Raw genomic sequence first — 132314 nt, 5'->3', positions numbered from 1 at the left:
TTTTGTGTCAAATCCTACACAATAACGATATAGATATGAATCAAACCTACTTAACGCTCCCAAGTCTTTAGATTAATGTTCGTTGGAAATTGTGGGATGTAAGCCCTTCTGAAATAAGGCCTATGTAGCGATCGAACCAATTAATCCGTTATGGAAAGTCAAGGATTTTACTTAATGATATTTCTTTATGTCTCCGAGACGATTTTTTAAAAATTGATTTTTTATGAGTCAAATTGCTAGTATTTTCCGTATACTATTTAGCCAGGAATGGCCGGACATCGCACAAAGAACAAAAGAATGTCCAGATATATCAGGTTTTTACAATGTAAAATATCTCAGTTATTAAAAAAAAATGGATTACAATGTATGATTGAAATGTACTTTGTATTGAAACCCAACAACTACTATCAAAACCATGATTTTCCTACTCTAAACAGTACCCTCTCCCTACAACAAAGACACAAGAAGACTAGCATTGGCTGATGAAGTTATTCTCTTGAAATACAGATTATTTTCTGACTCTTTTATTTGTCCACAAATTTACCGAAATGTTTACCTTACCTACTTGCGCTAATATATACTTAATAGAGAATTCAAAACCTCTATACAATATTCCACATCTGAAGAATCATTATATGTTATTGGTTTATTATTCTAGAATACACATATTTATTTAGTAGCATATTGCTGTTTCTCTGCTCCAAGAATATATTCGTAAAACTTACCCTTTTAAAATATATATAAATATAAATATATTATGATAATATTTTCTTCTCTAAACAAAAATACCCTCCAAGAAAATTTTACTAAAAATTTGGTAAAAGCTTACTCGAATTGTGTAAGTTTTGTCTTTTAAACTAATTCATCACGTGGATGAGGTATCTAACTGATAAATTTGACAAAGTTGAAGTAGAATTCAAAATAAACCTTGACCAAATTTATCATGTGATAATGAAATGTTATTTATATTCTAATTCGTAAACTGAAACGTATATAAAATATTATATATCAAATTACCACAAACTCCAGATGCGGATCCAGGATTTTGAAAAAAGTTAGAGGGGGTCGCCGGGCCCCAAACTAGACAAAGTTTGGAGAGGAACAGGTAAATAGTCTGGATTAACCATAAATGTAGCTAATCAGCCTCTGCTCTTATATGGGAGACACCACTTGCAGAGACAAGTGCACATTTTATTATGCATATTTGTATAATAATGTGGAAATAAGATTGAGAATGGAAACGGGGTATGTGTCAAAGAGACAACAACCCGAACAAAGAGCAGAAAACAGCCCAAGGCCACCAAATCGGTCTTCAACACAGCGAGAAAATACCGCACCCGGAGGTGGGCTTCAGCTGGTTCCTTAACAAAAATGTGTACTAGTTCAGCGAAAATGGATGTCACACTAAACTCCGAAACATATAAATGAACCAAAATAAAAAAGACATACAAGACTAACAAAGGCCAGAGGCTCCTGACTTGGAACAGGCGCAAAAATGCGGCGGGGTTAAACATGTTTTGTGAGATCTCAACCCTCCCAAAATTAGCAGCTGGTACTGGTTGTCGTTTACTGGTGGTAAGGAAATTTGAAAATGAATAATATTAATTATTATATCATTTATTTGGTAAAATGCGACTGTACACTTTGACTGCAATAGCTCGAATGACTTTAAACCGCCTAAATCCACTTGTGCATGAAACCCAATAACCCAATCATGCCAACCTTACTATAAATAACCAAACACGTGTTAACTATAAACAAATACTATTTTGCATGTTGGAACTTTTGTACAACTTTGATAAATACATTTATCAATAGTCGTTACAAGTCACATTTTAAATTATAAAAAAAACATTATAATCTTTCAAAATTAGAATTATTTCAGTGACAAAAGGTATCTACCAAAAATACTCACAAAATATGGGAACAAGACTAGCTTATGCAGTTCCATCCTGACAAATGCAACATATCCCGAGTGACCACAAAGAAAACACATATTAATTTTTATTATAATATGCACGGCCACATTCTTGATTCAGTTGAAAACGCAAAATTCCTCGGAGTAACAATATCAACATATTTAAATTGGAACACACACACATTCAGAACATGACATCAAAAGCAACCAAGACCCTTGCATTCATCCGAAATCTCAAAATAAACTCAGTGGCCATTAAAGACCGAGCATACTAAGCCCTTATCAGTCAAAACTAGAATACTGCTGCACCGTCTGGGACCCTTACACAACAGAGAACATTAACTCCATAGAAAAAGTCCAAAGACGTGCAGCAAGTATGTTTTAAATACTCATATAGTGAAAGTGTTACACAAACATGCTGAACACACTTCACTGGCCATCATTACAAGACAGAAGACTTAAAAGCCGATTAAACATGTTCCATAGAATCACCATGAACAATAAAATTGCCATACCATATAATGACATCATAATTAAAAGCAAATCAAACACCAGGTCTAATCACGAACTAACATACAGACAAATTCGATGCAGCAAAGACAATTACTAATTTTCTGTCTTCTGCCAAACATTAAAAGATTGTTACAAATAACCTGAAACAATAGCCTGAAGCACCACTATCCTTGACACCTACCCATACCTTCATGTAGTACATGCCATAATATATATCTTGTTTTTATCTTATACAAAAAATAAAAATAAAAATTATACTTACAAATAGAAAAATAGAAAAATGAATGTAATTATTAACAATACTGTTAAACTAGTCATGCGCCAGAAAGTATAATCATCAACCAATTGATGTTTTTTTCTGTTAAGAAAGAAGAAATATATGTAACTTTTAGTTCATACAAATTGAATATTAAAATAAGCTTAAGGTAATGGTTATGTGACACGATTGCCAATGAGACAACAATCCAACTAAGACCAAAGGATACAAATGTCAAGAAATACAGGTCACAACACCGGCAGCCTTTAATATTCTTTGGAAACCCATAACAGGTTCCGGGTGACAAAATGTGAACAATTCAAAAGAGAAAACTAACGAATAGTTTTCAGCTAATAATATTAATCAAAAATCAATTATGGGAGACAGCAACTAACCACAACTACTTGACTACAGGTTCCTTGCTTTTTTGGCACATGAATATATGTGTATTGCACACAGTTGTAAAAATGGAACATCATCACTTGTCTTCGATAGGTTTAATGCAGATTTTGCAATTATTTGAAAGCAAGAAGTTTGTTTTAAGTGCACCCGCACTGTCTATTAATTGTTGATATGTGAAGTACTTTTTCAATATTAGTTTAAAAGTATCAAAGCGCACATCTTCAGCTGGGGGTCTTAAGTGAGGGACCGGTAAAAGGCGGGGAAAGCCTCGAGAGTGAAAATAAACGAGTTATTTCACGTGAGAGGTTAACGGAATTTTCCACAATGTGAAATTCATTTAAATCCCCATCATCTATTTAATAATGATTGTTATTTAAGTCTGGGAAAACTTAGCTTTTGTTAGTTGTAGTTGTCTTTGAACTAGCTTGGTTCCAATTCCCTCAGGCGAAGTTAACCTTAGATGGACTTGGCCATTATTTGTAGGTACCTCTTGATCATATAGCTCTTCATGTGATTCTGTATTTGTACATCCTTGGCTTCCAAATATTTGACATTAAGCGTTCCTCGTGAAGGTTCATATCAAGAAAAGCGTTTCGGACGCAAACAATTTATTTTATTTTCATTTTTATTTCTGTGTCGATACAGCTGCTTGTGTATTATTAGTACCCGAGGGTATCACCAGCTAGTAGTCAGTGCTTAGGCACTGACATGATTTATAACACACCATTCTTAAATTGTCCGGTCTACTAACTTTTAAAAATACATTGAATCTAATGTTCCCACTCTCTCTAGGATGAATTTGATTACTATTTTTAGGTCCCTTTTAGGTCACGTGATTCTGTATTTTTACATTCTTTGCTTTCAAATATTTGGCTTCGAGCGTTCCTGATGAAGGTATATGCTTTGTACGCATACCATTTATTAAGTGTTGTTTTTTTTTATCTTCAATACAAGTAACTGCAAGTACTCTTAGGTCAATACTTTGTGTCAATCTGATGAGTCAAGCTCTTTCCAACTGACTTTTAAATTTTTTTTTTTCATGTTTTGCTTTTACCACTGTCCCAGAGGAGGAGTTAGTGGTCACGAAAAAGATGAAACCCACCACATTTTGTATGTGTCTGTCTAAAGTCAGGAGCCTATAATTCAGAGGTTATCGTTGATTGCTGTATGCTAAATATTACTTACAGTTTTTGGTTTTTGAATTATTCAGGGCTCTAGTTTTCTCGCTCGAATTCTTTTCAATTTTTTTATGCTGGGGCCTTTATATATATATCTAAGTATACAGTGCCACATGTTTTTGCTCATTGTTGAAGGTTTGACCGACTGGTGTGTCTCTATTGCCAGTATCCTCAGACTGCCCAGATGTTTCCAGTATATGTCTTCAAATGGATCAAATAATACAGCTGCCATAGTCTGCACGACGGTCCGAGCTGTCTCTTAAAACGGTTCTTAGTGTTTCCACAGACAGTCCGAGCTGTCTCTTCTAAACGGTCCTAAGTGTTTCCACTGACAGTCCGAGCTGTCTCTTTAAACGGTTCTGAGTGTTTCCACGGACAGTCCGAGCTGTCTCTTCTAAACGGTCCTAAGTGTTTCCACTGACAGTCCGAGCTGTCTCTTTAAACGGTTCTGAGTGTTTCCACGGACAGTCCGAGCTGTCTCTTTAAACGTAAGTGTTTCTATAGACAGTCCGAGCTGTCTCTTTAAACGGTCCTAAGTGTTTCCACAGACAGTCCGAGCTGTCTCTTTAAACGGTCCTAAGTGTTTCCACAGACAGTCCGAGCTGTCTCTTTAAACGGTCCTAAGTGTTTCCACAGACAGTCCGAGCTGTCTCTTTAAACGGTCCTAAGTGTTTCCACAGACAGTCCGAGCTGTCTCTTTAAACGGTTCTTAGTGTTTCCACAGACAGTCCGAGCTGTCTCTTCTAAACGGTCCTAAGTGTTTCCACTGACAGTCCGAGCTGTCTCTTTAAACGGTTCTGAGTGTTTCCACGGACAGTCCGAGCTGTCTCTTTAAACGGTCCTAAGTGTTTCCATAGACAGTCCGAGCTGTCTCTTTAAACGATCCTAAGTGTTTCCACAGACAGTCCGAGCTGTCTCTTTAAACGTAAGTGTTTCTATAGACAGTCCGAGCTGTCTCTTTAAACGGTCCTAAGTGTTTACACGGACAGTCCGAGCTGTCTCTTTAAACGGTCCTAAGTGTTTCCATAGACAGTCCGAGCTGTCTCTTTAAACGATCCTAAGTGTTTCCACAGACAGTCCGAGCTGTCTCTTTAAACGGTCCTAAGTGTTTCCACAGACAGTCCGAGCTGTCTCTTCTAAACGGTCCTAAGTGTTTCCACAGACAGTCCGAGCTGTCCCTTTAAAACGGTTCTGAGTGTTTCCACGGACAGTCAGAGCTGTCTCTTTAAACGTAAGTAAATATTCCATTTTATACATAACTGTATTGGTACAAAACGAAAAAAATTGAAACTTCAACATATACGAATAAAAGAGATGATTTCAAGTTTGACATAACAGACCTTTCTATTTCGGATTGCAATGTTCCTCTTTTCGAATCACAGTGGGTGTGAATCTGATCAATGTTCATATCTATCGTGACTCGCTTTATACTCGTCTATCGTGACTCGCTTTATACTCGTCTATCGTGACTCGCTTTATACTCGTCTATCGTGACTCGCTTTATACTCGTCTATCGTGACTCGCTTTATACTCGTCTGTCATGACTCGCTTTATACTCGTCTATCGTGACTCGCTTTATACTCGTCGAAGCATATGTTATAAGCACAGTGGAATCACAGATCCATATTTTAAGTAGATTAAGGCGTTTTGATTTCACTACTTGGTGTTTGCTAGAATATGATAATTCTAAAACGGTGACTACCATTTGTAAGGAGCGTAAACAAGGGGCGAAAGATATGAAAGAATATTCAAACTTATAAATCGAAAACAAACTGACAATGCCATGGCAAAAAACGAAAACCGACGAAAAGACAAACAACATTTCACAAAACACAACATAGAAAACTAAGACAGAGCAACACGAACCTCACCAAAAACTGGGGATGATTTCAGGTGTAACCTTGCATTTACACAACAATGACTATTATAGGGTGAAATATACTACAGAGTAAGGATTTCACAAAATGTACTGTCGTAATCAACATCTTTTATAATGATTCTCGTTAAAAATAATATCAAACGATATTTCTCATCTTCTTTTTACTTGCTGTTTCTAAACTCGTCTGTAATAAGTCTGTTACCGTACCGGATATCAGATACTATCGAGTCTAAGCATTTTTTACTGGAATAGTTTAGACAAAGTGTTACCGTAATGTCGTAAACAGAACAATACAACATTGCAAACTAATACATTTAGGAAAGTTCATACATATTTCAACAGCAAGGATTGATTGTTGCTGGCATTAGCGTTCAGTGTCAAATATTACACGCAAATTCAGGACGTGCAATTAATACAATAGATATGTTCTGCAAGGTAGTTCATATGTCCCGTTCCCATATTTGTTATTGAACATGTTGCTTTTCAGTAAATATACCTCGACTGGAGTTGCCTTTAACATCCATTTCGTTCCCATATGTGCTATTGAACATGATGCTTTTTAGTTTTAAACTCCGTTAAAGGCAAGGAACAAATAAATATCATTGCTGTGAATGTAGTTTCTATATATACAAAAGTATATGTTTATTTTTTTATATTGGCCTCGCCGACTAGTCGACTCATCTCCGCTAGCCAAGGGTTACGATCCACTCCCCTCCTCTCCACCTTTGGCAGATTGAGATAGAATTTCGAAGACACAAGGTAATGATTTTCATTGGTTGCAGTCGAAACTGGCTGCATCCAATCAAAAAGAACCTATAACATGATCATGTGTAAATGTAGAAAATGTAAGTAAACAATTACCACGTGCTGATTGTGCAACAAGTCTTTACATCCCTAAACATACGACGATATTTTGTGACAACTTAAATGTTTTTATTCAACTATTAGAAGTTTCTGTGTATGTTTCATGCACAAATGTTGGAATGGCAGGGTATATTTTCGTTTCCTGCTTCACCAAGTTTGTAGACTCTAGGCGCTACCGTGGTTTCACCTCCACACTGAAGAGGGTTCAAGTGCAACCATTGGTCAAAAATAATTTATTCGGAATGGGCGTGACTTTAATCAACGGTAAAAACCGATAGACGGCGCAACATTGTTATCACAAATGTTGGCTCAATCTGCCAAGGGTGAAGACGAGGGGAGTGGATCGTAACCCTTGGCTAGCGAAGATGTAGTCGGCTATGCCCTATAGTAATCATTATATCTGTTTCTCTGTCTGCGTCTGTCACAATATTTCAAAATATCTTTTTATGCTAGGATGTCAAATGTGTAATAAGCTATTCCAAATGATTCTCGGTGTCAAATATTGTGCTATAAACTTTTGTTTATTATGAGGTCAAGATTCTTGAGACATCTATTTAAGCTAGAAATTCAAAGAAAATGCATAGACTCGGAAATAATGACTTATTTATTAGTTGTAATTGACTTTGAACTTTCAAAAAGGGCAAGTACTTTAAGATCGGTACGTTGTGTCCTTAGTCTTTTTTTCACTTGCTATTTTTTCTTGGTTTTGATCTGATGAGTCAGTTCTTTTTCAACTGATTTTTACAGTTTTTTCTTATGGTGTGCTGTTACGCCACTGTCAACGGTCAGGGGGAGCGCTCGCATGCTTAGCACCGCCACATTCTGTTTGTGTCTATCCCGAGTTAGGAGCCTGTAATAAAGTGGTTGTCGTTGGTTGCTGTCTTTCATATTTGTTTTCGTTTATAGTTTTGTACACAAATCAGGCCGTTGGTATTTTCTCGTTTAAATTGTTTAACATTTGTCAAGTAGAGGCCTTTTTATAGCTGATTATATGGTATTGGTTTTGTTCATTGTTGAAGGCCGCATGGTAACATATAGTGTCATACATGTACGTCATGTTTCAATGATATGTAGCTCTGTTTTGATATTCCCCGTCTCAAAATATATTGGTTGCCCACCATTTATGAAATGGCCGCCAAAAACATATTGTTTTGATTTTTAACACAACCTATATGATTTGTTTTTGTGCCTCAAACAAAAATGTGCAAGTTGGGCCCTTGCTGACATGTCAGTTTTCTTAGTTATTTTGATTTTTTTTTGAAATTTGAAATTTCGAAATACACAGCTTTGTGTAAATAACCTAATTGAAATCATTTATTTTATCCTAAGAGTTAATTAAATCTTACCAAATATATCAGCTCAAAGGAGAGGCCAAAGATACCAAAGGCCTATTCAAACTCATATGTCGAAAACGAACTGATTATGTAATGGTAAAAAAACGAAAAACGGTCAAAAGACAAACAACAGTTTACAAACAATGAAAACTTAAACTTAGCAACAGGAACCTCACCAAAACCTCTGCTCCTCATGTGGACCCCGTCGTGTTGCTCATGTAAGTACAACCTCGGTGATAAGTCTAATTCATTTTGTAGATCATATATGTGAGGAGGACTAAATTGTTGTAAAGACAATAGTAACATATCCGTCGCCATCTGTGAAACAGATATGCCATAACAGTTAACCAATTCATGATGGCGTCACTGTAAAATTTTCGGAGGGGTCAACATGTGAGACCAACTTGATGAATGTCTTGTACAACTAGTATATAACTCCTTGTGCTGTCACGAACACCCATATGGTAACAATGGAAGTCAATATTTCGAGAGAGTAATTGTTTAGAAGTTACTAATCCAAATTATGATCGCATCCATACAATTATGTAATGTTTTATATATAGAAATTTAAAAAATTTGATCTGTCAGGTGAACATATAATTTGTTATATCAGACAATCCAGTACAACCTGTAAATAATTCTTTACGCAATGACCAATTAGTTTAACGACGCTTGGTATAATGCGACGCTTCCTGCCTTGTATCCTAAACAGATAATATTCTTTTCTTTACTGTAATACAATGCTTTTGGATGATGAATATCATCTTGGTCAGTAAGTAAGACTTTACTGTCCTTCCCGTCATGGTGTATTAAGGTCAGGTAATTAGAATATTGACCAACAACAAATACGTTCTGATTATTGTCCACTGAGATACCACTCGGAAAGGAAGTAGACCGATCCTTGAAGACCCAGATTTCTTGTCCTGCCATACTACAGCAGTGTACAGCATTGTTGCTCCGATTTGTATAGTATATCCTGTCGCTTGTTGTTGTTATATTTAATACACTCAAAACATCAATATGGATTGTATTTAATGTCTCTCCATCCAAGTCCATCACCACTATGCCTTTTTGGTATACAACAACATACAGTTTCTGGTCCTGGTAAGATATTCCCCTGCAGATATTACTACATAGTACCTTCTTCCTTTCATTATCATTCTTAGTGTTTATAATCTCCAGATATTTAGAACCTGGATATGTAACAGCAATACGGTCGGTATTAACTGCTGTTAGATAGTATGGTTTATCATAGACAGGAATGTTACGAATATGTTTTCCACTGTTATTGTATTCCATCAATTTACCACTTCCATCACCGTCTGCAATTATAATTCTGTCGTCAGGAAATATGACGCAACCAGTTATTGGTTCTTTTGATCCTTTGATATCAAACTTCTGTTTCAGCTGAAGACTGATATAACGTACATTTTGCATTGATTCATTAATCTGTATCTGGGCTTGGTCGATCTTTGCATCTTTTAATTGTAGACTAGCCTTAGTTTCAATAACTTTAATTTCTCCAAACTGTCTTACCTCTTTCATCAATGAACTGATCACGTGATGTAAATCTAGTTCCATTCTGTTATGCGTACAATCTCTTATCTCTTCTTTAAGGGATCGAAAATTGTCAATGATTGTTTTGTTCAATTGGTATGTTCCTAGAAACACTTGCAGGTCAGATGCAAAACATTTCATTTGAAGTGTCTGTTCTCTTAGTTTTTTTAACTCTTTTTCTTTTTGTTTCAATTGATGAAGAATTTCAATGTTTTTTGTTTTACAACTCAAATGTGTAGATTTTAAATTGAGGAGAAGTTTTCTCTCGAGTTCATCCAGGTAGTTTTTCAGATTCATTCGCGTGTCTGCAATTGTTTTTTTAATTGTTCTTTCATCTTTTTCTACATCTTTCAAGGCTATTTCTTGATCGTTTATACAATGCTTCACGTTGTCCAACGTTCTTGAGATAGTTCCTTCTAAGTCTGAGAGTGCAATTGATTGTTTGGCGTTTTTAGAGGCTTCTTCGATGGAGATAACATCAGAAGATGAACACATTTTATGTTCAGATGGAACACAGACGATGCATACCGCAATATAGTGCTGCCTGCAGTAAAGATCTAGCTTTTTACCATGAATCTCACAGTTCAGATTTACTGTAATGTCCTGTACTTGAGAATAGTCCTCAATAGAAATCATCTTGTGATTTATAGAAATGTTCATGGATTTATGAGATTGTTCACATTCTCCACAGAAGACTTCTTTACATATGGTACACCATTTCTTTGCGTTATTCGTGATATTTTTAAATCTACACGGGCCACAAGATATGGTCAGTTCAGATGCCATTTTAATTCCTGTTCAAAGATATGACACATCTATGTTATGAAAATTAGTAAATACATTCGTTGACTTTACAAAACAATCTCAACCCCCCCCCCCCTTATGCCTCTAGCCAATTTGGAATAAACAAACACACAGCAATACGCACAGTAAAACTCAGTTTAAAAAACGTTTATTGTGCATCAAAACTTATCATAAGAATTTACCAATTAAACATTGTAATTATTAGTAGATCTTTTAATATATTTGTATCAGTATAAATATTGATTTTGTTATCAGTAAATCAAAACCAATCTAAATATAATTGGTATACACATATATGTACATTCACGGTTCTACAATCCGTCGATACATATATTTTGGCATTGCACAAGGTCATGTTTTTCTCTAACTGTTAATGACGTCTTACACTAAATCCATTGGATATTTGATGTGTACTGATTGATATTTTAGTCTTTGACACATGATTTTTATTAGTTGTCATTGCCTTTGAAGTAGCTTTCAGTATAGATCTACGAGTACTCTCAGATCTATACTGCTTGTCTGTTGTGTTGTTAGGTTTTTTATGTGCTTTGTGTCGATCTGATGAGTTAATCCTTTTCCAACTGATTCCTATAGTTTGTTCTTGTGTTGTAGTTTAACACCACTGTCCCAGATTAGGGGTGGGTTTGACGCCAGCAAACATATCGTTAACCCCACCACATTATGTATGAGCCTGTCCCAAGTCAGGAGCCTGTAATTCAGTGGTTGTCGTGTGTTGCTGTATATCATATTTGTTTTTTCGTTTATTGTTTTGTACATAATTCAGGCCATTAGTTTTCTCGTTTGTATAATATTGTTTTAATATATTTGTTTTTTCGGGGCCTTTTTTTTATGGTGTACAATGCGGTATGAGTTTTACTCATTGTTGAAGGCCACACGGTGGCCGAAAGTTGTTAACTTCTGTCATTTGGTATCTGGGTGAGTGTTGTCTCATTGGCAATCATACCACATCTTCTTACTTTTATATATTCATGCTTCGAATAGAGGCTAAAAGGATATTACTCTTCAAAGACGATTGTTTTACCTTTTTGTGTTTGGACAAATTCTATAGAAGATAGGGGGCTAGAAACTAGACACTAGATGCAGAGTGAAAGTGTTTTGAAATAGAGATTCAATCAAATTTAATTGTCAATACCTGCCACTTGTGACCAAATATGAAATACAAGAGTGCACACGCGGAGATGTCTCGCCAGATTGAAATGATTTGGCTGTCAAGTCAAGTTTTATAGAAAATAAAAAATCTGCATTTCCTTTAAGATCAAAGAAAAAGAGGGTTAACATGGGGCTCCCGTTCCATAGTTAATGTCTCCCTCCCAACTCGGAAATAATGAGAACAAAGTATATACCTTGTCAAACAAGGAAGTTGGTTATACCTAATAAGGATTTGATGTTTGATTATTGAATCTTGTGTGTGCATTATCATTGATGTGTTAACAGATAAATTATTACATTTAAAACATCATCTACTTATCTATCTATAAAGACAAATAGCAACAGGAAAACGGTTGATAGTATCTTTCTCAACTTTAGTTACTATCGTAAGTAACAAAAAAAGCGTCCGTCGTCAGGAACTGCCACATTACCCACGTGACGTGTTTGTTTACTTATAACGTGTTAGAAGCGGGAGATTTTGAAACTTAAAAATAATAACATTTATCACTTTTTTTCAGTTATTTGCGCAGAAACTATATACCTATCGTTGTTTGAATTAATTGGAAATTTTCCCCCACATTAAAACAGGACAAAAATAGTATGTCACATGCAAAGATACGTTTCCGTTATGTTATCAGAGAATCGGCCTGCCTCAAGACCCACTTTTATGAAACTTAATATCCTTTCATAAGTCATAAATAATTATCAGTGTGTCAACATCAGGGGGGAAAAACAGAAAAAAAACTGCAGAAGAAACAACTGAATTTTTCAACACCTGGTTTGAAAAAATCAAAACCGGCCTTAAAAATATTTTTTGAAAAATTGTTCTTTTTTTATGAAACATAAAAAGCTGTAGGTGACTAATTCCACGTGTGTAGTGGCTGAAATGAAGGAAATATATCTATTTGACATTAGAATATAGCAAAGTACTCTCGACCAATGAAATTGTAGGATTGGATGCCTCTTAATTGTGAAGAATGAATGTAAATCATGTTCTTAGTAAGGGATTATCCTATTATTTGGGTCTATTTACAGTTCAAAACAAAGAGTTTTTATAAATGAGTTACAACTGCCCCGAGGCACATTTATCAGATTGAAAGGATTTATCACACAGTGGTTGAAACTGAATAAAAGTTGAATTGTGAAACCAAAAAAAATCTCAAAATAAGTTGAAGTTTACTGGTGCAGTAAAATTTGTACCGTGAATATTAATGTTATTATGAAAATATTAATAACTTCAAATTACTATAAAATTAAACAATATCAAAGCAATGCAAAAAAAAAAGAAAAAAAATCTTTCAGATAAAAAATAACCTGAATCTTTAGCTTTCCAAAACTTCGATTACTTGATCAGCGGTTGGGGAGAATAGTTATTTCCAATACATGTATTCCGATAAAAAAAAAAACCAGGAATTTAATTTTGAACATATTAAAAACTTTTTGGGGCATTATTTTTGAACATTTCCCTGACATAATGAAACAGTATTTGATGTAAAAAGCCGGACACAAATATTTGCTGTGAAATGAAATTTAGTTTTAACTCAAATGTATTAATTGGTTTAGACTGTAAATAAAAAAGGATAATTCTTCACTAAAATATTACATGATTTACATTCATACTCACAATCAGGAGACATACAATTCCTACCTTTTCTTTCTACTGTTGTGTCACCTAATATCTATAACGCATTTTTTTTTTAAATATTTCCCAAATGATAAGAAAGTCCTTACATCACTAAAACTAATCTGTAAATGACATGCCGAAAAAGGAAGTCATGCATCAATTATAAACATTGCACTGACAATGAAACTAATTATTGAATAGATCATTTGAGCCTTGAGCACTTTACAATATTCTAAGTTTCTAAGAGAATGACAATCCCTTACTTCATGATAAGTACTCGCTAACGCTCGTACTTAATCATTTAGAATATAGCAAAGTACTCTCGACCAATGAAATTGTAGGATTGGATGCCTCTTAATTGTGAAGAATGAATGTAAATCATGTTCTTAGTAAGGGATTATCCTATTATTTGGGTCTATTTACAGTTCAAAACAAAGAGTTTCTATAAATGAGTTACAACTGCCCTGAAGCACATTTATCAGATTGAAAGAATTTATCACAGAGTGATTGAAACTGACTAAAAGTTGAATTGTGAAACAAACAAAAATCTCAAAATAAGTTGAAGTTCACTGGTGCAGTAAAATTGGTACCGTGAATGTTGTTATGAAAATATTAATAACTTCAAATTACTATAAAATTAAACAATACCAAAGCAATGCAAAAAAAAAAAGGAAAAAAATCTTTCAGATAAAAAATAACCTAAATCTTTAGCTTTCCAAAACTTTGATTACTTGATCAGCGGTTGGGGAGAATAGTTATTTCCAATACATGTATTCCGATAAAAAAAACAGGAATTTAGTTTTGAACATATTAAAAATTTTTAAGGGCATTATTTTTGAACATTTCCCTGACATAATGAAACAGTATTTGATGTAAAAAGCGGGACCAAATTATTGGCTGTGAAAAAAAATTTAGTTGTAACTCAAATGTATTAGTTGATTTAAACTGTAAATAAAAAAAGGATAATTCCTCACTAAAATATTACATGATTTACATTCATACTCACAATTAGGAAACATACAATTCCTACCTTTTCTTTCTACTGTTGTGTCACCAAATATCTATAACGCTTTTTTTTTTAAATATTTCCCAAATGATAAGAAAGTCCTCACATCACTAAAACTAATCCATAAATGACATGCCGAAAAAGGAAGTCATGCATCAATTATAAACATTGCACTGACAATGAAACTAATTGATAGATCATTTGAGCCTTGAGCACTTTACAATATTCTAAGTTTGTAAGAGAATGATAATCCCTTACTTCATGATAAGTACTCGCTAACGCTCGTACTTATTCATGAAGAAAGGGATTATCATTCTCTTACATATACGAAGAAAGGGATTATCATTCTCTTACATATACGTGTTAAGAAGTAAGTGGAAACTGTATTATCCGGTATTCTTGCACAGTTTTCAATCTATACAGAGGTGTTTGCAGCAACGATAGACGGTTTTAAATTACCAAAATGATATCGAAAATTCAACAGAAGATTGGAGTACGGTGAGCGAAAAGTCAACAGAAGAATGGAGTACCCAACAGAAAAGTGGAGTACGGTGAGCGAAAATTCAACAGAAAAGTGGAGTACGCGGTGAGCGAAAATTCAACAGAAAAGTGAAGTACGATGAGCGAAAATTCAACTGAAGAAGAGTGGAGTACGGTGCACTAATCAGTGTTTCTATGCAATGATATTATACAGTTATAGCCTTTGTATGAAGTCGATACGAGGTTATACCGACCTAAGAGAAGCATATGAACTGAGGACGAAGTCCGATGTCGATATGCTTCTCTAACTAGATATAACATCGTATTGACCTCAACCAAAGACTACAATTGTTATATTATTAATCAACAACTATTGCATGAAGAATGTAAAATTGGGGATTTCTAGAATGTATTTTTAGTAACAGGCTGTATGCCTTGTGCAATATGCTGTTTTTGACCTACGAAAAGCTAAACACAACAGCTGGTACATATGATCAAGTTTTAACGAATCACAAATCCTTAAAAATATTCGATTAATAATATTAAGTGGTATACAAATGTGTCATCATACCCTGAGGCGGACCGGTTTCTGTTAAATTAAAAGTATCCTTGCTTGTGGCATAGTTATTAAGTATCATGGTCGTGTTAAAAGTGATGAAAAAAGATACAATGAGAGGGGATGTATTAACTCATCAATGATACCAGGCTTGTAATTTGTTACGAGCATTTCATCTACATTAAACCCATCATTAAAAACCAAAAATTCCGAAAAGTTGTGCCACATACGGTTTGGGGTAGAAAAACCTTTATCAATGATCATAATATCGAAGGGATAATTATTTTATTCAATTTCCTTGCACTACACAAGACTGCTAACAATGGACCAAACATCCTTCAACATTTATTTTTACTTTGAGTCATGCAGAAGGGTGAACCGTTCGGATCCCTCCGATATCTACTTTAAACTAGAGGAAGTTTGTTATTAGTAGTGGAAAAAGGGATTTCGTCTTTTATGAGTTACACAATTTTTTGCCAATGTATCGTATTTTGAACAGTATTATAAATTTAGTTAGTTGTTAATATCTCAAATATACAGCACTTATACGGTATTCAGGTACTGTTTCAAATGTAATAAAATGCTTCGCTGAGCGCAGCCTGATACGACCGCAGTGGTCGAACCCTGAACAGTTGGGGCAAATTTGGATTGTGTGTGATAGCGATAATTTGTGTAAATTGTGCATCTTTATTTGAAACTATTTAAAAGGATTAGTTTTCTTAAATCTGATATCTTTGGACTTTCACAGACAAACTGATCGGTCATAAAATGTCATTATATTGTTATACTTATTATCGTTTTATCTAAACCATTTTATTTGTAATATTTGTCCGTCAAAGTAATTTTATTAACATGTAACGATTTTTCTTTATAAAGCTTTTTGGGTTATAAGTAACAATTAAGTGTCAGTATATTTTTACAAAGTAGGAAATTTGTTTCAAGATAATTCTATTTGTAAATAATACATAAAGTCACAGCTTTTTAAAGTTCTTAAGTTTTCTTATGTAAAGAATAAATAATCCTTTGGTCATTTCAATTAGCGCTATTAAGCCTTAAACTCAAACGACAGATTTTTGTGATATTCTTTTGTTAATCTTTCAAGTGCTAATTGTATTATTTCATTGTCATTCGGTAATCTCGTTTCTATTATTGTAACCATGTAAATTCTTGATTTAAATATGTTTTCTGAAGTTCTTACTTCAATGAGAGTCGGGCATTCGTACTGACATCATCCGCTCATTTGTAAAAGTACATGTATTCCATCCTGAATCAATAAATTGTTAACTACTGCATAGGACTTGTGTCTAATTCTACAAGTGGAGTTCAAGCGAGTATTCTCAGGCAAGTGACTAAGTCTTAGTCATTGTCTAATGTTGGCATCGCCAACGTCTGCAACCGGTCGTGGGTTGCAGCTCGTTATCATCATCAATCAGTAGCCAGTCTCCCGTTTACATTTAATCAAATTTTGCCATAATATAGGTTACTGACACAAAATAAATGAGGTCAAAGTTTTTACAAATCTAATGCGCAATACTGTGCAATTGAAGATTTTTTCTTGAAATTTTTCAAAAATGTTGAAATTTAAAAATGTTGAAAAAAATATGACCGATTTAAAAATATTGGAACGCCCCCCCCCCCTTTTCAAACTTTTTGAATCCCCCTTGGAGCATTAACCATCAAACTCAATCCCAGTCTTTCCTTTGTAGTATGGAACCTTGTAGTACAATACACTTAAACATAAGTTATTGTCTGGAAACTTTAAAAATGTTTGTTTTGGCTCTTTTTTTGCACTTAATTTCTGCATGTTTGGGGCAATCACCCCCAAACTCAATCCCAGCCTTCCCTTTGTGATATGGAACCTTGATGTACAATGTCAGAGAGATCCATACACTTACACACAGGCTATTGTCTGGAAGCTACAAAAATGCTTGTAATAGGCTCCTTTTGGCCCTTAATTCCTAATCTGTTGGCACCATAACCCCCAAAATGAATCCCAACCTTGTACTTGTGGTATTTAGACTAAGTGATCACTCCCTCTTAATTGAAAAGGGGAGATATTTTAAAATCCCAAGAGAGGAACGACTTTGTCATAAATGTAAAATACTAGAGGATGAGAAACATTTTTTACTCTATTGTGATTATAATAAAACACTAAGAAATGCCTTTTTTGAACACATATGTACTGAAAATAATAACTTTAATAATTTAAATGAAGAAGAAAAAATTCATTATTTACTAAATCCATCAACGCCTTTACAAACAAATAAGTTAGGATCCATCTTGAAAAAGTCATTAGAACTGAGGGCAGGGGACTCTTAACAACTTGTTTGTTTTTATAAATTTTGATGCTGTTTTTATTGTGTTTGTTTGATATGTATGTATATATGTTTATTGTGTTAATACATGTTGGTCACAAACTGTAAAGTTTATAAGACAATAAAATATTTGATTTGATTTGGTATTAAATATTGTGGTACAATTTCAGAGCAGTTATTGTTCGGAAATCAAATGTGTTTTCAGTTGACGACGATGCAAACGATGACGACATCATAGCACTATATGAACCCATACTTAATTTTGCAGTCTTAAATAAATTGCTATTCAAAAGATAATGGAAAATTAAGCGCATATTTTAAATTTTAATTTGCTTTCAAAATTTCCAATGGACTTTGCAACCATAAAAGCCCATTTAAATACATCATAAAAGTATAAAAATAGAAAATGACATCATAGTATGGCTAAAATTAGAAAACCTTGATCAGCAAAATTTAATAGTAATGTCAAAAAATAAAATTCCTTTGTCAATTCAATTCAAAAAATAACCTCAAGAGATTACAACATTTCTTTATAACAAAACCATTGTAAGGGAGGTAACTCTAATGCAAAAAATAACCAAACACATATAAATAATCATAAAGTATTAAATAGAAAATTTAAATACATCATTAAAGTATTAAATAGAAAATGACATCATAGTCATGGCTAAAAATAGAAAACCTTGATCAGCAAAATTTGATAGTAATATCTAAAATTAAATTCCTTCAGCAAACCAAACCCATTTAAGTACATCATAAAAGTATTAAATAGAAAATGACATCATAGTCATGGATAAAAAAAAGAAAACCTTGATCAACTAAATTTAATAGTAATATCTAAAAATAAATTCCTTCATCAGCATTTAATATAAGTTCTAAAAATAAAATGACAGCTAATCACCTCAAAGGAATACAACATTTCTTTATAACAAAACCATCGAGAACTTAGAATTGGTTATAGGATTTGAATTTATACTCAATTTTTTTGCTTTTGTGCAAAACACTATGCTGTTGCGAATTGCCCCCTCCCAAAAATTAAAAAAATTACCCCCCTTTTTTTTATTTTGTGCAATACACTATGCTGTTGCATATTGACCCCCTCCAAAATAAAAAATAGAAAAAAAAATGTTACCCACCCCTTATTTTTTTTGCAAAATAAATAAAATATGAAGAAATTTTCTTTTAAATTTTGAAATCTGAAATGAGAAAAAATAATCCCCCTCCCACAATTTCTTTTTTACCCCCCCCCCCTTTTTTCACCTCCCCAACCCTTTTTCCAAACAACTCCCCCAAAACATAAACAAAAAAAATTTACCCCCCCCCCCCCCCCCGTTTAAAAAAAAAAATTTAAATCCCCCCTTTTTTTGCAAAAAAAAATAAATGTGAAGAAATTTTCTTTTTATTTTCTGAAATCTGAAATGAGAAAAAATTGTCCCCTCCCATAATTTTTTTTTTACCACCCCCCCACCCCCCCAACCCAAAACAAAAAACAAAACAAAAATTTACCCCCCCCCCCCTTTTTTTTTTAAATATTTCAATCCCCCCTTTTTTTTTGCAAAATCAAAAATATATGAAGAAATTTTCTTTTTAATTTCTAAAATCTGAAATGAGAAAAAAATTGTCCACCTCCCACCATTTCTTTTTATCCCCCCCCCCCCCCTTTTCCAAACAAAAAATTCTTTCCCTCCAGATATGGTCATAATCTCAATTCAAATTTCCATTGGAGTTTGCAACCATAATTACCCATTTAAATATATCATAAAAGTCTTAAAATAGAAAATGACATACATAACCATGGCTAAAATCAGTATTCCTTAATCACCATAAATTTAATAGTAACTTCTTAAAGTAAATTGACAGCTAATCACCTCAAGACAATACAAAGTAAAATCACAAAAATACTGAACTCCGAGGAAAATTCAAAAAGGAAAGTCCCCAATCAAATGGCAAAATCATAAAAAACAAACACATCAAACGAATGGATAACAACTGTCATATTCCTGACTTGGTACAGGCATTTTCTTATGTAGAAAATGGTGGATTGAACCTGGTTTTATAGCTAGCTAAACCTCTCACTTGTATGACAGTCGCATCAAATTCCATTATATTGACAATGATGCGTGAACAAAACAAACAGACACAATAGGTAAAAATGTCAAAAATAGGGGTACAGCAGTCAACATTGTGTTATCATCTTAATCACTATAAAAACAAACATGCAAATGTAACGAAGAAGCACAAAAAGGCATACATCAAATTTAAAATCCTCATTTTGCTTATATTATACGATTTTATTTATCTATGTAAAATCCACCCATAAAGGATGGAAGGTTTTAAGTACTGGCGTAACATTCCTTTATACATAATCTAAAACATTGTTTGTGTTTGGATTACCTCCCTTACACTGCTTTTAAATTGTCTTAATTGTACATTAACTAGGAAACCCTTGTTTCCCCCCTTTTTTGCCCCTTATTTCCTAAACGGTTAAAGCCATAACCCCCCAAAGCCAATCCTAACCATCCCTTTGTGGTTTAGAAACTTGTGTATAATTTCAGAGAGATCCATACACTTTAACACAAGTTATTGTCTGGAAATTAAATAGATGCTTATTTGGGCCTCTTTTTGGCCCCCAATTCCTAAACTGTTAGGACCATAACCCCCAAAATCAATCCCAACCTTCCTTTTGTATTTATAAACCTTGTGTTTAAATTTCATAGATTTCTATTTACTTACACTAAAGTTATTGTCCGGAAACCAAGTGTCTTCGGACGACGACGACGACGACGTGATACCAATATACGACCGTATAAAAACACAACTGCCGGTAAATAGAAATTCAGAGAACTACAATGTCATTTAAAAGTATTATAATGTAGTCGTATGTAATATTATTTATATTATGACATGATTTTTTAGTATTGCATGAAATGCCACGTTAGGGGACGCAACTTTCAATAAAACGAAATCGGCATTAGTGGCAAGGTTCCAGTGTAAAAATTAGCTCGCGTGAATTTTGAAGCTCACCCATGGACATAACAGTTAAATCTAAATATGAATAATACTGCCAAACTTGCACACGCTAAAATTGTCTCGCTTCTTTCACAGAAACTTCATATTATCAGTGAACGATGAATATGAATATGAGGTCAATGTCAGATGAACACTACCAGATGGACATGAACACCTAATAATCATTCCATACACCAAATATAGTGGACATATTGATTATAGTATCTGAGAAACCGGGACCCAACCACAAAAAATTAACATGAACCAATAAACAATGAAAAGAGTTCAAGCTCAGTTGAATCTTGTCAGATGGACATATCATTCTATAAAACAAATATAGTCGACACTAAACCACGGATGTAATATTAAGTCAATATAGTTCTTTCATGCATTAACATAATTGTTTATAGTATCTGAGATATGGACTGGGTCACGATAACTTAACTTAACACTGATCACTGATCCATTAAATAAGGTCGAGGTCAGGTGAATCCTGTCTGACGGACATGTAGACCATGAAGGACCCTGTATACCAAATAAGTTATCAGCATCTTGCATCGCAGGCAAGACAAAAATTAGTTTATCACTGTTTCATGCCTGTTCCGGGTTAGATACACCAATAATACAACACTCCTTGGTATATTCATATATAAAAACTAAATGAAAAATTCCAAGAGAAAACATAAGACATTTACCAAATTCTTTCATGGATACAAAGGTTAGGAAGTTTGGCTGTACCTGTAGAGTTCTTATTAAAAACGGGATATCACATCAAATGTTTACAGCGATGCTGTTTATAAAACAAAAAACTATATATATATATATAATACTGTTTCGATTCCTAACATCACTGAAGAGACATTAATTGTCGAAATCCGGATATGGTGTACAAATTTTTGCACCTCATGTTTGCGGTATACCATCTTTTCCGCTAGTTTATTGTTTTCTGTTTGGAAATAAATTAATAATAATATCTATTTTGTTACACCTTGTGATCCGTTTATTTGGCAATCGCCAATGGCAGTCAGCAGGGTTTAAGAACATCAGTTGTTCGACCTGCTAGTCAAATGCGTTTTGTTAAAATATACTTTTTCACTCATTTGGTCTTTTGGAAAATGTTGTTTGTGCTGTATTTAGACCCCTCTACCAAGAAATTTGTTTTGCATGCACACGTATAAAAATTGCGGTTTTTATCCAACGCAATCATAGGTTTGGACGTTGTTTTCAATTTAGATTTGTTTATATTTTTTCGTTTGGGCTTGTATTATGTTTGCCTTCGGGTTTATATGATCCGTTCATCCTATTTCGACTCTTTCTAAATTCAAGAGTCTATCCTAAATTGAAGTAAATTATATGGCCTTCAAATACCGTTTCGATTCCTAACATCACTGAAGAGACATTAATTGTCGAAATCCGGATATGGTGTACAAATTTTTGCACCTCATGTTTGCGGTATACCATCTTTTCCGCAAATTTATTGTTTTCTGTTTGGTAATAAATCAATAATAAGATCCATTTTGTTACATCTGGTGATCCGTTTATTTGCCAATCGCCAATGGCAGTCAGCAGGGTTTAAGAACATCAGTTGTTCGACCTGCTAGTCAAATGTGTTTTGTTAAAATATACTTTTTCACTTTTTTGGTCTTTTGGAAAAAGTTGTTTGTGCTGTATTTAGACCCCTCTACCAAGAAATTTGTTTTGCATGCACACGTATAAAAATTACGGTTTTTATCCAACGCAATCATAGGTTTGAACGTTGTTTTCAATTTAGATTTGTTTATATATATCGCTATATATATGTACAGTTAAGAGAACTCATTATCCTACAGCCTGTCGATACTATTTACTTATATTTTGGCATTGCACAAGGTCGTGCGTTTCTCAAACTGTTTATGACGTCTTTGTACTAAATCTGTTGGATGTGTAAGTACTATATATACCATGATTCTTACGAGTAAACATATTTAAACAAACGAATCCAAAGGATGAGCTTGTTTGAATATATTAATGAGTATGAGACGTCACGGGTATATATAATTTGTAATATAAATAAAATGATTGAAAGCTTGAACTTAAATCAGACATTGATCACGTTACCGATTTATTCCATACTTACTTACTATCAATCCATCATTCTGCCTCTGAAGAAGGTCCGTGAAGGACCGAAACTGGTCAGTTTATGAATCATCACCAGGCGCTGTTGGTTATGTGTTTTGGCATATCCTATATTTTATATGCTACACATATTTTTCCGCTGAACCACATAATCAATTTGGCTTCAAATAACAAAAGTTCTATTTGGAGCTACTGTGTTTAGAGACCCCTTATGTTCGGTATATCATTACTATATTACTCATACTCTCAGTTTACTTTGTTTCGAGGGTTGTATAGTTTCCCTGCCTCATCCTGTCTTGTGTTTTTCTGCTTTGCATCGATCTGATGAGTTATGCCATTTTTCAACTGATTTTTATAGTTTGTTCTTATGTTGTACTGTTACACCACTGTCCTAGATTAGGGGATGGTTTCGCACCAGCAAACATGTTTAACCCCGCCACATTCTTTATGTCCCTGTAGCAAGTCAGGAGTCTGTAGTTCAGTGGTTGTCGTTGGTTCATGTGTGTCTTCTTTTTTCTTCGTAAATTGTTTTGTTATAAATTAGGCCGTTAGTTTTCTCAATTGAATTGTTTCACATTTTAAAAGAAATTGCTGTTCGATCACAAACAACTTTCAATCTAAAGACGGTGGCCTAGTGGTCTAAGTAGTTCATCTACTTTATCACTAGCCTTTTAACACTTAGATTATGAGTTTGAACCCAGCACATGACGTGGCAGGTGCGTTCGATTCCAATCTAGGTTTGACACTTATCCTGCAGAAGGTCATGGTTCTCACCAGGCCCTCAGGCTTCCTCCACCAAACCAGATGCGACGATATAGTCAATGTGCTGAAAGTGGCGTTTAACACCACAATCAATCAATCAATAAATCCATCAAAGCATCAATACTAAGGGAATAACTGTTCTTCATCTGTCCAGAAAAGGACCAAAGTAAACATGATTAAATAAATTTCATTTGCAATCAGTAGAATAGAATAATTACTTACCATATAATAGAAGAACAAAGGATATGGGGAATCCATCCATGACACAGTCAGTACATACACAGCAAAAAACACACAAAAAGCAAAGGAAAAGCGTCTTAATTGCTGTTCTTAATCTAAAAGTCACAGTAAGGCCTTCAACACAGAGCAAAAAAAAACCTCACCTTACTGCAAGTTTAAGACGGTCCCTGACTCAAAGCTGAATTCTTTGTAAACTGAAATAATTCGGGTAGTACCATACCTGTCAACTGACCCGTATCCTGTGGTCACATCCGAGAATCTCACCCCATATCCGGGATTTCTTAAATACCCGCAATAACCCGGGAATTCGGAAAATGACCCGTTTTCATCCGGATTCTTGAGCCATAAGGTAGCAATACACAGTTAGGAGAAAAACTTAAAATTGACACTCACAATTTTTAACCACCCTCTTTCCCTTGCTTTCTAACAAATAAGGCTTTATGTTTGTGTTATGCATGTGCATATATATGGAATCAGCATCTTCCATAGATTTGATTTCCAATAGTTATAATGATGAAATGTAATCTCTTTTTGATGTAACCATGGCAACAATCTGCATTTATTTGATACAAAATATTGCAAAAAGGGGGGTGAAAATGTCCCAAAAGTATCAAAAATTTGGTTCAAAGGAGAATTTCAATCCATTAAAGTGATACCTTTTCTGAAACCATAGACATTTATCTATCAAGAGGCATAGGCAGATCCAGGGGGGGGGGGGGGGGGGGGGCGACCCCCCCCCTTTCATGGGAAAAATTTGGTTGATTATATAGGGAATCACTGAAGCATGACTGGAGCGGGCCCCCCCTTAGGTCAGTCAGCGGGCCCCCCCTTATGAATAGTTCTGGATCCGCCACTGAGAGGTCCAAAAAAAATCATATGCATTTCTGCTCATTTATCCATAAAATTGAATTGAAAAGTTTGAGGGTCAAATCTTTGTTGAAAAACACTACAATAATTTCTGGACCTATGGGGGGTACGGATGTGAAAATACGGACTGTCAAACAGAAAAATGGCCTATAAAACATGCAAAAAACAATCTTGATAATAATATAAACCCACTTGGAAGGCTATATTATTCTTCAACTATTTAAAAATCAATTTTATTGTACAAAAACTTTCATATTTAAAAAATTCACCATGGCCAAAATGTGAAACTAAACTTCTAACTGTTTATTTCTACCTTTAGACTGATTTCATAAGTGATTTTCCTTTGTTTAAAGTGTTGAATTCTGGACTTTCCAATTACCCATTGAAAGTCATGTGTAAAAATTAGAAAAAATTTTGAAGGGGGAATAAAAAGTTAGTATGTCCCAATTACTCTTTTTTTCGAGATATTCATTTGTTATTTGATCTCAAATTTATTCTGTAATGTTCAAATACATAATACAATAGGCCTGACATATGTATTGTTGCACATGCACAAAAGCCACCATCCAAGACATAGGTCACGGACTTACAAGCATGTCTACTTATTTTACAGAATCAGGTCACAATACGAAACATAGAGATTGACCATGGTTCTGAAGCTATTCATCAATTAAATGCATCAGACTGTTTGCAAATAAGAAAAGAATATTTACATCCACAGTGGATAATATTTGCTCCAAGGTTATAGGCTTTGTAAGATGTAACACCATCAAATTGGGGCCAATCATTTACAAATCATTAATCAAAAGGTAGTTCAACAGAAATTAATCATGAGACTGGAATAAAGATTATTTAACATTTCAAATCATATAATACATTTTTACCATGATCATTCTATGGACCTGATGTTGAAACATTTAATTCCTCATATAGTTTGTATCGTTTATCTTTTATAATGACTGTATAGATAGATAATTGTAAAAAGAATAAGGATTCATATAAAATCCAACTTATTTTCACTACGCTAAAAAAAACATGACTGTGTTCAATAAAATAAACTTTATTCCATTTATAAACAGTAGCTGTACTTTTTAATATGAATATATAATAATAATTAAATTAAATAAATGCATTTTAACAAAAAAAATTATAAAATAATAAGAAATAAGTTTAAATGTGAGCATTCTGATGCAATTAAAGATTTCAAATGATAACTTAAATAAATCATAAACAACACTACAGCCAAACAAACGAAAAATACTTAAACCAATAAAACATTTGTATAAACTGACTTATTTCTATTAAACAGTATGTTATGAGTTTTCTAAAAAAAACTTGTAGGAAGTTATTCTACGAAATGACTGGGTCTAAGTGGGAATATGTATATAAGGTATATCGTGGCTTACACTTTCTGCACTTTGTTAGAAAAAAAAGTATTAACAAACATACCGAACTCCAAGTTAAATTCAAAAAGGGGGAAGTTCATAAAACCTGACAAAATCAAACATTAGACTATATCAACCAATGGAACGAATTGGAAAACAAGTCATATTCCTGAATGTATTCTTGTTCTTGCTTGTTAAATATGTGCTGAAAGGTACTTTATTATGTCATAAGGCTCCTAACAGGCTTGGATTTCTCAACAATAGAAAATCAATGAACAAAACAAATACACAAACTGATAAACATTTCAGATATCAAATTATCATTATTTTTTTAAGGAATTGAAAATTAAAATTGTGCATATAAGGTTGAAATATATAAACCTTTTTTCATATCATAAACTTGATTAAATTCATTGTACCTATACATGATACAAAAATCTTTATAAAATAAGAAGATGTGCCAATTAGACAACCACCCACCAGAGACCAAGTGAAGTAGAATTTAGCACTATAGGTCACTGTATATGACTATATCCTTCAACAATGAACAAAACCCATACCACATAGGAAGTACATATATTTGAGTGTGTAAAAGAGAACAGGTCTATTTCATTATTTTCTAGGTGGATAAATCAATCTTTGTTTAATACCAATGATAGTACCAATCGTTATTATTAAACTATCCTATATTAGAACAGTTGATGATTATTTCATAAAAAGTTTTCCATAAACTCAAACATGAACAATTTTGTTTGGCCTTAAAACTGTTATGATTAGAGTACCACTGATGATGAGTTTTATGTAGACCAAATGCTTATCTGGCATACCAAATAATAAACCTGGTATCTTTAATGAGTTTTTATCTATGAAAACATTCAAATCACACCTTTACTTTGAAAAACATATCTTGATGTGCAAGATAAGGCTGATTTCATATCTAAATATTACAAAGAAGAAAGTAATTTTTTGTTATTTTCTTTCAAATTTATTGCAATTTAAAAAAAGAATTACTTTCTTCTTTGTAATATTGCATCCTTCTTACACCAAATTATTTTATTCATCTTTTCATGATTTTAAACTATGACCTGTAGAAAATAATGATTGTCTGATAATAAGAGGACTATATATATATATATATAACCCAATTAAAAATTCCCTTAACCAAATTAAAGTAAAGAGCTGCACCATGAGCACATGATACCCTTCGATCTTTTAGCTCATCTTTATGCTTTAAATGAATTCATATGATCAACTAGAAATACTGTGAGCACTGCTCAAATAGATACCCCCCACACCCAAAAAACAACAACATGCACACATAGTGTACCCATTGACACAAAACATGAATAATTTGGCACTATTAAGGCTACCTCAAGTTAAACAAAGTTTGTGGTCTCGATTTTTGAATGAATAAAATTCTATAACCTTCTAAAGTGTGAAATATGGACAATTTTCAACAATTTTTCAACAAATAAAGTTCCAATGTCAAATCAGAAAGGAGTAGGCCCAGTAAGACCCCTTTTTGGCCCCAATATATAGCAGTTTTACAAAATTGTTAAAACGTAAATTTTTAGCTATTTATTGGAAAGAAGAATACTTCTGTTACATAAATATGGGCTGTTTTTGACAATATAATGCACATGTATCGGGTACTAGCATCATTAAGTCATGCTAGATTACTGAAATCTTCGAAATTTAAGCATTTTGGTCAATTTTTAGACGGTTTCCGTCTAAAATGGAAGTGGCCGCATTTGTGTTCATTCTTAATATTTAAATGTAAGTTGTATTTGATGATAAAACATAACATATATAAAGGTTGAGAATGAACACGCGTACGGATGAGGCCATTTTCATTTTTGACAAAAACCATCTGAAAAGTGACATATTATGGCATAGTTGATAGATTTTTCATATTTAAGCTTGAATTTGAGCGTCTTTAATAACTAAATCAGTTCAAATCTTTCACATAAACTAATTGAATCGACTGAAATAGACACATAAATGTTTAAAAAGTGTCCAAAATCTTTCATCAGATGAACCTGAATTTTGAGGCCAAAATCGGCCCTTACCAGACCTAGTCTTTTATAAGAAAAAACCAAAAGGGAGCTTATTTCAACTGTTCAAGGCGTTTTTTTTAGTTATTGTCCAAAAATTGGAAAATCCCCCCTTTTTTATGAATAAAGTCCCCATACTCCAAAACATAAAATCAGAAATTTCAAAATATTGAAAGGGAACTTATGTCAATATATATAAACAATTCACCAAAGTTTCATAAAAATTGTTCAAAGCATTTGTGAGTTATAGTAGGAAAACTGGAAAATCACCCATTTTTTATGAATAAAATCCCATAACTCGGAAATGAAAAATTTCAAATTTATAAAAATCGAAAGGGACCTTACATAACTAGAAATCAATAATTAACCAAAGTTTCACAAAAACAGGTGAAAGAGTTTTTGAGTTATTGTCCAAAGTGTTGTCAACAGACGGACAAGGGTATTCCATAATAAAAAATAAACATATTTCTTACATTTAAAAATTAGTAGCTTGTGGTATAAGCACATTTAATAAAAAAAAAACCACATGTATATAGAAAATGCATAGAAAAGATTAGAATTCCTTGATCCTCAAGATAAATATTTATTTTACAGCAAGCTGAAAGATGAAAATATATATTTAATAAAAATAAGGAAATGCAATTGTGACATGAAAATTGAAACAACCTTAAGATATCTTACATTATTTTTCATTCTCAAATACCAAAATAAAAAATGTGACTTTACTATAACTTCTCAATTTCATTTGTAACTGCAAAGCATAACTCTGTGATATATGCTTATACATTTATTATATCATTGATTTTAAACATTACTCTTTTCATTTTTATGAATAATCCTTGACAACTTTATGTCTGTACCCAAAAACAGCAACCAGTAAACTGGTACTAGGAAAGCATGGCAATCCAGAATTTGGATGTCAAGGGCATCACATTAATTCTTAAATAGAGTAATCCTCCCTTTGCCTTCAGCATTAATTATAAGTGTACTTATTATAATTTAGTTATAAACCTTCAATTTATTTTTTATTTCCCATTCAACATGATTTACTTGATTGTGAAATCGTCTAAAAGTGTGCAAGATACTTAATATAAATTCATATATTCTAAACATAATATAATATTAAGGCAAGATAAAATTAGACAATTAAATTTATACCCTGGAAAATTGAGATTCTTCTAAAAAATGAAGACATAACTCTATCACATTAGGTGTAAAATATTTACATGCTTTAAAGTATATTGAAAGTGTTCAGATATTTTATGATGTGTACAAACTCTATTTGTCAAATGGCTTACAATTTTGTATTATCACTCATAGCTATATATATATAGCAATTTCAGAACATGTCATTGCCCAAAATGGATTTTTTCAGTTTGCATGCTCATTCAACAGAATATTAAACATTTAATAAAATTATCATAATTTCTAAATTGTAAATAATACTATTTGTATCAAGCAAAATGTTTCATCAATTATCACTGATTACTTGAATAAAATACTTTTCGATAAGATTTTATACTTGATATACAATTTCTTTATAGTGAATATTGCTAGTTATTAGTCCATCTATTTATAGATCATCATCACAAACCCTTGTTGAAATAAAGGGTCTTTGGTAAGTTTTTCCCATATTTCTCAACAACTTCATCATACTTATGGTGGTCCATTATCTTTAATTCTTCAATTGAGATGGAACTGAAATTGAAAAATATCAAAATACTTTATTTAACGACAACTTATTTGAAGTACTACAAAATATATTTCTAGATACAAAGGATACAAATTTTTGTGGCAGGCCAAAAAAAAGATACTCTAAAACAGCAAATGATACAATATTTTCTTAAGAGATAAACTGACAGTTGGGGTTCTTTAAACTGTTGATTCCAATAGTCATAATGGTTCTGGGTTGATGGATCAAGTAATTCTATGAATGAAGATAGATGGTCCACAAAAGGACAGAAATTGTTCAGGCGTACAAATCATCTTCAGGCCCTGATAGTACTGTGTCGAAGCACCTTTTTACATATTCATCAAATACAATATTCTAAAAGAGTATGGGCATTAAGGCCCAGTTTTAGCCCAAGAAAATAAAATGTTTGACAACTATTTCAAATTTGGGCATAATGTTTGGAAATGCATAGGGTCAAGAAATATAAATGAAAAACATAAGATTTTTATCTCATGACATCCCAATTACGTCATAATATGTAATTTTCTTAAAAACGATGAAAAATGCAGTATTTATCCAGTTTTCCATCGTTATTTCTATTGTGGAAACATCGTGCTCAGCCAAGAAACAAAACAATTTAAGAGAAGTTTTATTATATATTAAACTATTGACATAATCTCACTTAATATAAAGTTGTTTCTTGTTTGCGCACATACTTTGCCAATCTAAAATATACTTAAAATTTGAAGATAAACAAGGAAAATCAAGAAATTTTACAAAATATACAAATTTCGTCATGGTTTGTTGCCATGGTAACTCATTAAATATTAAATTTAGTTTTTATATTCTGAATACCTTTTACCTTAGTCTAGTAAGGACAAATTTAAGAATATGTATTATAACTTTTAAATTTGCACTACTATTTGGGCCATATAACGGCTTTATTGACCCATCTCCTTTGGAATAAATCATGTACTTGAATTTTACTCTGCTAAATGAGAGAAAAATTTTATAAATTTATCATCCAAAGATTTGTTTACTTTCATTGGGAACCTCAAACTAAATTACTAAAATACCAAATCATATTCTGAAAGAAAAAATATTAACTATGATTATCTAATAAAACCCCTGCAAGAGCTTTAATAATAAATATATAATTACTGATTTAAAACATACCTTCTTTGGTTAAATAATGAACAGCCTATTGGTACCATTATTAATAAACTGAAATATAGAGATACAATACATAAACAATAAATCTACAAAAAGTATGACTGACTTTTCAGACTTCTTTACTTTAATTTGTTAAATGACAAGGAAAATGAATAGGTTTAACAGAACAAAAATTATTGCAAAGATCTCAAAATATGGACAACAATGATGCTGCAGTTGTCAAGAAATGAAAAACAAATTTCAATTATAATAGGAAAGATGCAATATATAAGTTGTATCATGAATTGTAAATGAACAACTTATGATCTTCTTCAAAATTTTGTCCAAGTGTAGACTAGTTAACATAAATGAGGGAACTGATGATAAATATTTCTTAAACACATGGAGTGTCTACCGACTCAACATGTTGATATAAGCATATAACTGACAAGTAGAGAGATTGGTAAAAGTGGTAAATCACTTGTTTTCCAATCCTAATAAAAGTGTCATATTTGTAGTATTCATGTTATTTTCTCAATAACTTATTGTTTACACCATCTGATGAGGTTTAAGTAGTTTCTTTTTTATATTACCCTGTTTACTAAACTTTGAAAACATTTTTCATTTTGAGTAGAAAGATGGAAGTTGAAAGATGTAACAGATGAATGCAAAGATAAACTAAGAGACAAATTAGGAAATCACTTTGACTCACCTTAAACCAGCTAATGCTATTTGTAATGGCGCATTAATAAATCTTCCATACTTCACCATAAAGGCTTTCTTTTCTATCCTCTCCATAAATACAGGCAATAATACTACAAATATTTCAAAACAAAATTACATCTTTTAAGCAAGAAATTCATTTATAAAGAACAATGTTTATTATGGCTTGCAATATACATAAACAAACCTTTAAAATATGTATGGTAAACATTTTCAACACTCAGATGGATATCCATGTTATTATCAAACAATTTAATTTTGGATGTAACACATCTTCTGATTGGCTGAAAAGTTTTTGTCTATCAGCTCATAGACATAATTTTGTCATGTGACTGTGGCGTCATCAATGTTTTTTTTTCATGATTTACTCCTTAAAAATGGAATTTAGAATTAAATTACAAGGAATGGCTGTAATATTTTTTCTGTCTATGAAGAAATAACATCAAAAATGTGGTGCACACTGAATAACCTGGGTAGAGGAGAAGTTCCTTGCTTATCAAGTTATGCAATCAAAAGATGTTCATGTGATAATTGTAAAAATAAGAAGGTGTGATATGATTGTCAATGAGACAACTCTCCACCATTTTCTGCACATTTTGCCAAATATTCTATATTCTGTAAACCTCATCCAGACCCTTGTATATTCTTCAACAAATCAACTATGTTTCAGTATAGAAAAGAGTGCAAAATATCAATACTGTTGTAAGAGCTCATACAGACATACTGCATTGTTATGGAAACATTACTTTATACAGTATAACCAACATTTTATGTCTATTGATTTCAAGATGTACATACTCATGCTAGGAGCTGCTATAAGTATTCTAGATAACACAACCTGGCTAATCCCTTTTACTGCAGCATACTGAAATCACATAAAACAATACATTACAGTCAAGGGAGGCAATAATGGTTAACTCTGAGGAAAAGAATTGTCTTCCAGCAAACAACCAAGGACATCTGTTGAGTAAACCATATTGTTATATAGGCATTATCTATGGTTTGGCCTGATAATTTGTTTTATGCGTCCCATCTTACATTTTAATATTTATAATGTGAATGGAAATTGTACACAAAAATTCTATCTTAGCCTTTCACAAAGTCAACAAGCTCAATTTTGTCCAGTGAGTATTAGTTTGTTTTTTTGCAGCTTATGAAAAATCTCTTGTCAAACTGTTTATTTTATATATTTCTAAAGCCTTAAATTAATCAACATATAATGGTCTTTAAAAAAAAAAAATATGAATGTCTAATGTCAATTTCCAACACTTGATTTTCTTGTAATTCATGTATTGGTGATCATTTTATGATGTTTTAAGTTTCACTATATCTGTTATAGTTTTTAAGATAATAGCCATGAAATGCAAAATATGGTAAATCTTGTCATTAAAGGGTAATACCTCTTATAAGGAGTCAAGGTAATGGTTCTCTCTGGGCACTCCAGCTTACTTCACCAAGAATAACTGACCGCCAAAGAAACAGCACAATAGTGCTGAAAGTGGCATTAAACATCAATCAATCAATCAATCAATCAATCGTATAAGGAGTCAATCAACAATTTCAGTTATGTTGATTATCTTATCTAGTTGATCATTTTTGTCGTTGACAGTTTTTCTTAATCTTCTATAGTCTTCAAGATCATAACTAAAAAATGGGTAGAAAAAAGAAAACAACACTTTATAAATTCCATGTGTCCAAATCTCTTTACTAGATTTACCTTCATCAGGAACCCTCAAACCCATATATTTGAAAACCAAAAAAACGTTGAAGAGCTATATGATCACAAAGTACCTAAAAATAAAGCAACATCCATCTAAGGTCAACTTTGCACGAGGGAGTTGAAGCCTTGAAGCCATAGTATTTTTTTAACTTCTAAATTGATGAACAGAGAATTTATTAAACAGTTGTCAATTAAGGGCAATAACTCCTAAAAAAAGGTTCATTGAGGCTCTCAGTCACATTTTACTAAATTGCATATCTTGGTTTGCCAATCTCTTTTGCTGTATTTAATTTCTCTCTATTCAAACAATTTTCAAAATAATTGCCAAACACATAGTTGTTAAAAATTGCAAGGACAACATCTTGATTGCTGAAAATACATGAATTGGGTAAAAATAGTCATTTAACAGGCAATATCTCCTATAAGATGTTAACTTACAATTTAGACACATGGGAAAAATGGTAGATCATGAAATCCATATTATTTTGAGGTTAAACTTTTTTCTCTATATTTTATAATTTCTATAGTATAATATATAGTTAGCAAAAGATCTTTTTTGACAATATGTTCATTATTAGCCACAGCTGTCATATCTATAGCTTAGTAGGCATATTAAAGTGATACTCTTTTAAAATAAGATACCTTAGATTGATGAACTGGTTTCCCAGGAGATGAGTTTTGAAAAATTTTACAACATCCAATGATAAACTTCAGTCCAAGGAGAGCTACAACAAATTGAATGAAGAGATCTAATTTCTTTTTAAATAAAATTTATGTTTTCTGTAAAAACATACCCGAGACTCTGTTACTTTATTATTCTTTTCATCAAACATTGTCACACCATGAGCAAACTCACTGAAATATAAATATCAAAACATTATTTAATGGTCTCAGGTTGATGTCAGAAATCAAAAGTCAAAATCTTAATTTTGATAAAAATAGACTTCCTTAATTAAACCCATTTTATCAAAGTTATAAACTATAAAAGAAAATTGGATAGATGTGCATTTTGACAACAATCCAATGAAATCCTGGAAAATAATAATACATCCCAGGCTAGTCAAGACAGGACTAAATATTGGTGTTCTTCCAACTTTACAATCAAATTGATTTCTCTTTCTAAATTATTATCTTAAATCTGAAACTGTTTTCCAAAAAAAAAATAATGATTAGAAGGTATAATTACATTTTTGAACAAAACATAAATGTAAAACTAAACAAATAAAATGCTCCGCTGGGCACAGCTTGATACGACCGCAGAGGTCGAACCCTGAACAGTTGGGGCAAGTATGGACACAACATTCAAGCTTGATACAGCACTGAATTTGGATTGTGATTAAATATTTGACACAGCATAGGTTTCTGACACAGAATGAATGTGGTCTAAGAACTTAAATTTTTTTAATTTACCTATTATGGTCTAATATCCAAAATCTAAATACATACACGGTTAGATTCAGCATATCAAAGAACCCCAAGAATTAAATTTTTGTTAAAATCAAACTAACTTTAATTTTGGACCCTTTGGACCTTAATGTAGACCAATTTGAAGACGGGACCAAAATTAAGTTCTAAATACACGGTTAGATTCAACATATGAAGAACCCCAATATTTCAATTTTTGATGAAATCAAACCATATCATTATTATTTGCTTTTATAAACAAATAAAAAAATAACCAACTTAAAATGGAAAATTTATAGGAAAAAAAAAAGGAAAAAAAGGAAAAAAAATCCATGTCATGAAACTAGAAAAATGCTTGTTTTTTGCCCCTTTTAGGCCCCTAATTCCTAAAATTTTGAGGCAATTACCCCCAAAATCAATCCCAGCCTTCCCTTAGTAGTATGGTACCTTGCAGACCAATTTCAGAGAGATCCATATACTTGAACACAAGTTATTGTCATGAAACTAGAAAAATGCTTATTTTTGGCCCCTTTTTGGCCCCTTATTCCTAAACGTTTTGGGCAATTACCCCCAAACTCAATTCCAGCTTTCCCTTTGTGATATGGAACCTTGTAGTACAATTTCAGAAAGATCCATACACTTACACACAAGTTATTGTCATGAAACTAGAAAAATGCTTGTTTTTTTCCCCTTTTTTGGCCCCTAATTCCTTAAATTTTGAGACAATTACCCCCAAAATCAATCCCAGCATTCCCTTTGTGATATGGAACCTTGTGGTACAATGTCAGAGAGATCCATACACTTACACACAAGTTATGTCTGGAAGTTACAAAAATGCTTATTTTTGGCCCCTTTTTGGCCCCTAATTCCTTAACTGTTGGTACCATAACCCCCAAAATCAATCCCAACCTTCATTTTGTTGTATTGAACCTTATGGTAAAATTTCATAGAGATCCATTCACTTAAACTAAAGTTAGAGTGCGAAAACTAATGTGTCTTCGGACGACGACGACACCGGACGACGACGACAACATCATACAAAATATACGACCACAAAATTATTTTGCGGTCGTTTAAAAATCTAAGCAGAATATTTATTCTCTTTTCAATCTCAAATGAAAAAAAATAATACAAGGTCAACTAAACAGGACCACTTATAGAATTTTTCAGATCTTACATCAGCAACAAAAAACCTAACAGATTAAAGTGAAATCAATACTGATGACTAGATACAAATCAATCAACCTATGGACACTTACCTTTGTCTCCTTTAAGGGAGACATTAACAGCATAAGAAGAAGCTCTGTGAACTTACTTTTGTCTCATTAAAGGGGTGTTAAATGCATTAGAAGCAGCTCTGTGAACTTACCTTTGTTTCATCAAAGGGACATAAACAGCATTAGAAGCAGCTCTGAGCACTTACCTTTGTCTCATTAAAGAAATATTAACAGCATTAGAAGCAGCTATGAGAACTTACCTTTGTCTCATCAAAGGAATGTTAACAGCATAAGAAGCAGCTCTGTAAAATTATCTGTCTCATCAAAGGAATGTTAACAGCATTAGAAGATCTTAGTAGCAGCTTTGTGAGCTTACCTTTGTCTCATCAAAGGGATATTAACAGCATTAGAAGATCTTAAAAGTAGCTTTGTGAACTTTCCTGTGTCTCATTAAAGAGACATTAAAAGCATTAGAAGCAGCTCTGGGCACTCACCTTTGTCTCATCAAAGGGATATTAACAGCATTAGAAGCAGCCACAGCAGCAAAGGGGACAAACCTCTGTAAAATTGGTGACCTTGTCTGCAAAACGAAAACAAGATATGTCAGTACAACATGAATGCTCCCCATACAGCCATATTGCAAAACGTGGGTTCCACAAAACGAAATGTAAAATCGATCTGTAAGTCATCATAGACTAATGTATAAAATGTTCCAAAAATCAGCTTATGATAGGCAGGCATTACAAAAAAAGTAAGGAAGAGTACAATTTACATACCGGGTACAACTTTATTAGCTAAAAGCTTATAACTCCATCAAAAGTTGGTCAACAAGAAAGAAGCTTAATCTGTAGGTTGTCAGTATACACTAATGTACCAATTTACTGTAGACACAGAGACTTATATCGCCTGTATATAATTTTGATAGAATAATGTACAAGTTGAAATTAAAATGGCAATACTTTGATAATCAAAATAACTGTTATGGAATGCATGCATAAGTTTCAAAGTCAATGAACCATGACTGAGGGCACCATAGAATTCTGTATTCATTGTTATTATCTTAAATGTAGTTATTTGTCAAATTTAATCTTAAACAAATAATGAAAAACAAACATTATCTCAAATATATACCAGATTCTCAATTCTCAAATAGCATATAAAACCGTCAAGCTAACATAAATTCATCACACAAAAAAAATTCTTTCCAAAAGTTCTATGCATCAAAAAATGAATAGAGAAGAGAGTATACTAACTTTTGCCAGGAGAGACTTGAGACCCAGGGCAGTTACCAAAGCAGAAGTTGTGGCAGACACGTAGGCTGTGAGAATCTGGCTGAAATATAATGAAAGGTTTTTCTTTCAAGAAAGATAGATTAAGTATTGTAAATTTCAAGAAAGATAGATCAAGTATTTTAAATTTCAAGAAAGATAGATCAAATTTCAAGAAAGATAGATCAAGTATTGTAAATTTCAAGAAAGTTAGATCAAGTATTGTAAATTTCAAGAAAGATAGATTAAGTATTGTAAATTTCAAGCATAATAGCTTTAGAAGTAAAGTCCACAAAATAGAATTAGTATACCGTGTACTATATAGCAACTGAGGATTGAAACTGGAAGATATGAAAATATAGTTTTAGAAAACAAAGAGTGCCATATATGTGATAGTTTTATTGAAGGCAAAGCACATGTTTTATAACAATATCCTCTTTATGACAATTTTAGAAACCATTTATATTATGTTGCTGAAACTTTTATTGAAAATTTTAATACTTTAGATACAACCAAAAGTTCTTCATTTCTGTATTCTTTAATTTTTTAAGCCATTTATCTCTATTCTTTATACTTTTTACCCATTATTCTCTATTCTTTATATTTTAGCACCTCATTATTCTCTATTCCTAATTTTTTTGTTCCATTTTTCTCTATTCTTTATATTTTTTGCCCGTTATTCTCTATTCTGTAAACCCCCCATCCATATAGTCTTTACTATTATTACTTTCTAAACAAGCACATGGTTATTTCTATTTATTGAAATATGTTGTTCCATATCAATGGATAACCAAAAAATGGAAGGGAAAAAAAAGGACAAAAAAAAAGGACACTCCTACGATCCTCATCAACTACAAACATCATAAAAATCTAGCGTAAACATTAAGACGAATCTCTTAAAAGTCATAATCTTTGGAACATCATAGGTTAAAAATAATACTTCTTTACAAAAATGTATAAGTTTTAGTTGAAACTATACTTAAGTTAATGAAACACAAAGCATCAATCATTGGTTTCAAGACTTTTTACCATTGTAAGGGCAAAAATTATTATTATAATTTTAACTGTTTTTGATAATTAAATTGCTTTCAAGAGAGGATAACTCTTGACTACTGTAGGTATGAGTCACTGTATGACCCAAAATATTAAAGCCTTAGAAGAAAATTATCTATAGCTTAGGATATCTGATCAAATCATGATTTTAAATGGATGCTTGAACAGTCACAAACTCAAGGTTATCATCGAAAACCAAATGTTTCAATTCAAAGTTTTGACAACATGCTTCATCTTTTTTTTTTTAAATTTTGCTAGAGCTTTAAAAAGATGAATATTATTTTATCTAATCGTTTAAGTTCATAATATTTTCATAATGGTAAAGTTGTTCAACATTTGATCTATTCATATAGTTTTTGCAAAAAGAAGTTGAAATACAAAACTAAGGAGATTTCATGGTTTACAAAAAGTCAATTGTTAAATTATAAATTGGTTAGTAAATGTGACAGTATCCCTCTGTAAACTGTATGCATATGTGAATTGATTCAAGCATTTATATTTTTAAACCAATCACCATTTCTTACCAGATCTATTTGTTACTGAAAATATATACGTTTGTTTTTCTACATTTGCCATACTACTTCAGTAAAGAGAAATTAATAACAAAACACATGGGATACTCATTTTCATGGATTTTGTTGGTATAGGCGAAATTTAAATGTTTAACAAAGTATAAATTTACTATAGGCTTGTATGCAGACTCTTGCAAAACCACAAAATCAAATATCCACAACAAATTTTAATCAATCCACGAAAACTGGCATCAACAAAATTAAAAGCATCCACAGTATTCAAATTCATTCCAATCATAGTAGATAGACACTATAAAACTGACCATCCAACTGACCTCTATGGAGCTATATTTACAACTAATGTGTATTTCAGAAATTACAAATTAGTACATGTACATGCACTCACTTATTCATGAATTAAAAAGTTTTTTTTTTCCAAAGAGATAACATTCAAGTGTTAAATTCAGGGGAGATAATTAAACTGATATTACTGCAAATCAACCAAATATGATACTATAGTAATGAAAATAAATTATTTTATCAAAGTGTCACATATTGTATAACAGTTGAACAATATATAATTAAACTGTATTTAAAATAATCAAGACTGAGCCAAACAAATTGACCTATGAGACACTATAATGAAAAAGTACAAATTTGATCAAAGTTGTATTTTGCCAAATTTTATGAAGTTCAGAATACGGTACACATTCTTTAAGAAAAGATAAATAAACCCTGTCAGACATGAGCCATACAGTGATTCAATTGACCAAATATAGTTGACAAATCTTTAAAGTAACTGAGAAACTAACTTTCGAATGAAAACGTAACCTTGATTACTGTACCATGAAAAAAGTTAAAGTCATGGGATCTAGACACGTACACCTTATAGTGATTCTATATACTAAATATGGGTTACCTATTAATTATAGTAACTTAGAAACTGAATTAAGGTCAACAACTTTACCTTGATCATTGAACCAAATAAATTAGGTCAAGGTGGCATAATTTCTGTCAAATTGACATGTACACTTTACAATGATTCAATGGACCAATAATAGACATCATAGATTTTTGTCGAGCCTTCGACTTTTGTCGAAAAAGCGAGACATAGCGTTCCTACATTCCTTCGTCGTTGGCGGCTTCCACAAATATTCACTCTGTGGTTAAAGTTTTTGAAATTTTAATAACTTTCTTAAACTATCCTGGAATTCTACCAAACTAGGACAGAAGCTTGTTTATGATCATAAGATAGCATCCAGAAGTAAATTTTGTAAAAAAAAATCTATTTTTCCGTAATTTACCTCTAAATTGACTTAGTTTTTCTGCCTAGAAACATTACATTCACTCTGTGGTTAAAGTTTTTAAAATTTTAATAATTTTCTTAAACTATCCTGGATTTCTACCAAACTAGGGCAGAAGCTTGTTTATGATCATAAGATAGTATCAAGAAGTAAATTTTGTAAAAAAAAAATTCGATTTTTTCCGTATTTTACTTATAAATGGACTTATTTTTTCTGCCAGGAAACATTATATTCACTCTGTGGTTAAAGTTTTCAAAATTTTTAATAACTTTCTTAAACTATCCTGGATTTGTACCAAACTTGGACAGAATAAAATTGAGAATGGAAATGGGGAATGTGTCAAAGAGACAACAACCAGACCATAGAGCAGACAACAGCCGAAGGCCACCAATGGGTCTTCAATGCAGCGAGAAACTCCCGCACCCGGAGGCGTCCTTCAGCTGGCTCCTAAACAAATAAGTATACTAGTTCAGTGATAATGGACGTCATACTAAACTCCAAATTATACACAGGAAAATAAAATTAAAAATGATACAAGACTAACAAAGGCCAGAGGCTCCTGACTTGGGACAGGTGCAAAAATGCGGCGGGATTAAACATGTTTTTTGAGATCTCAACCCTCCCCTATACCTCTAGCCAATGTAGAAAAAACAATGTTGAGCCTGCGATTAACAGCAAAAATAGGCGAGACACTGGGTTCCGCGGAACCCTTACAAATTTTTATAAACTGAATAATCGAAACATATAATATTATTTATTGGACCATTTTGCAATTTTGAATGTTTATATCAAGCATACCTTGTGGTAAGTTCTGAAGCAGCATTTCTGTTTGTATAATTAACCATTAATCAAGCATACCTTGTTGTAAGCTCTGATGCAGCATTTCTGTTTGTATAATTAACTAAAGCATTAAATGACTGATTGGCCCATTGCCAAAATATAACAGATGACGTGCCTCTGTAATTAGAAAAAAATATAAATCAATATATGGGCAGTCAAAAAACTTTGAACATTTTCTCAATTTATAAATATCAATACTTATAATAATTATATAAAGAAATAGATAAAAATAAGCTGGCTGCCTCAGGGTTGAATGCCCATCTACATATCAGTGATAGTGGACATTGTATGTATAATTATTGCATATAATGGAATGAACAATTCAGCATGTAAAAAACTCTTCAGAACTTGAGTTGTAATGAGACATGTGACAAATTGCCTTTTATCATATGATTAGTCTTTTACTCCGGAACAACAAATCATAAAAACATTACAATCAAAAGGTAACCTTTCTTATAAAACATTTAATAACGCATAAAAATATCATAATTCCTGAAAGAATAAATAAGCTATCAGGCCTGAGAACACAGTTATTTCGTAGTGCATTTCTTTTAGACAAAAAATGCAAATTAAAAAAAATCACACCTGCTCTATCCTAAAAAGATTTTTACAGTGTAGTGTCCTACTTTGGGGACAAATTATCAAAATTATAGAAAAGTCTATCGGCTCTAACTCACAAAAAAGGTAAATTTTATATAAAGGGGGTCTGTAATTCAGTTTGACAGCTTCAAGCATGCTAATTTTTGACCTTTTCAAACTGAACCAAATGCCCCAAATTTTTTTTTCTCATGTAATTTTACCCCCCTACTTACTATTTTTTGCATAAAATATAAAGAAATAAATTTGGAGGGTATATGAAAAAGTTATACACTGTCCACACTAGAGACTCTATTTGTAGACAACAAAAATCAAAGGACGATAACTGTGTCCCCGAACCATCATGAGAGTGATGAGACATATAAAATTTTGCTGAGTTTTTGAGGATTCAAGTGCCATTACTTCTGGAATGAATAAACTGAAAATTATCAATACATGTTTTCAGTCTTTGAGAAACCAAGTATTGTGTAGACTTTTGGTAAGATTCCTTTAAACAATACTTGAGTTATCCTGGGATATGCTTGGGCAGATGGTTGGAATTATTTTCACCACTACACAAAGGATAAGTTTGATTTTTGATATTTTCACTTTTACCCTTCCTGAGTTATCATACTTGAGTTGATTGTTAGAAAAAATTCAAAATTTGTGGTTTCTGGATAATAAATGGAGAATCACTTTTTGAAATTGATTGAAATTATACTGGAATGTTTTGGACCACTAAACACATGTTAAGGTCCATTTTCATAGTTTTCACTTAAAACCATTTTTTTGGAAAAATTCTAAATTTTGTGGTGTCCATATAATAAATGGTGAACCCCTTTATGAAATGGCTTAAAATTTTAATGGAATGTTTCTGACAACTTAACACTGATTAAGTTTTATTTTTCATCGTTTTCACTTTTGCCATTCCAGAGTTATGGTACTCGATTGTTTTAAATTTTTCAAATTTTATGGGCTCTATTTTCCTCGTTATCAGGACAACTAAACATAGATTAAGTATGATTTTCACGTTTACTATTGCAGAGTTGTGGTACTTGATTGTTGGAAAAATTTTAAATTTTGCTTCTGGATAATAAATGGATACCCCTTTTTGAAACTGATTGAAATCTTAATAGAAATTTTTTTACCACTAAACAAAATCATGATCTCTCAGTTGTTTTATGCGAGGGGATCTGTGATCACCAATCATCTCTGTGGTTTCTTTGGGTTTTTGTTGTGTTGTTGGTTTTTTTTTTCTTATTGAAGAACTGTGGATGGATTATTTTTGTGGGTACTCATTTATATGGTTTTAGGAAAATTTGCATTTTCGTGGTTTTGTCTGTGTCTGTATACAAGCCTTACGAAAATTTGTAATTCGTTGAACATTAAAATTCATGGTTCACCTGTATCCATGAAACCCAAGGTATCCCACAAATAATAATGAATCCACAGTATTATATGTGGGTATCAACTTTCGTGGATTTCCTGGATACAGTGACACAACGAATTTACATGTTCAATGTTCAACATTATTTCTATAGGCTTGTAGCAGACTTTGACAAAACCCCAAAATCAAATATCCACGAAAATTGCTATAGATGAAAACAAATGAACCCACAGTATACTTTTGTTCATATTTATCATGGCATTAAAATCATTAACAGGGCTCTCTTGAAATGACATCTGACCTATGACTTATGACAAAGTACATACCTGTACCATGTGATCATGGCTCCTATTAGTACCATTCCACCTGGTACCTGGAATGACATTCTACCTATAACATTTTGAAGTTCTCCTGTATCTGGATGGAAAGCTGATAGATACAGCTGCTGGGCTCTACGTATATCTTTAACTGTAGTTCCTGTTGGAATGTTGTTCTGTCTAAATAATATAACATTCAAGACACAGGAATTTTAATATCATGAGCATAACACAATAGTGTGAGTCATGTGATTAATAGCTATAGGGATTTCATCATGATCATTACACAATAGTGTGAGTCATGTGATTTAGAGGAGATATCATGAAACATGAAGATGTGAGTTGCGTCATTTAAAGCAGATATCTTGAAATATGACAATGTGAGTCATGTTATTGATTTGAGTTTATGATATCAGCCTTCTATCTGGTGACTGTAACCTTTAGTAAAGGAGGTTGTGGGTTCAATTCCAGGTCGTTAGTTTCCTTTTGAATTGTTTCACATTTTTTATAGCTGACTATACAGAAATGTTTTTCTCATTGTTGAAGGTTGTATAGTGACCTATAATTTCTTCTAATATCTTCATCAATTGAACTCTGGAGGCTAGTTGTCTCATTGGCAATTTTACCACATCTCCTTTCTTTACCAATCAAACACATTATAAAATAGTATTTGCTGCCCTTTTCCTGTTAAGCATGCAGAATTAAGGAACAAGACAAAGGCTGGTCAGTCCTAATAATATGCCTGTGTAAGGTGAGATGTCTCCCTGTGGACTGTTACTTTGTGATCCAACACTTGAAAAATCTAACTCAGTTATCAGTCTAGTATAAACCAGGTTTCATATTCATAATCGTATCCCATTAACCTTGTTGACAGGTTCTAATCCTGAATAAGCATTTAATAATTGCCACTGGACTTGGAACATCCTTCTATCAATCACTCCATTGTAAGTATCAAATGAGTAGAAAAGTCATATTATAACTCTAAATAAATATAAAAAAAAATATATATCCACAGGACATAAAATTGAAAATGGAAATGGGGAATGTGTCAAAGAGACAACAACAACACCATGCCTATCTGCACTATCACATTTCAATGTTCAGTTAACAGCCAAAATTAGCATATATTTTAAACATCATTATGAACATTTTTACCAAATTTTATAGTTGATGTTATCACAACTGCATGGTTAACTACCTTTAACTAAAACTTTAACAAGATACAGGAACAACAGAGGCACAGACCAGAGAACAAATTGACCTGAACTGTCCTAGATAAGGCATAAAAATGTATGGTATAATTATATACTGTAAATTCAGAAATTATTGCGTGCATTTATTATTGCGATTTTATCATTTTAGACTAAAATGCGATTTTAATTTTTGCGATATTGAGAAAAATCCTGTTTAATTCATATAATAAATTTCAAAATGCGAGTTTAAATTATTGCGATTATAACCCTGTCGCATTTTTCGCAATAATAAAAACATCGCAATAATTTCTGAATTTACAGTAACTAGTGAAATCTGACCTGACAGCATGAATAAGGTCTCTAGCCTGATATAAGGTTCCTGATGACACAAGACTGTTTCTGGGATCAGTCATCCATGCATAATATTTTCTTCTACCACTAAATGTATTCTGGTCCCAAATAGGGGTATCTAAGTCAACCTCCACCATTTCTGGCCTTATTGTTAAATTCTAGATCTGTTATTCACAAAATGGTCTTGCTGTCAGATTTAAGCATATTTTCAATAAATAAATTGTGTATCGATGGTGACTGAAATATTCCAAATAACAAATTTTGTACTAAAAAAGCAAAATAACTAAGTATGTAGTGAAATATTTTAAATGACTGTCTATACCAAAATAGTCCAAATAACTAAGTTTAAACTGAATATTTGAAATAACTAAGTTTGTACAGACACAGTCTGCACCAAAATCTTTTCCAACTACTAGTCCGAAGTAAAATATTCAGACATTTTCCTTATGTGTCTAAACAAAGTTTTGCAAAAATTTACTAACTAGTCTGAATTAAATTTTACTAGTCTGGGGCATTGGACTAGTGGCCAACAGTGCAGGCTGCAGAAATATTCCAAAACTGAAATATTTCAAATAACTAGGTTTGTACTGATATACTGCTTCGGGACCAGTTACCGTCAGAAATTTGTAGTTTTACTCAAAATATTTATTTACAGGATCTCCTGTTGAAAATATTTTTTTACCATAAAAAGGGTTACCAAAAGTTTGGTTAAACACCATTTACTTAATCATTAAATCATCTTATAAACGATGAAAATCTGCATACTAGTGTGTTGTTTTTGCCATTAAGTTTTATGGTGACAAGGACCAGTTATCAACATTCAGGAATCTACTCACTAAAGGATAAATATTTCCACTTTTTATGAGTATGTATGTCATATAATGCTTTTCTAAAGTCCGACAAGAAGATGCTTTGCTAAATTAACATAGTCAACATGATAGTCATTACATCCGTATATTCTAAATCTTTTCTTCCTTTCAAAAGTCTGAACTGATCATAAATTATGTCACTTGAGATCAACACAGATACTGTATTAAAGGAAAGGCAAAAAATATGATTTTCAAATCTATTGTAATGGATGTGGTTTGGGTAGTCTCCCGGTAATTGTTTCAAATTAGTATTTTCTTAATTAAATGTTTATTTCATGTTTAATTTGATCCAGACAGGCTAAAATACAAAGTAGCTTTATCAATTTAACTATAAAAGTATTAAAATTTCATATTACTATATATATTTGATGAATATTCATTTATTCAATATTTCTTCAATACATGTAGCACATTTTTATTTATATCTTTGAAAATGATAAGTTTGTATCTAAAACTTGATCAGGAGTTGCTCCGGTGGGGTGAAGTCTTCACTCCACATGTATATATGAGCCGGCAGGAAACTGCCACCTTTCTTACATATACCAGCTCGCAGGAATGAATCATTCCACTCGCTTATTTAACAGCAACTACAATGGCATTCATTTTTTGTACGATTTACTAAATTCTAAAACACAACGCGAAGTATTGTTTCATTTACTTTTTTAACTAACTTTTTGAATAACTATTTTATTTGAATTCATTTAATTTTAAATACTTTTCTGTTCCATCTCGTTTGCGAACTTTTACTATTTCATTTTGGAACTTAACTTTTGAAATACTATTTTTTTCATTTCATTTGACTATGTTTTATTTGAATGTACATTTGTAAATAAATTGTTGAGTTCTTTTTGATTTGTGTCTCTATTCTGCCAAAATCTGATATCAGGTATCCCGAGGATCGAATAGGGACGAAGTACTAGTCACTACACGTCCCGGGAGGTGTCGTTACCGACCCCCTCCTGTAACACTATAAATCTGTCCTTATTCTAATGAAAGAAATTTGTGTTCTTAAGCAAGCTTTGATACATTATGTCTAAGAAAACAGTAAGTTTTCTAACATCGAAGATGCCATAAAGTAATGATGTCATGTCCCCGCACTCATATCTTCCCACAACGTGTTATAAATACAATACCTCGGAATTTCTTAATCTTTATCGGATCAAACAAAGCAGTTTTTAAATATGAAGCAAAAATATGTGTCTGCAGATAATAGCAGTATACCTGAGACATGCAATGCATCGGTTATGATAAAAAATGCCTATTGATGGTAACTGGTAACTGACCATATCATAACCGGTACTCTACCAGTATTGAAAATTTACTAAGTTTGTACTGAAATATTCATAATACATAGAAATTAGTCCATACTGAAATCTTCTAAATAAATTTGACAAACATTTTTGTTTTGTTTTGAACACATTTGTAAGGATCCAAGGAGTGGTTTAGCCTTATCAAACTACTGAAGAACTGGTTTAAATTTTGAGTTATCTCCCATGTCACAATTTTTGGAATATTATTCAGAAATTACTTTAAAATGTTACAACGTTGTGAGCTTATCTTTAATTAAAAGGGTGTGTTTATGCATAAAAAAGTATGCTCATCATTATTTCATCACAATAAATTCTGATAAATTACATTTCTTATTTTTTTCCACGTTCCAATGACTTTCTCAGCTCATTTTCCTGTGTAGGAAATCTTTTGTGTGAAGTTACATTTAGTAGCTTCTTCCTCTTTGAAATCGAGACTCTTACGTCACGCGTAGTTACTCCAAGCCAAAAAGTAAAGGGGTCAAAATATTTGTTCAATCATGGTAAATTAAGATAGCTTTACTTAATATTACAGTCTTTGTGACTAAGTAGATTTTGTACAAACAATTTACATGACTAAAGCTCGTTAGATCTGTGTCAGTGCTCCCATGATTTTTTTTATATCTCTCCACAATCCAACCGGTGTACGCACGTACATGACATGTACAGTTTTCACAATTAACCCAAAGCCCTTCGGCCCAGTCAGTTTAAAATGTTGCCGAGCCGGTTATATTTTATCCAGTAAGCGGCCTCACAAGCCAAAATATGAGACTACTTGATGAGCTTTTAATTTAAAGCAATAGCCCTATTGTTTTTTTTTTCATGTTACTAGTGTTAGTTTTGCATCATGACATGTTTTAACTGTCATAACACAGGTATCTAGAATGTCAAAACAATCGGAAAGCCAATCCCAGTTCAACCCCATTACTTAAAGCAATGATGGTCATGTGACAATGATATTTGAGGCTTTTTGGTTTCAACTGAGACATATCACTTTCAGGGGTTCAAATTTACTTTAGGCAATGGAAGGTCCAGGACCTTTGACCAAAAATACTAATTGGTCCTCCTTTTTTCTTAGAAGGTCCAATTTCAATTGAAAATATAATTTATAAAAACAGAAAATGCTTACCATACCAAAGCACTCATCATATCTTGCTACATCAACCTAAATTTTTCTGAATTTCTCAAATAAATTCAGTCAGAAAAAGGCTTCCCCTTTATCCCAACACTATATGCCATGTTAAATCACACTTTGTACCTTTTTAATTGTTCTGGTTTCAATTGCTGCTTAATAACACACTGGCCTAACTTTGTGACAGATAACAGCTTGACTTTGTTTTCAAACTTGGGGTCAGTTTCTTTTAACCACTCTTTTGGTCAAGATAGATGAAGGGAGGTAGTTTCATGTTTTTTGTATTGGGTCAAGTTTTAAGTTTTTTGTCCAACGAACCAGGGCACTTTCCTTTTCACTGTGTGTGGAATAAACCAGTTGCTTCATCGAAATCCAACCAAGGACGATTAACCTTGCATTGGGGCAAAAATGTACGCTCTTGATTTTTCCTATCATATTTTTGGACTCTTAGTCAGATCCTATCTTTCGGGCTGCATTTTATCAATCATTCCTGCTGTATCATTTGTTTCATCAGGTTTTCTTTTGGAAGAGGTCACCCAAAAAACAAAGAGACTCATACCATTTACTAGTTATGTTTGAATAATATGTTCTTGAGTTTCCCATGGCCAGTATCTTGTACGACAACGACCAGTCACATGACTGCACTGCTATATGCCTACATCAAATCAATTGTGAAGAATTTAAGCAAACACACAAGTTTCCTTTCATTATAATTACATATTGTTACCATATTTTTATATTTTTTGTTCAAAATGCTTTTGTAATTTTGTTAATCTGCAAAAATACGAAAGTCCGTCGGGTGTAACTTACTACCGACAGGAAGGTCAGAACCTGAAAATGATGACTTTTAATGATGTTACAAGGTTTTTAGTGAATTAGTTTGTGTCTTATATATGCTACTTAATATGCTAATACATGTATGACACTTCATTTCTGACAATCAGTTCTGATAGTAATTTATGAGTTATGACCCTTTTTTGGCACTTCTATAACTATCAGTTTTAAATTTATAACATTTGCACTACATGTATTATTATGTACAAAAATGTAAGCACCAGATGCTGTTTTTTTTACAAGTGAAAATAATAAAAACCTTGTTATTGTTATATTGTTATTTACTACAGATCTATATACATATAGTCTGTACATGTTCATGATCATGAAAAACAAATTTAAGTTTATATATTTTATCAATTTCGAAACTGTTCCAGGAAATAGGGCTATGTAGTAAACTTCAGTATTTTGGTATATTTTTGCCACTGTTGTCACTGCATAGTACTGACTCAGAAACAAAATTTTAGTTTTTAATCAAAGACAAAGGATACTGTCTTTTTTAATGGCATTTAAAAAAATTTTTAACATCTAGGAACTATAAAACTTGCATTTATTTAAACAAATGACAAAACTGGAATGAAAATATGAAATTGATTATGCATCTAAATGATAAAGTAAAATGATTAATCGTTTGTTCAATGTTGATATTGCTGAATATTTCATGCATATTCAGCGGTGAAATTCCAAGTATCAATTTATTTGTGATCAGAAAAATAAATGAATATACATTGTGAAATAAGTTTTATACCCCAGCAAAGTATTGTCTTGGTAAAGAGGAATCACCATTTCTGGCCATATGCCGCGTAATTAAAGGCAACTCCTACTGCATAGTACATGTACATATAATGTATAGGGTTAGATTGATATTGATTAATCTTAGCACTTTAATTTTGACTACCTGATGCTGTTATGTGCTTAAAAAAAATCTCTGTCCAACAAGGGGAGATCCTTGAATTTTACGTAGTTCAATATACTAATAGTGTTGTTGTGCAGGGGTATCCTTTTGGAGTTCTCATAATTTAATTTTTTTCAGTGATAGTTTGATTAATTTTAATATTTTATTTGATTTTTTTAAACATTTTATTCCATTTATATTTTACAGGGTCTTTTAGATTTGTTACGTAAAATGAAATCAGGAAATGACAAAGAATTACGGATATTACTTTTAGGATTAGATAATGCAGGGAAAACAACAATATTAAAATCTTTAGCATCAGAAGATATTAGTCATATAACACCTACACAGGTATGATTAATTTACAGTATATAAATATGTTGTTACAGATGCTACATATACAACGTACTTAATAAACAATGCTGTAGATTTTTTTATTAGAGCAGGGATCTCCATGGATGAAAATGTAATGATGGAGGAACTCTCACCAGGACAAAACCCTGCGTGTCGTGATCTAAATTATTCAATCCTACATTTCATTGTAAGGAATAGACTGATATATTGTTTAATATATTAATTTCATTATAGAATAACCAATTAATATTTTCATTTATTGTCATTTGTAACAATTTCGAATGTCAAGCCTGTTTGGCTCCCCTTAGTCAAGGATAAACACAATTCAGCTGCCCTGTTAACCTAGTTAACATCAAACGTTTTTCCTGTCATCAGGCATTGTCAGGTTTCCAGAGTCGTTTTCTCGCTATATTGGTAATTTTGTTAGGAGTTAAAAATGGGGATCAGTTTTCTTACTGTCAATCATACCTATTTTGATAGTGTTAAATTCAATTCAGAAGTCGCAAACCGGAATTGCTGATTTGCAAACATTAACAACAAGAAATTTCGTACCCGTTTTTGAGGGCAAAAGTTAAAAACTGAAATGGTTTTAATGACATAAAATTGCAAATTCTACTGTAATAGAGCATGCAACATGCATCTTTCAATTCTGAATGTAAACCAGATGTATAAATTTGATTGTAAACTACGAAATGAATTCGGAATTATGATACAAAAATCTTTCAGATTATATTTTTTTTTTACTACTAAAGTGATTCATTATTATCGATAATTATTGTTATTTGGCATGAAATTATGTTCTGATTTATGATTAAGAGTAAAACCTTGTACTCGTTTAAAAACGGGGGTGCTGATTGCGTAAATCAATAAAAGCATGCATTCAACTTGGAAAAATTGTTTCTTCATAATTGAATTTTAATTTGATTTTTTAAAATCTAAATTTTCATAAGCAATTGTCTCTCTTGATCAAGTGTTTTCCTGTCAGGTGTCTCGAACTACCTGTACAAGTGATTAGTGATGGTTAGTTAATGTAACAATGGAGGTTAGCCATCATAAAACAGGTCATGGAGATTCCTGATAAAATATATCTAATACTATAAAGTTTTTAAAATAAAAAACAAAAATTGTATAATTCCACCAATTGAAGTTATCTCTTAGTTCTACATATATAGCTTTTAAAGGAGAAATATAATGTGCAATAAAATGGTTTAAGAAATATTAATACAAAATTTACATGATGATAGAATACACAATGATAAAAATGTGTTATTTTGAAAAGTGAAAAAGTTAAAGCTAATACAATGTACAATGTATATAAAATATTTCATTGCCTTCTAGCAAGTTCAAGGTTTAACTACATTATTTCTTGTTTCAGGGATTTAATATAAAATCAGTTCAGTCACCAGGATTCAAACTTAATGTCTGGGATATTGGAGGACAAAGAAGAATCCGACCATACTGGAAAAATTATTTTGAAAATACAGATTTACTTGTATGTATATAACTGTTGAGAGTGTAGAAATATTGTATTACACGAGATTCAGTGGTAGAATCTGTTTCACTAATGATTTTGAAACGACACAAAAACAAACTTTATCTTTTTTTTTTCAATTATCTGCAAATAGATTTGTTCTTTAATATGTGACGTCATCAGGCATGGTCACCTTTTTTCGTGATGTCACAATTTGAAATTCAATGGAAAGCAAGAAAATTTTACGTTATAATTGTATTTTGACCAGTGAACAACCGACCTCAAATGAACCACACTTTGATTATAAATAACAGTTCATGGAAAATTTAAATTAGGTAACAATAAGAGAAAAAGATTTATAGACCCTGATTGATTAAACAACATGGAGATACTTAGAACATGTTTATTGTTTGCTATAATGTTGGCCTTTCTCTGAAAGTAAAGAAATGAAATAAGTGTAGAAAATTGTAAGCCTGGTATCTATGATGAGTTAATTGATATATTGCAGATATATGTGATAGATAGTGCAGATCAGAAAAGATTTGAAGAAACAAGTTTGGTAAGTATTATTAGTAATATTACAGATATATGTGAGAGATAGTGCAGATCAGAAAAGATTTGAAGAAACAAGTTTGGTAAGTATTGTTTTCATTGGATGATATCACAGATTACATGTACATGTATTCTAGCTGATACTAGAAAAGTTGAGATAATACATTTGAACTTGTACATGTCTTGTACAAGTTTAATACAATATATTTGAGATAGTTTATGTCTTCGTGTTTGTGTAAATGTACAGACAAAAGTTCACATTGACTTACAATCCTACACTAACTCCTCTACCAGTCAAAACTGGCCGCCACATTATGGCCAGTAGTAATGAAAGTGGCATTGAAGTGTTACATAGATAGATTATATAAATAATAACTTGATAGAGACATGATATAAAGGTATATATTTATTTATATGTCAAGAAATTTAACTTAATTAATTTATGTCTGTAGCCTGTAATTTTGCTTCTTTTCATATCTGATATCATTTCTAGTTGAAAGCCCATTTTCTCTTTTTTCAGGAATTAACAGAACTTTTAGAAGAAGATAAGTTAATGGGAGCACCACTTTTAGTGTTTGCAAACAAACAAGATTTATTATCTGCAGCACCAGCAGACGAAGTAGCAAAAGGTCTGGGATTAGATGCAATTAGAGATAGAAAATGGCAGATCCAAGCTTGTTCAGCTCTCACAAATGAAGGAGTCAAAGTATGTAGGATTCAGTTATATACCACTTTTAAAGGTGTTGAAGGCTTAACTATGAACATTATGATTGGGATAAAACATATTCTAATTTTGACCCTGTTATGTAATATAGATTAAAAATCAACACCAAATTCTCCAAAATAACAAAGTCCTGAAGATATTACATGAAAGGACAACTACTGACAAAATGTCAAGTGTAACCAGACTATTTGCTTGCTATCAAATGAAGATTCAAGTCGGTATAAAGTTAACAGTTTAATAAACGATCCAACAAGATTATAAACGATGTTACAATATTGAGTCCGGTGTTTACGGTTAGAATACCTTTCCAAAACTGAATATAAATTAATTTAGGAAGTATATAAAACACGATTATAAAGAAATAAATGTAACTATGGATTAAGCAATTATTGTCCATTGTAAAGATAGATACGAAGTCTATTATCGGATTAGTAGAAACATACATTTTAAACCAAAAGATAATTATATGGGAAAAATTGAGCTATAGGTGACAATTAAAAGATATAATTATTAAAGTCCGAAAGATGATAGTTCAAATAATTGGCATGCTTTTGGTCCTGTCATACAAGGTCCTGACTTGTAATAGACACAGGATAATGTGGTTGTGTTACTCTCTGATCTTTTAATGTCCAGCAATCATTGTAGCTAGGGTAGGTAGATTTATCATTAGGTTATATTTCTTACATAGATCTACTCAATAGGCAAAGTGTCATAGTATGTCTTTTTCGTAATTATATTTGATATTGAAAATAGTTTAATTCAATTAAACAAAAATTCATAATCATATTATTAATAATCAGGACAATAACAAATTCAACTTTTCAATCAATTCTGGAATGTGTCCTTTGGGAGAAAAAAGGAGGGAGGTTTTGAAAATGAGTATGTGTTGTGTTGGGATGCAGTTTTGCCTTTTTATCCTTCAGCAGACTCCTCAGAGTGTTATTGCATGGGTTCTTTTATAATGTGGCACTGCCAGCACCTGGCATCCATTTTAACTTCCCTCTCTTTATCTGAATCAGCCTCATCTTTATATATGCCACATGATCAAACATGTGAACCACTCAACACCAACTTTTTGTCTGATGTATATTTGTATGTGTATTTTTTTAATACTTTTAGGAAGGATTAGACTGGATTGCTAAAACCTGTAAGAAGAAATGACGAGAATGTAGAAGTAGAAGTGAGAAAAATTCCAAAAATCCAACATGGAAGGCATCAACATTTACAAAATCTCTTTGATGGTGACTGGAACAACATCTTTATTTATTATCATTGTATAGGAACATGGTATGCAATTAAGACTCTTCTGTACAAGTTTTCCTCTTCCATATTGTGGCTTTTTAACAAGAAACTATATACTATGTTTGTTTCTACTTCTAAGTGAAAATGTTGTTTAAATACTTGGCAGTTGTTCATTTTGAAAAATGTATAAAAAGATTACTACAAATGGTTTTTTTTATGTGAATTTGATTATAACAGCTTATCCATGATAAGAATGTGTAAACATGATTTTTTTTTTATTTAATCAGTGTGATTAAACATAATTTGTTAATGTGTAGATTACATATCATTAATAAGCCAATGTGTTATATATACATGTATATGTAATTTTCTTGCATAAATTTCTGTGAAAAATATAAGTGCTCTCTTTCTCAACTCATTAAGTTTTTATTAATATTTATACATTTCTAAGCCTGAATGACCTGTCAAGATAAGTAACCATTTCATACTAATACTTGTTTGGGCCATCACATTATTGTTATTTATCAACCCACCATTAATGAGTTACTTCTTCTGCTTTCTAAGTTGCCTTTTTATACATAAGCTATTTCAAATGCCTTGGTTGTGCTTATACATGATTTTTTTCTATTGTCCTACAAAAGAGGGGGAGAGGATGTTGGTTCACATCTCCACCTACACCCACTTTTAAGTCATAAATATTCTAAAGCTAATGAAAAAGTTGAAAATTGAGAATTTAATGCTACCCATATTTATGTCCATGTCATTTGATAACAGGAGCATATAGTGTTACCCAGTTGTCTGGATTTTTTTCTTTATGATATTGAGCTGATGTGTATACTTGTGATTTTCATCATACTTTTCCTTTGCTTCATACCATAATAGATAAATTTACATTATTATTTTATCTAATTAAGTTATCTGAATGACCTCCCCATTCAAGCAAAAATTTTATTTAAAACATTTGAATCATTCCATAAAAATTTAGAAAACTAGAACTGATCTGTTCTGGACTATGAAATCACCAGTTCTTTTACCTCATTTTCACAATCAGGTTTTAGTAACTAATTGTTTTGTTTTGAAGATTACTTGCACATTTTTCATTGTCTTTTTGAAAAAAAATCAAAATAGGTGATTCCTTGTGTGATTTTTTTTTCAAATTGAGCATCTGAATTTAACACATGCATGTTGGTTTTTTTACTGCATGCATTTAAGAAAGCACATATCAGATAGCATTCCATCCATTTTTTGGATTTTAATAGTAAAAAAATATATGAATAACTTTTTAGAATAATATTACCATACTCTTATTAGATGAGTATGTTTACTTTCACAAAATGGAATTAATATCTTCATCTGCAAACTGTCATTGAGAACAATACATTAAAGATAATTCACACTACATAAATATCTGGTTAAATTTGGTGCACATAAAAGTGATTGGGATCAAAAATTAAATTGATGATTTTTATCAATAAATAGATATGGAAACAAACTGTCTGCTCTTTGGTCAGGTTGTTGTCTCTTTGACATATTCCCCATTTCCATTCTCAATTTTATGATTATTTAACTCTTTTTGTTTTGTTATCCTGAATCTCTAAAATATCTCCACTTCATGACACCATTTTAAAATGTGCTATTTGCACTTAGTAATTTTGAGAACTCTGGAAGAAACATTCTCTTAAGTCTTTTGAGTAAAATTCTATGGTAATAATTTTCTTTCCAAAATGTGAATAACTGACATTGTAAATAATAGTTATTTACTAATTATATATCATTTAAACACAGCATTATGTTTTGTAACAACTGATATATTCTTCTTTTCAAGGTTGTAATAAAGTAAATTGATGATACACAAGCTCATTGGCTTATTTTATCAAACATTCCTTTTGTACAAAATAACCAGTTATTGTGCTTGACCTGTTAATTTTAAAATTCCTTAAACTATTTGTTTATTTGATACATGACCAACAACACTATATTGTTTTTACTTTTTCATTTAGTCCTACAAATATAAGATCTATATTTTGAACGTGGTACTGTATAGTTTCACTTTCCAACTCTTTGAAAAGATTATGGGCTTTTAATGTTATTAAACATTGCTTCTGTTGTTGCAGACTAAACAATACATATGTTGCCTAATGTTCTAGCAATTTGTTAGTTTTTAAACATTTCTAAGTTGGATCTATCAGCATTTCATCCATTACATCCAAGCAATAAATACTTGATATTTGAAAAAAAACAGTGTCCATCCTTGAAAAAATCAAATAAAATCTGACCACTTGCAATAAGATTGGAAAAGACATGAATAGCTTCTACTGTAATGATTTTGTATGTATAGTATGTGGTTTTAAAGCTAGAATGGCATGTGGATATTAGGAACCAGAGAATGTCAATACTTCTTTAAGTTCATTTAAGGTGCAAAATCTGAAGAAAAAAATAAAATAATACTGCAGTTAGTACTTTTATCTCAGACTTTTCAAAGTTTATGATGAAAATTATATTTTTCATTACTTAAATGATGTTTTTATGTGCATTTTTTCTTTAATAAATGATTATAAGATTATATGGTAATGGGAAAATATGAGATTTTTTAGGTTTCAGACATTTGAAAGTGACTAACAAAATATAGTAAATTTATGTTAATTTCATATTAGGGACACAGTAATCCATCAACTTGTCTCCAATTGCCTTTACAACATAAAAAGAAACAACTTTTCTATGTTAAACCATTGATTTTTTTGGTACATAATTTGAATTGATGGTTGATATTGTCATTGGTTATTGCATGTTCAAATTAAGGTTGTGAAAAACGCCATATTTCTGAATGTTCACATTTGTTTACCATTTTATCTATTAATTACTTTGTTAATTCATTTTAATGACGGGTGTAGACACAGTAGTAAATTCCATTGTATTTTTATTCTATGATATCATATATAATCAAGCTAGTTAGAATTACTCTCAATAGTTTTTGAAACGTTTTGTTAAAATTAAAAATACTGTTTTTTTTTTGTCTGTTCACCAGTCAATCTTACATCAGATAAAGGGATATAACTGATTTTAGAAGTGCTTAGTTAGCTTATACTTACTAACTGCCTTGTATGCCATAACCTTATACTTAAGCTAAAGTAAAGCATCTGTTCTTTGAATTTGTTATCTTTTGATAAGGAAGCTTGTATTTGATCTGTACTTAGAAATTGTGTAGTGTTGTAAGTGTTCCGTCCAAATTTTTTGTACATCACTTTATATGTGAAGATCTGTGTCAAAATCATGTATCACTGAAAATTAAAATCCATTTTGTATCTTTGTCTTGTTGTTCCAGTGCCTACTGAGAATAGTGACACATATGTTAAATATGGAATGGGAAGTAACTCTTATATGATATTCATGATTGGCTTTGGTCGAAATTTAACAGAATGTCACAAGGATGTAACAAGCAATTTGGAGAAAAGAATTTTCAGTATCATTACTGTTTTAGAGGAGAAGCAATAACAACAACAAAAACAGTGTGCAGGGATGTGACTCTGATAGGAAAAGGTGTATGGTTAGAAAGGGTTAACTGTGAAAGTGTAATTACTGTTCAATATCATGTGCCAAAAATCTCCTTTAAATACTTCAAAAAATTTCAACACCAAAAACTGCAGTAAAAGAACAAAATAATCAGCCAAAAAATCAAATGTCTTTCCACTGAATGGTGTAAAGACCTAATATTGAAAATTCCTGTAGAGTGGAAATTGATATCAAACTTTCAGTAAATAAAACATTTATTTTGTTCAACCACAAAATCACAAGTAATCATGATTGCCCACATATAAAAAAATAGTATGAAATGATTTTAAGTTGTACATGTCTGTCTGGCAGGTAAATGACCTCGACCTCATTTGCATGGTTCATTGGTCAATGTCCGGTTTTCGTGGTTAGGTCTGTTTCTATGAATTAAATAATTCATTTTAATTTTTTTTGTTGTCCAGAATTATTGCAAGGTGTACATGTTGGTCTGGCATGGTTCATCTGACCTTGACCTGGTATACATGGATAATTGATAATGATAACTTTATGTTATATTTGTACTAAAACCTTTATCTAAAAGACTTTCAACATAAAATCAATCATGATCAATAAAGCGGGTGAAACGTTTCAGGGTGTGACTCTTGCAACATCAATTTTTATACGACCGCAAAAAAATTTTTGTGGTCGTATATTGGTATGACGTTGGCGTCGTCGTCGTCGTCGTCGTCGTCCGGCGTCGTCGTCGTCGTCGTCGTCCGGCGTCGTCGTCCGAATACACATTAGTTTTCGCACTCTAACTTTAGTTTAAGTGAATGGATCTCATTGAAATTTTACCATAAGGTTCAATACCACAAAAGGAAGGTGGGGATTGATTTTGGGGGTTATGGTACTAACAGTTAAGGAATTAGGGGCCAAAAGGGGCCAAAAATAAGCATTTTTGTAACTTCCAGACATAACTTGTGTGTAAGTGTATGGATCTCTCTGACATTGTACCACAAGGTTCCATATCACAAAGGGAATGCTGGGATTGATATTGGGGGTAATTGTCTCCAAATTTTAGGAATTAGGGGCCAAAAAGGGGCAAAAAACAAGCATTTTTCTAGTTTCATGACAATAACTTGTTTGTAAGTGTATGGATCTTTATGAAATTGTACTACAAGGTTCCATATCACAAAGGGAATACTGGGATTGATTTTTGGGGTAATTTCCTCCAAATATTAGGAATTAGGGGCCAAAAAGGGGCAAAAAACAAGCATTTTTCTAGTTTCATGACAATAACTTGTTTGTAAGTGTATGGATCTTTATGAAATTGTACTACAAGGTTCCATATCACAAAGGGAAGGCTGGGATTGATTTTGGGGGTTTTCCCTCAAAATTTTAGTAATTAGGGGCCATAAAAGGGCAAAAAAAACATGCATTTTTCTAGTTTCAGGACAATAACTTGTGTGTAAGTGTATGGATCTTTATGAAATTGTACTGCAAGGTTCCATATCACAAAGGGAAAGCTGGAATTGAGTTTGGGGGTAATTGCCCTAAACGTTTAGGAATTTGGGGCCAAAAAGGGGCCAAAAAACAAGCATTTTTCTAGTTTCCAGACAATAACTTGTGTTCAAGTGTATGAATCTCTCTGAAATTGTACTGCAAGGTACCATACCACAAAGGGAAAGCTGGGATTGAGTTTGGGGGCGATGAATCATAAGGGGGTTCAAAAAATTGGGGGGGGGGGGGGATTTTTTTGTTCCTTTTTTTTCTTTAACATTTTCCATTTTAAATTGGTTATTTCTGATTTATATATAAAAGCAAATAATAATGATATGGTTTGAATAGGCATACATGTGAACCTCCCGACGGGAGTACAATAATCCCGTTTTCAGGGGTCTCCTCCCGACCTCCCGTTGAAAAAATCCCGTGTATGAAATTTTTCATGAATGAAAAATTTCTGCCCAACATAACATCTCAGGCATCTGGTGTAACTGACATTACCTGAAGTTATATCTTACCTGTAAATCAATTTACATGCATAATTATATGGCTTCACTTGTCAGCTTGGGTGTCAAACATACTGGTAAACAACAATTTTTACCTCAGGCTAACTGCCGTTGTGTAACAAAAACTGTGTATTTATTGGGTTACTTCTCTTGATTTATCCTGTTTTAAGTTACTTTCCTTTTAATAATGAAAATTTTTAAAAGAATATAAATAAAATATAAATTGAACAAATAATCATAAAAGGATGGTTATTAAATGATTTTAAATGTCTTAGGACAAATAAAAAAATAATAATTTGAAAATTATTTGAGGATTCTATACTTCCTTTTAAGGCTTAAATTGAAATTTATATAATAACTATGACCCTAACTTTACAGATAGAATGAATTTCTGAGTTTGCAAATAAAAACTATTTGCAAGAGAAAAAATAAAAAAATAAAAACTATTTGCAGACAGCTAAACAAATGTTCTGGTTGCAATGATTATTTTATAGAATATGAAGTAAAAAATTTAAAGAACATACTGGAAAAAAACAATGTTAGATTGAACATGTAGAATATAAAGATGGAGAAACTTTATAAGTACAAGGGTACTATAAACATAATAAATTGGTTGGAAAGTTAAAGAAAACACACTTTAAAAGACCATTTTTACAGCACACGGTTACATTTACAACAAAATTAATGTCGATTAAAAACCTCCTGATCTGAGTCCTAATCTCCTGACCAAAATTTCCCAATCTCCTGATCTGAGTTTCACAGTCCATCACATGTATGAATAGGTAAATTGAAAATTTTTAAGTTCTTATACCACTTTCATTCTGTGTCAGAAACCTATGCTGTGTCAAATATTTAATTACAATCCAAATTCAGTGCTGTATCAAGCTTGAATGTTGTGTCCATACTTGCCCCAACTGTTCAGGGTTCGACCTCTGCGGTCGTATCAAGCTGCGCCCCAGCGGAGCATTTTTTTTAATTTGAATTTATTATCTAAAAGAAATGCACTACGAAATAACTGTGTTCTCGGGCCACATGTATGAATAGGTAAATTGAAAATTTTTAAGTTCTTGGACCACTTTCATTCTGTGTCAGAAACCTATGCTGTGTCAAATATTTAATTACAATCCAAATTCAGTGCTGTATCAAGCTTGAATGTTGTGTCCATACTTGCCCCAACTGTTCAGGGTTCGACCTCTGCGGTCGTATCAAGCTGCGCCCCAGCGGAGCATTTTATTACCTTTATTGCAATTGTTGAGTTATTTTCATAGATCTTGTATAATTGCTAATCATTTTTGCAGTGCACAGTTTGTACCTATCTAATTAAGATATATAATGATGATTGGCAAAAACACAGAAGTTCTTCAAAAATCCTAGTTTAAGGTCAATTATTTCTTAAAACAAGTCATCCAATGATTTCACCCATATTTGTATTTGTGTAGCTCTTGTATGGAATTTTGTTTTTGCTATGTACAGTTTCTACCTCTTTTTAGCTCACCTGGCCCAAAGGGCCAAGTGAGCTTTTTTCATCACTTGGCGTCTGTCGTCCGTCGTCGTCGTTAACTTTTTACATTTTGAACTTCTTCTAGAGAACCACTGAATGGAATGAAACAAAACATGGCATGAATGTTCCTTATGAGGTGCTGACCAAGTTTTATTACTTTGAAGCCGATCCATCATCCAAGATGGCCGCCAACGGGGGACTTATTTTAACATAGGACCCTATGAGAAATACATACAAATGTCTTCTTTTAGAGAACCACTGAATGGAATGAAACCAAACATAGCATGAATGTTCCTTATGAGGTGCTGACCAAGTGTTGTTACTTTGAAGCCGATTCATCATCTAAGATGGCTGCCAGCGGGGGACTTAGTTTAAAATAGCCCCTATGGGAAATACATACAAATGTCTTCTTTTAGAGAACCACTGAATGGAATGAAATCAAACATGGCATGAATGTTCCTTTTGAGGTGCTGACCAAGTGTTGTTACTTTGAAGCCAATCCATCATCCAAGATGGCCGCTTTGGGGGGGGGGGGAATAGTTTAACATAGGACATCATCCATGATGGCCGCAAGCAGGGGGACTTCCTTTTACATAAGAACCTATGGGAAATACATACAAATGCTTCTTCTAGAGGTGCACTGAATGGAAGGAAACCAAACATGGCATAAATGTTTCTTATGAGGTGCTGATGAAATGTTGCTACTTTGTTGCCGATTTACTGTACAAGATGGCCACCAGGATTTTTTATTAAATTACAGGGCCAATATTAAACCAAATTTGGCCTCACTCATTATTAGGTGTTATCAGGTATCTGTTATGATTTTAATCTATTTTTACATGATTTCCAAAACCAAAGTAGAATCAGGTGAGCGACACAGGCTCTTGAGAGCCTCTAGTTATTATTTAGTTTTCAAAAAATTTGTAAAATTTAAAAAAATTAGTAAAAAAATTGTTATGGGCAACAACTTCAATTAGAACTAATTCAATAGTTGCAGTCATATTGGCTTTCTCATTATTGCTGATCATTTTAGCTATTTACAGTTTTTATCTATTTTTTGTGAAGCCTGCGAAATTTAAACTTCATGAAAGCGAGACATAGCGATACTAGTTTCCGTTGTCGGTGGCATCAACATTTAGTTTCAGTCTTGTGTATTTTGGGGCCCTTTATAGCTTACTGTTTGGTGTGAGCCAAGGCTCCGTGTTGAAGGCCGTACTTTGACCTATAATTGTTTACTTTTAATACAGTGTGACTTTGATGGACAGTTGTCTCATTGGCACTCATACCAAATCTTCTTATTTATAAGTTTTTTTTTACAGTTTACATTCAGATTTAGTCTGAGGTTAAAGTTTTTTAGACATCAATAGCTTTGTCAAACCTACATGGAGTTTTATGAAATTTGGACAGGAGCTTGTTTATGACCAAAGACAGTATCCAGAGCAAAATTTTGAAAATATTTTTTTTCATTTTTCAAATTTTACTGATATATAAAAATAAGAAGATGTAGTAAGATTGCCAATGAGACAACTCTCCACAAGAGACCAAATGACACAGAAATTAACAACTATAGGTCACTGTACGGCCTTCAACAATGAGTAAAACCCATACCGGATAATAAGCTATAAAAGGCTTGAAATGACAAATGTAAAACAATTAAAACGAGAAAACTAACAGCCTGATTTATGTACAAAATGATAAATGAAAAAAAAACAAATATGATATACAGCAACAAATGACAACCACTGAATTACAGGCTCCTAACTTGGAACAGGCACATACAAAGAACCCTCCCCTAACCTGGGACAGTGGTGTAACAGTACAACATATGAACAAACTATAAAAATCAGTTGAAAAGGCTTAACTCGTCAGATAGATACAAAGCACAAAAACAAGTAACAAAAACACTGAGTGGACGTGGCAGGGTATTTATACATCCCCACAACAAAAAGGACTAAGTACATATCTGAGAGTACTAGCAATTGTTAACAGCTAGTTCAAAGCCAATAACAACTAATGAAAAAAATCATTCATCTAAGACTAATATATCAATCAGTACACATTCAACATCCAATGGATTTAGTGGAAAGACGTCATAAACAGTCAGAGAAAAACATGACCTTGTGCAATGCCAAGATATGGGTATCAACAGCTTTTAGAGCCATGAATATGCATATGAATATAAAAATAATATTTAGTTTGATTTTTTAATTTACAGATAAGAAAATCAATATTAATACCAATAAAAACAATATTCAAAGATCTAATTACAGTGTTAAATTGGTAACCTTTAAGAATAAGTTTATTTAAAGGATCGATAAGTTAACCCGGATTGTTTCTAAATTTCCAGGCTCGGTAACAACATCTCCGTAAAAATTAAGAGGTACTATCACATTTGAAATAAGTTTTCTACAGTTACAACCAAACTTCAAAACCAATCTTTATTTAGTAAAGGTTTTAAGTAATTTATTGAAACGAAATCCCTGACTTAATAATTTACCAGTAATACATAGATTAAGTTCACTGAAATGCAAAATGTCACAACAGACACGGGGATAGCGAACGAGTTGTGATATATAAACACTGTAAGATGGTGCCTAAGGACCATCACCATCCAAAAAAGGAAAATTAACAATAGGGAACGAAAAATTGTCCCTTTTGTCGTAAATTTTAGTGTAGAGTTTCCTGTGTGAAACTAAAATATCTAAATCTAGGAAAGGACAGTTATTACCATTTATATTAGATTTATTTAAGGGAAGTTCCTTTGGTTAAATTTCGGCAGTATATTTAGAAAATTCTTGATTATTTAACGAAAAAATATCATCAGGATAACGTTAAGTGTTTATCAATTAAATGCAATTGAGACGGGTCTTTACTGTGTTTGGTCATAAACTGTGATTCATAACAGTATAAGAACAAGTTTGCTATTAAAGGGGCACAATTAGTGCCCATAGGAATACCTACAACCTGTCGATAAACTTTATTTCCGAAACGTACATTAATATTATCAAGGAGAAAATTAACAGCTTCAATAATCTCATCACACCACCAGTAAGTATATCTAGCATATTTACCTTTTTTATTAGAGAAGAAGGCTTTAAATGAGTTGCAGCAAATATATTTGCATTCAGATTTACCAAACGACCATCTAATTAAATAGGAAAACTTTTGTTTGATAAGATTGTGTGGAAATGTAATGAAAAGAGTTGGACAGTCAAAACTGTCAACAGAATCAAAAGGACCACCAAAAGCACGTAATTTATCTAAAACATCCAACAATTTTTTTACAATCCAAAAATAGTTAATTCCACCATTTTCATATATTTTATTACAAAAGTTAATGATAAGTTCCTTGATAGTAGTTAAGGAACTAGTTAAAAGCACTGAAAGATTAGTTGTAGAAGACTTACTAGAGGCCGAGATGAAACGATATTTTACTGATTTTTTGTGTTGTTTAGGTAACCAATACATAGTAGGGACGTTCAAATGTTCAGTATATGATAACTATATGCCTCTCTGTGGAACGCACTGACTTGAATGTAGAAGAATTTAAAATTTCATTCGTAAGACGATATATATGGAATTAGTTCTGTTACAGTTTACACTAAGGATCAGTCTGAGGTTAAAGTTTTTCAGTCATCAATAACTTTGTCAAACCTTCATTGAAATTATGAAATTTGGACAGAAGCTTGTTTATGACCAAAATACAGTATACAAAGCAAAATTCTGAAAATATTTATTTTCATTTTTCCGTATTTTACTGATAAATGAATGAACTTAGTTTTTTTACAGTTAACAAGTAGGTAATGATTGAAGCAAACCTTTGAAAATATATTTTTTTCATTTTTAGTATTTTTCTGATAGATGGATTTCGTTTTGTACAGTTAACATTTACAGACAGTCTGGGATTCAATTTTTTTGACATGATAAATTTGTAAACCTTCATAGATTGTTATGAAACTTGGACAGAAGCTAATCTTCAAGACCAAAAAATAGCATCTAAAGAAAAAGTTTGATTTTTTTTTAAAATTCTGTATTTTACTGAAAAGTGGACTCACATTTTAAGTAAACATTACACTTTTACACTGACAATCACAATCGCAGGCGAGACACAGGGTTCCATGGAACCCCTTACGATTTTTTTTATAGTACTTGACATAGTTGGCAAAACACGGCAGTTATTCACCAAAAGTCGTCCTTTAAAGACTTTAACTCAATAAGGAGTCATCCTATGGTTTTGGTCATTAGGCTCATTTGAAGATCATATATTCCTGATCAATTATGCTGTTTACAGATTTTATTTATCTGTTATAGTTCTTGATGTCATTGACAGATTACATGATAATTCGTCAAAAACCGTTATTTGAGGAACATAACTCCTTAAGGAGTCGTCCAATGGTTTCACTCGTATAAGCATATTTTTGATACGTTTTGCCATTAACAATTTTTACCTATCTATAATAATGTTCAGGATATTTTGCAAAAACACGGAAATTCATCAAAATACGTCATTTAATGCTAACTCCTTCAACAGTCATCTGATCATTATAATGAGAATAGAAAGTAGGTGGATCTTGATATACCGAGTAGTTTTGTCCCTGTCAGGTTTCTCTGGTGTATTTACAAGTCAACCATCTAACTTGCTGACTACCACCATCTACTAATACATAGGACCCCATGGAAAATAATACACACACTTTCTCTTACGAAACAATTACATGGACAAATTGAACACAATCATGAATCATTACAAGTGTATCCGGTTACCATATTATTTCCAAAATTGGTGTTTGCTTATCGATATTTAATTCAACTTGATGTGACAAGTCAAAAGCACTTTTATTTTTTAGGACTGGTTCCGTCTTTGAACAGATCTTAAATTCGTCGTGAGTCCTATTGTCTTATGAGGATCTCTTGGTCTCAGAATGGCTACATGCATTGATACTACCCTATAATATGATATTTTCCATAAAAAGAGGTCTATATAGTTATACATAGTTTAATCTATCTTTGGTTTTCAAAACATTGGCTGTTTGTATGGTTACTGAGGTTGAATCAAGGACATTAGAAGAATACTGAAAGGTGCATCAAACTCCGTAAATCAAGTGCGTTTTATTTTGTTTTACTGGACCGATATTACTGCTGCTAGGTGAAAATGGTAATTTGTATAGTATTTTCTTGTAAAAAAAATTGACCCGATGTAAGACCCAAGGTTTCAATTCACGTATCCATAGAGGCAAAGTTGGCCAGAGACCCAATATATCATTTTTCCAAAAAAAAAAAACTATTTTTGCTTGCTATTCTACAAATTTGCACAGAAGCAATCAGCGCAATTAAAACAGAGGAAGTACCGAAACGGCTAAAGTTTTAGTAAGATTAGAAATCCAGATACCAATCAATTGCAAAAACTCATCAAAGATTCCAGGCTTATAATCGAGTACACAACACGAGCGTTTCGTCTACATAAGACTCCTTAGTGGCACTCGAATCTAAACAGTTGGACGGCCAAATCATGTACGAATTTGAAGAGCATTGGATACCGAAAATTCCGAAAAGCTATGCCAAGTACTGCCAATGCCATCTATTCCTGGGAGTAAATAACAACCGAGTTAAACCAACAGTTGTCATTGAAATAGCAACTCAGAAACACATATCTGTTTATGATCTTCGAAACTATTTTGCAGTAATATTTTTATACGCCCGTCAATTTTTGACGGGACGTATTATGGTATACAAATGTCCGGTGTCCGTCCGTCCGTCTGTCTGTCCGGCGTAAACATGTCGCACCGTAACTTGAGAATGACTTATCCAAATTTCATGAAACTTAACATAGTTGTTTCTTATGATGGTCAAACGATCTGTATACTTTTTGGTGAAAATAAGATTACAACTTTTTGAGTTACGGGACTTAGTAACTAAAACAGGTGTGTGGTTTTTTTCACATGTCGCGCCGTATCTCAAAAAACAATTTATGATTATTGCTTAAAACTTTACACACTTCTTAGTTATATTAATCTTTAGATCTGTATGCTTTTTGGTGATGATTCAAAATTTTATTTTAGAGATATTGAGTATTTTGTTAAAAAAGGGGGAGGGGTTTTTCACATGTCGCGCCGTATCTCAAAAACAGTTTATGATTATTGCTTAAAACTTTACACACTTCTTAGTTATATTAATCTAAAGATCTGTATACTTTTTGGTGATGATTCAAAATTTTATTTTTGAGATATTGAGTTTTTTGTAAAAAAAAAGGGGGTTTTCGCATGTCACGCCGTATGTCAGAAACTATTTATGCTTATTGCATAACAATTCACACATAAGACGACGGGCGTATCATGCGCTCATGGCGCAGTTGTTTATTTTTTCTCAGACAACTGTTTTGTACCTTTGAGTGCAGAAAAGTTAATGCAGTTTTCAGACAATTACGGTAAGCTTTAAGTACACAACAAATTTTAACGCCTGTTTTAAGTATACGGACTGTAAATTACAAGTTCTCAGCGAGAAATAACAGTCACCAATTTTGCTGTTTATGCTACCTTTGATACAGAAAATGATTATCACAAATGATAAAATAAGCGACTGTTCTGAAAAAAAAGCTCCTATAATTTTGGACGAATAAAGAAACGCTTTTGTTGTTCAATCAGAAACCCAATTTTTATTAGTTTATTAGTTTCATTTTTACTTTGTATCGACTCCCATAATTCCATATTTTATGGTGTATGAAAATAAAGGGTGTTGTTAATTGCTTTAAAAGATGAATAACAAAAAAGATATTAAAATTATTACTTGTGTAATCATGATAAGTATGGTAAGTTATAATAATTTGTATATGTTCGAATAACTTTAAAAAATCGAAACGTGAATTTTTTCAATATTCTTCTTCTCCTTCTTCCTCTTCTCCATCAACAGAATCTACGCCAACTTCTTCATAATCCTTCTCCAAAGCTGCCAAATCTTCACGAGCTTCAGAAAATTCTCCTTCCTCCATACCTTCTCCTACATACCAGTGAACAAAGGCACGTTTAGCATACATCAAATCAAACTTGTGATCAAGACGTGCCCAGGCTTCAGCAACAGCAGTAGTGTTACTCAACATGCATACAGCTCTTTGGACTTTAGCTAAATCTCCTCCTGGAACAACAGTGGGTGGCTGGTAGTTGATTCCGACCTTGAACCCAGTTGGACACCAATCAACAAACTGAATGGTTCTCTTTGTTTTAATGGTAGCAATTGCAGCATTGACATCTTTTGGTACAACATCTCCTCTGTATAACATACAGCAAGCCATGTACTTTCCATGACGTGGGTCACATTTCACCATTTGATTGGCAGGTTCAAAACAGGCATTTGTTATTTCTGCAACTGTCAGCTGTTCATGGTATGCCTTCTCAGCAGAAATAACAGGGGCATAAGTAGCCAAAGGGAAATGAATACGTGGATATGGCACTAAGTTGGTCTGGAATTCAGTAAGATCAACGTTCAAAGCACCATCAAAACGGAGTGAGGCAGTAATGGAGCTGACAATCTGACCAATCAGACGATTCAAGTTGGTGTATGTTGGTCTCTCAATGTCTAGGTTACGACGACAGATGTCATATATGGCTTCGTTGTCAACCATAAAAGCACAATCTGAGTGTTCAAGTGTGGTATGAGTTGTCAAAATTGAGTTATAAGGTTCAACAACTGCAGTGGAAACCTACAAATATTTCAAAACAAAAGTTATACTAAATGTATTCTTTATTAGTTGTTTTTATTTCTATTTCACATCAGCATTAGTTAATTGTTTGTCTTACCTCCAGTGGCAAATATTTCATGCAATATATTCAGGACAAGAACAAATAAACTATAAATCTATATAGACATATTTTATTGTTCAAGATGACAAATTGATCATACACAACACTTACAATTTAGAAACGTCTCCTCCAAACAAAAGAGTTTTGTTTACATATAACTCTGTTATTAGATTCATTTGTTTCGAAGTTTTTATTGATGATTGACTATAATTACTTATTGCTTAACAATATTATTTACCTGTGGTGCTGGGTAGATAGCAAATTCCAGCTTAGATTTCTTTCCATAATCTACCGACAACCTTTCCATTAGTAGAGATGTAAATCCTGAACCAGTTCCGCCACCAAAACTATGGAAAATCAAAAAACCTTGGAGGCCAGTACATTGGTCAGCCTGAAAGAATATATTAAAGATTTTATTACACCAGAAACATAATATGCTATCTTCGTTGAACTCTTTTACTTAAACCTATTTAAGATATATGAAATAACTAGAGGGCCCAATGAGCACGAGTAGCTTACCTGCATATAAATCGTGATAGTTACTGAAAAAGTATGGTTCTTTAAATGTATTTTTCATATTGTTCAATGATCACTATATGTAATGACATTCATAAACTAATTTATGTTGGGTCATAATTTGATCAATTGATCCTTATTACCAAATTTTAAACTAGAAATCTGACAACATGAATTTTTAATCTGATCCAATGTTAATGTTTCGGCCATTTTGGTGTCTATCTTTGATTTCAGACCAGCATAAAATTTATATTTTATAGAGGCCTCTTAAGATTATTTACACAATATTACAAGTTCTTTTCAGATTTTCTCTGTCTATAACGGTTAAAAGATAAAAGACATAGCCCTCTATTTCTATTTTAAGCCATGTCGGCAATTTTGGTTGATAGGCAAAATTTTAAAATCTTAAAATGAAATGTGGTTTTAAAAAAAAAATAAAATTGCGGGAACACATCACCAGATATAATACATACCAGTTTCCTTATTCTATCAAGTACCAAATCTACAATTTCTTTCCCAATTGTGTAATGCCCTCGGGCGTAATTATTGGCGGCATCTTCTTTTCCGGTCACTAGCTGCTCCGGGTGGAACAGCTGACGATAAGTACCTGTGCGTACTTCATCTGAAATAATACCGTATAATCTTTCAATCACTTATGATTGCAACATACGTTTGGGGTAAAGTTTTCCTTAAATATTTTTTTATTTATTTTGCCCTTTTCGTTTGATGCTTCCAAAGGCCTTATTATTTCACTGCTTAAACTTTAATCTTGAGCGTTCATATTTTACATGATGAAATATACACCAATGACAAAAACTGAAAACAATTATCTCCTCAAGAAATATTATATATAATCTTATGTTCCCCTTACCGACAACAGTTGGCTCTAGGTCAACAAATACAGCTCGAGGTACATGTTTGCCTGCTCCTGTTTCACTGAAGAAAGTGTTGAAGGAGTCATCACCACCACCAATGGTCTTGTCACTTGGCATCTGACCATCGGGCTGTATACCATGTTCAAGACAGTACAATTCCCAGCATGCATTGCCCATCTGGACACCAGCTTGACCAATATGTATAGAGATACATTCCCTCTAAAAGTTAAAAGCTGATTACTATATGACTTCGATTATGTCTAATCATGTTTACCGTGTTTTGTAATCTCTACTTGTAATTCTTTGTAATGTCTACCTGTAATGATTGTTATGTCTACCTGTATTGTTTTGTACTGTCTAACTGAATTATTTGTAATGTCTACATGAAATGTTTTGTAATGTCTACCTGTAGTGTTCTGCTATGTCTACCTGTAAATTTATAATGTCTACCTGTAATATCTTTTTATGTCTACCTGTAACTTATTTTTATGCGTACCCGTAATGTTTTGTTATGTGCACTTGTAATTTATTGTTATGTGTACCTGTAATGTGTTGTTATGGCTACCTGTAATGTTTTGTACTGTCTGCCTGTAAAGTTTTGTTATGTCTTTTTATGTGGGATTTTGCCGTAAATGTATTATGGGAAGAAACACCATCATTTTAATTGAACGAAAAGAAAGCAAATTGATTTTTGTTTACAACTATTTACGTGCTGTATACTAATTTAGAACTAATTTAGATATATTAGATATAGTTACACATGGGAAATCTTTAAATATCTATGCATTATTAATATCAATAACTTTGGTTGATAACACGAGATAATACTCTGTCTCCATAGTCACAAAGAAACACATATCAATATCAGTCAATCTTTGCAATGCTTGATGTAACACCAATTTACATTAAATTAACGCCTATTTATGATGTGTACACGGGTTGTGTTGAAGTGGGTTCGGGTCTAGGAAATGAAGCATTCAAGTGTACAATCTATAATAGCTGGTTTGGGAAAGTAATCATAAACGTATAAATTATGAAAAAAAACGTTTTGAAATTTGAAATAAGAACGCTGCTGTATGAAAAAGTCTTTTGCAAAAAGTGTAATTATTTTAATATCAAATTAATTTAAGACCTGTACATTTTCCAGGTTACGGTTTTTTTTCAATATGAAAGTGTTGTCGCATTAAATTTTACTCCACTAGAAAAAGTAAAATTTAGTCACGAATATTGCAATATACGGATAATGTCAGTCTGGTGGTAAAACAACTTTGAAAGTTTTAATGTAAATACATCAAAGACTTCAAAAATTTGGATGTATCCTCAATTTGGATTTATCTCTGGGCGCATTACATTTACGCGCATTTGGGGACTAATTTTTTTTACGTTCAAGCTTAGAATTTTATTACATTTTCACACATTAATTTCACATGAAATACAGGTGAAAATAAAGATAATTCGTAATAGCTATGTTGATAGTTATTAATTTTGAACATATTTATCATTTTGAGTTATATACTTATCATATTGAATTCTGAGAAATTATAAGGTGATCATGAGAAATCCCGTAATTGCTTCAGGCATACATGTAACTTAATTTGGGAATATTGTATAATGAATTATTATAGCCTTCTGTTTCCAATCTAAGAAGGATTGATACACCAGCAATTGTACGTGAAAGTAAGAAAGCATGAGAAAACTATTCTTAAAATACTAGAATGAAGAAATTGACAGAATTCATTTTTTTTAAAGCAGCGGGATTCAACTATTCAGCTAGTACCGACATGTATAATCGATATTTTGTTCTAGATATTGCTGTATGCTGGGACTAATAGATACATGTATTAGTCCCAGCTGTATAGTATGTTCTTCAGAAACAGGAAAGACTTCACAGTAATTTACAAGAGCATAATTTACTAGTATTCATTTTATTTCAAATTAAAAATTATCTCACGTGGTCTTAGTTTTTCCAAATTTAAACCTGTTTTGTTCGGCAACAATTTTCCATCCATTGCTCGTGGGTATTAGGCTGGTTTATAATATATAATTCCTTTTAAATTATCAGGTTTTCTGAATATTAATATTTTAAAATTTCACCTGCAAATCACAATCTGAAGCTTTTTTATTTGGTGAGTGAGCTTCATATAGTGTCGAATAGCTGATATTAAGCAATATATATAAGGAGAATTTTATGATCAATTTATAGGATTCTATTCTGTTCGAATGTTATAATCGAAACAAACGTGTTTTCTTTGATTTAAAAGCTAATCAAAAGAAGACTTGATTTGGTAAAAGTTATGGAAGTAAAAAAAACGTTATGAAGTCGATGATAAGTCCAAGTTCAAAGATATTTAGGCCAATTAATTAATACATTTAACCTGGGACTATTATACTAACTCACGTTAGTATAATAGTCCCAGATATGACGTCACAAGCCGTTATATACAATTTATCGGAGACCTGCTGAGCAATTTTAAAGGTAGCAGATCCAAAAAGACCGATAAATTAATAGTTTAAATTTTAATAAGGGTACTGAGCTTGCTACAATGATTTGGAAATATGGCAACCAGATGAACTAAAAAAAAAACTTTTCATGTATATGACAATACATTAAACTACTAGATATATTTACTGCTGAAAATAGTTTTAATTGATCATAATATATGTGCTATACCAATTAAACTTCTTCGAAGAAATCTGCTCATATCATAGGTACTTGGGGACAAGATATTATTATATATATACACACTATTTTATAGTCTTCCACCTTTATTCCAAAATCCGTTATTTTTTTGTTTTCTATTAATTTCAATTACTTTCGAGTTTTTCTGTGATATATTAACATAAATATACTAGAGGTAACATGCATTTATTATTCACTTTCAATATCCTAGTTTACTATCCAACAGCGGACACTTATATCCATATAATTGTCCTGTCCCCAAGTTCCTGTGCTACATATGAATAAGAAAGACATAAAAGTACTCACCATTTTGAAGACAATAGTCAGTCAGCTGTGTAAGGAAGGCTGAATGAATTCTTAATGATGTCCGCTTTAAATTATTCACCTTTATACCAGCCTCACCTGGTCGTTATAGTAACCGATAATCAAATATCAGTCGAGTTATCATTTAATGGACAACTTTAATTTAAGATGTATATTGAGTTGAATTATGCATGATCAGAGGTCCCAATGCGATAAAATTCAACACAACACACCACAACACAACACAACCGGCATAAACCAATCATTAATTGGATAAATACATGATAAATATCGATAGGCAAACAAGTATAAATAGTCAGAAGTATTTCTAATTGTAAATCAGCAAACAACAATTTCCTATCAAATAGGTGCTCTAATAATGGAGGTGCAAACAAAATCTGAAAATTTCAGGGGAGTAGGAGTCGGGGATGCGAGGGGACAGTTGCCTCCTACCACACTTTTTGACAAAAAAAAAATATTGAAAATAAGAATAACTAGAGGCTCTAAAGAGCCTGTGTCGCTCACCTTGGTCTATGTGCATATTAAACAAAGGACACAGATGGATTCATGACAAAATTGTGTTTTGGTGATGGTGATGTGTTTGTAGATCTTACTTTACTGAACATTCTTGCTGCTTACAATTATCTCTATCTATAATGAACTTGGCCCAGTAGTCACAGTGGAAAATATTTTGTAAAAATTTACAAAAATTTACAAAATTTATGAAAATTGTAAAAAATTGACTATAAAAGGCAATAACTCCTTAAGGGGTCAATTGACAATTTTGGTCATGTTGACTTATTTGTAGATCTTACTTTGCTGTACATTATTGCTGTTTACAGTTTATCTCTATCTATAATAATATTCAAGATAATAACCAAAAGCTGCAAAATTTTCTTAAAATTACCAATTCAGGGGCAGCAACCCAACAACGTGTTGCCTGATTGGTCTGAAAATTTCAGGGCAGATAGATCTTGACCTAATGAACATTTTTATCCTCGTCAGATTTGCTCTAAATGCTTAGGTTTCAGAGATATGAGCCAAAAACGGCATTTTACCCTATGTACTATTTTTTAGCCATGTCGGCCATCTTGGTTCACGGGCGGGGTCATCGGACACATTTTTAAAACTAGATACCCTAATAATGATTGTGGACAAGTTTGTTTAAATTTGTCTTAGTAGTTTCAGAGGAGAAGATTTTTGTAAAAGATTACAAAAATTTCCGAAAAATTGTTAAAAATTGACTGTAAAGGGCAAAAACTCATTAAGGGGTCAACTGACCATTTTGGTCAAGTAGACTTATTTGTAGATCTTACTTTGCTGAACATTATTGCTGTTTACAGTTTATCTCTATCTATAATAATATTAAAGATAATAACCAAAAACGGCAACATTTCCTTAAAATTACCAATTCAGGGGCAGCAACCCAACAATGTGTTGCCTGATTGGTCTGAAAATTTCAGGGCAGATAGATCTTGACCTGATAAACAATTTTACCCCATGTCAGATTTGCTCTAAATGCTTTGGTTTCAGAGATATAAGCCTAAATCTACATTTTACCCCTATGTTCTATTTTTAGCCATGGCGGCCATCTTGGTTGGACACATTTTTTAAACTAGATACCCCAATAATGATTGTGGCCAAGTTTGGTCAAATTTGGCCCAGTACTTTCAGAGAAGAAGATTTTTGTAAAAGTTAACGACGACGGACGACGACGGACGACGGACGCCAAGTGATGAGTGATGAGAAAAGCTCACTTGGCCCTTTGGGCCAGGTGAGCTAAAAATGAAAGAGTTCACTGTCTAATTTCCAAACTATTAGACTACAGAAAAGTTTTTTTTTCTGTCACTTTCAGAAGTTTGCCATCCCACTTTTCAGTGTATTCCTTCCCCCTTTGCCTCGAAATCATCAACGTCAATATAAACACTTACAAATTAGCTTTTAATACATAAACATGCTTAATAATTTTGGAAAATACTTGCTCCAAAGTAATGTTAAGATTAAACAAATCAATCTGTAAAATATGTAAAAGTTTTACTACCAAAATGTTTGGGAACAGTTAATAATATCTGATTAGCCTTTCAAAGTAAAGTACGTCTATACAGATATATTTATTCTACATGACCACCGTATATCATTGATATCAATAATTGAGTTCTAGTGAGGAACTTTAATGCAAAACGGTTGTCCCAAATAAAACAAACTCCACTAGCATTACTCAATTTTAAAGTCTGGTGTATAATTTAGATATGTATTCACCAATGGTTCACTTCTTTCCATTGTATTGCAGTGGAAATATTTTTTTACACATATTTTATTAATATATTAAATAACTTGAATTTTTTACAACACATTTGTATTTCAATATCACGTTATGATTGTTTACAATATAAAAGTGTTTTTTTAAAGAAACACTACTATTTTATTGACTTGGGTTCAATCTTGCACAATACTTTGTTTACCATCACCTTGCACAGCGAAATATACCAAGATAATAGAGGCTTGGATTCCTTGTTTGGTTGTCTACTTTATTACTACTATTCTATAACAGCTATTATCAATTTTAACGGAATTGTACTAATTCAAGACCCCTCCAGGAAATAAATACGAAGAAACAAAATCAGAATTGACTATAGTATTAATTTGTACTAGAAAAAAAATGAAAATATCACTTGATATATATTGTATCCGAAGTGCTTTTCTGGATTTACCTGCATCAGGAACACTCAGAACCAAATTTTTGAAAGTCAAGGATGTATAAGAATCGAAACATGTGAAGAGCTAAATGAATTTTAATAACAAAAACTGACTCCTTTTATCCATATTTTCAAAGATTTGAAAGGATAATTACGTTCACGATGTACGAGCAACACATTTAATATACAAAGTATGAGACATTTGGGGTTAATGCAAGTACCTAGGGTAGAGGGTATATATATATATATATATATATATATATATATATATATATATATATATATATTCCCCCTTTGTATATATATATATATATATATAAACAAGCCTAAATTGAAAACGACGTTCAAACCTATGATTGCGTTGGATAAAAACCGCAATTTTTATACGTGTGCATGCAAAACAAATTTCTTGGTAGAGGGGTCTAAATACAGCACAAACAACATTTTCCAAAAGACCAAAAAAGTGACAAAGTATATTTTAACAAAACGCATTTGACTAACAGGTCGAACAACTGATGTTCTTAAACCCTGCTGACTGCCATTGGCGATTGCCAAATAAACGGATCACAAGATCCATTTTGTTACATCTTGTGATCCGTTTATTTGGCAATCGCCAAAGGCAGTCAGCAGGGTTTAAGAACATCAGTTGTTCGACCTGTTAGTCAAATGCGTTTTGTTAAAATATACTTTGTGACTTTTTTGGTCTTTTGGAAAATGTTATATATATATATATATATATATATATATATATATATATATATATATTATAATATAATTATTTCTGTGACTGCATCCTACATTAATTTGTAAGATCCTCTACGATAGATAATTCATCTGATCTGTAATATTCCTTCTTCATGCCTTATATATCATGTGCTGTGTTACGACGCTAGATAAAAACTGACGTGGAAAGGTAACACCCTGCCACCGAAAGCTTGATTTTTTGTCGAGCCTAGGTGGTCGAGTGGTCTAGCGTGTCGGGAATAGTGCAAGGCGATTTAGTGCCACGATATCTCAGTAGCATGAGTTCGACTCCCGGCCAGGGAAGAAAAAAAGATTTGCTTCCGCAAATTTACAGATCTAACATTGTTGGGCTGTTATTTAGACTAATTATGTATACAGAATGTATTTTCAGCCTTGAATCCCCATCACTGGTGATCCGATGGATAAAGTCTGTCGTAGAGTTGTCACTGGTTCAGACGTACTTAGATATATATATTGTCTCGATATCCCAATAGCATGAGTTAGAATCACGGCGAGGGAAGAACAAAAATTTGCTTCCGCAAATTTTCAGATTTAACATTGTTGTGCTGATATTTAGAGTAATTATGAATATAATATGTGTTTTCAGCCGTGTATCACCTTCACTGGTGATCCAATGGATGGATCCATCCTAGAGTTGTTTAGACGTACATACGATCCTTTAGTACAGTTAACTTAGCTAATATGCAATCAATTCCATCTCCATGTCTAATACATCATGTACTGTGTTACAACTCTAGATTCTACTGACGAGGAAAGGTAACATTAGGCCAGGAGTCCATCCTAAATTGAGGTAAATTATATTGCCTACCAAATACTGTTTCGATTCCTAACATCACTAAAGAGACATTAATTGTCGAAATCCGGATATGGTGTCCTAATTTTTGCACCTTTTGTTTGCGGTATACCATCTTTTCTGCAAGTTTATTGTTTTCTGTTTGGTATTAAATTAATAGTTAAGATCCATTTTGTTACATCTGGTGATCTGTTTATTTGGCAATCGCCAATGGCAGTCAGCAGGGTTTAAAAACATCCGTTGTTCGACCTGCTAGTCAAATGCGTTATGTTAAAATATACTTTTTCACTTTTTTGGTCTTTTGGAAAATGCTGTTTGCGCTGTATTTAAACCCCTCTACCAAGAAATTTGTTTTGCATGCACACGTATGAAAATTGCGGTTTTTATCCAACGCAATCATTGGTTTGAATGTTGTTTTCAATTTAGACATGTTTATATTTTTTCGTTTGGGCTTGTATTATATTTGCCTTCGGGTTTATATGATCCGTTCATCCTATTTCGACTCTTCAAAATTCAAGAGTATTTCCGAAATTGAGGTAAATTATATGGCCTTCCAAATACCGTTTCGATTCCTAAGATACATTAATTGTCGAAATCCGGATATGGTGTACTAATTTTTGCACCTCTTGTTTGCGGTATGCCATCTTTTCCGCAAGTTTATTGTTTTTTTCTGTTTGTTATTAAATTAATAGTTAAGATCCATTTTGTTCCATCTGGTGATCTGTTTATTTGGCAATCGCCAATGGCAGTCAGCAGGGTTTAAGAACATCCGTTGTTCGACCTGCTAGTCAAATGCAATTTTTTAAAATATACTTTTTCACTTTTTTGGTCTTTTGGAAAATGTTGTTTGTGCTGTATTTAGACCCCTCTACCAAGAAATTTGTTTTGCATGTACACGTATAAAAATTGCGGTTTTTATCCAACGCAATCATAGGTTTGAACGTTGTTTTCAATTTAGACTTGTATATATATGTATATTTATTTATCCTGCATTTGGGTGTCTTATCATACAGATACAGCCCAACAGATATCGCTAGGCTGTATCTGTATACTATACAGATATCGCTTTAAAGCTTCGCCCACTGTCGGACTACGTTTGTGTATTGCTGATGACGAGTGTTGTATGAACCGGTGTGACTTCAGAATGTGTATTACAGTCGCATTCCAATGACGCATTGCTTGACGTTATATGACAAGGTGTTAGAATATTTATAAAGTGCCTAGAAAATCAACCTAACAATGTTAGAGTATATCTGATTCTTTACTCCCTCCCCGACCGGGGCTGGAACCTGTACTTTTCACTTCATACTTCTACGACAACACCCCCTAGCATTGCGCAGACGCCTTATCCCCTCCTCCTACTAGAGCTGATAAAATATATAATATAGCTTTCAGTAACTGCACGTCGCTTAGAACGGCACCTTGTGTTTTTATCTCTTTTTGGGGAATTTTGTATGTCGATCTGATTAGTCGAGCCTTTTCCAACTGATTTCATAGCTTGTTCTCATGTTGTGCTGTTACATCACTGTCCCAGGTTAAGCGCTTACAAAATATGTATCCTCATCGCATTCTTTATGTGTTTATCCCAAATCATTAGCCTGTAATCCAGTGCATGTCGTTGGTTCCTGTCTTTCATGTTTTTCAATCGTTGTTTACCATAAATAAGGCCATTGACTTTCTTGCGAATTTTTCATATTTTGTCACGCTGGAGCATTTTATAGCTAACTATACCTTATTGGTTTTGCTCATAGTTGAAGGCCTTGCATTGACCTATAGTTGTTTTCATACTCGTCCTTTGGTCTCTGGAGGATAGTTATCTCATTGTCAATCATACCACATCTCCTTACTTTTATGTACAGAAACTTTCATAGTGTTATGCTTCAACAAAGTATAATTTTAGGTTTCAAAAATATTTAAATATTAATAATAAAAGTTCTACACCATCTTATCTTTACTCTGTTTACTTTGATCATCTCATATCAATTAAACCAATTAAGGCTTCAATAATATTTATGTTTTAATGACCATTGGGGAAAACGAAGTTGGAAACGTTATAAAAGAAGTTGTTTGTATAAAATCACCACTGAGCAATTACTGTTTACTTTATTCAACTCGTAATTCTATAAATATGGTAAGTTTTTTTTCTACATATTTTTTTTTCCATAAAAATTTACAATAATTTACCTTTAGTAGTCTGATATTGAGATGTAAATCAAGTATTTCTAATGGCATATTATCAGAAGATATGCATATGGTCAATCATAATCTTACTATTATGCCTTGATGTTTGTCTTTTATTAATTCATTTGTTTGTGTACTTTTTCATTTTCGTGTTTATTAATTCATTTTCATGCGTACTAATTAATTATTTATTTATTTATTTATCATAAGTTTTGAATGGTGTCTTCCTGGAATGCCTAAATTTTATACAAAATCTATTCATCGAATGCCTACAAAAAAAATTGAATAGATGTTGTTTTAATAAATTGGTATTGTTTTAGAACAAAATTTGATAATTAGGAAAACAGTAGTTTAAAGGTAAAAATTATTTTTCACCTTAAAATAATCATTTTTTTTTTAATAAAACTTCAACTTAAATGAAATGGAATAATACTATTATTTTTTAAGTTAAAGATTAACAATAAGAAAAATAGTAAGAAATTCAAAGTAAGAAATTAAAATTGAAACAAATAAATGAAGAACGACTGTTTAAATATAAAAATAAGAAGATGTGGTATGATTTCCAATGAAACAACTCTCCACAATAGACCAAATGACACAGAAATTAACAACTATAGGTCATCAACGGCCTTCAACAATGAATAAAACCCATACCCCATAGTTAGCTATAACAGGCCCCGAAATGACAACTGTAAAACAATTCAAACGAGAAACCTAACGGCCTGATTTATGTACAAAGTAATGAACGAAAAACAAATATGATATACAGCAACAAACAACAACCACTGAATTACAGGTTCCTGACTAGGACAGGCACATGCAGAATGTGGCGGGTTAGACTAGTTTGAAGGCGCCAACCCTCCCCTAACCTGGGACTTTGGTGTAAAAGTACAACATAAGAACAAACTATAAAAATCAGTTGAAAAGGGCTTAACTCATCAGATGAATACAAAGCAGAAAAACATCTAACAAAAAAAAAACAGAGTGGACATGGCAGGGTACTTATACATCCCCACAACAAAAGACACTAAGTACAGATCTGAGAGTACTCGCAGTTACTGACAGGTAGTTCAAAGTCAATAACAACTAATAAAAAAAATCATGCGTCCAAGACTAAAATAGTACATTTATAAACAAAAATCATTCAAATTTCAAAGTATTATTCATAGAAATATTTAATGTATGAGCAAATCAATAAGCTAAAATACAAGGAAAATAAAGATAGACTCTCCAAACTGAAGATCCAACATCAGAACATAGAGATTTTGACAGTTCAGTTTGTAGATGCTGCTTAATACCTCCTTCATTTGGACTAAATTGACAATATACTAGTGTATATTTGTGATGGCACTATGTGACTATTCATGTTGTAAAGTTCAAAGATATGTATGCTTTATTTATATGTGATTGTGACAAGTGCTTTGATATTTTTGTGCTGTTTTCTTATCTTGAATATTATCTATATTCTTGATCAATTGAACACGAATAGATAAATATTCCTTATTTTAGTTATCTTTCGTTAACATTTACTGAGCTGTCAATGAAGAGTGTTTTTTATAATTCCTTTAAAAAACATTGCAAACATACAGAAAAAATACAAAATATTAATTTATTGCAAACAAACAGGAAAATTAAAAAAATGACCTTAAATTTTGATTGGGAAACTCAGCTTACCTGCACAGATTATAATAACTGTTTGTTTTGACTACACTTAATTATAATAAGATACCATTCCTTGAATGCCTACATTTTTTACCTGTATTTCTATAAATGGCTATTGTTATCTGATAGTTCGTTTCTGTGTGTGTTGCATTTTAGTGTTTCTGTTGTGTCTTTGTTCTCCTCTTATATTTGATGTGTTTCCATCAGTTTTAGTTTGTAACCCGGATTTGGTTTTTCTCAATCGATTTATGAATTTCGATCAGCGGTATACTACTGTTGCCTATATATTTCGCCGGCAGATCAAAAGGTGTAGGCATTCAAGGAATAAACCTTATGAATGAAATGCACATTCATACCCCGAGGGGTTGAAGGCAATAAAACAATACGATACAAATATATACACAATGCAAAAATTATAAAATTAAACATCATATATATTATTGTGCCTGTACTGACATGATATGTGATATACCTTTCTTCAATTCTTTTTGATGAATTTAGAAATAATTAAGAAATTCTAATTTCCTCAGGCCAGATTGTTAGTTACTCCGAGCAAAACATTGTCAACATCGCCTCGGTTGACCATATTTTCTCAAGGTTAACAATTTGCTCTATCACCTCTCACCCTAAGTATACCTGACGGGTAAGATAATTATCAATGGTAACCTAAAAGTCGAGTAGTTATGATGTTAAAGATGCTTTAATAATTTAATAGTGAATGAAGCTTATAATAGCTTGTTTTTTTTCAGCGTGAGGTAATATCTCTTCATATAGGCCAGTGTGGCGTGCAAATGGGCAATGCCTGTTGGGAGTTGTATTGTCTTGAACATGGTATCCAGCCTGATGGTCAGATGCCAAGTGACAAGACAATTGGTGGTGGCGACGACTCTTTCAACACCTTCTTCAGTGAAACAGGAGCAGGCAAACATGTCCCTCGGGCTATATTCATAGATCTAGAACCTACTGTTGTCGGTATGTATCAACCTTTTAGAAGTATTAAAAACTCCATTGTATCTATTATCATATCAGCATTTTAATAATTGGGATAAATTTCAAATATTGTTTCCTCCATTTGCATAGTTCATTTCAGGCAAGACATACATACAGTGATTGGTATTCTAGGAAAGCAACATTTCCGTTCATGTTTTTATTATTTCAGATGAAGTACGCACAGGTACCTATCGTCAGCTGTTCCACCCAGAGCAGCTAGTGACTGGAAAAGAAGATGCCGCCAATAATTACGCTAGAGGACATTACACCATTGGGAAAGAAATTGTAGATTTAGCTCTTGATAGAATAAGGAAATCAGTATGTTATTATTATTAATAATATAACCTTTGATTTAACTAACGTGGGAGTTAAGATGAAAGTTGGTACCAGGCAAATTATGTTATTTTATTCACGGTTATTAACCGTATTCGACTATACTTTTTCAAAGATATATATTCTTTATAACATTGCCATAAGGCTCCCCATCGAAGAGGTTAGAGCCCTATAGTTTACACTTTGTCAATCCATCTGTCTGTCCGTCAAAATTGGCGTAAACTCAAAATTCCAAAAGTATGGTTATGACGACAATGAAATTTTGCACATTTATTGTGCATAACATGTAGATGTGAATATCATTTTTTTTTTTGTGAAATAGGTCCTTTAATGTTGAAAAAAATATAATTTTATATAAAAATCACAAACTTTGAGAAATATATAGATTTGTAAACGGATAAACTCTAAAATTATGGAAGGATACCATTGAAATTGTGTGCAATTGTTGAGCATATTATTCAGATGTGCATATTATTTGTGTGTGTGAACATTGGCTAATTTATTTTTTTTGGGGGGGGGGGGGGTAAAAAATACAAATTTCGAGACCATCTTGTTGTGCTAGGATCTCAATTCCAGGTGTTCAATTTGCAGAAAATTACAAATTTCGAAAACATCTTTTTGAACTATAGGATTTCATTGAGGTATTCCATATTGATTCCCTATGTTTAAAATTATCCTCCGACCACTATATTTTTTATCTGAGTGCTAAAATACAAAACGAAATCATAGTCAGCACGGATTTTAAACGAACCTTGATATTTATTTGGAACATATCCTGCATTTTCCTGGTATCATAATCAGAAAAATTAAAACATCTTAAAAGTTTTGCTTTGTTTGTATCAGAATTAGCTATGTGTTTCTGTGCCTCACACAAAAATGTGTAAGCGGAACCCCTGCTGACATCGTCAATTTTCTAGTTATTAAGTTGTAATAATTATGAATTTTGTCTAGCAGAAGTAGTTCTATCTTGTTCGATATTCTAGGCTGATCAATGTACTGGGCTTCAAGGGTTCCTGATTTTTCACAGTTTTGGTGGCGGAACTGGTTCAGGATTTACATCACTATTAATGGAAAGGTTGTCCGTGGATTATGGAAAGAAATCGAAGCTGGAATTTTGTGTTTACCCTGCTCCACAGGTAGCTATTATTAATAACTGTGTTGCACCATGATCTTTCACGTAATGTTTACTGTTTATGGTCTAAATGGAACGCAAGAAAATCATTTCCCGCATATCGAAGTGTAAATAAAACAGAAACTTTTTTTTGGGAAAATAAATAACTTTTTAATACAATACAAATAATAAATATTTTACAATAATGAATTTTATGGAAATAGCGCTATATAAATTTGGAACCTCCAAAATACTTTTCTCGTTTACTTTCATAATGAACTAACTGGTACGCTCAAACCCAAAACATTGAAGGCAAAGGATGTATAAATACTTGTCAATGAATACTTATGTTTGAGACAGAAGCTATACGAAATTTAGACATATATCAATGAGTTAGGAGTCCATAATTTAAATAACTGTGCATTGTATTGGTTTTTTGTTTTAGGTTTCTACCGCCGTTGTTGAACCTTACAATGCCATTTTGAATACCCATACTACTCTGGAGCATTCCGATTGTGCTTTTATGGTCGACAACGAGGCTCTTTACGACATTTGCCGACGCAATTTGGATATCGATAGACCAACGTATACAAATTTGAATCGTCTGATTGGTCAGATTGTCAGTTCAATAACTGCCTCACTCCGCTTTGATGGCGCCCTCAATGTTGATCTTACAGAATTTCAAACAAACTTAGTGCCCTACCCGCGCATTCACTTCCCAATGACAACCTATGCACCTGTTATATCTGCAGAGAAGGCATACCACGAACAGCTGACTGTAGGTGAGATAACAAATGCAGTTTTTGAGCCTGCAAATCAGATGGTGAAATGTGATCCACGCCATGGAAAATACATGGCTTGCTGTATGTTATACAGGGGAGATGTTGTACCAAAAGATGTCAATGCCGCAATTGCTACCATCAAAACAAAGAGAACCATTCAATTCGTTGATTGGTGTCCAACTGGATTCAAGGTTGGAATCAACTACCAGCCACCCACTGTTGTTCCAGGAGGAGATTTAGCTAAAGTACAAAGAGCCGTCTGCATGCTAAGTAATACTACCTGTATTGCTGAAGCCTGGGCACGTCTTGATCACAAGTTTGATTTGATGTATGCTAAACGTGCCTTTGTTCACTGGTATGTAGGAGAAGGTATGGAGGAAGGAGAATTTTCTGAAGCTCGTGAAGATTTGGCAGCTCTAGAGAAGGATTATGAGGAAGTTGGTGTAGAGTCTGCAGAGGGAGGAGAAGAAGAAGAAGGAGAACAAGAATATTAAAAACTACTAGATTGGAAATCCATTTCAAATCTGATCACTATTTTAGACGTGAATGCAGTACTCACATATTATTATGATGTTTAATTTATGTTCTTGAAATCTGAGATTAAAATCAACAAGGATAATCTTCTTGTGTAATGAAAAAGGCAAATGTACTTTATATGCTTACTGGAATTATGATAAGATGATTAAGTCAAAACAATTTCTCCTTGATAAAATATTTATGTAGATTTCGTAATAATGTTTATCGACAGGTTGAAGGTATGATTATGGGCAATTATTCCGTCCTTTTGATGGCATACTTGTTCCTATATTGTTATTAATCATAGTTGATGGCCAACCTCAGAAAAGATCCGAACAATTACTGTTACCGTGATGATATGCTTGCTTTAAATAACAGCTAGTTCTCTAAGGATATTGTGGAAATTTATCTAAAGGTTTTGCATTTTCAAATATTTTGGCCTTGAGTAATACTGAAGAGATATTCGTTGTCTAATTGTGCATCTGGTGCAGTAAAATTAGTACCGTTAATGTTATTACTTACAGAAAACGTTGAATACGGAGTAATCTTTGGTTAAGTTATTATGTAATATATTAGATAATACCGGTACATCATCTCTCTAAAAGTTAAGAATAATAATTGATTGATTTTGTTTCATTTTGTTGTATTTCGTTTTGTTTCGGTCAATTTCGTTTCGTTTCGGTCGATTTTGTTTTTTCCTTTCCTATTTGTTTTGTTTTGTTTTGTTTCGTTTTTATTTCGTTTCGCACTTTATAGGTACCCAAAATATATACGCACAGAATTCGTATGAATACTTATAGGCTGCTACAATAAAAAGGGTACAGCTTGTTAAATAGTGTTAACAAAAATAAACTTTTACTTACCTCTTTACAAGCAGAACCGAATAACATGAAAGTTCCAACTATGCACTGGATTCCGAAGCTGCACAAAACACCTTACAGATATAGATTTTGTTCGTCTCCAAGTCATTGTTCTACTACACTACTAAACTGTCTATTTTATTTACTAGTACACTTGAAACAATCAAACACCTGGTAGTAAATTTTTCAAATAAGGCCTATGAAAATTGTGGAATTAATTACTTTTGGAGTGTTAAAAATTCGTTGAAAGTACTTGATATATTGCATGCTCATATTGGTGCTTTCGAATCTGTTCAAAGCTTTGATTTTTCTACCCTATATACCACTTTGCCCCATAATCTTATAAAGAAAAATTCGCATACCTAATTAAAAGGGCATTTAAAAAGTCAGAATGCAATATATATTTTCGAACTCTTTTAGGTCTTTTTCTAGCAACAACAAACAAAAGAACTATGTCAATTATACCTGCTTTGATATACTAACTGCACTTGAATTTTTACAAAGATAATATTTTTTTCGCTGTGGAGATTACGTATATCGCCAACTTATCGGAATTCAAATGGAGAATAACTGTGCACCACTTGTTGCGGACCTGTTTCTGTATTGTTACGAATTACAATTTATGACTAAAATCAGCAAAGACCCATAGAAACAACATATGATACAAAAATTTAATAACACCTTTAGATATTTGGATGATACTGGTATATTGGCTCTCAATAATGACGACTTCATTATGTACACTAAAGAGAAAAAAGTAAAATCACAAAAATACCGAACTCCGAGGAAAATTCAATCGGAAAGTCCCTAATCACATGGCAAAATCAAATGACAAAACACATCAAACGAATGGACAAAACTGTCATATTCCTGACTTGGTACAGGCATTTTCAAATGTAGAAAATGGTGGATTGAACCTGGTTTTTTAGCGCTAAACCTCTCACTTGTACGACTGTCTCATCAAATTCCAATAGAAAGTTATCCTGTAGAAGTTAATGCAAAATAAAGCTAATACTAACAATGAACTCTGTCCTTTCCTTGTATCTTGATATCTATATCTTTAACGGGAAGTTTAATACTAAAATTAACGATAAAAGAGATGATTTATCATTTCCTATTGTTTATTATCCCTTTTTAGATGGTGACGTTCCCTTGGCCCTATCTTATGGTGTTTAAATATATCAACTTGTTCGATTCGCTCGTGTATGTAATATGAGTGGCCGTTCATGTCATTTGCGCGATTATATACGCGTATATATTGTTGTTTTATACGCGTATATTGTTGTTTTATACGCGTATATTGTTGTTTTATACGCGTATATTGCTGTTTTATACGCGTATATTTTAACAATATACGCGTTAATAAACGCGCTTATACTTTATTCCAATTTATTTGTTATATACGCGTTAATATACGCGTTCATTTTGTAAATATACGCGTATGAAATCATAATATACGCGCTAGTACCCATTCGTTTGTCTAATTGTTTTAACCAATGAAAATTGCGTTTTTAAACTGGTTTGTTAATGACAACTGACGCCATATGATGGATACGAGTCATCAAAATCAGGAGGAGATTATGGTAGATCGTTTCGTGTAACACTTGTCAGTTCAACATTTTAAAAAGTTTTCAAATTTTATTTTTTGGGAATTTTGATCAAAGTTTTAAAATATCAACATTCTAAATTTAGGATTTTTGGAAATTTTGAAATTTTCACCAGTTAATTAAAATTTAAAATTCTAAAATTCACTTTTGAAATTTGATGGTTTAGATATTTAATTAAACTTTAAAAGTACTAAATTTAATGCGCAGTTTTGATAATTTCGCTTCTTTGAAGTTTGATTCTTCTGATTTTTTATTAAGAAATTAACAATAAAAAAACGGACGAAAAGATATTGTCGTGTTTGGGGTACATGTAAATACATTCATACCATATAAACATATAACATAAACATTATTTTCAGGCTGCACAATATGTAATAGTTGCCACTGTACGTAGAGCGTTTGTGAAGCTGTCGGAATGAGTGATTGCAGATGCTTAGCTTTTTGCACCTTTCAATTTAATATATTTTGAAGAAGAAGAGAAAAAAAACACACTGTTTAAACTAAATCGTAATTTGAAATAATTTTTAAGCGTTCATATCAACGATAATCATATTAGCATAATTCAGGTAGTTGGGTATCTCAATTTATTATGTCGTGTAACACGTTAGGTAAAATGTCCGGCTGAGACCGTGTTTTTATGGTGAATCGGTCCATTTTTTCGAGTGTAGATCAGGATTTTCTATTGATACTAAATACGACCAGATCGATTTAATGCTATTTTGCAAGTATGATAGTTTATGAGTTACAATTTATGACTAAAATCAGCAAAGACCCATCGAAACAACATCTGATACAAAAATTTAATAACACTTTTAGATATTTGGATGATATATTGGCTCTCAATAATGACGACTTTAGTATGTACACTAAAGAGATTTATCCTGCTGAACTGACTTTAAAATAAAGCTAATACTAACAATGAACACTGCCCTTTCCTGGATCTTGATATCTATATCTTTAACGGGAAGCTTAATACCAAAATTTATGATAAAAGAGATGATTTTTCATTTTCTATTGTTAATTATTCATTTTTAGATGGTGATGTTCCCTTGTCACCATCTTATGGTGTTTATATATCTCAAATTGTTCGATTCGCTCGTGTATGGAACAACGTATTTGATTTTAACGAAAGAAACCTCTGTATTACTGAAAAATGATTACACCAGGGTTTCCGATATCACAAACTAGTCAACACATTTACTAAATTTTATCATCGGTACAAGGACATCATTCGTAAATATAAATCAAGATGCAGGCATCTTATACTTTCAGGTATTTCACATCCCATCTTTTATGGTAATATTCTATACAAAGCACAAAAATATCGACATTCACCTCAAAAGTTAACCAAACATCTAAACAGACTTATTCAGAAGGGATATAGTTACGATACTGTTGTCAGGTCATTAAAGATGGTATATTTTGGTATTAATATTGATTCACTCATAGGGTCTTTGCATCGGAAATAAGCACTATTATTCTAAATAAAGGCAACAGAAGTATACCGCTGTTCGAAATTCATAAATCGATTGAGAAAAAAACAAATCCGGGTTACAAACTAAAACTGAGGGAAACACATCAAATATAGGAGAACTACGACACAACAGAAACACAACATTAAAATGTAACACACACAGAAACGAACTATAATATAACAATGGCCATTATCCTGACTTGGTAAAGGACATTTTAAGAAAAAAATGGTGGGTTGAACCAGTTGTTGGCAATGATACGGGTTACGTTCTTCTCATATATTTTATGATGGTATGATACTAAACCCCTAACGGGAGGAATTGTGCTTAATTTTCATATGATGAAGACATAATCTCCCAATCATTTTAACTGAGGTCTGGAGCTGGCATGTCAGTAACTTCTAGTAGTCCTTTGTTAATTTATGTATCATTGTCATTTTGCTTATTTTCTTTTGTTACCTATTCTGACATCGGACTCGGGCTTCTTTTAAACTGAGTTTTACTGTGCGTATTGCTGTTTTTTTGTTTATTCTACATTAGCTAGATGTATAGGGGAGGGTTGAGATCTCACAAAACATGTTTAACCCCGCCGCATTTTTGCGCCTGTCCCTAGTCAGGAGCCTCTGGCCTTTGTTAGTCTTGTATGTTTTTTTTAATTTTAGTTCATTTATATTTTTTGGAGTTTATCGTGACGTCCATTTTCATTGAACTAGTACACATTTTTGTTAAGGGGCCAGCTGAAGCCCGCCTCCGGATGCGGGATTTTTTCGCTGTGTTGAAGACCCATTGGTGGCCTTCGGCTGTTTTCTGCTCTTTGGTCGGGTTGTTGTCCCTTTGACACATTCCCCATTTCCATTCTCAATTTTACAATTGATGACTTTTCATCCTATTCTGAATACTATATTTATTTCTAGCACAAACTACGCAAAATTTCCATGAATTTCACTTAAATTTCAGCGTTTTTCATTGTCCGAATTTTTTTCGCGAGCTACATTTAAAACGTCAAGATTTTTTCCAGGGTTTTTGAAGAAAATGTGAATAAGAAAGAACACATTCTTGGTATTCAAAACTGATTTTTGTCCAGTTTTTAACAGTAATTTGGTGAAGAACAATATCACATATTCCCAATAAGTTACAAAACATATTACAATGTTGATAAAATTGAACCATTTTCGACTTAATGCGAAGTGTACGTAATTAACTACTCACAAAAATACACCAGAAATTTTGCCTTGCAATTGGCCTCCAACGGACCCCCCCCCCCCCCCCCCCCCCCCGCAAAGAGTTGTTGCAAGGGTTCGTAACGTGCAGAGAGTGTGGCACCTGTCTACACACCACTTCCTGACCTGACATGACATGACTGCATATTTTTACATCCCGCACAGCCAAACAGACGCCCCACTTTGGCAAGGTTTTTACTGTCGGTCGGAACAGGACCTTAGTGAAGAAGGAGTTAATATATTAAAATCAGTCGGGTCCAGGACCAATCCAGTATATCTTATTATAATCCTTCGTAATTAATTCCATTTTCTGTGTGCATACATTTAGAGTAATTTAGAGCTGGTATACTCAGTGTATGATAAATATTTCTTGTTATGGAATACATTTTTCAGCATTTATTTTCATATTTTTAAAGAAATTTACACTTGCATGCTTGTAGTGTAATTATTATGTGTGAATTTTTCAGTAATACAGAGGTTTCTTTCGTTAAAATCAAATACGTTGTTCCATACACGAGCGAATCGAAAAATTTGAGATATATAAACACCATAAGATGGTGACAAGGGAACATCACCATCTAAAAATGAATAATTAACAATAGAAAATGAAAAATCATCTCTTTTATCATAAATTTTGGTATTAAGCTTCCTGTTAAAGATATAAATATCAAGATCCAGGTAAGGGCAGTGTTCATTGTTAGTATTAGCTTATTTTAAAGTCAGTTCAGCAGGATAAATCTCTTTAGTGTACATACTAAAGTCGTCATTATTGAGAGCCAATATATCATCCAAATATCTAAAAGTGTTATTAAATTTTTGTATCAGATGTTGTTTCGATGGGTCTTTGCTGATTTTAGTCATAAATTGTAACTCATAAACTATCATACTTGCAAAATAGCATTAAATCGATCTGGTCGTATTTAGTATCAATAGAAAATCCTGATCTACACTCGAAAAAATGGACCGATTCACCATAAAAACACGATCTCAGCCGGACATTTTACCTAACGTGTTACACGACATAATAAATTGAGATACCCAACTACCTGAATTATGCTAATATGATTATCGTTGATATGAACGCTTAAAAATTATTTCAAATTACGATTTTGTTTAAACAGTGTGTTTTTTTTCTCTTCTTCTTTAAAATATATTAAATTGAAAGGTGCAAAAAGCTAAGCATCTGCAATCACTCATTCCGACAGCTTCACAAACGCTCTACGTACAGTGGCAACTATTACATACTGTGCAGCCTGAAAATAATGTTTATGTTATATGTTTATATGGTATGAATGTATTTACATGTACCCCAAACACGATAATATCTTTTCGTCCGTTTTTTTATTGTTAATTTCTTAATCAAAAATCAGAAGAATCAAACTTCAAAGAAGCGAAATTATCAAAACTGCGCATTAAATTTAGTATTTTTAAAGTTTAATTAAATATCTAAACCATCAAATTTCAAAAGTGAATTTTAGAATTTTAAATTTTAATTAACTGGTGAAAATTTCAAAATTTCCAAAAATCCTAAATTTAGAATGTTGATATTTTAAAACTTTGATCAAAATTCCCAAAAAATAAAATTTGAAAACTATTTAAAATGTTGAACTGACAAGTGTTACACGAAACGATCTACCATAATCTCCTCCTGATTTTGATGACTCGTATCCATCATATGGCGTCAGTTGTCATTAACAAACCAGTTTAAAAACGCAATTTTCATTGGTTAAAATAATTAGACAAACAAATGGGTACTAGCGCGTATATTATGATTTCATACGCGTATATTTACAAAATGAACGCGTATATTAACGCGTATATAACAAATAAATTGGAATAAAGTATAAGCGCGTTTATCAACGCGTATATTGTTAAAACAACACGCGTATAAAACAACAATAAACGCGTATAAAACAACAATATACGCGTATAAAACAACAATATACGCGTATATGACATGGTAATATACGCGTATACATACGCGTATATAATCGCGCAAATGACATGAACGGCCACTCATATTAGAGCATTTGCAATATTCACGTATCAGGATACGTGCACGGATCGACGTATACGTATCGGGAAGATTTGTATAAAATAATGATTTATCCCCGATCTGAATTAAAACTAAATGCTTTGTAAAATATCTTCATCGGAAACAACTTGACTGAATTTATCCTTTCCTCGTATACGTGTTATACGATACGTCGATACGGATACGCCAGCAAATACGTGAATAATGCAAATGCTCTATTACATACACGAGCGAATCGAACAAGTTGATATATTTAAACACCATAAGATAGCGCCAAGGGAACGTCACCATCTAAAAAGGGATAATAAACAATAGGAGATGATAAATCATCTCTTTTATCGTTAATTTTAGTATTAAACTTCCCGTTAAAGATATAGATATCAAGATACAAGGAAAGGGCAGAGTTCATTGTTAGTATTAGCTTTATTTTGCATTAACTTCTACAGGATAACTTTCTATTGGAATTTGATGAGACTGTCGTGCAAGTGAGAGGTTTAGCGCTAAAAAAACAGGTTCAATCCACCATTTTCTACATTTGAAAATGCCTGTACCAAGTCAGGAATATGACAGTTTTGTCCATTCGTTTGATGTGTTTTGTCATTTGATTTTGCCATGTGATAACTGACTTTCCGATTGAATTTTCCTCGGAGTTCGGTATTTTTGTGATTTTACTTTTTTCTCTTTAGTGTACATAATGAAGTCGTCATTATTGAGAGCCAATATACCAGTATCATCCAAATATCTAAAGGTGTTATTAAATTTTTGTATCATATGTTGTTTCTATGGGTCTTTGCTGATTTTAGTCATAAATTGTAATTCGTAACAATACAGAAACAGGTCCGCAACAAGTGGTGCACAGTTATTCTCCATTTGAATTCCGATAAGTTGGCGATATACGTAATCTCCACAGCGAAAAAAATTATTATCTTTGTAAAAATTCAAGTGCAGTTAGTATATCAAAGCAGGTATCATTGACATAGTTCTTTTGTTTGTTGTTGCTAGAAAAAGACCTAAAAGAGTTCGAACATATATATTGCATTCCGACTTTTTAAATGCCCTTTTAATTAGGTATGCGAATTTTTCTTTATAAGATTATGGGGCAAAGTGGTATATAGGGTAGAAAAATCAAAGCTTTGAACAGATTCGAAAGCACCAATATGAGCATGCAATATATCAAGTACTTTCAACGAATTTTTAACACTCCAAAAGTAATTAATTCCACAATTTTCATAGGCCTTATTTGAAAAATTTACTACCAGGTGTTTGATTGTTTCAAGTGTACTAGTAAATAAAATAGACAGTTTAGTAGTGTAGTAGAACAATGACTTGGAGACGAACAAAATCTATATCTGTAAGGTGTTTTGTGCAGCTTCGGAATCCAGTGCATAGTTGGAACTTTCATGTTATTCGGTTCTGCTTGTAAAGAGGTAAGTAAAAGTTTATTTTTGTTAACACTATTTAACAAGCTGTACCCTTTTTATTGTAGCAGCCTATAAGTATTCATACGAATTCTGTGCGTATATATTTTGGGTACCTATAAAGTGCGAAACGAAATAAAAACGAAACAAAACAAAACAAAACAAACAGGAAAGGAAAAAACAAAATCGACCGAAACGAAACGAAATTGACCGAAACAAAACGAAATACAACAAAATGAAACAAAATCAATCAATTATTATTCTTAACTTTTAGAGAGATGATGTACCGGTATTATCTAATATATTACATAATAACTTAACCAAAGATTACTCCGTATTCAACGTTTTCTGTAAGTAATAACATTAACGGTACTAATTTTACTGCACCAGATGCACAATTAGACAACGAATATCTCTTCAGTATTACTCAAGGCCAACATATTTGAAAATGCAAAACCTTTAGATAAATTTCCACAATATCCTTAGAGAACTAGCTGTTATTTAAAGCAATCATATCATCACGGTAACAGTAATTGTTCGGATCTTTTCTGAGGTTGGCCATGAACTATGATTAATAACAATATAGGAACAAGTATGCCATCAAAAGGACGGAATAATTGCCCATAATCATACCTTCAACCTGTCGATAAACATTATTACGAAATCTACATAGATATTTTATCAAGGAGAAATTGTTTTGACTTAATCATCTTATCATAATTCCAGTAAGCATATAAAGTACATTTGCCTTTTTCATTACAAAAGAAGATTATCCTTGTTGATTTTAATCTCAGATTTCAAGAACATAAATTAAACATCATAATAATATGTGAGTACTGCATTCACGTCTAAAATAGTGATCAGATTTGAAATGGATTTCCAATCTAGTAGTTTTTAATATTCTTGTTCTCCTTCTTCTTCTTCTCCTCCCTCTGCAGACTCTACACCAACTTCCTCATAATCCTTCTCTAGAGCTGCCAAATAAATGCTGAAAAAAATGTATTCCATAACAAGAAATATTTATCATACACTGAGTATACCAGCTCTAAATTACTCTACATGTATGCACATAGAAATGGAATTAATTACGAAGGATTATAATAAGGTATACTGGGTTGGTCCTGGATCCGATTGATTTTGATATATTTTGGACATCTTCCATAGTTTGATGGAAATATATACATAATATATATTATAGATAAGCAAATAGTAACTTTTAAAATGTAAACATTTCTTTTTTCATTATTCAAAACGAAATATGAACAAAAATACATAAAGCGAAAGATCACAATATTTCATTCTAAGCAATATTTTCAAGAGTATTCAGTACAAATACAGTGAATTCCTGTCAATTGCATAGCCTATTTGTCAGAGAAAATTATGCCATTGACAATTCCCGCCTAACAGTTATGTCCCCTTGATGAATCTAACGCAGTAACTTGGGCAGTTTTGATTGGATTTGAAATATTTACACCTTCCCAAAAGTAACGCGTTTATATACGCGTAAAGTAAAGAGAGTTTACATTTATATACTAGTATACGCGTTTATACGAAAAAAAACATTTCTAGCACTAACGTGTATATATATACGCGTATATTTCAACAATATACGCGTATAAAACAACAATATACGCGTATAAAACAACAATATACACGTATATAGCAGCAATATACGCGTATATATCAGCAATATACGCGTATATGTTGGTAATATACGCGTAAACATACGCGTATATAATCGCGTAAATGACATGAACGGCCACTCATAATATAACAACGTATTTGATTTTAACGAAAGAAATCTCTGTATTACTGAAAAATTATTACACCTGGGTTTTCGATATCACAAACTTGTCAAAACTTTTACTAGATTTTATGATCGGCACAAGGACATCATTCGTAAATATAAATCAACGTGCAGACATCTTATACATTAAGGTATTTCACATCAGATCTTGTATGGTAATATTCTATACAAAGCACAATGTTGTCATTCACCTAAAAAGCTAACCAAACCTTTAAACAGATTTATTCAGAAGGGATATAGTTCCGATAATGTTGTCAAGTCATTAAAGATGGTATTTTTGGTGAGTAGGGTCTTTGCATCGGAAATAAACACATTTTTTCTAAAACAAGTTGTTGGCGTGAAACGGGTTATGTTCTTTTCGTATAATATATGATGGCATGATACTAAACCCTTAACGGGAGGGATTGTGCTTGATTTTCATATGATGAAGACATACTCTTTTGATTACTTTAATTGAGGTTTGGAGCTGGCATGTCAGTAACTGCTACTAGCCCTTTGTTAATTTATGTTGATCTTTTTCATTTTGCTAAAGTTCTTCTGTTACTATTCTAACATCGGATTCGGACTTCTTTTAAACTGAGTTTTACTGTGCGTCTTGCTATGTTTTTGTTTATTCCACATTGGCTAGAGGTATTTAGGGGGGGGGGGGGGGGGGGTAAGATCTCACAAAACATGTTTGACCACGCCGCATGATGTTTGCGTCTATCCCTAGTCGGGAACCTCTAGCTTTTTTTAGTCTTGCATGTTTTTCAACTTTGGTTCATTTATATGCTTCTGAGTTAAGTGTGGTGTTCATTTCGCTGAACTAGTAAACGTTATTGTTAAGAGGCTAGCTGAAGCCCGCCTCCGGGTGCAGGATTGTCTCGCTGCGTTGAAGATCCATTTGTGGCCTTGGGCTGTTTTCTGCTCTTTGGTCGGATTGTTTTCTCTTTGACACATTCTCCGTTTTCCATTCTCAATTCTATTTCAGAGTGATAAATCAATTTCCACGGAAACCATAAAGGGACACATAAAAATAAAATTAATCCGTTATCTCGGTTTCCCAATCCGTTATCTCGGTTTCCTAATCCATCAACTCGGATTCGCAATCCATGATCTCGAATTCGCAATCCGTGATCTCGGATTAATTATCCGTTATTTCGGATAAATAATCCGTTATTTCGGATTCCCAATCCGTGATCTTGGATTAATAATCTGTTATCTCGGATTCCTGATCCGTTATTTTGGATTTATAATCCGTGATCTCGGATTAATAATACGCTATCTCAGAGAGATAATCCTTTATCTCGGATTCCCAATCCGTGATCTCAAATTAACAATCCTTTATCTCAGATTCCCAATCCGTGATCTCGGATTGATAATGCGTGATTTCGGTTTCCCAATCCGTTTTCTCAGATTTTCAATCCATGATAATCCGTAATCTCGGTTTCCCAATTCCAAAAAAAGAAAGAAATCGGATATAAAATACATCAGGTTTGGACGCTAAAAATGTCTTGCCTGATCATTTGTCATATTTAAATACTAATTTCAGATAGTTATGATATCTAGGTCAAACAGACCCTGTCATAATAACAGACTTACAAGTGTTAAATGGACCTGGAATATTAGCGGAGCTTAGCATTTGTACCAATGGTATTTCAGTTGCCTCACATAAATCCTTCAGTTGCACCACAAACCATATTTCATTTGCGCCAATAATAAGGGTTACTAGTAATAGTAAATATAATATTCATACATGTATATGTTTACTAATCAGGTTATATCAAATACATGTACTTGTATTGATCGCTTCCGTTCGCCAGTAATACATTTTACCCCATATCACCAAGGCGAGGTAGAGATAGGATATGGAGCAGGATACGTTACAAAAAATTAAATAGTAAAAAGAAAACACAATATTTGCAGCGTGTGTTTGCATCATAAAAGGATGTGTGTCCCCATTTTTTGTCACAAGGATTCTTCTTCGCATTTATAAGACTTGTTTCTATGTTTCAATACACTGGATAATCGGTATGACTTATTTCCTCTGTGTGTCTCAGACTTAATTATATCCATCTTGTCACCCTGAAATTGTGAATTTTATACTCAAGTGATTTTAAGTAATGTGTACAGGAGAGCATGGTTCTTATTAGAAAACCACATTGTCTTCTCCGGGACTCAAACCTGGGACCTCTGTGTTATAAGTCAGTGCTCTAACCGACTAAGCTAACTACGTACTGATACGAGCCTCGTATTAAGGATACAACTCACAATGATAGAAAGTTCAATCGTCATTTATGTTACGTGTAAAATAGCACAAAATAATTATATACTTGTTCGCGCAAATGAAATACTGCATTTTTAAAAAAATGGCACACATGCAATGCGCCCAAAAATGAGACCAACTTCAGGGGCACCAACCAGGCTGACATGTACAGATTACAATTAGGAATTCACAGACCAAAAACCTTAAATTTGAGGTCAAGGTCAAGTGGCATGTGTTAGATAAACTTGATTCAAGTTATTTATCGCTGTCGCCCCCAAATTTGCCCCAGGAAAACCCATACCATACTTAAGTCTCATGTTCAGGGAATTTTGTCGCAGGCAAGACAAAAATAAAATTTTTGGCCCTTTTGTGGACCGTCCATTTTAAATAGGAACTTTATTTTTCTTCAAAGACATTCTGTTAAATTACATCGAAATCAAAGAAGCTTTTGCATGGAAACCAATGTGTTAACAGACGAACGACGACAGACCCAAGGAATCCGAAATCACGGATAAGGAATCCGAGATAACGGTTTTTCAGTCCGAAATAACGGATTTGAATTCAAAGATAACGGATTATCAATCCGATATCACGGATTGGGCATCGGAGATAATGGATTGGGAAACCGGGATAACATATTATCAATCCGAGATCACGGATTGTTAATCCGAGATAACTAATAAGGAATCCGAGATAACGGATTATTAATCCGAGATCATTGATTGGGAATCTAAGATAACGGATTATTAATCCGAGATTACGGATTGTTAATCCGAGATCACGGATTGGGAATCCAAGAAAACAGATTGGGATTCCGAGATACCGGATTATCAATCCAAGATAACGAATTATTAATCCGAGATAACGGATTTGGAATCCGAGATAACTGGTTATAAATCCGAGATAATGGATTGGGAATCCGAGATAACGGATTATTAATCCAAGATCACAGATTGGGAATCCGAGATAACGGATTAATTCTATTTTTTATGTGCCCCTTTATGGCTTCCGTAAATTTCCAAACGAATATGTTTTAACAACTTAAAAGCATTGTGCACAAGAAACACGAGAAAGGTTGTAGGCACTTACTTTATAAATTACACTATATGACACTTACCACGGATTATAATATGCATCTTATTAGTTACAATGTGAATAAAAGTAGATATGGATTATATGTGAACGATACAGCAAGGCAATAAAACGCAAAAAGATCTTCTACGTTTCTCTTTCGTAACCCTGGCAGACTCACAGAGTTTCCGTTTGTCAAACGGTACATTTTAAAAGAGTTTTTCCATGTATACAAATTTTGAAAAATGATTGCGAAAATCTTGTTTGTCCTTCCTTAACTCAAACAAATGTTGCATGTTGTTAAGACAGAGTTCCTTTTTTATAAGCTTACTTTGCTTGGTGTTTCCATCACGAATTATTTGTCAACAACGCAAGCGTCTAGTACGGAAGCCCATTTAGCCCATTTCATTTAAAATCACGAATTTAAATCGTTATTACGAATTGAAGATTTCTTTATAACAGATTAAATTCGTAATAACAAATTGCCGGAATTAGTTTTAACAGTTTTTATAATTCGTTATCACAATTTTTTTTGTATTTCGTAATAACGGTATAAAATCGTTATAACGAATTTTATAAGTCGTGATAACGAATTGTGTAAATAGTTATAACGGATTGAATTTACGAATTCGTAGAAATAGTTATAACGAATTTAATCCGTTACCACGAATTATATATTTTGTTATAACGATTTCAAACCGTTATCACGAACTACAAAAATCGTGATAACGAATTTAATTTGTGATAACGAATTCTACAATTCGTGATATCGAATTCAAATTATAGTTTTGGGATGTCCTTCGTACGTCTAGACTTGCTGTAAGCATACATTAATACCCATCTATTCCAAACTGAAGAAATTTGTTGCAAGTCCAGATTTGTCTATACTCTTATTACATGATCTGTTTCACCGCCGTTCAATGAAAGCGGTCATAGATCATTAGGAAATTTCATTGCATGACTCTGTTGTAAATGCTTACTCTGCCTATAGGTCCTTTTGATATTACGATTACATTTAACACTTACAAATCATGTATACCTTCACTTTTTTAAGTCTCTGTGTGTTTGAGCAGCCCGGGAGATTTATACTTACGATAGCAGAATGACTTTTCTCTTTTTCGTTTTTCTCCGGTGATTGTGCACCAAAGTGTGTTTGATCTTCGGTTATGCATTGACAAACATGAATATTATATTAAATTAGACTATAGTTGACATCTTTTACATATCATTAAGAAGTAATCTGCATTAAGTAAAAAAGTATTAAGGCGTAAAGGATAATAATTCAAACAAATAATGCATTTGATCTATTTCATCTATAAATTCTAAGGATATCGAATTTTCAAAAGATGGATAAATATAATTCATAAATGCCTAGGCGAGATGTTAATATACTATTCATCTATCCTTTTAAAAGTTTCTTTTCAATTAAAAGTCAATAGTTATTAATATAAATGCATTTCATGGGATGTTTTACACATTAATTAGAATAACAATAACGGTTGTAACTGGTCTCTATGGGAACATATGAATGTACTATGGTAAATAGAAATATAAAGGGAAACAGATTACAGAGTCCTCCTCACAACAACTTTGTTCAGTTAACGTTACCATTCCTGGACAAATTCATAAACTAAACCTACAATCATGGTAAGTTGGTATAGAATTTATAAATTATATATTGTATTCAACATATATAAAGCGGTTATAAAATAATTTAAAAATCATTACTCATGTCGAAGTTTTGGACATGTTAAGACGTACTTTAACAGCGCGGTTGTTTAAAGTGGTTTTTCGGACATGCAATTCAAGCTCATTATCAAAGACGTTATGAGAGATCAGTAATAAGGGCTATGCCTTTTCTTATCTTCTGCGAATTTCCTGTATGTACGTGTACATTCGTTCTTGAATTTTCGTTTACCTTCTCAAGTTCATTATACAGACTCTGCAGATATTATAATGACAGAATTATTGGTTTCCTTTTTGTACTCATCAAATATTTTGAATTATTTATGTTAATATGATGTCTTTTACCAAAAAACGCCGACCGTCATCCTGAGTTAGAAATGGCAGATCTGCCATTTCCGAGTGTCTGGTAATTCGAAAATTTTCTAGATAATTTTTGGTTAGAATGATAGCAAATTATGGAGTTGGCTCCCCTTAATTGTTAATTTCCAGTGCGTTTCAACCAAATTATATCTTGAATTGCCAGAACAGGACAAGAAAACAAATGTTATATGCATGCACCATTATACATTTTGAACATAACGTAATGTAAACATGAGCTGGTTTTTTGTTTGGCATGTTTTCACCACTGCCTGATTCTTATAGGCAGATTGGCACTTAAATATGACTTTAATAAGCCTTGATTTACTTGTGCCTGTGTTTTTGTTGTATTTTAACAGGGTTCTAATGTTATTAGCGCCTTCTCTATTGAACGTTATTCCATGGTCTTTTACTGGTTCCACTGATCGTGATTAAAAGTATAAATGTGTGTGCTGTCAAAAAATTAGTGACCTCCGCCACATGTCCATTTGCCCATCCAAAGTCAGGATAATCGTTTTCACAACTTTTATGGACTTGAGCGATTCATAGCTAGACATATTGTTCAGACACTAGTCTATTTCTGATAACAATATGTTGACCTCTAAATTTATTTGTTTTGTGTCGCTGGGTTGCCGTTTCCTTTCATTCATTGTAAAAACTTTCTCTGATCAAGTAAGATAATAAATTACTATTAGAATTATAGTTTTCTCCGATCAAAACTATTAAACAACAAGTACATTGAAAGCATTGATAACCGATTTCATTCACACATGTCCGAGATGTAATTAACTAAAAATAATTACTGTAGTGTAAGCTCTCTGAATTTATATTTACAAACAATATTTGGCCTAATTTGACATAGTCTGTGTATGCTCTTGTTATAGAGGGAGTGCATTTCAATTCACATGGGACAAGCTGGTGTCCAGATGGGCAATGCCTGCTGGGAATTGTACTGTCTTGAACATGGTATCCAGCCTGATGGTCAGATGCCAAGTGACAAGACCATTGGTGGTGGTGATGACTCCTTCAACACTTTCTTCAGTGAAACAGGAGCAGGCAAACATGTACCAAGAGCTGTATTTGTTGATTTAGAACCAACTGTTGTCGGTGAGATTTGAACTATTCAATTACATTATAATGTATACATTCTCTCCTGTTATCCTAATGTGTACTATGAGCGCTCTACCCTCCCCTAACATTGAACAGTGGTATAACAGCCCTACGTAAGAACCAACTGTTATAATAAGTTGGAAATGACTGGACTCATCATATTGGCACGAAGGAAAACAAAACCAACTAACATAAAAAATAAAAGACACAGATCAACAGAGTACTCGCTGTTACTTAAAGCTTGTTCGAAACCAATAGCAACTACTAGTAATAGATAAATCATGTTCTCCCATACTAAAGTATCAATCAGTACACATCCAACGGATTGAGTCTAAAGACAGTCGTCGTGTTTTCTCATTTCTATATTGGCTGTCAAGTTTTTGATGTTTTGTTAAGGAAGTGTTCGTCTTTTGCAGATGAGGTCCGTACTGGTACCTACCGACAGCTTTTCCACCCAGAGCAGCTTATCACTGGCAAGGAAGACGCTGCCAATAACTATGCCAGAGGACATTACACCATTGGGAAAGAAATCATTGACTTGGTGCTCGACAGAATTAGAAAATTGGTAACTATATTTACTAAAAGTATTTTTTTCGTTTGGTCATTATTCTTATGACATTGATAAGCAATAAACTTTTCTGTCATACAACATTTATTTATCATACAGATATTCATGATAACATATTTGAAATTATATCATCTGTATAGCCTTTGGGTTTGCATTTGTAGAAAATCTGTGGAAAACTGTAAAAAGTAGCAGAGGTACTGAATTACCTTGTTTAATAACTGGACAATAATTAAAAATTAGCACTATCCTTCCAAACAATATTCTTTGCACCACTGATTTATAAAACTGAAAATGACCTTCGAAACACTAGAAAAGTAGTATAATTTGTGCAAGGCAAATATTTTCGACAAGAGAAAAAAGCATATACAGTTGTTTTGCCGACTTCATTCATGCATGTGCGATTTTAAACTTTTATTGTTGTATATATATATTGCACTACATTTAATTTTAGGCTGACCAATGTACTGGTCTACAAGGCTTTCTGATTTTCCACAGTTTTGGTGGCGGAACTGGATCCGGACTTACTTCACTATTGATGGAAAGATTGTCGGTAGATTATGGAAAGAAATCTAAGCTAGAATTTGCTATCTATCCAGCACCACAGGTTAGATGCATCCTATTTGATTTTTTGTTTTCAATTTTTATTTTTTATAAATATATTTCTAAATGAATACTTGTGCCTTTTGATAAACTATCGTATCAAAAGGGTTCAAAGAGACAAAGAGAATCATTTACGAATTTAGATTGTTATGCTCACATTGGAAAGTTACATGTATATTTTTTGTAAACGCCAGCCAATCATAAACATGAAAATAACACTTGACAGAGTTCGTGTGTCGCTAAGCTGGATTTACCTTCATTAGGAACGCTCAAACGCCAGAAACTTTCAAAAGGATAAACGAATAGTATATTAAATGCGTAGAAACGGTGGGAGCTACTATGATCAAAAGGGAGAGAAATAGACTGGCCAAACTCATCGTAGGCTTACAGTCAACCTTGCTGAGTTAGTTCAAACATTAAAACCTAGGGGTTGACTTGTATCGTAGCGTTAACATACAGAACCTTTTCTACAGTTTTCTATATTCCTTTCTTTTTTAGATTTCCACTGCTGTTGTTGAACCATACAACTCCATTTTGACAACTCATACCACACTTGAACACTCAGATTGTGCTTTTATGGTTGACAACGAAGCCATATATGACATCTGTCGTCGTAACCTTGACATTGAGAGGCCAACATACACAAACTTGAATCGTCTGATTGGTCAGATTGTCAGCTCCATTACTGCCTCACTCCGATTTGATGGTGCTTTGAACGTTGATCTTACTGAGTTCCAGACCAACTTGGTGCCTTATCCACGTATTCATTTTCCTCTGGCTACCTACGCTCCTGTTATTTCTGCTGAAAAAGCTTACCATGAACAACTTTCCGTTGCAGAAATCACCAATGCCTGCTTTGAACCTGCCAACCAAATGGTGAAATGTGATCCACGTCATGGAAAGTACATGGCTTGTTGTATGTTATACAGGGGTGATGTTGTACCCAAAGATGTCAATGCTTCCATCGCTACCATTAAAACAAAAAGAACCATCCAATTCGTTGATTGGTGTCCAACTGGGTTCAAGGTCGGAATCAACTACCAGCCACCCACTGTTGTTCCAGGAGGAGATTTAGCTAAAGTTCAAAGAGCTGTATGCATGTTGAGTAATACTACTGCTATTGCTGAAGCCTGGGCACGTCTTGATCACAAGTTTGATTTGATGTATGCTAAACGTGCCTTTGTTCACTGGTATGTAGGAGAAGGTATGGAAGAAGGAGAATTTTCTGAGGCTCGTGAAGATTTGGCAGCTCTGGAGAAGGATTACGAAGAAGTTGGCGTAGATTCTGTAGAGGGAGAAGGAGAAGAGGAAGGGGAAGAATATTAAACAATAAAAAAACATTCGAAAACTTTACTAATATTTCTTTTCAAGTATTAAAAAGAATGTTAAGGAGGTAGATCATTATGAAGTTAATAAAATACTTTTTGCATATATTATTATGTTCAATTACACTTAAGATGTATACTGATTTATACAAGAGAGGCGAAAGGTATCAAAGGGATAGTTTAAGGCTTAAGTCGAAAACAAACTGACAAAGCCTTAGAAAAAATGAAAAACGATCAAAAGAGAATCAGTTTACAAAACACAACATAAAGACTGAGCAATATGAACCCCACCAAAAAACTGGGGGTGATCTCAGATGCTCCGGAAGAGTCAGTGGGTCCTTCTCCACATGTGACACCCGTCGTGTTACTCCTTCCAAATACGTTGATGAGCAATATAAAGTGTTAAAGCACCACACAATAGCAGATTGTTAATCAACTCTTATCTAACCCTAAGACAACACCAAATTTGCAAACCATCGGTCATGTAAAATTTCTAACCCTAAAACTTGACCGAGTATGAAATTGAAACGTTTTTCATAACAAAGGACAGACAGGACTGTTACCGGTATAAACAAAACAGGCATTGAAAAATTAAAAAGCACAAAGAACAACACTTAAAGAAAAAACAAGAGCAACACAAACCCCTTTAAAACAAAACTAGGTGTGATCTCAGGTGTTCGGAAGGGTAAGCAGATCCTGATCCACATATGACACCCGTATTGTTGCTCATGGAAGTACAAACGCGGTGATAAATCTAATTCGGTTGGTCACATTTGAGGAAAAGAAGTCAGAAGGCTATGATAATGCTTACTGTGAGTAAAAGTTTGAGGTAACACATCAATAAATTCCGTAAATATAGCATGTGTTGCTAAAAATATTCAATTCTATAACTCAAATAATTCGCATGTATATGTAGGGTAATCAAAGGGAATTATAGATTTACTAAATATCATCCCTCAGACTTAGTTTGTTGGACATCAGAATTTATATTATATGAATTTTCCTTTCATATAGGCATTATGGTTTAAACTTTATAAGATAAGATAAGATAATCTTTATTTCAGACGCAAAAGGTCCACATATATATATATACATAATACAAAATGAGGCCCCTCATGGGGGTGTCCAAGTAATCACATAATCACAATTTTTTTGCCAATATAATCACATTATCATGAATTATTTTTTTAAACAAGATAATAAAATAATCAAAAATACAGTCATAGGTTATCAAATAATCAAATAATCAAGAAATATTTGGTCTGATAATCAAATAATCACTATAAAATCGGCCAAGTAATCACATAATCAAAAACCCCATGAGGAGGCTCCAAAATATTTTGTTAAACGGGATACAATGTTAAAATATTTACAGTATTAATCATAGTTAAAAATTTAGATATAAGTCATTCTCCCATACTCTTACAATGTTGAAGAATACAATAAATCATTTCTGAGAATTGGATTAACCAAATGAGTTCCAGATATTTTCAAGCGATTTAACAACATTGACCTTCACATAACTTCCTTGACACGGCTGTCATTCGGTATATCGAGAAAAATGATCGTGAAAGAATATCTAACGGTGGTCAAGCATTGTGATCGGATCGTGAATGTAATTAATTGTAATTCCACTTCAAAATCGGTGAAAAATCTGCTGTATTTTCAAAACACGGAACAAATCCGAAAAACAAATTATGTCTGTCAAAATGGTTTAACTTTCTCAATAATACTGCGCAACAAGATAAAGAAAATATGCAGTACTTTGTGAGAAAACACAAAAGGCGAAACACAAGCCTATGGGATTCATTAAAAAAAAACCGATTTGTACCTATAATGGTCACATTCCAATATATAATGGTATGTTTTAAACTGAATCTTTTTGGTGTGTCGGATAGTGCATTAAAATGATGAAGTTTTTTCTTTCTTTAAAACCGTTCATTTTGTTTTTGAAAACATTGAATTTTGTTGATTTTTCATCCAAATTGATCGTGAAAGATCGGGCAACGCATTATCTTGATAGTGAAAGACAAGGCGTGACCAGACGGACGCTTCAAACACTATGGACATTTGTGCTTTAAATTTTGATAAACCTGTACAAAAATGATAAGACATCTGCACTTTTTTACCTATAATATTGTACCTGTAATCTTTTGAAAATTTACCAAAAGTCAGGGAAAGATATGAAGACATATTCTTTAAAAGTTCTTCCGAACAAACGACAAAATCAGATTTTTTTTACCCGGGTAAACCAGACATATTATAAAATAATATAGTATACGTTTCTGGGTAAACAATAGAGAAAACGACACTTTTATAAATAAAACATTTATTTTGACCGAAATTCTTCAATTAGCTTTTTAATTAGTGGATTTAGAATTGGAAACTATATTCCTCTTGTGTCAATTCTGTTATATGAATAGTCCGAGAAACCATCATAGTTTAATATCTAAGCTTGTTTCAATTTGTAAAGACCGAAATTTTATTTTTAAACCACCTGCTGTACCTGTAATTTTTGGAAAGAGTCATGGTTGTTATAAGGAATTTGCTCCCATCCACCCTCTTGGAAGCTGACACAAGCATGATGGGGAAAGGTTGATTCTTTAAGCTGCATGTATATAAATGTATGAATGTTTTTTTTTGTTTTTGTTTTTTTTATATTAACTGGTTTTTTTTTATGTTATGATATGTGTTGATTAAGCGCAAATGTCCTAAAAATTAAAGTGCAAATGTCCATTAAAAAAACCGCAAATGTCCAACAAAAAGCGCAGACTTTATAATCAGAAAACAATATTTCTTTTACCAATTGATAAACTTGCAACTAGATGAAGCGTGTAATTATTTCAATAAGAAAGAACATCATTGCTTTCATTTTTTTCTCACTTTTTTTATTTCAACACTTTTCCTTAAAAGTTATTAAAATAACTAAAAACGTGTCTAGATAAGTAGATTTACAAGATGAAAGAACCTTCAGGAGGTAAATTTTCGAAAAATAAAAGTATATATGTTTCTATAAGGCTTAATGCATCCGCCCTGGAAATATATGCATGTGCACGCTTTTTTGTGTGTAAGGGTCGTTCGTGAGTACATAGTATGACAATATTGGCTAATTTATTGTTATTTCGTGGCTGCGCCGACATAAATTAAAAAGGTACAAAAATAAAGTTATGTTTACTTGATTGTTTGATCAGTCTGTTCACAATAGCTATACATCATTGTACCCAACTTAGTGGGGAAATCCAATCAACGTACCACGGTTGTGCATGATGCCCAGCTTGAACTGTAATTTAGTCGATTAAGTTCTATTCTCAATCTTAAATTTGAATAAGAATTCAAAACTTATGAAGAACAACCAAAAAGACTGATATTTCTAAAAGGTGCCTAGTCGGTGTGCTATTATCCAATGCATATCCAATGGCATTGAACGATTATAGCCCTTTTCACCAACAAAAGAGAACCAGAATGAGTCATGCAAATCCAGATTTTGCTATACCAATTAAAAATATAAATTATCCAATAATTCAATAATGATTTGAACGTTTTCATAGCATCAAATCTTTCACGATCTTCAAAAAGCGGTACGCGTTCTTTCACGATCCGAAAAATCGATTTTTTTTTTGTAAATATTTCATTTTTTGCAAAAGTTCTGATTATGCTAACACAAAGTAACTTTAAGAACCATTTGAATCATTGAAACGGAATGTCATTTTACAAAGAAAATTTGTTTAGTCATTCGAATTATGAAAAAAATCTTGTTTGTTTACATATTTAATGTAATTGAAATGTCGAGGAGCAATCTGCCTTTTGTAGTTTTGTAAAAACGGTGTACTTTTAAACCTTGATTTTTCTCAGATACTGATCATAATGTTGAACCATTTTGACAGACAGTTTTAATATTTTGTAAATTTGTCCGTATAATTCATTAAATTAGATTAGTTATTGACCTTGTATATGTCTTCTCGATAAGATTTCCTTCACGATCCTATACCAGAGCTTTCACGATCCAATCGCAATACTTGACCACCGTTAGATATTCTTTCACGATCATTTTTCCGAATGACACCCGTGCTTGAAGGACATGACTTCATTTACGGCAAGCATATTACTTGCACTACATCTATTTTGGTGTCAGATTAATATTCGGAAAGCATTATTATACATTACTCGCATTAAATTGTATTTAAAGAGGCAGACTTACATTTAGACCATAAAGATACGCAGTAGACTTTCGTCTGAATAACCTTAACTTTATAGACTATTTCTAAATGTAAACTGCAAAAAACTATCAGTTAGGGATCATCTGACCTTGTCCTCATTTTCACGATAACTTAAATTTGGTGCATGTTGTCTGTCAGGGTTTATGAGGGTAGTAATGCCCTTAACCGTCAGGCGTCAAACGGTCATTTTCGGCTACCGTTAGCGTCAAAATGTTACCGTGATTCGTCAAAATATCCTTATCGTGATTCGTCAGAGGTCTCAAATAATTATCGTTTCCGTTATTTGTGGAAAAAAATAACGTGATTCGTCAAAATCAGTCGATTTTTTATCGTCTAAAAGAAAGTGTATATTTTATCGTCATGCACCAAAAATTACCGTTAACGTCATTTGGCAATATTTTTTATCGTTATTCGTCATGAAGGTACCCCCATTACGACCTTCGTTTGTCGGAGACTTCATTTTGATGGGTAATTTGTCACTGTTCAGTTTCTATAATTGCGTGTTTCTCAGATACTTTTGGGCAATAAATAGGCTTGTTGTATGGTGTTCTTGTAAGGTGTACACATCTGTCTGGTAGAGTTCACCCAGACCATGACCTCATTGATAATCATTGTAAAATTTGTACGATACTTGTATTAAAACTTCATAATTTTTCCAACCTATTGCCTCGGCAGTTCTGTATGGCTAGGGATTATAGACTCTGCTCTAATAAATAGCTATTGGATATTACTACAGCGGGAGAGTAAAGCATTTCTGGGGTAAGCATTCTGAAAGGCCGAAAATTTCGCTCGAAACATAGAAATAAAGCCAAATTCGATAAAATACGCGATGGAGACACCCACTTTCCGACCCATTGTCTCGGTTGTTCTTTATGGCCAGGAATTATAGACGCTGCCCTAATGAATAGCTATTGGATAGAACTGAAACGTGAGGATAAAGAACTTCTTGGGTAAGCATTCTGAAAGGCCAAAAACTTCGTCCGTAACACGGAAAAATGTCAAATTTGAAAAAATACGCGTTGGGCACTTTCTAACCTATTGCCTCGGCAGTTCTGTATGGCAAGGGATTATAGACTCTGCTCTAATAAATAGCTATTGGATAGTACTACAGCGGGAGGGTAAAGAATTTCTGGGGTAAGCATTCTTAAAGGCCGAAAATTTCGCTCGAAACATAGAAATAAAGCCAAATTCGATAAAATACGCGTTGGGGACACCCACTTTCCGACCCATTGTCTCTGTTGTTCTTTATGGCTTGGGATTATAGACGCTGCCCTAATGAAAAGCTATTGGAAAGTACTACAGCAGGAAGGTAAAGAATTTCTGGAGTAAGCATTCTTAAAGGCCGAAAATTTCGCTCGAAACATAGAAATAAAGCCAAATTCGATAACATACGCGTTGGGGACACCCACTTTCGACCCATTGTCTCGGTTGTTTTTTTATAGCTAGGGATTATAGACGCTGTCCTAATGAATAGCTATTGGATAGTACTACAACGTGAGGATAAAGAATTTCTTGGGTAAGCATTCTGAAAGGCCGAAAATTTCGTCCGTAACAAGGAAAAAAGTCAAATTTGATAAATACGCATTGGGCACTTTCCAACCTATTGCCTCGGCAGTTCTGTATGGCTAGGGATTATATCGAATTTGGCCTTATTTCCATGTTTCGGACGAAATTTTCGACCTTTCAGAATGCTAACGCCAATAATTCTATACCCTCACGCTGTAGTACTATTCAATAGCTATTTATTAGAGCAGAGTCTATAATCCCTAGACATACAGCACTGTCGAGGCAATAGGTTGGAAGGTGGGTGACCCCACTGCATATTTTATCAAATTTGACTTTTTTCTCCTGTGTTTCGGACGAAGTTTTCGACCTTTTAAAATGTTTACTTCAGAAATTCTTTACCCTGATGGTGAAGTACTATCCAATAGCTATTCCTTAGGGCAGCGTCTATAATCCCTAGCCTTAAAGAACTCCCGTGACAATGGGTCGGAAAGTGGGTGTCCCAAATGCGTGTTTTGTCGAATTTGGCCTTATTTCCATGTTTCGGTCGACATTTTCGACCTTTCAGAATGCTTACTCCAGAAATTCTATAATCTATAATCCCTAGCCATACAGAATTGCCTAGGCCATGGCTTGGAAGGTGGGTGACCCCACTGCGTATTTTATCAAATTTGATTTTCCCCCCGTGTTACGGACGAAGTTTTCGGCCTTTTAAAATGCTTACCCCAGAAATTCTTTACCCTCATGATGTAGTACTATTCAATAGCTATTTATTAAAGCAGAGTCTATAATCCCTAGCCATAAAGAACTCCAGCGACAATGGGTCGGAAAGTGGGTGTCCGAAATGCGTATTTTATCGAATTTGGCCTTATTTCAATGTTTCGGACGAAATTTTTGACCTTTCAGAATGCTTACCCCAGAAATTCTTGAACCTCACGCTGTAGTACTTCTCAATAGCTATTTATTTGAGCAGAGTCTATAATCCCTAGACATACAGAACTGACGAGGCAATAGGTTGGAAGGTTGGTGACCCAACTGCATATTTATATCATATTTAACTTTTTTCTCCCGTGTTACGGACAAAGTTTTCGACCTTTTAAAATGCTTACCCCAGAAATTCTTTACCCTCAGGGTGAAGTACTATCCAATAGCTATTCCTTACGGCAGCGTCTATAATCCCTAACCATAAAGAACTCCCGTGACAATGGGTCGGAAAGTGGGTTTCCCAAATGCGTATTATCGAGTTTGGCCTTATTTCCATGTTTCGGTCGAAATTTTCGACCTTTCAGAATGTTTACTCCAGAAATTCTTTACCCTCACGCTGTAGTACTATCCAATAGCTATTTGTTAGAGCAGAGTCTATAATCCCTAGCTATAGAGAACTGCCTAGGCAATGGATTGGAAGGTGGGTGACCCAACTGCGTGATTTATCAAATTTGATTCCCCCCCCCCCCCCCCGTGTTACGGAAGAAGTTTTCGGCCTTTTAAAATGCTTACCCCAGACATTTTTTACCCTCATGGTGTAGTACTATCCAAAAGCTATTCTTAAGGGCAGCGTGTATAATCCCTAGCAATAAAGAACTTCACAGACAATGGGTCGGAAAGTGGGTGTCCGAAATGCGTATTTTATCGAATTTGGCCTTATTTCCATGTTTCGGATGAAATTTTCGACCTTTCAGGATGCTTACCCCAGAAATGCTTTACCCTCACGTTGTAGGACTGTCCAATAGCTATTTATTAGAGCAGAGTCTATAATTCCTAGCCATACAGAACTGCCGAGGCAATGGGTTGGAAGGTGGGTGACCCCACTGCGTATTTGATCAAATTTGACTATTTTTCTCGTGTGACGGACGAAGTTTTCGGTCTTTTAAAATGCTTATCCCAGAAATTCTTTACCCTCATGGTGTAATACTATCCAATAGCTATTCCTTAGGGTAGCGTCTTTAATCCTTAGGCATAAAGAACTCCAGCGACAATGGGTCGGAAAGTGGGTGTCCCAAATGCGTATTTAATTAAATTTGACTTTTTTCCATGTTTCGAACGAAATTTTCGAAATTTCTGGATGCTTACCCAAGAAATTCTTTACCCTCACGCTGTAATAATATCCAATAGCTATTTGTTAGAGCAGAGTCTTTAATCCCTAGCTATACAGAACTGCCGAGGCAATGGGTTGGAAGGATGGTGACCCAGTTTTAAATAGAAGTTTTTAAGTCGACGGATGACGAATTGCAGGATAGCTTTTTATAAAGAGAATTGCTGGATAGCTTGACACTAGTAAAATTCTGCCTGCTAACGGTAAATTGTGGAATCTTAGGTATTAAAGTTCAATGTTTCAAACCTAGCAATATACTTGTTAGATACAATTGAAACTTTTATCAAAACCAACAGATATAATATATATTTGGGAGCAGGAGGATTCATTATTCTTTTTCGTCTGTTGCTACGCATACTTTTTTTCGCGAAGATTTGTTTGCACTTTAGTACACGATGGATTGAAGCATTTTGTGTTATAGAAGATTCATTTTTAGCTTTTACCAGGACATAGTCATTTTCAAAATCCTCCTGCCCCCCCCCCCCCCCCCGCAAGAAAATCAAATGGTTGTCCCCTAATTTCAAATTTAAAAAGGTGTTTTAAGTCATTAATAGGTTGTTGTCTCACTCATAACTACTTTCATTAAAATATCGAAATATCGTATAAGGTCAGTACATGAACTTTCGTCTCTCACTTATATCATGCTTTATAAAGATTCGTCAATATCACTAAATTACGTAATTCTAATTCATTTCCGTGGTAGCTACATGATGTACATCTCTGAAACTTTCATCTCTCTGAATGGCAAGCTGTCTCATAGCATTAGTTATATTCTGGTTTCCAGAATCCATACAGTGTATGTTAATTTCCATCGGCTAATTGGCAAATTATAGGTCCACCTTTCGGAAATGTTGTAGTAGATGCGTTACAAATGTATTGTTTAATGTTCCGTACACATCAAGTACAAATACATGTCCTTTACTACAATAGAAGCTTGTCCCTGCTGTTATTAATAAGGAGCCACCAGTAAATGATCCAAGAACTTTCGTACCTTGAGAATATATCAGTGATATGTTGGAACCTTTTAATTTATAAGGTACATAGAAACATAGCATTCTACCTTCCGGGAAAAGTTCTCTACACATTTTCTCTGATTTGAAGACTTCCTTAAGATGGACAGGATATATAGTGTTGTTGTTTGGTCCAGTGGTGTTGTTTTTTAGAACTTCTCTGGGAGACTTCACATTATACGCTGTTACATCCTAAAATTTATGAAGGTGTAAAAGTTTAGTTATACATCATAAGGACATTGCCTAAATTGCTTCTATCCCGTCCTTTTATGTCTGAGATCACATAAATACCATCAAATGTCCACCTTCCGGAAAATCAAGAAATCATGAAACTCCAATAAAAAAAAATTGGAAGAAAAAAGTATGTCCTAATGTAAACACTTGACCTTTTCCGATCAAAAATTGAAAATTAATGTACCCGACACATACCTAACGCACACCTTAAGATAAGGAAACCCCGTTCTTATAATAAATTAAGTCATGAAAACAACAATTAACTAGTAAACAAAACGATATTTCAAGCGTTAATTCTTTATCATACATGTAGACCATTACCGCTTTATCATAAAAACTACAGCGAATCTGAAAGCATTCTCAAATCTCTAAACCGAATATGAAAGAGGAATTAACGTTGTTAGAATGCGCGATAAATGGGCCGATAGTCGGGGTGGCGTACAGAGATAACAAATTACTATATATAGGAAGGACATGTATGCTTAATTGTTAAAGAATTAAAGTTTCTTACTCTTGACATAACTGTTTCCATTTTTCTGGCATATAGTCGTTTCATCAAAATTTGGTTGTGTGCGTCAAATGAGAAGGTTCTTTGTCTACCCAATAAATGATACTTTTGCTTTGTAAATGAATCAAGCGCGTTATATATTCCTGTTCCTTCATATTCTTTGGCAACTCGTCCAGCTTTCTTTAAGACCGTGCGACTATCATCCAAAAGATTTACTATTTGGAAAGCAACCTAACATGAAAATACATTTTTAAAAGTATAAAACTCAAACAACTCTTCACAAAAACAAAATACATAGATCTGCGACTCGTCGGCTGCTTCGCCATTCGTCACAACTAAGCCGATTCCGTACCTCCTTCTGGAGAGAAGCGAAGTCACCCGAGGTTATCCGATTGGCTGCTTCGCAGCAAAAACAAAAAAAAAACAAAAAAAAAAGCCCCAATAAACCACTGCTGTGACTTTAGCCTATTCGTTTACCGTGGTTATATATTTTTTTCTAAAATCAACGCTTCTTTAATCCGTCACTCAAATGAATTCATTACATTATATTCCCTTTGTGTAGTTTATTTCATTAAGTTTGAATTGATCAATGTACTTATTTCTGTTCATTTCTGTACTTAGTTTTAAAATATACCTATGACTTTTGCAATTATTTATTTGCCGTGACTGGGGTTCGAATTCCCTCTGTGTCACTGTTCATGAACACATCGACGAAAAATCTCGGTTAAAAAAAAATATACCATTCGGATGATAAATGACGATTTTCCATAAACAATATGTGCGATGAAATTTGTACATAGGGCCTGCGCCATTATATATTTAAAAACAACGTTTGTACAGTGTAAGTTGGTAGAAGCATGGTTAGGATGAGTTGGAGTAAACGTTGAAAGTAACACGTGTAGGCATAGTTCGAATCTCTGTTTCAGCTTTCACTTTTTTCGTCTTTTAATTGTGTGTTAATGATATTTTAGCAATACGAAAATATCATTATTTGTTTTTCTTGGATTAGACTAGTATCGACCATTTCATGTAATTTATAAGAGAATTGGAATTTTGATATTTTTATGTTTATGGCAAATTTGTGTTTCACCGCATATTTTAATTCCAGGGCTTGTATTTCCTATCATGATTTCCTTGATAGAGAGTTGCTGCTCACAAGAAGCTATTTAACCAAGAGTTCAAAGTGGTGAAGTTGAACTCATTCCTTTGTAAATTTTACGGACGCCATCACGAGTTGGTTGACTGTTATGGAATATCTGTTTCACAGATGACGGATATGTTCTAATTGTTGTATCTACAATCCCGAACCCCTCCCCTATTTCCCCCCGAATGTGACCTACCGAATTAGACTTCTCACCGGGTTTGTACTTACATGAGCAACACGACGGGTGCCACATGTGGAGCAGGATCTGATTACCCTTCCGGAGCACCTGAGATCACCCCCAGTTTTTGGTGGGGTTCATGTTGCTCAGTCTTTAGTTTTCTATGTTGTGTTTTGTGTACTATTGTTTGTCTGTTTGTCTTTTTCTTTTTTAGCCATGGCGTTGTCAGTTTATTTTGGACTTATGATTTTGAATGTCCCTTTGGTATCTTTCGCCTCTTTTTTGACATATTCGTAAAATATAAAAAGGGTAAATCTAAAAGTGGATCTGAATTATTTACAGTAACATCATGTTTTACTGGGAAATTAGATTATGCTTTATTTTGTCGATAATGGACAAATTTCTGAATCATACTACTTATACTGCAAGTTCATACGACTTAGTATCAATTTTCACCTACTATTAAAATAACCAACTTGACTATATAGATCTAATTGAAATTGAATAGTAGTGTAGATAATCAAGATATTATTTAAGCTCACATATAATAGGGTCTTATTAAGAAAGGAACTGTAATTGAGAAAAGTTGTCACGACAATAGTTTAAGTATGAGACACAATGGATAAATGTGAGTACGTTAAGAAAATATCTGTTTAACGATTAAGCGCTTATCCATTGTATTTCAAACACATATTTGATAACATGTCACATGTATACATATGAGTGGATAGTTCTTTTTACGTACTTCGTATATTAAGAGAATGATAATCCCTTTCTTCATGATTAAGTACGAGCGTTAGCGAGTACTTATCATGAAGTTAGGGATTATCATTCTCTTACAAACTTAGAATATTGTAAAGTGCTCAAGGCTCAAATGATCTATTCAAGAATTAGTTTCATTGTCAGTGCAATGTTTATAATTGATGCATGACTTCCTTTTTCGGCATGTCATTTATACATTAGTTTTAGTGAAGTGAGGACTTTCTTATCATTTGGGAAATATTTTTTTTTAAAATGCGTTATAGATATTAGGTGACACAACAGTAGAAAAGGTAGGAATTGTATGTTTCCTGATTGTGAGTATGAATGTAAATCATGTAATATTTTAGTGAGGAATTATCCTTTTTTATTTACAGTTTAAACCAATTAATACATTTGAGTTACAACTAAATTTTATTTCACAGCCAATATTTTGGTCCGGCTTTTTACATCAAATACTGTTGTTATGTCAGGGAAATGTTCAAAAATCATGAGTGCCCTTAAAAGTTTTTAATATGTTCAAAATTAAATTCCTGTTTTTTTTTTATCGGAATACATGTATTGGAAATAACTATTTTCCCCTACCGCTGATCAAGTAATCAAAGTTTTGGAAAGCTAAAGATTTAGGTTATTTCAGTTTTATCTGAAAGATTTTTTTTTCTTTTTTTTTTTGCATTGCTTTGGTATTGTTTAATTTTATAGTAATTTGAAGTTATTAATATTTTCATAATAACCTTCACGGTACCAATTTTACTGCACCAGTAAACTTCAACTTATTTTGAGATTTTTGTTTGTTTCACAATTCAACTTTTAGTCAGTTTCAATCACTGTGTGATAAATCCTTTCAATCTGATAAATGTGCTTTGGGGCAGTTGTAACTCATTTATAGAAACTCTTTGTTTTGAACTGTAAATAGACCCAAATAATAGGATAATCCCTTACTAAGAACATGATTTACATTCATTCTTCACAATTAAGAGGCATCCAATCCTACAATTTCATTGGTCGAGAGTACTTTGCTGTATTCTAATAAATCTTGACAAATCAGATAAACTTTACAATGAAATTACTTCAAATTCAGCAAAGTATTTTCAAATTAAATCGGTTATCATTTAAAACGAGAGTCGTCCACGGAGATTTCTTAAACAATAAAATTTTAAATATCTAAACAAGTACTTAATAATACGGTATATGAGCCGTATGTGCTGTATGTTATCCAGGGACAAGAAAAACAAAGCACAATATAATAGTTACATATTAAACATTTATGAAATTTCAGTCTTTTGCTTACAATGATCTTAAAACACTCTGTTTTACTTTCTGTTTTGTCAATTATTATATCAGTCAATGAAATTTCAGCCTACAAATTTTTGAAGGTGTGTATTAATCCGACAAAACGAGACGATCCCGAAAGGTTTTTAAAACAGAAAGCAGAACGGAGCGTTTTCAGATCCTTGTAAGCAAAACTTGGACATGGGATCTGTAATCCCAATTGATGAAGTTTGTAATATGTACCAGGAGTTATAATTGAACAACAATTCTAAGTGTTAAGAGCAGCAGTTGCTGTATATTACCCAGAGACAAGAAAAACAAAGTACAACATAACCATGCAATGCAATCTAAAACAGTATAATGAGAGCTTGTTCCCTACATTTGAAAATGCCTGTACCAAGTCAGGAATATGACAGTTGTTGTCCATTCGTTTGATGTGTTTTGTCATTTGATTTTGCCATGTGATTAGGGACTTTCCGATTGAATTTTCCTCGGAGTTCAGTATTTTTGTGATTTTACTTTTTTCTTTTGTCAGTTTGTGCCATTAAAAAATAGTATTTTACAAGGTTTTGCATTTCAAAAGAAAAACAAGTGGATAAGATACAATGCAACCATATCATGCACGTCAAACCCACAATGAAAGCGTTGTTTTAGTTTTTGTGTCTGCTTTTTTTACATTTACGGAACTTACAAATTTGTTGTCAATAGAGGCTGCATACCCTTCAGTTGAGGAACTACTAATCAGTTTATGGAAGCGATCTGGTAAGTAATCGTATCCCTCATAAACATCCTCTGGCGATCTTATAGACAACACTTTGTAATAATCATCAACTTTTACTCTGTGGAAAGTCATCCTGTTAGTGTCAGGGTCCGTCTAATCATGTGAAATGTCCTTTTCAGGTTCATTTTAACATTAATTTATCACAATTTAGGTAAGCTATTCGTAAATATACTATTATTATATATATCGATTAAAAAAAAACACGGTTTCCAATTCCTCAAGATTTCAAGATTCAAAGTTATTATTATATACCCAATTCCTGAATGGTTGTGATGTAAAAAAGATTAATTAAATGACAAAATTGTTCATTTTACGATTAGGATTAAACGGAACTGAGGATTAAGTTGTCGCGTAGGTGCAAATGGGATAATTCAATTAGTGAGCTGCTATCATAATTGAGCTAATATTTTGTAATAGATCCCGGTTGCCCTAGTGTCCGGTTGATCTAGTAATTATTCCTTTGTCAGCATGTATACATATGCCCTATATGGGCAAATGTATTTCCAATATTTTCCTTAGAGCTAGCTAGAAACGCAAATAGGAGTGATATAAAAGAGGGGCCTGATGGGTTATTTTCGTTCTTCGTGATCGGCACATTTTCGCTATCGTGATCCGTTTTTCTGCAGTTTTTTTTTTTTTTTATATATATATTTTCGTGATCCGTGATCATGTAAATTTATTTTCTGTGAATCGTGATTGACAAAAAAATCTACTCGTGAATCGGGATGAGACCCCCCCCCCCCCCAAATCAGGCCCCTCATAAAAGAGAGAAAGAGCTTGAGATAAGGGGGAGAGCAGTTACATTGAAGTGAGTGGACAGTAATGGTTATTAAAGTAAGAGAGGAAAACTGTATTGTTTAGCCTGAAGTTTTAGATGTTATACAATTCTATACTTGTTACTTTGTTAAAGTCAACAGATTTGGATGATACAGAATGGAATGGCTTACGACTTTAAGTCTATTTTCACCGACAAGGATGTGTTCAGACTACACCAGGATCCATTTTATGTATGTGACCAGGCTTCCCTTTATCGATCGCACTACCGGTTGAATACTATAGGGTAATCTTGTATAGTGTATGATTGACATCTGTCGTATGTTTACAATTGAATATCACGATCTGAAACTGAGACACTCAACAACACAGCACACCACACTATTTCGTCGAAATCCTTTAATTTTTTATACCTATTTTTCTCTTATCTTTAATTATTTTTCCCATTAATCTCTATTCTTTATATTTTAGTACCCCATTATTCTCTATTACTTATTTCCATTTTATCTATTTTGTCTATTCTTTATCATTTTTGTTGTCCTTATATATGCACTTTTTGACAAGTGTCAAGCTCCAGCAATTCTCATCCTGCAGTTCTCTTTATAAAAAGCTATCCTGCAAGTCGTCATCCTGCAATTGCGTTTTGAAAACTACTTGAGCGACAATCTATTTTTCTTTAAAATCATAGTTTTTGACTTTTTTGTTCGAAAACAAGATCTATAAAAAAAATAAAAGATTTGTGTATCCGATTAACAAAATTTTAACTTTAGTTTGCAGAAGGAATATGTATTGTCATGCAATACTCTCAAAATGCCGGCAGCTTTTACAAGTGTCAAGATATCCAGCAATTCTCATCCTGCAATTCTCTTTATAAAAACCTATCCTGCAATTGCGTTTGGAAAACTACTTGGGCGTCAATTTTATTTTTCTTTAAAATCATAGTTTTTGACTTTTTTATTCGAAAACAAGATTAATATAGAAAATAAAAGATTTATATATCCGATTAACAAAATTTTAACTTTAGTTTTGCAGATTTCTAACACATGATTTACGGTTTTGTAATCAGCATTTCCAATAAAAAAAATCATCATGACGATTCAAATAAAGTATTATCTGTTAAGTCCAGGATGTGATTCGTATTAACGCATGTTTAATCCACTTTTGCAATTTTCAAAACTCATATTAACGACAAAGAATATAGAATTTTGATGTAAAATAAAAAAAAATTCATGGCATACCGACTTAAAAACTTCTAATGGAAACTGGGTCACCTACCTTCCAACCCATTGCCTCGGCAGTTCTGTATAGCTAGGGATTATAGACTCTGCTCTAATAAATAGCCATTGGATAGCACTACAGTGTGAGGGTAAAGAATTTTTGGAGTAAGCATTCTGAAAGGTCGAAAATTTCGTCCGAATCAAGGAAATAAGGCCAAATTCGATAAAATACGCATTTGGGACACCCACTTTCTGACCCATTGTCGCGGGAGTTCTTTATGACTATAGGTATTATAGACGCTGCTCTAAGGAATAGCTATTGAATAGTACTACACCATGAGGGTATATAATTTCTGGGGTAAGCATTTTAAAAGGCCGAAAACTTCGTCCGTAACACAGGAAAAAAGTAAAATTTGATAAAATACCCACCTTCCAATTCATTGCCTAGGCAGTTCTGTATGGCTAGGAATTATAGACTCTGCTCTAATAAATAGCTATTGGATAGTCCTACAGCGTGAGGGTAAAGAATTTCTGGGGTAAGCATCCTGAAAGGAATAAAATTTCGTCCGAAACATGGAAATAAGGCCAAATTCGATAAAATACGCATTTGGGACACCCACTTTCCGACCCATTGTCACGGGAGTTCTTTATGGGTTGGGATTATAGACGCTGCCCTAAGGAATAGCTATTGAAAAGTACTTCACCATGAGGGTAAAGAATTTCTGAGGTAAGCATTTTAAAAGGTCGAAAACTTCGTCCGTAACACGGGGAAAAAAAAGTCAAAATTTGATAAAATATGCAGTGGGGTCACCCACCTTCCAACCTTTTGCCGCGGCAGTTCTGTATGTCTAGGGATTATAGACTCTGCTCTAATAAATAGCTATTGAATAGAAATACAGCGTGAGGGTAAAAAATTTCTGGGGTAAGTATTGTGAAAGGTCGAAAATGTCGTCCGAAACATGCGAAACATGGAAATAAGGCCAAATTCGATAAAATACGCATTTGTGATACCCACTTTCCGACCAATTGTCGCTGGAGTTCTTTATGGCTAGGGATTATAGAAACTGCCCTAAGGAATAGCTATTGGAAAGTCCTTCACCATGAGGGTAAAGAATTTCTGGGGTAAGCATTTTAAAAGGTCAAAAACTTCGTCCGTAACACGGGGAAAAAAGTGAAATTTAATAAAATATGCAATGGATCACCCACCTTCCAACCCATTGCCTCGGTAGTTTTGTATGGCTAGGGATTATAGACTCTGCTCTAATAAATAGCTATTTGATAGAACTACATCATGAGGGTAAAGAATTTCTGGGGTAAGCATTTTAAAAGGCCGAAAACTTTGTCCGTTACACGGGGGAAAAAAAATCAAATTTGATAAAATATGCAGTGGGGTCACCCACCTTCCAACCCATTGCCTCGGCAGTTCTGTATGGCTAAGGATTATAGACTCTGCTCTAATAAATAGTTATAGGATAGTAATACATCATGAGGGCAAAGAATTTCTGGGGTAAGCATTTTAAAAGGCCGAAAACTTTGTCCGTAACACGGGGTAAAAATAAAATTTGATAAAATACACAGTGGGGTCACCTACCTTCCAATCCATGGCCTAGGCAGTTCTGTATGGCTTGGGATTATAGACTCTGCTCTAATAAATAGCTATGGAATAGTACTACAGCGTGATGGTAAAGAATTTCTGGAGTAAGCATTCTGAAAGGTCGAAAATTTCGACCGAAACATGGAAATAAGGCAAAATTCGATAAAATACGCATTTTGGACACCCACTTTCCGACCCATTGTCACGGGAGTTCTTTATGGCCAGGGATTATAGACGCTGCAGTAAAAAATAGCTATTGGATAGTACTTCACCATGAGGGTAAAGAATTTCTGGGGTAAGCATTTTAAAAGGTCGAAAACTTCGTCCAAAACACGGGAAAAAAAAACTCAAATTTGATAAAATATGCAATGGATCCCCACCTTCCAACCTTTTGCCTCGGCAGTTCTGTATGTCTAGGGATTATAGACTTTGCTCTAATAAATAGCTATTGAACAGAACTACAGCGTTAGGGTAAAGAATTTCTGGGGTAAGCATTCTGAAAGGTCGAAAATTTCGTCCGAAACATGGAAATTAGGCCAAATTCGATAAAATACAAATTTGGGACTACCACTTTCCGACCTATTGTCGCGGGAGTTCTTTATGGCAAGGGATTAAATACGCTACCCTAAGGAATAGCTATAGGATAGTACTACACCATGAGGGTAAAGAATTTCTGGGGTAAGCATTTTAAAAGGTCAAAAACTTCGTCCGTAACATGGGGAAAAAAGTGAAATTTGATAAAATACGCAGCGGGGTCACCCACCTTCCAACCTATTGCCGCGGCAGTTCTGTATGTCTTGGGATTATAGACTCTGCTCTAATAAATAGTTATTGAATAGAACTACAGCGTGAGGGTAAAAATTTCTGGGGTTAGTATTCTGAAAGGTCGAAAATGTCGTCCGAAACATGGAAATAAGGCCAAATTCGATAAAATACGCATTCGGGACACCCACTTTCCGACCAATTGTCGCTGGAGTTCTTTATGGCTAGGGATTAAAGACACTGCCCTTAGGAATAGCTATTGGATAGTCCTTTACCATGAGGGTAAAGAATTTCTGTGGTCAGCATTTTAAAAGGTCAAAAACTTCGTCCGTAACACGGGGTAAAAAGTGAAATTTGATAAAATATGCAGTCGGGTCACCCACCTTCCAACCCATTGCCTCGGCAGTTCTGTGTGGCTAGGGATTATAGACTCTGCTCTAATAAATAGCTATATAATAGTACTACACCATGAGGGCAAAGAATTTCTGGGGAAAGAATTTTAAAAGGCCGAAAACTTCGTCCGTAACACGGGGAAAAAAAAGTCAAATTTGATAAAATATGCAGTGGGGTCACCCACCTTCCAACCTTTTGCCGCGGCAGTTCTGTATGTCTAGGGATTATAGACTCTGCTCTAATAAATAGCTATTGAATAGAAATACAGCGTGAGGGTAAAAAATTTCTGGGGTAAGTATTGTGAAAGGTCGAAAATGTCGTCCGAAACATGGAAATAAGGCCAAATTCGATAAAATACGCATTTGTGACACCCACTTTCCGACCTATTGTCGCTGGAGTTCTTTATGGCTAGGGATTATAGAAACTGCCCTTAGGAATAGCTATAGGAAAGTCCTTCACCATGAGGGTAAAGAATTTCTGGGATAAGCATTTTAAAAGGTCAAAAACTTCGTCCGTAACACGGGGAAAAAAGTGAAATTTGATAAAATACGCAGTGGGGTCACCCACCTTCCAACCTATTGCCGCGGCAGTTTCTGTATGTCTAGGGATTATAGACTCTGCTCTAATAAATAGTTATTGAATAGAACTACAGCGTGAGGGTAAAAATTTTTGGGGTAAGTATTCTGAAAGGTCGAAAATGTCGTCCGAAACATGGAAATAAGGCCAAATTCGATAAAATACGCATTCGGGACACCCACTTTCCGACCAATTGTCGCTGGAGTTCTTTATGTCTAGGGATTATAGACACTGCCCTTAGGAATAGCTATTGGATAGTCCTTTACCACGAGGGTAAAGAATTTCTGTGTTCAGCATTTTAAAAGGTCAAAAACTTCGTCCGTAACACGGGGTAAAAAGTGAAATTTGATAAAATATGCAGTGGGGTCACCCACCTTCCAACCCATTGCCTCGGCAGTTCTGTATGGCTAGGGATTATAGACTCTGCTCTAATAAATAGCTATATGATAGTACTACACCATGAGGGCAAAGAATTTCTGGGGAAAGCATTTTAAAAGGCCGAAAACTTCGTCCGTAACACGGGGAAAAATTCAAAGTCAAATTTGATAAAACATGCAGTGGGGTCACCCACCTTCCAACCCATTGCCTCGACAGTTCTGTATGGCTAGGGATTATAGACTCTGCTCTAATAATTAGCTATTGGATAGTACTATACATCATTAGGGTAAAGAATTTCTGGGGTAAGCATTTTAAAAGGCCGAAAACTTCGTCCGTAACACGGGGGAAAAAAGTCAAATTTGATAAAATATGCAGTGGGGTCACCCACCTTCCAACCCATTGCCTCGACAGTTCTGTATGGCTAGGGTATATAGACTCTGCTCTAATAATTAGCTATTGAATAGTACTACATAATGAAGGTAAAGAATTTCTGGGGTAAGCATTTTAAAAGGCCGAAAACTTCGTCCGTAACACGGGGGAAAAAAGTCAAATTTGATAAAATATGCAGTGGGGTCACCCACCTTCCAACCCATTGCCTTGACAGTTCTGTATGGCTAGGGATTATAGACTCTGCTCTAATAATTAGCTATTGGATAGTACTACATCATGACGGTAAAGAATTTCTGGGAGTAAGCATCCTGAAATTTCGAAATTTTCGTTCGAAACATTAAAAAAAAGTCAAATTTGATAAATTACGCATTTTGGACACCCACTTTCCGACCCATTGTCGCTGGAGTTCTCTATGCCTAGGGATTATAGACGCTTTCCAAAGGAATAGCTATTGGATAGTAATACACCATGAGGGTAAAGAATTTCTGGGGTAAGCATTTTAAAAGGCCGAAAACTTCGTCCGTTACACGAGGAAAAAAGGAAAATTTGATAAAATACGCAGTGGGGTCACCCACCTTCCAATGCATTGCCTCGGCAGTTCTGTATGGCTAGGGATTATAGACTCTGCTCTAATAAATAGATATTTGATAGTACTACACCATGAATTAAGGCAAAGAATGTCTGGGGAAAAGATTTTAAAAGGCCGAAAACTTCGTCAGTAACACGGGGGAAAAAAAGGTCAAATTTGATAAAATATGCAGTGGGGGTCACCCACCTTCCAACCCATTGCCTCGGCAGTTCTGTATGGCTAGGGATTATAGACTCTGCTCTAATAAATAGCTATATGATAGTACTACACCATGAGGGCAAAGAATTTCTGGGGAAGCATTTTAAAAGGCCGAAAACTTCGTCCGTAAAACTGGGAAAAATTAAAAGTCAAATTTGATAAAACATGCAGTGGGGTCACCCACCTTCCAACCCATAGCCTCGACAGTTCTGTATAGCTAGGGATTATAGACTCTCCTCTAATAAGTAGCTATTGGATAGTACTATAGCATGAGGGTAAAGAATTTCTGGTGTAAGCATCCTGAAATTTCGAAATCTTCGTTCGAAACATGGAAAAAAAGTCAAATTTGATAAAATACGCATTTGGGACACCCACTTTCCGACCCATTGTCGCTGGAGTTCTTTATGCCTAGGGATTATAGACGCTGCAAAAGGAATAGCTATTGGATAGTACTACACCATGAGGGTAAAGAATTTCTGGGGTAAGCATTCTGAAAGGTCGAAAATTTCGTCCGAAACATGGAAATAAGGCCAAATTCGATATAATCCCTAGCCATACAGAACTGCCGAGGCAATAGGTTGGAAAGTGCCCGGGATTTTTTTTTATTGTAAATGCTTATTACAAAACCGTAAATCATGTGTTAGAAATCTGCAAAACTAAAGTTAAAATTTTGTTAATCGGATATATAAATCTTTATTTTCTATATTAATCTTGTTTTCGAATAAAAAAGTCAAAAACTATGATTTTAAAGAAAAATAAAATTGACGCCCAAGTAGTTTTCCAAACGCAATTGCAGGATAGCTTTTTATAAAGAGAATTGCAGGATGAGAATTGCTGGATAGCTTGACACTTGTAAAAGCTGCCGGCATTTTGAGAGTATTGCATGACAATACATATTCCACCACCTGTTAAAAATTCATTGTACTGGAACAAAATGCTAAATTATTGGACTGTAACAAAATTCAAACTTGATCTGTAACTCACGATGGTAGAGCTATAAACCAAATATCAAATCATTGACAATATCTTCAAGCATGACAAAAAAAAGTGCTGAAAACTGATTATTTGTATGAATTTTCAAACACTGCAAAAAAAGTTATCACAATCTGTAATCTGTTATGATTATTACCAGAAGTCCATTACTAGAGGAAGTGTGCAAGCTGTACAATATAGCTTGGCGATCACACTGTCCCCGTTATCAGTGGAAAGTGCTATATGTGGTCCTCCCAAATCTCGTTTTTCAACTATGGAATCATTGGTAGAAATATTATCATCAAACAGATAGCTGTTAATTAAGTCTCCTCGAGTATTTGATTAATTATCAGTAAAGTGAGCCGACTTAGTGCCGCGGTTTCTTATTGCCAGTTATTTAAAGGGAAATCACACTATTGTTTATACGCATCGCTCTCGGCGCCGCTATAGTGTCGTGACCGTATTATGACGTCGCCGTTTCGAGTCCGTCGTAAATGTTGCTAATTTCTAAAATGGCGGCCCGCTCAAAGGGACGTTCACTGAAGCAAGAGAAAGCAAATGACGTTTTGATTTAAGTGCAAAAAATGAAAATGCTACTCGAAACGGACAAAATGTATGGCAAAAAAATAGCCGAAAGTGGTCTTGATATGGTCTTGAATTACCTTACGATTGGGTTTAATTCAAATGAGTTACTCTCTTTAAATAAAGATATTATTATTATTATTATTATTATTATTGAGTTAGTATTTACATACAATACCATTTATACAATTATTTTTCTTAAAGATTTATTAATTTCACCAAAAAATATTGTTAGATATGAGAAATATCAACATTTTTTGTTGATCTGGTCTTTATTATTTGTAGCGAAATCCGTCAGCTCAACTTTTTTTTGTAGAAAAACTTTTTTTATTTACTGTAAAGTTTATATTTTCATATATTAACATATTTATTGATCTCGCAGATTTCTTAGTTTCACGAAGAAAAAAATTATTTAAAAACAAAAGAGATATTTATAACACTTTTTGTCGATCATTTCAGTATAATCAAAGCGTACATCGGCGAATGTGAAATCCGTCCGGTCAACTTTTTTTTTTAGAAAAACATTTTGTTTTACTATGAAGTTTAAATTTTCATATAAGATAACTATTAATCTCGCAGATTTCTTAGTTGTATGAAAAAATATTGTAAAACAAAAGCGATATTACTAGTAACACTTTTTGTCGATCAGTTCAATATTGTAAAGCGTACATCAGTGAGTGTGAAATCCATCCGGTCAACTTTTTTTTGTTAAATATTCATAAAATATAGTTTAATATTTCTAAGGTCTTCAAATATTAAAATAATCTATCAAATAACAAAAAAGTTCTGACTATTTATATCTCATCCGGTCAATACGGGCAATTGTCCTGTCATTAGTGTAACCCAACTGTTGGCAGCGTATCGTCGCGATGCGGTATGTGGGAATATACTGGAAAAAATAACAATATACCAAGAGTAACAGCATGTAAGCGTACAGCTTCCGGAATTTGTAGTTTTCTGTCCAACAGAGGGATGTAAATAAGAACAATGAGTTTCGATGTTCCTTTGGTGTCAAACGCCTCTCTCTCTCTCTCTCTCTTTTTTTTTGGGAAGGGGGGTATGGGGGGCACAAACACATGAACACGCGTGATTCGTAGAGTAATCATATTTGTTGAAATATCAAACGTTATATAAGAATAACGCCAGTTAAACATCACTGTAAAAGAAGCATACAAAATTTTACATCGGTTGCTGGCTGTCGAAATCAAAGAAAATTTAGCACCGTATTATATAGTACATTATACTCAATCTTCCTTTAATGCTTTGTACAGGCTTACATAATTTGGGCACAAAAAAAAAATCATATTTTGTAGTATTTCTTCAAACTGTCAATTATAGCGAACTGTACGACCAGCAAGTAAATAAATAAGGCCGCTAGACGTCAGAGCAATCTGGGAATATCAAACACTATGCCTAGTTATTTTTGTACTATTGATGACCGTACTGTCTACAACAACAACAAAAAATCCACACTGTATATTTGGCTTTACAAGACTCCAACAAGAGAAATATTTAACACACACACATGTATTTATGTAGAGTAACATGTCTTTCAGAGTGCTAATCTGTAACCATCACATTAAGGTCCGTCTTGTGAAAGAGTATTCATCTCATATAGAAAAAAAATTTGTGATGATATTCATGTAATGTTTGCCACTGAAAGTTCTGCAAAAATCAAGAAAAAAACGAAAACAAAAACAAAACAAAAACTAGTAGTTCAGATGTAGGTTCGTGTTCAGATCACTCAATGTGATCACTTGCATGTCAACAAACAGTGATATAGGGAGATAGTCCGATTCCGATCATGACTGTAAAGGACAACCATTTGTTTAATACAAAGGTAACTGATTTACTCTTGATACCTTGGTTCTTTAAAAAAATGGCCAACATGATATAGCAGAGTGCTGAAAGTGGCACACACAATCAATCAGTTATTTTCAAATTACCTATCATTAATCAGTTTTGGCAAAAAAAAGTATATAGGCTATACCATATTGAAACATAAATGTGATAAAAGAATATACAATTCAAGAAAGAGAGGTGCACCAACAGAAAATAGAAACTGCAATCTTTCTTTTAATTTCATCGGACCTCAGATCTCAAAATTTTAACTCTTACCAGAATTTATTCTATCTTACAGTATAAGTCGGAAGTTTCTAAGTGGAACTCGAACTTTAACTAGAACTCTTACTCGAATTAACATTCGAACTAAAAATAAAACTGGAACTTTAACTCTAAATTTAGCTGGAGCTCGAACTCTTATTCTACATCAAAGGTTATCCACACTCTCATTTGTCATCTGATAAAAAATTTCGTAAGGGTTCCACGGAACCCAGTGTCTCGCCTACTTTTGCTGTTAATCGCAGGCTCAACAAAAATGAGGAAAAAAATCAATAAAAATATTCCTCTCGATACTATCTTTTGATTGTAAGAAGCTTCTGTCCAAGTTTGGTATAAATCTAGGATAGTTTATGGATCTAATAAATGTTTTAAAAACTTTAACTGCATACTGTATGTAATGTTAACTGGAAGAAAAACTAAGTCCATTTATAAGTAAAATACGGATAAACAGGTACAAAATGTTGACAAAATTTCCTTCGAGATACAAGCTTTTGATCATAAACAAGCTTCTGTTCAAGTTTGTTACATATCCAGAATAGTTTAAGAAAGTTATTGAAATCTTAAAAAAATTTAACCACAGAGTGAATGTATTGTTTCCTTGCAGAAAAACTAAGTCAATTTATAAGTAAAATACGGAAAAAATAGGTTTTTTTTTTACAAAATTTACTTTTGGATACTATCTTATGATCATAAACAAGCTTCTGACTAAGTTTGGTACAAATCCAGGATAGTTTAAGAAAGTTATAAAAAATTTAAAAACTCTAACCACAGAGTAAATGTATTGTATCCTGGCAGAAAAACTAAGTCCATTTATAAGTCAAATATGGAAAAACAGGAATTTTATTTTTACAAAATTTACTTCTGGATACTATCTTATGATCATAAACAAGCTTCTGTCCAAGTTTGGTAGAAATCCAGGATAGTTTAAGAAAGTTATTAAAACTTCAAAAACTTTAACCACAGAGTGAATATTTGTGGACGCCGACGACGGAATGTAGGATCGCTATGTCTCGCTTTTTCGACTAAAGTCGAAGGCTCGACAAAAAACTAGAGTTAGATAAAATATATCAAAATGTCCACAGAAACACGGATAGATGTAGCAGAACAAGAAAAAAAAACTAGATCCGTTTATTACAAATTAAAAGATTTTTTTAAATAAATATCAACTGGGAACATTATATGTTCCTGATATCAATATGGCGATGTGTATTTTATTGTCAATTCACTCTAAATTATCAGATGCATTGTATTTCTCATAACATACCAACGTTGAGCGATTAATCGAACGGTAATAGAATAAACGTAATACATAAAGTTTTAATACGCAGGCGATGAACACAGAACATATTATGTACAATGAACATGAAACGATGTATGAAAAATGGGTGCGGGATGATAGAATTCAGAAAAAATTTGGTTTCCACAGTTCGAATAAATTATGAAGCGTTGTGTAATTACGGAACCAATTTTAAATTCCTACCGAAAATAGGTTTCTTTTAACGTGCTGAGTTTGTGGCATTTTTAACACGGCATTTCAGGTTTTATCTTCCCGGTGCGAATGGACAAGCAAGTTAAATTATGGTAACGAAATTATTCTGCCTGCAGTCTAAAAGGAACGTGTTACTTTTCAGCCCTGATACCCTCAGTCTTCCTAGGTAGAAGATTCTTTATCTGGAAGCCGAAAATTATTTCTATAATACGGCATGAGGCAAACATTCGTTTTCCCCATACAACAAATGCAATTAAAAAAATGAGATGACTTCAACTTTGAAAATTACTTTATAATAAACTGTTATTGTATCTATGTTTAACGATTCGAAAGATTGACAAAGATATCAAGGAATAATCAAAATACCTTAAAAATGTTCAAAAATGATATTATATTTTGTAGTGAAAAGGTTTAATTCAACCCAAGCGTTGCAAGAAATGCTGTTATGCCAGCAACGTCGTTCTATAACGTTAAAAGTTTAAAGTTCCCGCCAAAATTCAGTAATAAAGATTATTTCCGTTTTAGCGGATTTAAAACATCGGTGACCCCCCTTTTTTATTTATGCTTTTAAAATCTTCCCTGAAGCTGCAACTTTTGCAGAAGTTTGAAGGGAAAAACATTAGTAGATTTTTTTTATTTCAAGAAAAATCTATTAAAAATAGCAATTAAAAATGGCGGGAAATGTTCAAATTCCTTCAAAAATAAGGAAACCGGTGCAAATAAATGTTCATAAGGTACAATTTACATTTGACTGTTTTTGTTATTACAGTTAAACATGGTTTTTCAATAAGTTTGTCTTTTTTTAACAATTTAGAGCGGTATTTCTATATTTCGTTATAACGCGATTCTTTAAGTTTTGATGACGTCATATCTCGAAAACAACATCGGTGACCCCAATTTTTTTTTCGCCTAAAATATCTTAATAAGTATGATCTGTCTACATGCAAAATTTCAATGAATTATTATTAGTAGTATAAATAGTGTGATTTCCCTTTAACTTCATTTTCAACATTTAGAAAATGATATAAAGTTATATAAAAAAATACATGGTACCATTTTTAATCGCGCAAAGGCAAATGAGAACTATACTAAAATCATATAAAATCTGCCGTGTCGAACTAAAAATGTATCGTCGATTTAAAAGATATAGTTGTTTTTGTCAAAATATAGTCATAATTTGCCTCCTTTTTAAAATAGAACGTTGTGTTGACGAATTATGTCTCGGTTATTTACGGCATCAAGGAATCTATATACGGTGATGTATAAGCAAAAGACGGGGTTTTACCGAAATACATTTGTCAAAAATAACCGGACATTTGTTACTTCAGATGACTTCGAAACAATTTCGAATTTCAAGTCTCTTGTTTTTTTAGCTATTTTAAAGTAAGAGACATACATGTCCGTCATTACGTTTGCCATCATTAAGATCATAAGGTGTATACGAGAGTCAGTGTTGCAATGTGTCAGTCCCTTTTTTGTCGTTTTATACTCAGACTGAAGACACCTGTAGATCATGCGGATTTAAGTTTTGATTTATCGTGTGTTGCTAGCTTAACGTTCAGTGGCAAATATATCATGCATATTCCATCACCTTGAGAGTTGTCGTAAGTGTTATTTAACGTGCAGAGAGCGTACCATTCATCCCGAATACGCGAGGTATTGGATTTAAAGTCTCTCCTCCGACCTGACGCGGCTGCTACTAATTTATACATCCCACACTTGTAAGAAAGGGTTTTACTGTTGGAACTTGACCAGACAACTCCAGGGATTACTTTATTTCTGTACCCAACTCAACCCTCGTCATATTTCAGTATGAAGTATACTTACATAAAGAATATATTTATTACG

General features: G+C 33.1%; 6 protein-coding genes across 6 annotated transcripts; 3 read left to right on the top strand and 3 right to left on the bottom strand.

The window, feature by feature from the left end:
* Positions 1 to 29486: 29486 nt before the first annotated feature.
* LOC127729176 (sideroflexin-2-like) lies at positions 29487 to 47564 on the bottom strand. Its single transcript, XM_052236859.1, has 11 exons — positions 47482 to 47564; positions 44966 to 45141; positions 43443 to 43613; positions 41172 to 41270; positions 37430 to 37508; positions 36671 to 36756; positions 34350 to 34410; positions 32634 to 32700; positions 31825 to 31927; positions 31137 to 31184; positions 29487 to 29986 (listed from the first exon to the last, which is right to left on the bottom strand). The coding sequence occupies exons 2-11, from the start codon at positions 45112 to 45114 to the stop codon at positions 29875 to 29877; spliced, it is 975 nt and encodes a 324-aa protein (XP_052092819.1). The 5' UTR covers positions 45115 to 45141; positions 47482 to 47564; the 3' UTR covers positions 29487 to 29874.
* An 11-nt stretch (positions 47565 to 47575) lies between these two features.
* On the top strand, positions 47576 to 57659 carry LOC127729177 (ADP-ribosylation factor-like protein 3). The gene is made up of 6 exons (XM_052236860.1): positions 47576 to 47656; positions 50222 to 50365; positions 51744 to 51860; positions 52348 to 52398; positions 52912 to 53097; positions 54235 to 57659. Exons 1-6 carry the CDS (start codon positions 47654 to 47656, stop codon positions 54274 to 54276), a joined length of 543 nt encoding a protein of 180 aa, XP_052092820.1. The 5' UTR covers positions 47576 to 47653; the 3' UTR covers positions 54277 to 57659.
* A 10467-nt stretch (positions 57660 to 68126) lies between these two features.
* LOC127729175 (tubulin alpha-2/alpha-4 chain-like) lies at positions 68127 to 73688 on the bottom strand. Its single transcript, XM_052236858.1, has 5 exons — positions 73527 to 73688; positions 70537 to 70759; positions 70139 to 70287; positions 69388 to 69540; positions 68127 to 69049 (listed from the first exon to the last, which is right to left on the bottom strand). Exons 1-5 carry the CDS (start codon positions 73527 to 73529, stop codon positions 68222 to 68224), a joined length of 1356 nt encoding a protein of 451 aa, XP_052092818.1. The 5' UTR covers positions 73530 to 73688; the 3' UTR covers positions 68127 to 68221.
* An 8754-nt stretch (positions 73689 to 82442) lies between these two features.
* Positions 82443 to 85330, top strand: LOC127729174 (tubulin alpha-1D chain-like). The gene is made up of 5 exons (XM_052236856.1): positions 82443 to 82592; positions 82780 to 82928; positions 83927 to 84079; positions 84500 to 84811; positions 85028 to 85330. Exons 1-5 carry the CDS (start codon positions 82472 to 82474, stop codon positions 85328 to 85330), a joined length of 1038 nt encoding a protein of 345 aa, XP_052092816.1. The 5' UTR covers positions 82443 to 82471.
* Positions 85331 to 100613: 15283 nt separating this feature from the next.
* LOC127729173 (tubulin alpha-1A chain-like) lies at positions 100614 to 104839 on the top strand. The gene is made up of 5 exons (XM_052236855.1): positions 100614 to 100734; positions 102015 to 102237; positions 102657 to 102805; positions 103260 to 103412; positions 103907 to 104839. The coding sequence occupies exons 1-5, from the start codon at positions 100732 to 100734 to the stop codon at positions 104732 to 104734; spliced, it is 1356 nt and encodes a 451-aa protein (XP_052092815.1). The 5' UTR covers positions 100614 to 100731; the 3' UTR covers positions 104735 to 104839.
* An 8901-nt stretch (positions 104840 to 113740) lies between these two features.
* LOC127728860 (histidine N-acetyltransferase-like) lies at positions 113741 to 118503 on the bottom strand. Its single transcript, XM_052236452.1, has 3 exons — positions 118342 to 118503; positions 114404 to 114528; positions 113741 to 113747 (listed from the first exon to the last, which is right to left on the bottom strand). Exons 1-3 carry the CDS (start codon positions 118501 to 118503, stop codon positions 113741 to 113743), a joined length of 294 nt encoding a protein of 97 aa, XP_052092412.1.
* Positions 118504 to 132314: the final 13811 nt, after the last annotated feature.

The sequence above is a fragment of the Mytilus californianus genome, unplaced genomic scaffold, assembly GCF_021869535.1.
Source record: "Mytilus californianus isolate M0D057914Y unplaced genomic scaffold, xbMytCali1.0.p SCAF_2, whole genome shotgun sequence".
Lineage (NCBI taxonomy): Eukaryota > Metazoa > Mollusca > Bivalvia > Mytilida > Mytilidae > Mytilus > Mytilus californianus.
The sequence above is the reverse complement of the archived record's forward strand: the minus strand, read 5'-3'. Positions and strand labels throughout refer to the sequence as shown.

What these genes read in the sequence shown, in the direction of transcription:
- LOC127729176 (XM_052236859.1), bottom strand. Translation starts at nt 45,114, where the DNA reads ATGGTGGAGGTTGACTTAGATACCCCTATTTGGGACCAGAATACATTT. An exon ending in GCATCAGAGCTTACAACAAG is followed by an intron (nt 37,509 to 41,171) that starts GTATGCTTGATT and finishes ATTATATTTCAG; the next exon opens with CCAGATTCTCACAGCCTACG. An exon ending in TATAGCAGCTCCTAGCATGA is followed by an intron (nt 31,928 to 32,633) that starts GTATGTACATCT and finishes AAATATTTGTAG; the next exon opens with TATTATTGCCTGTATTTATG.
- LOC127729177 (XM_052236860.1), top strand. An exon ending in GTCATATAACACCTACACAG is followed by an intron (nt 50,366 to 51,743) that starts GTATGATTAATT and finishes TTCTTGTTTCAG; the next exon opens with GGATTTAATATAAAATCAGT. An exon ending in TTGAAAATACAGATTTACTT is followed by an intron (nt 51,861 to 52,347) that starts GTATGTATATAA and finishes GATATATTGCAG; the next exon opens with ATATATGTGATAGATAGTGC.
- LOC127729175 (XM_052236858.1), bottom strand. An exon ending in CCTAGAGCCAACTGTTGTCG is followed by an intron (nt 70,288 to 70,536) that starts GTAAGGGGAACA and finishes GTATTATTTCAG; the next exon opens with ATGAAGTACGCACAGGTACT. An exon ending in CTATCTACCCAGCACCACAG is followed by an intron (nt 69,050 to 69,387) that starts GTAAATAATATT and finishes AAATATTTGTAG; the next exon opens with GTTTCCACTGCAGTTGTTGA.
- LOC127729174 (XM_052236856.1), top strand. Translation starts at nt 82,472, where the DNA reads ATGCCAAGTGACAAGACAATTGGTGGTGGCGACGACTCTTTCAACACC. An exon ending in TTGATAGAATAAGGAAATCA is followed by an intron (nt 82,929 to 83,926) that starts GTATGTTATTAT and finishes TCGATATTCTAG; the next exon opens with GCTGATCAATGTACTGGGCT. An exon ending in CTGTTATATCTGCAGAGAAG is followed by an intron (nt 84,812 to 85,027) that starts GCATACCACGAA and finishes ACTGGATTCAAG; the next exon opens with GTTGGAATCAACTACCAGCC.
- LOC127729173 (XM_052236855.1), top strand. An exon ending in TCGACAGAATTAGAAAATTG is followed by an intron (nt 102,806 to 103,259) that starts GTAACTATATTT and finishes ATTTAATTTTAG; the next exon opens with GCTGACCAATGTACTGGTCT. An exon ending in CTATCTATCCAGCACCACAG is followed by an intron (nt 103,413 to 103,906) that starts GTTAGATGCATC and finishes TTTCTTTTTTAG; the next exon opens with ATTTCCACTGCTGTTGTTGA.
- LOC127728860 (XM_052236452.1), bottom strand. Translation starts at nt 118,503, where the DNA reads ATGACTTTCCACAGAGTAAAAGTTGATGATTATTACAAAGTGTTGTCT. An exon ending in CCTCTATTGACAACAAATTT is followed by an intron (nt 114,529 to 118,341) that starts GTAAGTTCCGTA and finishes TTTTCATGTTAG; the next exon opens with GTTGCTTTCCAAATAGTAAA.